Raw genomic sequence first — 144,179 nt, 5'->3', positions numbered from 1 at the left:
TACATAGGTTCATTTTACTAGTAAAAAATCTTTTTCCAGCTTATTTGTCTATCTTTTTATTTATTTTAAGCTTCTATAAACAGTTCCTAACGTTTAACATATTCGTTTTGGGTTTGAAACTAATATTTTTAATTCAACGTACAAAATGTAAACAAACGCTTTGTTTACATTGCTAAGAATTTCAAGCTCTGTAACTCGCTTATAACTCAACAAATGACACTCAAATTTCGGTTGCCTATTAAAAATGTCATTCTTAAGCATTGTAAATATAAAAATCGGAAAATATTTTTTGACCAAAATCGTGACCATGCCCCTTTAATAGTACAAATAAAAGATTTTAAAAATCTGGATAATTTAAAGTTATCGAACATTGCTGATTATCGGAGATTGTTATAAATAAGTCTAAAAAATAAATTTTGAGTTTTTGAGGATAGAATATTTTCAAAGAAGTTAAAAAAAGTTTATGTGTAAAACTAACTTTAAGACTCGTTTAGTAATATTCCAGGTTATCCATTAAGTCATTGTGTAGTATGTAATATGTCTCTTAGTTGCAGTCGTGCTTTCATTTTTTTTTTAATGGTTTGATTTTAACAAGAGAATAGTTAAATCATATTAAATTTAATTTACGCGATTTAAGAAGGGGGCGAAGGGATCGAGACACTTCTTAATAGCGTAAATTTTACTTATTTTGACCCAACTTATACTTACAACATAACCCACTTTTTTTATTGGCTGATCAAAAGTTCTGCACCAAGGGGACATTATCTCTCTTTTGATTACGGCGCTCTTAGCTTTCAATCGAAATGTGACGTCATTGTAAACTTAAAGAAATTCTTAAGTTAACGATTAAAAACACCAGATAATAGAATATTTAGCGACTGCTGATTGGATGAAAAAGTGGGTTATGTTCTGATCTGTATTATTTGATATAAGTCTTCAGAAAACAAGTTTGGGATATTGATTGACATTTGAGTGGTAAAACGTATATTGGTCGGCTTAAAACACTGTCTTTTAATACGTTTCTACAAGCATCAGCATTCGACTAACATACAAATCGACTTCTAATGCTGGAAAGCAACATCGACCTTTTACCTTATTTCTAATTCAATTTTCATTTAAATGAATTAGATATAAAAAAAAAAAATTCTGTCAACAACACCCTGTTATTGTTATAGATAAAAGTTTACTTAAGGAGATATGCTAAGACTTAAGAGTTCTCTTCGTTTCTGATTCCGTTCATCAAATATAAACCAGTCGGGGTTTTTATTCCATTTCCAACGTCATCATATTAGAAACATTTGCTTTTGTACCCGAAGAAAATTCCTTTTGAAACGAATCCACAGTCTTGCAACAAAACACTTTTTTAAACTCGGTCACAAATTTTTTATCCAAAAAAGCATAGACAAGTGGATTGGCCATATGGTTGACAACGTACATCAACTCAAAAAATCTTACAATAGCGTACTCTTCTATAGTCCGGGCTTCCCACATACCAACGATTATACCCTCCAAAATGTTTGTAATCATTCTGGGTAAAAAAGATACAAAAAATATTATTGTTATGATAATAAACATCCTGGATATATTTGTCTTCTTCTTGTTAGCATCTCCCAAATTTTGTTTGTTTTGTCGATAAATAACCTTTGCAACCATCGTATACAGCACAATGAGTATTATTCCACCAATCAGTATTAGAAGCGTACAGGTGGCGCTGTGAATCAGAGACAGAGTTTGCGTAGTGGAGGTCAGTCTTCGACAAGCAGTTCCGGTTACGTTCAGTTCTTTGTTGTACACATTCTCTAGTCCAAAAGTAAAATACGTTGGAACAACAAGACCGGCAGTTAGAATAAAAGTAAGGCACAGTGAAAATCTCCTCCAAAACAACGTCATTTGTCCTCCAAACGGTTTGCAAACTTTCAGATAGCGCTGAACGGCGATTATCAGCAGAATACTAATTGAAAATACAGTGACAAACAATGCAGCCACAAAATTCCATTTACAAAATGTTTCGAATGTGTAAGTGACCGGAGTAGAATTTGAGACCGTATGGAGTTCTGCTGATATAACTAAAGCTAGAAGATCAGCGACGGCTAAATATGGGATGAAATAACGACCAGCATTTTTTGCATGAAGTCGCAGTCCGTAAATATATATGACTACTCCGTTGCCGAAAAGTCCTACTACTGCGCAGAAATTCAAGAAAATAGTAGTTGGCAAAAACGCCTCAAACCTCTTTTGATTCCACAAAGTAAGGCGTTCAGTCTTAGTTAAGTTTAGTTGCGTTTCCATCTCAATTGGGAAGGTAATGATTTAGCAACCTTGGTAGGGGTTTATAAGTGTTTTATGACTTTCATTTCCTCCTAAAAGACTATTTTTGTCAAAAAGGGCGTTCTCTCAAATATCAAAAGGAACAAAATGTAGTTTTATATACGGCGTTCCTTCTTTCATTTCAAAGAATAGAAGAGCATCACAACTGTTTTTCTGGATAATGAACATGTGTTTATATCTAGGAAATAAATTAACATGGTATCCTCGTTCACGAAAGGAATAGGTTTAAAATATTTATGCTCGTATTTTGTAATTATGAACTCAGATAAAAAATGTTCTAATTTAACAATAAATATTGCAATAAAAATTTGCAATTTACAGTGTTTTTTCGCCATGAAAAAAAGAATCAGTAACAAAGATATGTAAGCAATTCAACTTTCTTCAAATTATCTTTATTCAGATGATCTGGCAATTTTTCTATTAGTGGTCATAGCAATTAATATCTGATAAAGGAATAATTATTGCAAACAAAAAACTAAACCCTGAGACGAATGATAGAAGGATCAACAACACTCGCTACTGTTTTACCAAACATACCAACTTAATTAATTAAATAATTATAATTATGATTAGCAATGTGGCGTTTATATTTCAAGTACAGCTCAAATTGTATTCCAATTGTATATAAATGATTACAGAGGTCAATCCTAAAACAAGTAGGTCATTGCCATTGTAAATTTTAACCACATTAATGTTGATGTTAGAATAATGTAAACCTTTTTTGATTTGAACTCAACAATTAAAAATGAAAAGAATTTCGCTGCACTGAACACCCAGACTTCTAAACGAAGAAGCCAAAAAAAAAAAAGAGGAGTAAAACGTACTACTGCAATTTGAAGGTGATACTATTGTAAGAAAGAAGACTACATATTTCAACACTCTATTCTGGTAGTTAAGTTGAAACATTGCTGTATCATAACGATCCTGGAACTAACAGCCTGCCATACGGACGGAAGTGTCATATTAACCTCCCCTAAAAGCTCCAATGAAAAAAACATGTATATTTAGTTTTCATTAATATATCATAAAGTGCTACTTGGGTGTACACGTAGTAGTCAAAAGGAGGTCAAACGATCAAAGCCAAAATAATGCAAAAGAAAGATTTGTCTTATTTCTTTTATTGTATATATATAGAGCCGGTATTGGTTTCTGTCTTTACAAAAAGCATATCGATTTCCGTTCCACCTATTGATTTTAGGCCATGCACAGTAAACTTTTAAGATCTACATGTAGTTCTCATAATGTATACTATAGTAATGTTTGAAAAAAAGTTTCACATTTGTCGTTCGAGCAGTATAAGTTATGGACACTTTTTTTTTAATTTATTATCTCTAAATTTTATTTTTAGTTTACTGTCTATAATACGATACTTATTCTTTATTATGCGTTTATTTATAACCAGGGACGTTTTAGCAACTATCGAATTTGATTTCAAAGGTCACAGACCCTTTGACTCTTTGCAACCAATAACACACGTCGCCTTAGTTTTTCCAACAGAAATAAAAATGTTTGTAGATGCAAAAGGATTTTTACGAGACGTTCGAACACTATCACCGTTTCCTGTACATTCAACTGAACTCTTGTCCGTATTAACAGCTGCATCCTTTGTAGAAGGGGACGTACCTGATGCCAGGAAGGCAAGGAGACGTAAAACCCTAACTGACCCAACCCTATTTGGTCTAATCTTTAAACCTTCCTCCTGCATGTTTCGTATTAAATGTCACCAATGCTCACGTTCTTTGCAAAGAACGAACTGCATCTACTTTGCAGTACTTCCCCCACAATCGTACGATTTCCTATGGATTTTCCGGAATTGCAAACGCAACATTTATTGCTCGGCATGATTTGTTTCTGTAGCACCTGTCTTCAGTAACACAGAGTGAATGACTCTTGTCATAAAAACAAAGGGGGACTTACATGTACATTAAGGTATTGTTCTGGTTGACTGCTTTTACGTGTAATCAAGTTTATACTTTTTTCATCTTTAATTCAAAAGGCAAATGTACATTTAAGGGAGAAGATCAAAGTTAAATATTAAAAATACACAATTTTGCATAACAAATAATAAAACGGTATTTATAAATGCCAAAAACTAAAAAAAGAATATGCCCACAGATGGAACCGGAACCAGAGCACAAAAAACATCATAATTTTTCAAAGAATACAAGAAAAACTTCATTATGCGACCATCTTGGACTTTTGCCTTGATCCGTTTATAATCCCGTGATTGATTGTCAAAATATGCATGCTATTTTGATTGTTATTAGTCCGAAATCAATATCAAAATTAATAATAGGGCAACATAGTTGTAAATTTAGGCACGTCGCATAGTTTTTGAAGGGGGGGGGGGGGGGGCAGACTCATCCAAAAAATCTTGACAATCAAAAAAAAAAAAAGAGGGAACTAAATCTTTAAAACCCTAATCCGTAGGGGGGAGGGGGTGGCATGGTATATCTATAACTTCAATTTCACTCTTTATTTCCTTATTTTCATTCAATTTTTTTACATACTCCCAAAAATGATATGTAAATTTTAGAAAATTAGTTGCTTTAGAGATTAATTAGAGAATTTCACAAAATGAAACATTCGGTAAATGATTACATGTACTTCATATATAATTTCTTTTATAAGGAAATAATATTGTTAAAAACGACCAGTATATGAAATGTCATTAAATTTGTAACAAACATTTCACTGATTTGGATATTTGAGAGAAAAATAATAAGAAAACTAGAGCAATGTGTACATTCATGTTGTCATGATAGGATTAGAGTAAAATGTCCCACCAAAATATATAAACAAAAGTAAGTTATGTGTAACCGAAAGGGTAGCTAAAAGTCCGGACTTTGTCATGTCAAGACTTAAATGTCGCACTGTTATATATAAAATAGCCAGCGGTTTAACCTACTGAGCTATACAGAACTTACACTTTACGATGTAAATATTGACCAGTATGATAGAAATCAGTTCCAAATTTTTCTGTTGGTTTTTTGCACAATTCGACTCCAGGGTTCGGGTGTCCCTAAAAAAATTCTATCTTAATTTGTTAATTTGAACAAAACTTATCAAAATATCTTAGATTTTTTAGGGGCAGGCCGGTCCTGAAAGATATTTAGGCCAATAACCATGCAGAGATATACCGTTTTACTTAGAAAATGCTGTTTAGCAAACTTTTAAGATTAATAATATATTACAACAGCAATATGATGGGTTCAAACTGTAAATTCGAAAAATTTAGAACTATGTACGATAGAAAATAACAAAAAACTTTGATTTTTAAAAGGATTTTTTTTTCGGGAAATCCATCTCCCCTATTGATCAATTTTATTGTTGTTTGCAAAAGATCCTAATCATTTCTTTCTTTTAATCTGAAATTCATTAAGAGATGATCTAAAAATTATAAAATATCAATGTAGTGGAATGAAAGTCGGTTTAAAACTTACTACATGTGATAGATTGCTGAATCGAACACGTGGTCCTGGTTAATTTAAAGCAGTACGGTACAAACAGCATACCAAGCAGATCACATTTTTCCTTATTAACGCCCTTAATCACAAACGCATGCTTAGTGCTTGATTTACATTTGTTGCGTTAATATTGTGTAAATCATACACATTACAGTTTTAATCTAGCAACAATGGATTTGAAGGTCTTTCATACTGTAACAATAGAAATACTCGTGAAAAATTTGACAACATTAATTTTAGGAATCAACCTATGTTGCTCCAGTAATTCGTTAAAAACAAGATGTCAGGTACTATTTGGAGCTTTTTTTCAGACACCAATCAGGTAGTATTAAGATGATCATTTTATGTCATTAAAATCCCTTGCTGTGACCTGAATGCATTTGGTCAACCATACTTATTAATTTTATCGATATTACAAAAGCCTGCTTCGTTGGTATTTAAACCTTTCAAAGGCATACTGTGTTAAACTTTTAAAGGGAAATAACTATGTCGAGCTTGTGTTAGTAAGCGTTACTTCCAAATAAACAAATCCATTTTGATGATGAAGTTGAACTTTTCAACAAGATCCTTAATATGACTTCAAAACATTTTCTAGAAGGTTGGTTTTATAGTTTTGTTAAACAGTAAATGTTCGTATAACGATTGTTTTTTCAAGTAATGTATCTTACAAAGACCGTCATCTTTTAGAATGACATACATTAAGCGTCATTTTCCTGCCGAAAATGGTATAGTTGTTGTCATTAAATGAACCAAGATGAGATGTCATCTTGCTCAACGAAAAACAATTTTTTCTTCGTCTAAATATCACTCGTTCTAAATGGGAGTAAATTTGAATGAAGTTTAAAATTATTGTTTGCAATTCAATTGATTTCTCCCATTCGTTTTGAAAACCCATTAACGTTTTTTCTTCTCTTATTATATTTCAGAATTTCTGACAGCATTTCAACAAAGAACTTATTGTGTTGGTTTTTTTTATTTCTAATATTAGCTCAGAAAAAATACGCTTCGTTCTCCATGTAAGGTTTGGTAGGCCATATACACAAATCAAGTTATTAATTTTAAATTCCCTATACACGAGTCAAGAAGGGTTTTATGTTCATTTCCTTTTTGTAAGGAAAAAGGTTGATAAATTTGTCAAAATAAAAGAACAAAGCATATGTACTAAATAAAGTATACACATTATAGATCTAAAAAAAAATGTAGGCTTTTTAAAATGTACAACAGTGTCTAAGGTAATTTTATTCCAAACATGTAGCGTTTTAACGTGATGAAGCCTTACTTCTACCATAAAATATCCAGCCCATCTAGTGTTTAACCTTCGCTTGGGGATATTTTCTTCCTAAAAATACTACTAATTTCCACAAGAAATCTCCTTTTTCAACTCGGCAACAAATTTGACATCCATAAATGCATACACAAACGGATTCGCTAAATGATTCACGTTGTACAAAACCTCTAACATTCTGACGATAGCATACTCCTCTACGGTCAGGGTCTCCCAAAGACCGGCCCAGATCCCCTCCAACAGAAACGTTATCATCCTAGGTAAGTAGGATACAAGAAATATTATTGTGATTATCATAAACATCAAAGATGTGTTCGTCTTCTTTATGTTGGGTTCTCCTAAGTTTTGTTTGTTTTGTCGATTGATGGCTTTTCCAATTTTTATATACAAGACAATGAGTGCGATTCCAATGATAACAACAAGAAGCGTACAGGTGGCGCCGTGAACCAGGGACAGAGCCTGCGTAGTGGAGGTCAGTCTACGACAAGCAGTTCCGGTTACGTTCAGTTCTTTGTTGTAAACCTTTTCTAATCCAAATGTGATATAGGTAGGAACAAGGAAAGGAATGCTGAGTATAAAAGTAAGACACAAAGCAAATCGCCTCCAGAACAAAGTCATCTGCCCTTTAAACGGTTTGCAAACTTTTAGGTAGCGCTGCACAGCGATTATCAAAAGAATATCTATTGACAAAACAGTTGCAAAAAAGGCAATCACATAATTCCATTTACAAAGTTTTTCTAAGGTGTTGGTGACAGGGAATGAATTTGTGACAGTATGAAGCTCAACTGAAACCAGAAGAGCAAAAAGATCGGCGACAGCCAAGTACGGGATAAAATAACGACCGGCATATTTCCTATGAAGTCGGGTCCCATAGATGTAAATCACTATCCCATTGCCGATAGCCCCCACAACAGCGCACAGAATCATGAAAACAGTACTGGGCAAAAAGGACTTAAATCTCGTGTTATCCCACAGGGCAAGGCGCTCCGACTCGGTCAAGTTAACCGGAGAGTCCATTTTGAATGCAACGAAAGTAATAATCAATTTTACTAGATATTTCAAATTAAAGCAATTTCCGCATTAAAATCGGATTGCATGATAAATGACTGTTAGCGATCTCACTTCGATCAAAGCAGGAAAACACAGTTTTTAATCCTGTATTTTTCTGTGTAAAGAATGATTACGCTATCGTTTTCACGAGCAAAAACATACTGTTTTAGAAGTATATGGAAGTATTATTTTTTTTTCTCTTTACCATAACGTGATTCCTGTTTATATTTATAACCGTCATTAGCTATTTCTGGCTACTGCTATTCCATTCCAAGAACCTTCCTGGACACTATTTTTTACATTTGAACCCCTTACACGAGTACTACCCACATTAATTTTATTTATATACATGTATTCAATAATCAAATGTATTATACAATAGAATATTGATATTTGACTTCCTTTGATATTATTTTTTTACAGTTTAAACAGCATCGCTAAACAAATTTTAAATTCAGATTGTAAATGAAACTTTTTAAAGTGAATTTTAAATTTTTATCAAGATTGATTGAACTGTTCTTAATAATACAATAATTAATTTAAATTGCAGTTTTTATTAATTATAATGTAGGTATTATCGTTTCCCTGTAACACGGCACAGGTTATTGTGAAAAAACAAATAATATTACCGGGAATATAAACCCTGGATATCTTAGAGTTATCGAACTTTGTGAAGAATCGGACATTACTTACCACTTATAAATATTCTGTGTACACTGAATACCATTTTTTTTTAAAGCTGAAGGTTTGCAATATTGATTAAAAAGAACGGTATTATTATTGTTAGGATTCAATGACCAAAATTCGAATACTGGTAAGACCATATCATAACACAAAATTATATCAAATATATAACTTATAACATATTAACGGCACCTGATTCTCAGTGGATCCTCAGAATCAAATTGCATTATAAATATTCATAAAAGTCTGAGGTATTACGAATAAATCACATCGCACACCATTGATATGTCTTATGTTTACCAAATAACTCTCTAACAATGAATTATTCAGGATTACTCATGATTACTAGTGAATGATTTATAATGGCGTAGGTGGTAAGGCTCGGTTGTAAATTAAAAAGTACAATCATGTATACATGTATGTATTGACAATTTGATAAACTGAAATATTTTACGTTTTAGTCCAAATACTAAAATTTGAGAACTTTTATATACATGTACTAATAATCTAAATATCATTTACTTTTTCTATTTACTTTTTTCACACATATATAATTAACGGTACGTTGGGTACTTATTATATGCAGGCAACATAAAAAATTTACGTACAAACGAGGGCTGTTTGGACATTATGGAAACATTTACTCTTATTCCCTCTGAAAAAAAAGTTAATCAGACTGTAGTTTATTAATGTGAAAACTTTCTTGACGATGCTATCAACAGAGATTCTCCTGGTGGGATGAAAAACTTGCCCTCGTCCAACAACCAGCAGCAACTGCAAACTGATTGCCACGTCATTTCAATATACACTTACCGCCGTAGTCAGATTCCCATTGATTGGTAAGTATAGATGTATTTGTGTACTTTCTCCGTATTTCAAGTTGAATGATAGTATAATTTGCACAAATGTTAGTCACAAAAAAATGACAAATGGACATATACAATTTATTTTTCATTTTTTTTTTTTTTTTTTTTTTTTTTAGATTTTATTAGATTTTTTAGTGTTAGAGCTTTCCCGATAAATGTTTCCTTCCAACATTTTCTGATGTTTAACGAAAATGGCGTTTATTTTGATTCTTTTGAGTCAAATGATTATACTACAGCCGAATTAAGAAATATTATGATTTATTTAGCAGACATATCTTTGATAAAAATGTATTATTACTCACAAGAGGGGAAAGAAAAACTGTCACAAATGATTCGATACTAATTTAAAATCTCAAAGAAGAAATTTAATTAGCTATGGAAAGATTAACTAGTATTCAAATTTTTCTCCAAAAAAAACCTTATTAAACCCCCTTTTACAAATTTACGGAGAATATACACTCAAGAAAACATTTATCGTCGGTATAAACAATACATTCTGAAAAAAGTTGGACACGCTACACGAAGAAATTAATTAATCTTACTGGAACTGATAGACAAGCTGCGAGGATTTGGAAAAAGCGGCTCTGAAACAGTTTACCTATTAGCCTGGGCCTCCCACTTCCAAGTATTAAACCAACCAAAACTTTTTTTTTTCTTTTTATTAAAGTAACCATCGTATTATTAAAGACACATGTGCATCATCAATTCATAAAACAATATATTCCATTCACAAATATTTTCCTAAATTATCAAACATATTATCTTGAGATTTAAATTTCTTGATACATTTCAAAGCTAAGATTATGTTTAAGTCTCTGTATAAGGTTTTCCCCGACATAATTTCATTATCAAATCTACATTTTATTCTGTTACCCAGTGTTTATCACAGCTTACAAAATTGGTACAAGAATAGCTTTGAAATGAACTTGATAATTACACATCGGTAGAAGTATTATGGAATGGTTTTTTTCAAAATTAAAAAGTGGAAAAGGTCCCAGTTATTATAACACTGATATGATTAAATAAGATTAAAACTTTTTCATTATAATGTTTTCGTAAGATATTCAATAGCTATCTAACTTTGGGGCATTGCCAGAAACTATGGTATTCAGGACGCGGTTTAAAATAATATGTCAGACCCAAATTATTTAAGAGGCATAACTGTTACAAATGCATCTGGGGAATTCAATCTATTTAGTGAATAAATTGATAACTATTCAGTTATGTATTTTTTTTTTTTTTGGAAAAGTATCACATTATTAAGTTAACTTTGTTTACTGGAGGATCCGGAGCTGAACATTAGATCATATTAAAGTACTAAAGATGGTGTAGTGTCTGCCTGCTTTGATGAATGATACTGTTATTCATACTGGTATTGTAATCAAACTTTAACCAAGTCATCAAAATTATTACTTAGTAATGCATCCAAATCACAGACTTTACTCCAAAAACAATGTGTTTGAAACAGGGCAACCCTTCCAGTCCCAATTTATTTATACAAAGAATCTTAGTCGGGCTTTCCCACTTTAAAATGATGCTTATTTATGTATCAATTAGTGCTCTTCCCTTCCGGAATGGCGGTTCTTATGATACCCCTATATGATTGAATAAACCTTGATTAATCTTAAGTTATATTTATTTTTAGAAGAAACTGGCTAAATAATTTATCTAGTACTCTTTTTATAGAAATAGACGGAGAAGCGTACAAACATGTATGAGTTCAGAACAGTGCTATTTCAAACATGTGTCACAAATAGTTAAAGTCCATCCACTAATGCAATAAATGTCATGTATGGTCCAAGAGGTACTTATTTTGTGATTTTGTTCCATATCGTCAGTGGTTGTAAATTTTGACAGGTAATGTTGTATTTTAGATATTGCATCATTAATAAGTACATGTAGTTCGTTAATGATGAAATGATATTATTTATGGTCGGTATTCAGACCACTATTACAATTTTATATCACTAGTGGTTTCTGTATCATGAGATTGAAACATACCTCGGATTACTTAATGATTTTGGACAGAGGAGAAGTTTAACCATTCGTTATGATTTATTATTGGAAAAAAGGACTATATCGAGGCATTCGTCGACCAAAAAGATGTTGTACAAGATTTACTGTCAAGCTGTTGATGATGAAAAACATTTTCTATTCTCGTGAAATCTTTTTCAAAAATGAATGAAATATTGTGTACAATCTGACATATGACTTCTGTAAAAAAGCAGTTCATTATAGGATTAAGCTTAGCCTGGTTCATGACGAATTTATACTTGTGCAAATAATAAATCTGGAGTTATATATAAGTGCAAAATCTTTATTATTTTTTCACTAATAAAATCAAACTTCCGCCAGAGTTCGTTTGTACCGGAGAAGCAGAGGACTATGGGTAGTATGTGATACTAATATATAGATGAATTGGCTCGACTACTTTGAGTACAAGTATCCCAGTCTGATTGACCGTGCACGAGTAGCGCCCCTTGGTACGCTCTGTGTTCAGGCCCACTTCTTTGTACCATGATATACAAACCTCTTCCTATTCTTATACATCTTGTTTATTGTATTGCAGTCTCTGATAATGTGTATATATTAATTTCAGGAGAAAATTTAAGAACATTGTGAAAATTGAAAATACTTTATTCTGTATTTCTGAAATAAATAATGTATAGTTAAATTATACATGCCCCTAGATGACCCTCAATTGGGTAATAAACATATTTAAATAAATCATAATTATTATTGATTTTTTTCCCGCGCATTTAGAAGTAACGCTATCGATATTCGCCTGTCGATGGGGGTTAGAATCAAGAGAGGCACGCTTCAGTGAAGCCTGGCGGCATAAATGGATGACATGTGATAAAATCCATTATTTGCCAATATTACGGAAACTTAACTTGGTGTGCACGTGCAGAGTCCTTTGCATGTCAAAAATTCCCACAACTGTCTGGAGACGCTCGGATTCCGACACATGCGTCTCTTGTGAATATTTTTGTTTCGGTCGTGAGAAAATGTCGTTTTTGTTTGTGACAATTAAAGCGAGTGCAATTTATGACATCTGAATTCCGTTGCACAGTTTGATTTCATTTTATTCGCAGTGTATGACCAGCCATTTTGGGTGTGCTTTTTCATGCGGCAAGCTGACATGGAGAAACAAATTAGCTGCAGGACTGTAGCTCCCGGTCTGAAAAAATTCGGATGGACGACCTGGGAGCTACAGTGCCTCCCATAGTAAAAAACTGCAATTTACGGCGCACAAAAAAATGCGCTAGTTTTGGACTGATTAATCTCATTTACGAACACATTCTGTTCAAATATTTGATCCCAAAAAATTCCTCGGACATTTTACTACAGATATCGTCACTTCACTTACTTCTGATAGTCTTTTAAACACCATCACCAGCCCTGTGAATTGAAGTGGTGCAAGTTTGTTTACATTTAAAAATGGCGACTCTCGATCTCGACGTAAATTAACATACTTTATTTTCCGAGGTCGGTTATCATGTTAAGAGAAAATCTGAGACAAGTTAAGTGACGATGTCAGTAGTAAATTTGCTGAAGAATTTAATGGTACTAATTTTTTTTACAGAATTTGTGTGAAAATAAGGTTAATAAGTCCAAAACTAGCGCAATTTTTTGTGCGCCGTAAATTGCAGTTTTTTACTATGGGAGGCACTGTAGCTCCCAGGTCGTCCATCCGAATTTTTTCAGACCGGGAGCTACAGTCCTGCAGCTAGAAACAAATGTGATTATGAAATTGAGTCATTATGCGATAATACTTACGATGAAGTCAAGATGTATGTGATTCCAAAAAATAAGATTAAGGGGTTTTGAAAAGTGAATATTTTTTTATAATCATTATTTTTGGGTGTTTGTTTTTATTTCAGAATCTTTAAAAGACATCCTTGTTTTTAATTTTCTATTTTGTATAATTTACCCGATTAAAATTCTGATAATTAAGCCCTGGTTCTATCTATGGTAATCATATGGCATCCAGCACACATCCCTGTTTTGACAAAGATAGAGGATGAATTGCAAAAAAATGGAGGATGATTTTCCGTTTCGCTGTTTTCTCGTTAGTGCTAGCCATGGTGCCATTCAAATAAATTCTGTGGGGTAAAATGAGAACGACGCTGTCAGCTGAGGTGGGCCCACCACGACACGGATCATTACTACTGATGTAATATTTTGTCAACATGATTGATGAAATTATAATGCCCTTAATGTTTTTAATATGTTTTTTTATGTTTTATCCCGTTTGTTTTGTTGGTGGGTTTTTTTTGTTAATGTATTTGGGTTCTTTTTTTAAGGTAAGGGATGGCGATTTTTATTTATTTGAAGCTAATTCATCGATCTGATGTAAGTCAACCCCAAATACCTAAAAATTAACAATTGCAATACAGCAAGCCAGCAGAATACAAATTAAATAGTCTGAAATAATTGGCGAGTAAATATTGCGATACATATGGAAAGGAAACTCGCTGATTTTCTACAGACCTTCTTCGGCGCGGGAGGGGGGAGGGGTGGTAACCGGGTAACGCACGATTTTATCAGAATAATTACAGCGCATTGGCTTAGTAGTGCGCGACCGGGGACAATTTGACACTGATAGCGCCGGTTCATGTTTTCTATGACACATTTTACATAAAGGTCACTGAATATGTTACGATGGTGAAGGCTTTTTTTTTATTTGAAAACAAAAAATACTTGAATTGCATGGTTCATTTAATTTTCTTTATTTAAAAGAGCTATGTTAATGAATGTGAAAGTTAGCGTTGTACATGTACAAGGGTTGTTCGGAAACTATTGAGACATTTATACTATTATTCTCTTGGGAAAAGAGAGAAACCGTTGAAATTTCAACGAAAAAAAAACCAGGATACCGTTTATTAACGTGGACATTTTCTAGTCAATGATAATATTTGATCATTCCTGATAAGCTGACAAACTTATGTCCAGTGACCCCGGAGCAACCCCGGTCTCATAGCAACGTCATTTAAACGAGTTTCCCTTGCTCATGTTTTAAACGCCTTACAAATAAACAAAAACAGAGTTTTTATTCATTTTTTTTAATTCAAGATACGAACATTTAAATATTCTGTCCATTCTTGATAATTTGTGTAAAAAAAATCGAGTTGATTCCACCCTAAAATCACTTTTCTGTGAAACGTTTCTTGCAGTCATTCTGTAAATATTTTATAATTGTAGACATTCGGGTTTTTTTATGTATAAAAAGAAGTAGATATTTAGTTCCTTTATTCTAGGTTTAGTCAAACAATAAGTTAATTGTATAGTTTTTATTTAAGCAATTATTTGGCCAGAAAAGGTCTTTTTCCGAGATCTCCACTAGTTTGATGTACATGTATATTCGCTGCGCTAACATGACGTCAAAATTCAACAAACTGTCTAAGTCAGATTTCTATTGCCCTGTAAATATATTTGCACTATCTCCGTATTTCAGCTTGAACTATTAAAACTGGAATAAAAGTTTTTCACAATAAATAGCAAAATGAACATACATATATAATTTTATTTCCACACTTTTGATAGCTGGTCCACCGACACTTAGTAAGTAGTTGTTTAAGATGTTCATCGCCGAGTACTCCGACCACCGACTTGTTTTAAAGTGACGCCGTAAACAAATATCAAATATTTATCAATATTACTTTGTTCAGTTATTTGCTTGGGATTCTTTAATGTTTATGCCCAATTTTCATCAAAATTCGTCACTTAAATAGGAAAATATTTGTGTTGTCTCAATAATTTCCGAGCAACCCTCTTTTAATTGACTATTGTTGCATTGTATTTTAATTAAATAGTTCACTCCCCATGGTAGAGACGAGTTGCGCGTCACTTTCACAACAAAAAAGAATATTTTTCGTGACATGAAAGTAATTGGTTTTAATTCTATTCAACTTATCCCCCGTTTTGGTAATACATATGCAGTAGAGAAAATAAAGAGTAAAAATATGTGTTCATTGTTTTTCAAATTCATTTTATCAATATTTGAAAACTTTCAAAACGAGCTGGGTACATGTATAATGTTATATATTCATACACAGACAGTTGAAATTATTAATGTAAAGAAATCTAAAGTAAGTTGTTGGAACTTGCGTTCGGATCATATCACTGTAATGTAACGTTTGGCCAGTTTGCTCCTAATCGTTCATCATCGCCCTGTCATCCGGGCACGCGCCGAGGTGGCCCCGGGCCAGTTCGGGTGTTTATGGACTTTTAGGCCTCTAATTAAAACATCAGCACCAGCGGTGAGCGGTCCAGGATTATTGACGGAGACAGACCAGACCGTGGCGACCCCAGGCGGACATAAATCAACCTCCCATTAACGCTACCAACAAAAATACGCGCTCGTTTAAATTTCTGGACTTAACGAGATAATTGAAAATATCAAAATAAAAGCAAAAGTGGAGAATTGATTTGTATGTCAATGCTAAGAGTGCTAGCTAAAACACCTCTGTTGACTTAGTTAACACCCGTAGGTACTAAGTATGACATTCCAGGGAGAGACGTCCGGAACACGAACATCGTATCACCTTACACGGGAGAAATTAAATCTCGCGAGACCAGCGGACAACCGATGACAAGATAACGTGACGTTCGTGTACAGATATCAACACTCGGACGTTTGCGTGATGGGGACTTCCGGTGTTAACGTGTAAACGACAGTCCCTGCATGCTTGCACAAAAGATACCGCCAAATAGCGCGTGTTGTTTGAAAACATTGCTAACACTGAAGAATCTAATCTTTTCTATTTAGATCCGTACCTACGAGAGATAGAGAGAGGGGTTTGCGGTTAGTATTTTGTTGATGTTTAAACCGGTTTCGTCTACTTTACAACAAAACTCCATTTCTACGTTAATTGAGAACTATTCATTTAGGAAACCCACTGCTCAACTTAGCCATCGAACCTAGGAATGTTTATTTTCAAATGATGGCCGAATAATAATTTCATCTTTAAATTTATCCTGAAATCCATTTGTGAAGAATGACAAAAATCCCTGCGTCTCCGTTTGGTTGAGTGGGTCCAATTTAGTGCTTTTGGTGTGATATAAAAGGCATTACACAGGCGTACAAATGACCAATCAGTCACTAGATACGATATCATCTGTCCACGCCGGTGGCGCGTAATTTAGCAGTACTTAGCAGACGATTAAGTACCTCGTTCTGTTATAAACATCAAACGTTACCGCAATGTTAGGAGCCGACTATAATATCAATCTGTCTACATCACTGTTCATGATCGGTAAATCTCCGACTCCGGGCTCACAGGGGTCAGCTCTGATGTACAAACACGCGGACCATTTGCATATACATACATGTACACAGCAAGTGCTCGTTATATTTACATATACGTACCTTTTTGTTTGTTTGTTGATGTTTTGTTTTTGTTTTTGGTTTTTTTTTTTTGGGGGGGGGGGGGTTTAATTCTTTTTTGCTTTTGGCGTATTACTAGAGATGGAAAAATATCAACATGATCATGTAAAATAGGTTTAAAGAATTTTTTTTCTTTTTGCTTTTATGTGTCCTGGTTTCCGTTTTGCTAATGACAATCTTATACTAGTAACTTCACTTCATTAATGCCTTGTATCATATTTATACAATCTTCAAAACAAGTCATATTCTATGTAATATAAAGATGTTTATTATTCGAAATCGAATATGATCTCTGTTTATCTTTGATAAAGGTGATGAGATTCAATAAAATAACGCCAGTATATGGTAAATGAATTAATTAAATAACTTATAAGTACATGTATGATGAGGATCATTTAGTTCTCAGACTTTCACGAAAAGATTCGACAAGCCACAGTTACCGTGGTACTAATGCAAGATCAAGGTCTGTAGCAATTATATTTCTGTTGTCATTGTTACAACATGATGACATGTATTGTAAGGCTTGGAAAGTTCAACAATTCCTTTATATGTGTAACAAAACACCTAACAAATTGAATTTTGAACAAAATCAAAAACGAACTATCATAACACTCTAGGTAAGGTCGTACAAATGACAACGTCTAAAGTTACAACTATGTTACGGTAATTAATTATTCAAAAGTATGTACATAATATGTTACCATATCATGATATTTAGGAATAGGTATATGAATACCAATTCAGAACCATCTTTTAAAATGTTCCAGATCATATAAGGTCTGTGTAAATGTTAGAGATGGTGCAGTTTCTGTGTAAATGTTAAAAATGATGTTACATCTGTGTAAATGTTACAGATAATATTACATTTGTCCCTTTGTAAATGTTACAGATGATACAGTATATGCGTGTGTAAATATTAACGATAATGTTACATATTTGTTAATGTGACAGATGATGTACTGTCTGTGTAAATGTTACAGATGATGTAGTGTCTGTGTAAATGTGACAGATGATGTACTGTCTGTGTAAATGTTACAGATGATGTACTGTCTGTGTAAATGTGACAGATGATGTACTGTCTGTGTAAATGTTACAGATGATGTAGTATCTGTGTAAATGTTACAGATGATGTACTGTCTGTGTAAATGTTACAGATGATGTACTGTCTGTGTAAATGTTACAGATGATGCAGTGTCTGTGTAAATGTTACAGATGATGTAGTGTCAGTGTAAATGTTACAGATGATGTAGTGTCTGTGTAAATGTTACTGCTGATGTAGTATCTGTGTAAATGTTACAGCTGATGTACTGTCTGTGTAAATGTTACAGCTGATGTAGTATCTGTGTAAATGTTACAGATGATGTACTGTCTGTGTAAATGTTACAGATGATGTAGTGTCTGTGTAAATGTTACAGCTGATGTAGTGTCTGTGTAAATGTTACAGCTGATGTAGTGTCTGTGTAAATGTTACAGACGATGTAGTGTCTGTGTAAATGTTACAGATGATGCAGTGTCTGTGTAAATGTTACAGACGATGTAGTATCTGTTTAAATGATACAGATGATGTAGTGTCTGTGTAAATGTTACAGATAATGTAGTGTCTGTGTAAATGTTACAGCTGATGTAGTATCTGTGTAAATGTTACAGACGATGTAGTGTCTGTGTAAATGTTACAGCTGATGTAGTGTCTGTGTAAATGTTACAGCTGATGTAGTATCTGTGTAAATGTTACAGCTGATGTAGTGTCTGTGTAAATGTTACAAATGATGTAGTGTCTGTGTAAATGTTACAGCTGATGTAGTATCTGTGTAAATGTTACAGACGATGTAGTGTCTGTGTAAATGTTACAGATGATGTAGTGTCTGTGTAAATGTTACAGATGATGCAGTGTCTGTGTAAATGTTACAGACGATGTAGTATCTGTTTAAATGATACAGATGATGTAGTGTCTGTGTAAATGTTACAGATAATGTAGTGTCTGTGTAAATGTTACAGCTGATGTAGTATCTGTGTAAATGTTACAGACGATGTAGTGTCTGTGTAAATGTTACAGATGATGTAGTGTCTGTGTAAATGTTACAGCTGATGTAGTATCTGTGTAAATGTTACAGACGATGTAGTGTCTGTGTAAATGTTACAGATGATGTAGTGTCTGTGTAAATGTTACAGCTGATGTAGTATCTGTGTAAATGTTACAGCTGATGTAGTGTCTGTGTAAATGTTACAGCTGATGTAGTATCTGTGTAAATGTTACAGACGATGTAGTGTCTGTGTAAATGTTACAGATGATGTAGTGTCTGTGTAAATGTTACAGCTGATGTAGTATCTGTGTAAATGTTACAGCTGATGTAGTGTCTGTGTAAATGTTACAGCTGATGTAGTATCTGTGTAAATGTTACAGACGATGTAGTGTCTGTGTAAATGTTACAGATGATGTAGTGTCTGTGTAAATGTTACAGCTGATGTAGTATCTGTGTAAATGTTACAGATGATGTAGTGTCTGTGTAAATGTTACAGATGATGCAGTGTCTGTGTAAATGTTACAGACGATGTAGTATCTGTTTAAATGTTACAGATGATGTAGTGTTTGTGTAAATGTTACAGATGATGTAGTGTCTGTGTAAATGTTACAGATGATGCAGTGTCTGTGTAAATGTTACAGATGATGCAGTGTCTGTGTAAATGTTACAGATGATGTAGTATCTGTGTAAATGTTACAGCTGATGTAGTGTCTGTGTAAATGTTACAGATGATGTAGTGTCTGTGTAAATGTTACAAATGATGTAGTGTCTGTGTAAATGTTACAGATGATGTAGTATCTGTGTAAATGTTACAGCTGATGTAGTGTCTGTGTAAATGTTACAGATGATGTAGTGTCTGTGTAAATGTTACAGATGATGCAGTGTCTGTGTAAATGTTACAGATGATGCAGTGTCTGTGTAAATGTTACAGACGATGTAGTGTTTGTGTAAATGTTAGAGATGATGTACTATCTGTGTAAATGTTACAGATGATGCAGTGTCTGTGTAAATGTTACAGATGATGCAGTGTCTGTGTAAATGTTACAGACGATGTAGTATCTGTGTAAATGTTACAGCTGATGTAGTGTCTGTATAAATGTTACAGATGATGTAGTGTCTGTGTAAATGTTACAGATGATGCAGTGTCTGTGTAAATGTTACAGATGATGCAGTGTCTGTGTAAATGTTACAGACGATGTAGTGTTTGTGTAAATGTTAGAGATGATGTACTATCTGTGTAAATGTTACAGATGATGTAGTGTCTGTGTAAATGTTACAGACGATGTAGTGTCTGTGTAAATGTTACAGATGATGTAGTGTCTGTGTAAATGTTACAGATGATGTAGTATCTGTGTAAATGTTACAGATGATGTAGTGTCTGTGTAAATGTTACAGATGATGTTGTATCTGTGTAAATGTTACAGATGATGTAGTGTCTGTGTAAATGTTACAGATGATGTAGTGTCTGTGTAAATGTTACAGATGATGTAGTATCTGTGTAAATGTTACAGCTGATGTAGTGTCTGTGTAAATGTTACAGATGATGTAGTGTCTGTGTAAATGTTACAGATGATGCAGTGTCTGTGTAAATGTTACAGATGATGCAGTGTCTGTGTAAATGTTACAGACGATGTAGTGTTTGTGTAAATGTTACAGCTGATGTAGTGTCTGTGTAAATGTTACAGCTGATGTAGTATCTGTGTAAATGTTACAGACGATGTAGTGTCTGTGTAAATGTTACAGATGATGTAGTGTCTGTGTAAATGTTACAGCTGATGTAGTATCTGTGTAAATGTTACAGCTGATGTAGTGTCTGTGTAAATGTTACAGCTGATGTAGTATCTGTGTAAATGTTACAGACGATGTAGTGTCTGTGTAAATGTTACAGATGATGTAGTGTCTGTGTAAATGTTACAGCTGATGTAGTATCTGTGTAAATGTTACAGATGATGTAGTGTCTGTGTAAATGTTACAGATGATGCAGTGTCTGTGTAAATGTTACAGACGATGTAGTATCTGTTTAAATGTTACAGATGATGTAGTGTTTGTGTAAATGTTACAGATGATGTAGTGTCTGTGTAAATGTTACAGATGATGCAGTGTCTGTGTAAATGTTACAGATGATGCAGTGTCTGTGTAAATGTTACAGATGATGTAGTATCTGTGTAAATGTTACAGCTGATGTAGTGTCTGTGTAAATGTTACAGATGATGTAGTGTCTGTGTAAATGTTACAAATGATGTAGTGTCTGTGTAAATGTTACAGATGATGTAGTATCTGTGTAAATGTTACAGCTGATGTAGTGTCTGTGTAAATGTTACAGATGATGTAGTGTCTGTGTAAATGTTACAGATGATGCAGTGTCTGTGTAAATGTTACAGATGATGCAGTGTCTGTGTAAATGTTACAGACGATGTAGTGTTTGTGTAAATGTTAGAGATGATGTACTATCTGTGTAAATGTTACAGATGATGCAGTGTCTGTGTAAATGTTACAGATGATGCAGTGTCTGTGTAAATGTTACAGACGATGTAGTATCTGTGTAAATGTTACAGCTGATGTAGTGTCTGTATAAATGTTACAGATGATGTAGTGTCTGTGTAAATGTTACAGATGATGCAGTGTCTGTGTAAATGTTACAGATGATGCAGTGTCTGTGTAAATGTTACAGACGATGTAGTGTTTGTGTAAATGTTAGAGATGATGTACTATCTGTGTAAATGTTACAGATGATGTAGTGTCTGTGTAAATGTTACAGACGATGTAGTGTCTGTGTAAATGTTACAGATGATGTAGTGTCTGTGTAAATGTTACAGATGATGTAGTATCTGTGTAAATGTTACAGATGATGTAGTGTCTGTGTAAATGTTACAGATGATGTAGTATCTGTGTAAATGTTACAGATGATGTAGTGTCTGTGTAAATGTTACAGATGATGTAGTGTCTGTGTAAATGTTACAGATGATGTAGTATCTGTGTAAATGTTACAGCTGATGTAGTGTCTGTGTAAATGTTACAGATGATGTAGTGTCTGTGTAAATGTTACAGATGATGCAGTGTCTGTGTAAATGTTACAGATGATGCAGTGTCTGTGTAAATGTTACAGACGATGTAGTGTTTGTGTAAATGTTAGAGATGATGTACTATCTGTGTAAATGTTACAGCTGATGTACTGTCTGTGTAAATGTTACAAATGATGTACTGTCTGTGTAAATGTTACATGTGATGCAGCACTTTTTACAAATGATGTACTGTCTGATTTCCTTTCAATCATGCAACTCTTTCCTTTTTTTATAAGTTAATATTGTTTGATTACCGGTATATAAGTGAGCCATCTTGTTGTCCCTACATAAATTTTGATGGGAATTATATCATATGAATTATTTTCATATGTCCTGATGTACATGTTCATATACATTTAACATTAACATGTTAAAGGGGCATGGCCACAATTTTGATCAAAGTTTTTTTTTCTCTTTTTAATGCATTTCTAATGAACAGTCAAATTAAATGTTAGTTTTAGAGTTACAATCAAGATACAGAGCTCACAATTCTTTGATATGTTTATGCCAAGCACGTGCCATGGTTCTCGCAAATAAATGTCAATATTACACAACTGTCATTGAAAACTATAGAAAACAAATAAACACAGAACATGCACAGTCATAAGTATTCTATAGATAGGTAATGAGGTACAATATCAAAAAACAAATCATCTGGTTTCTTGAATATACGTCAGGATATAATAAACCCTGGTATATTGAACTGATGTAAACAAAAATATGATCTGAGTTTTGTTTACATAACAAAATATTGTGAGCTCTATATCTCGCTTATAGCTGGACGACTGACACTCAAATTTTGGATGACCACTAGAAATGTCTTACTTAAGCATTGTAAACACTAAAAACGGGAAAATAAATTTTGACCAAAATCTTGATCATGACCCTTTAAGTCATTTATAGAATCCTCATTATTAGTTGTATAACATGATGTATGCTATAATGAATGTAATGGCTGCTGTCATCTATTTATCTGTGTCCACATTTGAAAATTAATAATCTCTTCTATTTCAATAGACTGATTTTTGAATGACAACTGTTGGGATAATTATAAGCGATAATGATGATGTTTACAATAATTTACGCAATAACATAAATGATAATATACAGCGCTGATCCGTGTCTTCAATCTTTATTTTTTATTTCCAGTGACAACCCAGAAGTTCAGGTGGCATGGGACACCGTGCAATTGAATAGCTGTACACAAATGTGTAAGGTCTCCCATTGTGTGAAACACAGACCGCAACCAATGCAAATGCAGATCTCGTTTGTATTGACCAATGATATGCCGCCATTCTGTTTGCTAACGCAGTGGAAGGTCTTTTTCAATGCAGGAAAATTATTATTGCACTCCTTTATAAATATGAGATCTCGTCTACACCTTCTAACAAATTTAGAGGAAATTATTGGAAAGTTTTAGCGAAAAAAAAACCACAATTAATAAATACGCATTGTTGGCCAATGAATACGTCTGGCATTACTGGTTCAAGAATGTGTGTGAATGATGTTTTGGCGTGATCAGAATGAGTGAGGCTTAAAACCGACGTGAGTGGGAGCGCACCGAGCCTCTTGATCGCGGATCGAATTGTCCGAACCTTTTCACCATTGATTTTGCTAAATCAGTCAGGAATGTCGAGAGTCTTACTAATGATTTCATGCAATGATTAAAACAGTGAAAACCTGGCGTGAGGCCTCTTGATTTGACTCACTCGTACAATGTATTTGGTGGTTAGGTATATCGTAGTTATAGGTATATCTCCAATGACTGCCCGCAATCGTTGGCCTCAGTTTTCACCGTCTTAGTTACACCTGAGCGCGTGCTTCTCCGGTTGTAGTACACCTGCGATTTTACGGTATCTGACGGGGATCGTGTTGTTACGAGATGTAACTCCCACATTTCCCCGCGATATTAACACCAATAAGAGTATTACTTTCTATGATATATTAGGATCATCTTACATCCAAATATCCTAATGTCCAAATTCCTCTATTTATCTGGGGATCTTTGATGTTCAGAATTTTTTCAAACATACATATGTATGTTCACATTCCAAATAAAAAATAGCTCTCTCTCTCTCTCTCTCTCTCTCTCTCTCAATACCATGTGCTATATATATTACAGGCCAACAGTTTACATGGATGGATAATTAGTGTAACAAATAGAAAATTTCAAGTAATTTTCCAAATTATTACATGCATCCGTATAACATGATAAAACGAAGAATATTTAAAGGATTTTATTTTCCGCAACTGCTTTAGAGTATGGTCCGAATTCCTGAATTGAGTTTTTAATCACACCGATCTCGCTGTGAGCGACCCAGAACACACTGGACATGTACATTTGTATGTCTTGTAGGGGTTACGGCTGGGTCTGATAGGTTCTGCTGAATGAGGTGAAGTTGAGAGCGCCGATATTCGGCCATTGACTGGCGGGACTGAGAGCGCTCTCTGTCACGGGGTAATAGATTTGTAGTCCATTATCAATGGTGTAAGATGGCCTCACGATGGACCATTGTCTCCTGCCAGACATTCACAGAACCCTGTCCAGAAGACGAGGGTGAGAACTTGGTCATTATCTCTCGGATCGCCAGACCGATAGCGGAAGGCGTCAGATATCAAGAAAACCTTATCACCTTCATTTTAAAAAGTAGTATACTGCATCTGATCTGATCATGATCTTAATTATCATCTTTGTACAAAGAAAAATCATTTACGTACATTACAGTTTGGAATTCTCATATGGGTTTAGAAAGGTATAAAATTTGAAAATACGTGAATTCACATGTTCGATGTGTGTTACTAACCTGAAGGAGTTAAATGACACCTCAATATTGTGAACATTTTTAAGATGAAAATATCTAATTTTAATCTTATAGATTAACTTTGTCGCAGTTTGATTGAAATCAGTCTAGCACAATAAGCAGCAGTACTAGATCAGACATTGCATGTATTATAATTATCATTATAATATACATGTATGTGTAGCAGAAAACAACAGACAAATATTTTAATACATAGGTCTTTCAGAAAAATCCGCTTTTGTAAAAAAAAAAAAAGGAAAAAAACCCACACACACACAGAATGAATACTATTGTCTAATATACATGTACTAATTGTCTATTTTACTTTTGTCTATTCTTCAACTTGAAAGTTTATTGTGAAGTATTGAAATGTAGACTGTGGTTGTGATATTCGATGTGCTTGATGAATATTTGAATGTTCATCAATATAAACAGTGTGAGCTACTGGTCGTCCAGTCACCAGGTTGAAACTTTTGAAAAGTTTTTACAATTTGGGCCTTTCTGACAATTTTTAAAAATACATTTTAAGATCAAATATTACAAAGTTACTGAATCTTAATTTAAATTTGTGCTTATATTTTGAATAGGGTATGTATACTTGCATCCCCATTAATATCCAAAGGTTTCCTCATCCCATTATCCTCATCTGCATTAATTGTATACATTTGTTCTCACACGATCTTGAAATAAACCTGTAACAGTATGGCGTAATCGGTTAAAGCGTCAACTTTTGAACTGCAAGTCATGAGTTTTTACATTAAATAGACATTTCAAAGTGCTGTTTATGGTAAATTATGGTTAATCAGTGAAATTTAATTTGAATTTTATTGATGTCACTTTAATCCATATTTATACAATGTATCTCAAGCTTTTTGAAAATCCCTGTCGATAAGACGAACCAGTAAACCGTCCCGTCCTCTTCATGCCATTCAAGAGGATGAGATATTACAAGAGGGAAAGGACAAGGAATTGGGGTGGGGGCAGATTGTTTCCCGACCTTCATGTATAGTAGATGTTGTTTTATCAGTATGTCACCTAAGACATCGTAGGACATCATATCTGGGTATCACGTGACGGGTCGCTAATCCGAGGCCGGTTGTAATGGATTGTGTCGGCCGTGCCTTAAGCTGGTGGTCGGCGTGTGCCGGGTATATTCCTCACCCCACATATCTGACCCCTGACCTCGGCCTATCACCATCAGCCTACACTTGTCAGTCTCCAGAATCCGGTTTCCTCAGACTGATGATGCGCTCCACACGCAAGCTGCGTCCATCACTCGTGCGCCGGATCGTATGGGGTCTGTCAGGGGGCTAAGACAATAGGACAGTGCCTTGTTAGAAACCTAACACGGCGGTCCGCGCATCGACAGAGAGACAGGGAGGGTTTGACGGTAACATATACACACGCTCGCTTTGTTTATAAGACAAGACAAGTGTATACGATACAGCGATTTTACACTGTACCCCGGGTATTCTTGTCTCACGGTAAATAAAACCATCGGTCTCCAGGCGCCAACTATTGCATTATGATATCATCATGCAACGACTGACAGTCGTGCTTGTTGTGTAAATATCGACTTTTTTAAAAACAAGGATTTTTGGAGTTATTTTAAAACTTACATTGTAAAAAGAGAGAATATTCTGGTGTATGAATGACATATCAATAAATATGAATATGTTATTTGTAAGGTGGGTCCTATTCAGCCTAAAATCAACTTTTGGGTTTTTTTTTGTTTTTTAGAATCATAAAAATGATAAACAGCCCCGACAAACACTTGTTAAACTGGTTATATTTCTGACCAGAACCTCTACAATGTGTATACAGGTAACCCCCACCCCCTTTTCACCACACGTATTTAGCCAAATCAATTTTGAATTGCAGGTTATCAATACATTCTTCAACCGAATCAGACCCTCGTTAAAACAATTTTTTGAGATAGGGTAACGTAGAAAAACTTTTTTCCGGAAAGAATGTCGAATTAAAAAAAATCAAAGTTATTAGAAACTTAGACATATCTTGAAATATCTGTACAAATTAATGGTTAACTTGCTTATTTTTTCAATTAAGAATGTAATATCTATATCTCCTTTACTTGACTGGCTTCAGAATTGGCGTTTAACCCGGGTTTTTGTTTCTCTCTATAACATTCAGAACATGCATTTCCTATTTCCATTCTGTTTAATAAACTTCACTCTGGCACGTTAAACATTTCCAGCAAAATTTAGCTATCGGTAAATTATGTTCGTCAGTTGTGTATGCCGCAATTCCAAACCGTATACAAGAAGTTAATGTTAAAATGAAGGGTTATTAGTCTCACTAAATATATGGGTACCAAGATGAACAATATCAAAATCAGGAGAGAAGTTTTTATTGAGTGGTTTCAAAATTTACACAAACCGCCGCCATTTTGACGTCAGCGAGGAATACTTTATCAGATGGCCATCTCTCGGACCCCCGTACCTAATAAATGATGACGTCACTCGAGAAGGGACCCACTTTAATATGCCACATTGATCAGTTTAATGACAAGATAGCTAGAGATCCGTCCTTTACTAATTAAAATAACAATCGTTATCTGGTCGCGTCCATTTTGTAATTAATATTTATACACTACGAGCTTAGAAAGAACATTATAATATGAAACTATTATGAATTATTGAAGCCATTTTCTGCCTGACGTTTCTTGACAAAAAAAAGTTCGTCGAGTTGTGGAGAGTATTAACACAAATAATCTGATCTCTGACCTAAAATTCATTTTGTGGAGTGTCAAACATCTAATGATAAAACATAATGCCTGTCAAAATCAATAAACGTTTAACAAGCGTACAGTAGAGTTTCAGAGCCTCACATTAATAATTTACCTGGACGAAATCCACCAATCCAATGGAAGCTCCCTTTGTGTGGTTTACAAAAATAGTTCCCCACTTTGTGTGTTATTTGCAGTCTCAGAATTTAAAACAGATTCCTTAATTATTCAGGAGACCATTTTGAAAGTTATCCGAGTTGAATCGATCTACTTAACACTGGGAGATAGGCAGATATAAAATATGCATTATTTATTTATTTTACAACACTCGTTCATTTTCCGGGGGTTAAACTACATCGAATTCCATCTCAATTCAAATCCACATCCTCAAAACATGATTAGCTGTAGTTTGAATTTTATATTCGGTCGAAATTCGATTCTGAAATTCATTCTGATGTTACTTTCAAATCGCAAAATTAATGAATATGTAAAATAGGCACTGAATTTTAATTTTAGAGATTTAGGAGAAATGTTGAAAGGTAGATGTATCTGCATTGGAATTCTAACAGCACCCAGCGATCATAACAGAGTCTCTTAATATTGTATTCAATCTCTGGCGCTCCTTTCTTTTACATGCATTAATATTCTCACCTGTTGTTAAAAAGGCTAAACATGCAGGGAAGGTATCCAGGGGGTAGTGATTACTTGTAGGGGATAGTGATTACTTGTAGGGGATAGTGTTTACTTGTAGGGGATAGTGATTACTTGTAGGGGATAGTGATTACTTGTAGGAGATAGTGATTACTTGTAGGGGATAGTGATTACTTGTAGGGGGTAGTGATTACTTGTGTGGGATAGTGATTACTTGTAGGAGATAGTGATTACTTGTGTGGGATAGTGATTACTTGTAGGAGATAGTGATTACTTGTAGGGGATATTGATTACTTGTAGGGGATAGTGATAACTTGTAGAGGATAGTGATTACTTGCAGTAGTAGGAGATTGTCCTCTCTATAGTATGCATTTCAACAACAAAAAATACTAGTAAACAACAAATTCTATCAGAAAGAACGATATCACTTATCAGGAAAGACCAACGGGAACGGAAGCATTGTTTTAAATTTTTTTTTATTTGTATCCAGTCACCATGTTATAGACATACAAACTGAGCGAGGTAATTCTTTGAGTTGTGTAATAAAGAAAATTTACGATGAAATTAGGTTCAATGAAGTTTGGTATAAACAACAAATTGATTCCGTAAGTCCAAAAGTCATAGATCAACGAATCTCGGACCTGAATCATAAAGATATTTTTGATAAATAAAAGATTCGCAGAAATGTCAGCTTTATAGATATTTACATGTTGTTGATAGGTTTTACCTTCAATGATACCTAAGAAAACCAGTTCCTGTAAATTTCCAACACTGTACATCGAAATTTAGATTGACTTCCCGTCGTCTATAGCTAGTCATCGAAACTGGAAGGTACACTAATACATACAGAACACAAAATAACTAGTACTGATTTCATGTAAAAACTATTTTAAAAGTTGAATTCTTTTTTATCTAAGTGTGTCCAGAATATATTGAATTTCGCAAATAAATATATCGAAAATTATTCTTATGAGAAACCTACGATGCTTAAACTGCTGCAATTGCTTAATAATGAGAATTTTAAAGATATGTGTAACCTCTACATATATATTTACTCAAGGTAGTCCTATACTCGGCACTAAATGGGCTCAATCATTAAAAATTTAGCTTTAAATTATAGTTATACGTTCTAGCAGTACACATGCATAAGAAAATACATGTTTGTATGTTTACATGCTAGTTTGTTTGTTATCACTTCTCAGACGGTAGCTGCAATAATGTAGAGGGCTACATTATTGCAGCTACTCAGACGGGTGTACCCCCTTGCGAAAATTATTGACAATGATGAAATTTGTCAGACGTCCGTTTTTCCTAAAAATAATTACCCATTTTGGGGAAATTAGAACTGGACATACAAAATAGAATATAAACATTTATTTAATCCATATCTCATAAATAATTCTGCGCAAATTGTTGTAAGTAAGTGCGCTTTATGGACTTGATACATGTATTAATTAAGAATATACAAAAAATGCGAGGCGCGTATCGGGTAATTCGGTCATTATTTTTTTACTATTATATGGACTCAAACTTAAATTCATGGTGTTTATTCTTATTTAATGACATCTTAGAAAAAAAGATTTGGAAAAAAAAAATCATATGTTGAGGGATTACTTTTCACACTAAAAGCTATAAATCAAGAAAACCCTGACGAAAAATACATTTTGCTAGTTTGTTGCTTAGATCTCCCAAAAGTGTCGGATATCATTTAAACATTAATTAATGGACGATTGATTACGTTCGAAACAGCTAGCTTCTGTAAATACAAAGAAGATTTATTAAGCATACCTGAGATCCTGGTTAATCAGAATTTTGTTTTTCATTTTACTTAAACAAAATCGAGTTTCTCAACATTAATAATTTCTATCTGTCATAGCATATATATATTACCGTTCTAATTGTTTATTATTGCCATTGTTTACAACAGTGATGTAGAGCAAAATCAATATCGGGTATTTAAAACGCTATGTAAAAGTGGAACCAATATTGTAAAATCTGTATAATGACGTAGTGCGATACTCGGACTACTTTAAGTTAAAATTATTAACCAATATCTGTAATTAACTTTTGCTGTTTCCCCTTTACTCTTGTCAAATTTCCTATCTATGTATACATGTGTAAAACACCCACGTCTGTGCTTTACTGTGTTCATTAGTTGTAATCGTATACTCTGATAAGCTGCAAAGCTGATAGAAATAAAGAATGAATGAAAAACTGACTTCTTTTCTAGTCATCCTATTATTAAATTATCATACAAAATAAACAATGAGTTAATAACATTGAAATGTACTGTTCTCTATGTTTTATATGTAATAATTTCTGTTATAAGTCTTGCCCCATAAAGCCCTAATTTGGAAAAGATTTTAATCTATTCTATTCTAAATCGTACCGAACCCGTCTAGTATTTTATGGTTTCTATTAAAATTGTCAATGTGAGTTAAGGTCAGACGACACGTTCCTCGAGAATCTTTTTTGTATCTCCTCGTAATAAAGAGTTCTAATAAAAAATATTAATTTTATAATTACTTTAAAAATGATCAAAATTTACTTGATTTTGGTTATATGTGTACATGGTTGAGTGGTTAGAACCGTGGCCGCTCTCTGCCAAAAGCGTCTAGGTTCTAGAGGTCGTGGGTTCAAAGCCCCGCCCCGGCGGAGATATAGTTCTAATTTAGTGAATTTTGCTGTGCTGTAGATGTATTTATTTTATATCAGCAATTCAAGTGTATTTTCAAGAAGATTATAAAGGAAATTGCATACTCTAGTATTTTGCAGAAATGCCTGGTAAGGTACCCTAATTTTTTGCAAGAAAGCTTGTCAAAGTAGTAGTAAACCATTAACAAATTCCTGGAAAAAGTTATCTATAATTGAGGAACGTGTCGTCTGACCTTAAATGTCTTCCGCATTTAAAACTAAGCTCTTGATTTCAGATTTTAATCTGTTGCGTTTGTTATTATTATTATTGTTTCGCTTCGTTGAATGGTGAAACGTAACCGTTGAATGGCATCAAAACTTTCTCGGAGAATTCAATGGTATACCAAAAAAAGGCTTTAAAACGTGTAATTCTATACAGAGAATTCTACGAAACTTAAACAAACATATTGTTTGAAAGGTTCATTTCATTGTCATAGTAGCAAAACATAATCAAAAACTATCTTTTCACTTTTTTAAAAAATATCCTTTGAAAAAAGTGGCATCATACAATTGGTCTACGGTGTATTTTAATTTGCATAACTGGAAAATATCATGTAGCAGTTTAAAATAAACCCATAACATATGCATTTTTAGTAAAATTCGATTGCTCCTGTTACTCAGAACGGCTACTGCTTTTCGGGGAAATATTTAATTATTCGCATAATTTTTAGATACAAAATAAGCCAAACTGTTACCCTACAATGACTGATAGAGTGAGTGCGTGCGAGGACAACTTGACCACAGGCAGACAGACTAACACACACCGGCTTCTCTCTACCACAACACAACCCTTTTATCACCATTAGGTCTGAAATGAGTTGTAAATACTGTACATGTGTGTGGTTAGAAACAATCTGGAACCTGGAGACTACCTCGGAAAATTCGTTTCCTTTGCACTCGTAACTGGGACAATTCTTTCAGAAATGTGCAATCGCGCATGCTCCGAAACAGTGTTAGAATATTATATAATATTTCCGCGTTGACCTTTGACACAATTTTTCTTTGGAAGATAATTAGCAGACTGCGGATTCTATGAAAGTGTTAGATAGAGTTACCCCGGTGTCTACAGTATCCGGGACCTTTTGTCGGCAGAACGGCAAGGCGTCGTACACGCTCGCCCCCGAGACCTCTATCCCAGTTACATGTATATCAAGGTCCCTTTATCAATGTCTTTCCATCAGTTGATTGACTCAATATTTACTGCACTATTCTAAATGAATATTCTGCAGAATGCTGTGTGTGACTGGGTGTCCTTGCAGGATTAGAGCATGCGTACTGTGACACCAGAGCCAGCGTCTCCTGCTCCCAACACCACCATCTCGACAGAGCCTACTAGAACTGTTTCCAGTAAAGATCATGTAAGCTTACATGTACGTAGTGTATCGACGCGTCTCAGAAATTCAATCCAAAACGTAAATAGCATTAGTGTATATATTTTTTAATTTGTAAAAAATATAAAATTTGATGAAATGTACAAAAATATATTCATAATACATTGCTCAACATACCACAAAAAAGCTGCACGAAAGTGGAATGTATAAAGTAAGGCACTACTAGTAGTTGACTTATAACAATAACATTAGTACACATTGCATAAAGGCATAATGTACGATTTGCATAAAAAGCACGGTAAGAAACAGAGAATCTGGACATGCGTAAAAAATATGTATACAAACAATAAGTACTCGTCAAAAACAGCAGTTCCGGATTGTGTTATTTCCGTTAAATTAGTGACGATTGCATGGCGAGATCGCGTCACATACAATGAGTGTACATGTATACCAGGAGAAATAGATCTCCTCTTCTCTGGACGTGCAGGTATAGTAGATTTGCTAGAATGCTCGGGCTTTAAACCCCCCTGGTTTTAAATATAAAACGTCTTCCTTCCTCTTTAGCGTTCCTCGCTTATCACTTATACGGTGATGTACATTCAAGAACACACGACTGCGGCCTTCAACAGCGTTTTGAGTCTGCCAGAACACATTAATAAGAATTCTATAGAATATAACACGCTTCATTCTTTATCAAGCAGTTCTTGCAAAGCTCCAATATAACTCTGCGCCATTTGCAAAGTCTCGTACTTTGAAAGTTTCTGGTCCTCTCCTGCGGATGGAATCACGGCTCGCAGACGATCGAAGGCCACGTTCAGACTCTCCATCCGGCGCCTTTCCCGCGCGTTGGCCGCGAGTCGTCTGCGCTTTAGAATGTCTTTGCTTGGTGCAGTTGAAGTTCGTTTTTTAGCTTTACTCGAACAGTTATTTCTGAGAGATATTTTTTCGTCACTTATAGGATAAATGTTAGGGTTAAATCCAGAGTCTCCAGGAAACAGGAAGTGGTTGGGGCGCTGCCGTCGGAGATGTGGAGTTAGGGGGGTGTCCGGGGTGGACATTGGTGTGTCGCTGTCACTAGGGACGTAAGAAGAAGGCGTGTTGTAACTGCCAGCATCTATGTCGTCGGCAGATAGGTTATTATAGTCCCGCACAGAAAACATTAGTGTGTACGGCACCGAGGGTGTCTGGGCGGAGTCCGCGGTATCCATTGTCCGGATGCCCGGGGAGGGCACCACATAAGAATCCATTTTCACCAGTTCCTGCATCATTTTCTCACTTTTCCTTTCACTTCGCTATTTCTCCGATTGTCCCGAATAATTTATCGCTGCAACAATTTTGTTGAAATTTCTTGTGAACATCACACAGCCAACTTTCAAACAAATATACCCCTTTTAGGCATTTTGTCGGTGTGGATACTACCGAGAGATCTGAAAAAAAAGGACAGCTGGTACATATAGAATGCAGTTCATTATAGTTATATCTCCCTATTTATACGTCAGTTAAAAGATTGGATTAAAGTATTTAATCGACCAATCAGCTTGAGGAACGGGATATCATCTACATTTGAGCAGGTCACGGACGAGTTCCGGTGATACGGAGCATACCTTGGACACGCCCACTCACGATACCCTCGTGTTCACCTGACAATCAATCGCGGGGTATCTCACGCCGGGGCCTCGGCTGCTCTTTTCCTTGAAATCTGTGTCCCTAGCGTTCCCGGAAACGGTGTTATATATTTATTAAATGCACGGTGTCTGCAGCTGGGTACTTCCGAGCTGGTTGATTAATTAATGCACAAATGTGTTCAGAAGAAATAATTTACAATCATTCAAGTGTCTGCATACCGACAGATTTGTGTCAGTGTGAGTGTGTGCATACAACTACCAGTGAAAGTAACGGCATCATTCAACACCCGTTAAAAAAAGAATGCTTTTTACGACCTCTTTTATCAATTTCACCACAATTGTGCTAATAATAAATTATTTTCGAAGGGAGACGCTTTTCAATTTAGTTCCTTATCCCCAATATTTTTTTTAAATGCTAATTTGAACGCAAGTGTCGTTAAAGACGACTGTTTGCTCGTCTATGGAGGTACCGGCGGGAGTTCTATGTTAAAACGGCCCTCAGAGCGACCAAGAGGGTCGATTTACGGATAGACTCCGATATGAGATCAGGTGAAAAAGGAACCATGGGGATTATGCAATACTGTCGTTTCTTCTGAGAACGCGTCAGGTATGCGTCTCAATGCACGAGTTTTATTGGAGCAAAATTGGCCAGTCAACGTATCATTTCTGCTGAAAGTCAACACTAAGTACGATAATTCACGAAGGCCCTTTCATAAATAAGATTTTTACCCCTCAGACAGAGACCCACGTGACTTATTATTTGAATAGAAAAAAAATAAATATCTGTCCCCCAACACAAACATAATATGGTATTAAAATATCTTGTAAATCTACTGACTGCGGCAGATTTAGCGCAGTCATTGTCTGATGGCAGAAACCACAATATCGCCTGCCGTTTAATCTTTTTTTCTTCTTCATTTTTTGTCAGTTTTGAAAATTAACTTATTAGGGCCTTCATTCCGGTAAATTAACTTGTCAGTTTAGTTTGTCCTTAAAGATGATCGAAAATTTTGGAACACGAAAGCCAAGTTTTCCATTTTCCGACAAAAGCCAATCGGAAAATACATGTACCTGAAAAATATATAATAACGATGCGAGAGCAAACAGCGATTAGACGCCCAGATGGGCCGATCACAGATGGAACTCGGTAGCCTGGGACAGGCGCGCGCTCACTCGTCACCTGTTATACCGAGCAGGCAAAGAACCTCATCAAAGTTTTATATCACATTCTAGATGGATTTTATTCTTGTACATCTCCTATTAATAATATATGATGAAGAAATCTCTCTCTCTCTCTTCTCTCTCTCTCTCTCTCTCCAAAGGGTTTGATATCACCTGCATATCTATAAGCCTCTTTTGTATACCGCGGATAAAAACCCGGGGCCGAGTAATGTAAGATGTCTCCGGAGATAAGAATTCCCGCACCCTCGTCCTATAGAGGCCCGCTGTTTGGGTCTTAACTCTCTTTTCAAAACCGTCCTCCGTACCAAACTCAAACCAGTTAGGTTAATCTTCTATCAATGGAAAATAGAAAATCTAACGCGTCTAAATCTTCTTACTTTTATTTACAACGGAAACTTAGTAGAAGGCCTTAGTGGGAGGGAGAAATTACATTTATTTATCAGCGGCGCGTGCCACGCACGTGCCTCGAGTGCTTGACACTCGCCGGTATGCAAACTATTGCTTACATCCATATACGTTACATTTGGCAAGGTTTCAATTTTCACCTGTGCATAGACACCTGTTTTAAATCAAAGAAGCGCACTCCGATAGGATCACTCCCCTCTGTATTGGATAACTCAAAGTGACAAGTAATATTACACGGTATAAATTACACATGGACACCTGAGAGCAGACATTTCGCTCATTTCTTCTGTTTAACTTAATATATATCGGTCATGGATCGATGTAATATATTTCAATCGCTCACTCTCAATTCTACAGGATTAGTTTCTGAACAATTCCAGCGCCTAGAGCTATCACTTCTGGAAGAAACATTTCCCCCATTTTCTGATGCAAAAATTGACACCTGTTATACAGAAACATCCACGTTTCCTCGGATTTTTCCCCAGGTACAACATCTCCTCTGGTCTTACGAGGTGTTCCAGCTGAAAAGTGGGTTAGGTCTCTCACTAACCAGATAGTCATACAGCTCACAGTATGGGGATCTGACAAGGTTTGATTCCCAAGTTCCATGGCTAATTTGTCAGAAAAGTTAATTGAACATCAAAAGCTGAGAGGTTAGAGTACGGTATCCTTCCTTTACTACCATAACAGCCATTTACAGGCCATCTTTATATTTAATAAAACTATGTCCTATCGGGCAGACATTATATTTCGTTTGTACAGTGCATGCTTTTAAACGGGCATTCACCATACTTATACATTTATAGTGATGGAAAGACTGATTTATTAATATAATTTTATTTCCGTCAATAAATCAGTTATTAATTAAACTTTCACCAGAGATTTATATACATGTATGTCCCTGATTTCCCAAACACACAAAATATTCAACAAAACCGGAAATCCAGGTACTCTTGAAGCGACTTGGGCACCGGTAGTTCCGGTATAAACAGGAGTCTTTTGGCGCCAATTTGACGTCTTAAGACCAGACGACAGTAGTGTTTCAAATCTCGTGGATGGTCTGCACAAAAATAAGTAAACAATTCAATAAGTCAAGACGTATACTTAACGAAATGGTATACAAAACATAGATTGTAGAAGCTTGACATTTAACAGATACACGCGACCTCATACTGATATAAGAGATTCCAATATGTACAATGTTAAAGTGGCAGACAGAAAAAAAGAGACAGACAAAATGAATGTATGCAGTTAATCTTAGAATATTAAATTAACGCGATGTGTGGGATAATCATGTAAATGTCAAGATGACATTCTTCCCATTCATCTCAAGTGCATTTTCCAAGAAATCAGAACTTTCTTCTTGATCTCACCTGACAGGTGAGGTGTTATTCACAATTAAAAAATCTTTAGAGAAAATAATTTCGTGTGGGAAAATAATAAAAATTTTCCAGTAGGATGATAAAAAAAAATTGAAGTAGAATTAATAAATATCCTACGGGAAATGTGAATTTGGATACTCGTATGATAGGCTATCAAAACTGGTAAGTAAATCAAATATCCTATTGGAAAAACATATTTCCGAATTAAATTCCTGAAATCATTTTATTCCCTGTTGGAGAATGTTTCCTCCAGGGTAGGTAATTTTCCCTCTGAATTAGTTCGGGTGAGACACACTGAAAACATGGGCGCATAAATTAATTAGAATATGCATGAATTATTAGAACACTGTGGCTTAGGAAATAAATAGCAATACAGATCACTGAACAAGTTCTCACGAACCATCCATCAAGAGTTCTGCCGTATGCTTGGCGAGATTCGGCCTGACTATTGCATATTGTTTACCATCTCTGGTCAATTCTTGTTCATTCATACAGGTATATAAACTAAAAAATCAGCCATTTCCTAATAAAAATTGAGCTGAGATATCAGAGGGTCTCGCCCGCCTCTAACGGAGCTCGATGTTTTTGATTTTGTTTTCTTCACGTCTTCATTCGTACAGTATAATAGTAAACAACACTGTGCCGGATAATCATGCTAGACATACAGTACACATGAACATAAATGACATGCATTCAAAGAGAGATAACTCCTATGAAAATAGAAGTTGCGGTGAGTTTCTGTATTTTGAATAAACTGTGTTATCTACCAAAAATCTTTTCAGAGTGACATATTTAATGTTTTCTTCAAAGGAGTCATATTTGCATATGAATAAAATATGTATATACAATGCAAGATCGATTTTACCAGAAGGTTAAGAACTCTTTTTTCAAAGCATAGGATACTACAATGAATAGATAAAGTAAACAGTGTTATCAGGCTTTAATATTGTCAAATCACAGATCTATAATGATCAATCCGAAAGCTGTGATCCTTATTTTTGCAATCTCCAATGTCTATTTTTTTTTAAATGAAATAAAATTCAAAACAGGAAAACAATAAAATCTCCCAAAAAAGATATCTTTTTTTTATCAAACATTTACTTTTTTTCTCAAGAAACAAATTAAATTCTAATAAAGTAGAAAATTAAAATACAAGAAGTTTTATTATACTTTCATGTTAAATACTGAAATCTGATTGGTTTAGACGCAGACGCAGTTGATAATCCGTTCTATTACCCTCAGCGTTAGCAACACACTTAGCAACGGGTAACACTATATAATGACATATCTCCTCTTCTCTGAATTTTGAGTATCCTGTGATCTGAACAAAGTTTTCTGAACTTATCAGTTAACACTCACTGTGCCACTGTGAGACACTTGATTGTTTTTTTTTTGTTTTTTTTTTTTGTTTTGGGGGAATATTTATTTATTTATTTTTTTTGGGGGGGGGGAAGGGTGGTAGGGGTCACAGTTACTCTGCCACTGGATCATGACCTCTTTAATGGGGGGAGGGAAGTTCCCTACTATACCACTGTAGCAGGACTCGTTTTGCATTTTGAGGAGAAAGGGAGGCACAATTACTTTTACTCTGCAACTAGTGCAGTACCTCTTCACGATTGGGGGGGGGGGGGGGGGGAGAAACACATACTCTGCCACTGGATCAGGACTCGTTTTGCAGGGTGGGTGGAGCTGAGCACTAGTTCGTCGGGCCTGAGTCCGTTGTTGTTGCGTGCTGTGACGTCAGCTCCACAGGCCAGCAGAAGCAGTATGAGGGACACATCCTGTCTCCGAGCGGCCTCATGGAGCGGGGTGTTCAGGCTCTTGATGGCGTTCACACAGGCACCTAGTGTCACACAACACAAAACTCCTCACAGTTATTTCAATATCAAGAATGAACACTTGCTATGTTTTATTTGCATGTAAAACTAATATCCAATGACACATAATCCTATGTGTCTATCAATAAAGCATACCCAATAACCCATCAATACCTGCTCGTAAAAGACTCTCTGAGCATTTGATGCTCCCCTGGCAGGCAGCTACATGGAGAGGGGTTCCGAAGTGACAATCAGAGGAGTTCAAATTGGCTCCTGCTGCAGCTAATACTTCAACTGTCTCCCATTTGTCTAAAAAAAAAACCCAGAAGTTCTTATAATCATCATGAAATTATATTTTCCTTAATAATACTAATAAACTATATCACTTCACAGAGTCACACTTGACTCATTTTAATGCTGTTCCTGATGGTTTGATACAATAGTTTGGTCCTTCCTACCTCTCAGTGTTGCTTCATGTAAAGGTGAAGTGAGAAGAAGGGGTGGATTCACATATGCCCCCCGTTCTAACAGGAGCCGGACTATATCCACGTGACCACTACTAGCAGCATCACACAGTGGGGTGGCTCCGTCAATGTTCCGGACATTCACCTGTAAGATAAATGCACTGATCAGCAACCTGTGTCTTCCACATGAGTGTGAGGAGGCATGGTCAGTGATTGCTTACCTCGGCCACTGGTCAGTGATTGCTTACCTCAGCCCCATAGTCAGTGATTGCTTACCTCAGCCCCATAGTCAGTGATTGCTTACCTCAGCCCCATAGTCAGTGATTGCTTACCTCTGCCCCATGGTCAGTGATTGCTTACCTCAGCTCCATCATCAGTGATTGCTTACCTCAGCCCCATAGTCAGTGATTGCTTACCTCAGCCCCATAGTCAGTGATTGCTTACCTCTGCCCCATGGTCAGTGATTGCTTACCTCAGCTCCATCATCAGTGATTGCTTACCTCAGCTCCATCATCAGTGATTGCTTACCTCCGCCCCATGGTCAGTGATTGCTTACCTCCGCCCATAGTCAGTGATTGCCTACCTCGGCCCCATGGTCAGTGATTGCTTACCTTGGCCCTATGGTCAGTGATTGCTTACCTCCGCCCCATAGTCAGTGATTGCTTACCTCAGCTCCATCATCAGTGATTGCCTACCTCGGCCCCATGGTCAGTGATTGCCTACCTCGGCCCCATGGTCAGTGATTGCTTATCTCGGCCCCATGGTCAGTGATTGCTTACCTCAGCCCCATGGTCAAGAAGAACTCTAACACACTCGCCATGGCCTCTGAAACAGGCCTCGTGTAGAGGTCGGATCAGGTCGTTCCCCTCGCTGTTCACACTGTGGCCAGCCTGTATCAGCTCCAACAGTAGCTCACTGTTGTTTGACTCCACTGCATGAAAAACCTGATTCTGGTGGAAACTACTGTCCATCACTTCAGTACTCACTAAAGTCTCCACCACAATAATACATTAACAGTCATTTTTCATATTTGTGGCTATGATTGAATCAGGATGAAATCTGTTATAAAGGATAAATATTGAAATTAATAATGTTAACACTTTGAGAAACACAAACTATGTAATATTGACATGGGACAAAAAATATAAATAACATATACATCACATATGAAATTGAATAAAAAATATACGACAAAATAACCCCTTGTTCAAATAATACTGAGCGCAGCGAGAGGCGGGCGAAGCCCGCCTCGCGAAGCGAGGATTAATGGTAACACGTATATATAAGAAAATCAGTGAAAAATGAAAGTTGAATCAGGGGTACTAAGGCCAAAAAAAATTTCTTCCAGCCCTGGGCGCCGCCATATTGGCAGCCATTTTGTTTTTAAAAAGTTAGTTTGATCATTGATTGACTGGTACTTATCGATGTTTATTGCCCTAAACTCGATTAAATAAGTTCCAGTGTTTCAATAGACGGGAATTTGAATTAAAAGAAATTAAAAAAGACATCAGAATTAGTTTCAGAACTAGATGAGTTTCAGTAGTGCTTCAATCAAGAAACACGACTTGTTCTATGTATGTCTTAGCAAATTATCAGATGGAAAATAAAAACATTAACGTCAAGGAACTGATTTTTTAGATACTTATTAAAATATTTAATTTTATTACAGCGGCATTCATATGAATTTAATTAATGAACAATGAAAGAAGAAATTAAAAAAAATCGGAATCATGTAACTCTCCGAAGACAAAACTTGAACGTTTTATTCTACAAAAATCAAAAATTCTGACGATGGCGTGCGACCAGTATATAAATAATCTGTTAAAATCAGATCTTTGATCCGCTCCGACTAATTCTGATGTCGCTTTGTTCAGCGACTATCAGAATTTCGGAGCGTTACAAAGATCTGATTTTAATCAGATTGGTATATATATAAATAAAAATTCTTATGAATTATGACATGCATAATGAAAATTTACTGGAAAAATATGTATATTTATTCTATTTTGCATTCAAATTCATTTACTTTCCGTCACTACTTTTATTTTTATTGATTTATCATAGGTAATTCATTTTTGATCACCTGCTGCGCTCGCCCCAGCGGTCCCACCGTAAAACATATTAGGGAAAAAATTGCAATACAAGCCACAGACAAAGACATAATTATGATAAATTATGACAGCAGTAGAGTGCCTGCTGTATTAACAGCCGAATAATTGATGACATTTAGAGCAGTAAATACACGGGGGCGGTGCAACCTTTTTTCTTCACACTATATGCATGGCCTGTCTACAGCTCTTAAAGAATTCAGTTAATTAGAAATCCTTGTCATTTCGCAATAAAAAAACAACAAGTCACATGGTAACACAGTGCGAAAAGTCATACATAGTTCATTTATCATTGTTGTCATCAGTCTTATGCTATTCATTTGTTAAAAGATGTTACATGCACTTAAAAAAATGCCAAACCTGCTGACTGTAAACTTGTGAGCATTAAAAAACAATTGTCTAAGAAAATACACTAAATCAGGTAAATTACTGCCTAAATTATTTTTGGTCTCGCGATGACAATCTGCTCTGCTCTGCCCTGACAGTGGCACACACAGCAGACAGTCAGACACACAGTCACAGTGACACTGACAACTGTCACTTTACTGTGTCGGAAATATACGCGAATTTCAAACTGGATGTTGTGAAATGAACGATAAAAGTTAAACCGCATTCAGTGGCGCTCTTTTTTCCGAATCCAATGTAGGAAAAATTTAATTCTTGAATATTATGTTAGTTAAAATTTTAAATACATTTTGACAAAAATTAGATAAAAATAAATTATGTCGAGATCTATTAAAATTGATAACTCCACAATGCACCCCCGTTTATAATTTTACACACTCTCCATGTCCCATCCAATACATGTACTGAAATGTTTTTTAATAATTAATTTATTAGTTTCATATATATACGATGAACCCATTTTGACTGGAAGTTTCGCGTTTCTCAGCTGATAAAGGGCTCGAAAGACGACAGATGATTCCAGTATCACTGTATTCCTGATTAATTTTGCATGTGGGCAAAAGTTCATTCGTCCTTAATTTATCTGCTCGTATAACATTATACACTGAAACAATCTGATTATAACTATTAAGCTTTCAAAACGCTTCCCAATTGCTCAAATTTTTGTAAAAACAACCAAGGATTTTGAAGAATGTGTTAAAAGCCTTTACGATATCCATGCATATGTAATGCAATTTTGATCATGAAGCTACTACAATGAATTCAAATTCAATATGTCTGACCAAGTAAAGGCGCTGAATATGGGGAATACGTACGATACATGTATATCCCTGGAGAGATCGTGTTTAACGATTGATGTCTACTGTTTACCCCCTAGAGACGACAGCGAGGGTAGGACGTCCCGTCTTTGGCGGTCGGTCGATGACGTGGGCCACCATTCAACGTGTTCGAATCGAACTATTGAAGCAAGAGGCCCCCGGACCACATCGCTCATCTGAATAACAAATCGCAAATGATTTTTTCCATTTAATTGATCTGCTGATTATCGATAAAAAAAGTTTAAAATATACAGAATTAATGTCCAAACGGACGGACGGACAAAGGGTGATCAGAAAAGCTTACTGAAACCCAGGTTAGCTGAACAAGAATAGTTGAAGATTTACATTTAAATGAGATCATTTCTTTTTAAGATTGTATTGCATACCTACAATGGTCTAATATAATCATGTTTGTTTATTGGGGAGAGCACCCCTAGATAAACAGAGGCATTTTTTATAATTGGTTTAATATCAAGTTTCTTTGTCAGAATTTTTAGGTTAAATGTAACAGGTCGAAACTGTTGTAAGTGCAAGCACCCCCTGTAGTCTGAGTGGGGTGATGTGTTAATCTCAGGACGCTGGGAAACACCTGTCCATACTCGCATGTAGTCAATGCATTTACAAACATGCATTTTCAACAGACTAAGTACACAGACGAAAACGCTTCTTATGTAAGTCCAGGCACGTAGCATCGGGGGGGGGGGGGGCTGCCCCCCCCCCCACTTTTTCTCGCAGCAACAAAATTTACATATAAAAAATAGAAGTATCATGGAGTTGCCCCCCCCCCCCCCACTTTTTTGGGAGTATGTAAAAAGATTGATATGAAAATAAGGAAATGAGGAGAGAAATTGTAGTAATATAACTAATATACTACGCTAGCCCCCCCCCCCCCCCCCCCCCATGGACTAGGATTTTGAAAATTTTGGAAAAGTTGAAATTTCCTTTTTTTTTTTTTTTTTTTTTTGCTTGTCAAGATTTTTTGGATGAGTCTGGCCCCCCCCCCCCCACTTTCAAAAACGATGCTACGTTCCTGAAGTCTGCTAATACTTATGAACTATGATATTTTACGAATTACGACATAATATACCAGACGTGTTCAGACATCTACGGCAAAAACGGTTAACTGAGGTATATCAAATTTGCAAATGTCCAAACTTAAAACTTATTTGGGAGATTCGTCGAAGAAAAATGTTAATTTCTAAAACAAAACGGAGCAACAACAAAAAAACAAAAACAAAAAAACAAAAAACAAAAAAGAAACACACAGTGTTTTTTCTAGGCACGTAGCATCGTTTTTTAAAGTGTGTGTGTTGGGGGGGGGGGGACTCATCCAAAAAATTTTGACAAGCCAAAAAAAAAAAAAACCAAAACAAAACAAAACAAAAAAAAAGGAAAAAAAGAAAAAGCTTTCTAAACCAAAATCCTCAAAATCCTAATCCGGGGGGGGGGGGGGGGGGGGGGGGGCAAAAAGTTGCGGGGGGTGGCAAAAAGTATACCTTTAACTTCAATTTTACTGTTTATATCTTTATTTCCTTATTTTCAATCCAATATGTGCCCATAAAGGTGGGGGGGGGGGGGGGCAACTACATGTTAATTCAATTTTTTGTATGTAAATTAAAAAAAAGAAAAACCTTTGCTGAACAAAAACAGATTGAAAATACTTTAGGGACAGTGCTTTATATTACCCCCCCCCCCCCCTCCCCCACTTAGGAGAGCAATATGTGTCCTATTGTAATATAAACAAAATGCCCTCCTCTTGAAATACATGTAGAACGGTTGCATAAAAAAATAAAAATCACTCTCGCATCAGCGAAACTTGTCTGAAGGAGCAATTTCTTTAAACTTTCGGAGCGTTGGGAGTGTCTTGGTAAACTGATCTCTCTACAAAACTTTGTAATCAACGTTTTCATGAATTTGAAGACAGATGCAGAGTCTGAGAAAAGCGGTACATATACTGTGTGGAGAGGGGAGATAATTATGGAATAGGATCAACCAAGCATCGGTACTAATTATTTCATTTCTGTGACCAGCAGCCACTGATCATATATATAAAAAGGTCCATTTAACGGTGAATATGCCATTATTACACTTGCATACCGCCAATCGATGCCTGATTATTCCACTTTTCCATTACATGCATATCCCCGTGTAATTCGCGCGGACGTCTAGCGGTTCGGTGTGATTGGCAACCACTTCCGTTCCTGTAACTGCTGGCCACACCAAGCGCTCAGAGACTATCAACTTCCTGGATACTGCAGCAGACGATAGAACAGACTCCATTAGTATCATGTTTTCTATTTTCCTATGGACTGTGATGAGACGACTTTCCCCGCCTGGATTTTAAACCTCAGCATATTCGTAAAACTGATTTTGTAATCATCAGTACTGGACCTGTTTCTGACAGACATTTAGGAATAGGAATCAACACGAACCATGGAGATAGGATCTTTACATGGTAAGCACGTCCTTATAGATTCAGATTGATTGGATCATAGCACACATATATCATTATCTCTTTCATTGCTTCATTTATTTAATTTCTTGGCAAAATGAGAGGGAGGGGAGTTGTTCTCATTTTTTTTTTTTGGCTTTGTACCTCATTTTTAGTGTTCGCATAAATTTGCAGACAAGGTATTCCAGCTAAATCCTCTCTTTTAAAAAATACAGAATACATCTAGATGATTAAGTTACAGTATTTAGTATTTTGTTTGAAACCGATGCTGATTTTACAGTCATGATAATAAACCTGAATATACCTGGTTGCAGTTAAGCAATATGAGCTGCAATTTTCATGCTGTAAATTATTTCATGAAAATGTTATTTTCTACTAAAATTACAAAATATATCATGGTTTTTAAATTTCTGTTGGACATATTTTTGTGTGAAAAGCTGTTAAAGAAGCCTTAATTGAAGCAAAATTGAATTATTGTCGCCCTCTACAAAAATGATCTGCTATATATTCCTTAGAAGAGAAATCTTTCTTCTGTCAAACATTAATGATTTTTTAAAATCTTATTTATCATAACATTTTAAGTAACATGCAGCCTTATCATTCTAGCAGGTTTCTACGGCAAAATAAAATTCTAAAAAATACATGCAGCTCATATTGCTTTAAAAAAATTACAATTTGTCGCGATGTTTTGTATTCGCTAACGGAACAGGAAAATTCTAACGTTATTTGTCGATTATTTCATGCAACTACAATGTACAGAACTTGCATCTCTTCCTAAACCAAGTTATTTCGTTGAACCCATATAATATGTATATTAGAACCATAATTCATAATTTTGGGAATGGCTCCGTGCTTCTTATCAGTGACTCAATACAGTGGACCAGAGGAAACGAGCGAGGGGACAGGAAGTCCCAAGCTGTGACAGAAGATTGAATCACCCTCTAAACTGATTGGGGCTCTCTGGACGGTCAAATGAATGATCGGCACATTTAACATCGTAAGGCATCAATGGGGATTCCTTACAGCAACCACAATGACATTAGAAATCTACACAGAGATCATTTGGACTTGGCCAATTAAGTTACATGTGCCTTGTATTATACCAGTGGATCTTCCATAAACATATTATCTTAATATATATACTCTCTCTCTCTTTCTCTCTCTCTCTCTCTCTCTCTCTCTCTCTCTCTCTCTCTCTCTCTCTCTCTCTCTCTCTCTCTCTCTCTGCTACAATTGAAGTTTTTGAATACGTGATCCTTAGTCACACGAGACTTGCGTGTGTGAAGTAAAGATTGCGACTGTTTCTTCATCAAGCACACACCAATGGAAACAAGACTTGATTATCTTTGGGAGAGATCTTTGGGAGAGGACCTCGGACATGATGTCTGGTTTTGTGAGTGGCTGATGCAATGGCCTGGCGTCGAAGCACACGGCCACTATATGTACATGTACCACTTGACCGGGCGTCAAAATGAAAAAGGCTCATTTTTTGATCGACAGGAGTGTGGCAAATTTAAGGGAGGGATTCTCGCTGTGGCGTGAAACATAAATCGCACATTGTATTAAGTTATCTAAATTGTTGCGAGTTCATGTTGACTGAGGATTACAAAATCTGTAAACTAAACGAAGCAAATGCCTATTTCTTAAAAATATGTGATGATAATTACCAAACAAATTACAAGTGTCTTGATTTACTTCTCATTCCATGCGATACATTTAGTTTTTTATAACATACTTGTGTTTTGTGTGTGTGTGGGGGGGGGGGGGGGTGCTAGGTTATTTACTCCGAGCTTCAGTCTTCAATGCTCTTACCATTGTTTCAGTTAAATGTATTGGGATCTTATTAATGCTACATTATGTACACGAATGTATACACTTTTCTGATTATTTCACGAATTCTATGAATTTTGTTTCAGACATCTTTCTTATAATTAATGGGCCATCGTTCGAAGCCTATGTTGATTGAAATTCGATCTCGTTTAATCACTTTATAGAGATAAAATAATCCCAATCAAATCCCTGAAACATTACCTTTCTTCAGATTTTTGTATGCATAGAACCCTTTTCTTCAGACTTTTTTTACTTTCTTATTTGAAATGCAATAAAAAGTAGGATTTGCATAAAATAAGCCCCAATTTCACACGCGTTTTCATTGCCTGCAAGAATCAAACACCATAATATCTTCGTCGTAAATGGCACGGAGAATCTCGATTACGACATGATAAAGGAAAGTTTATATTTGCCTAGAACGATGGAGTTTGACAATTCTTTGTTTTGATGGGACAATGTTACATCATTCTTGTGTTACCCAACACTGTACAAATCATGGGACTTTTCAATACCGCTTACAAGAGAATTACCTTTTCTGGCGAAAAATATTAAAACGTATTCAAGCGATAATTCATATCGACAGGTGCGCTATAGGACAAGGCTTAAAGTGCACGACTGTTTCAAGGACAGAAATCAATGTCAAAGGAAGAAGTGATACACTAACAGCCACAGAACAGAAAAAACCACCAGTCTTACAGATTTACAGGATTTCCTGGAATTGTGTGTAAAATGTTCCTATATCGTCTTCAATCGTCGATCTATGTAATCTGTGTAATGATTAAGTAACAGTATAGTTGAAAAGTTTAATTAGAGAAAGCATTTCCACCGAGGGCCGAAGGCCCGAAACGGGAAGCTTCCTCTAAACTATTCGACACTGTCGAGTTATTTATCTTACTTAAAAAAATCCCCATTGAATCTCAAAGAATCTCTGAATCATTCATATATCCAACAGTAGCATACACAATAACCTAACCAAACACGCCTGTTGTTCATAGACCAGTGAACGATCATCTTATAGAAAACCTTTTCGTTCTACTTAACTAGCAGACATGGATTCAGTTGATGAAATTTTTAACCAAAAGTAAATATATAAAGGTCCACAGGTCTGGGAAAGACACGGATGCCATTTAATGATATTTTAGAATTGCAAGGTGAATGGAAAATCAAAATTTTAGCGTACATTATCAGATAATGATATGTTTAAAGAAATGATGGGATTTTTATGGAGTATTAGCGCGACAATATTCCCTATATTGTTAAAACTAATGAAAAGAAGTAATATGGTTCAAGGTTCAAAGAAGTCTAAAAGTGTTTATGGAAGTGATTTAAGTGATCCCAAATTTATCAAAAGTAGACAATTGAAATTATGACTATTTCAAAGGGCCGGCTTAAATAATACCTATAAGGATGAAAAGATTTTCGGAGAATTTTGGTTTGACCTTGACCTATGACGTAGAAATGTTCAAGCTGGTATAGAACATTTTATTTAATATTATAACCCTTTAGATACAGGCATTTTTGATCAATCTGAGCTAGATTGAGCAAATGGAAAATAATCTACAGTCTAAAACTAATTTTAAAGAGATCTGCGATGACCTTCACATTGACTTGGTTCAAGGTCATTAAACGCCATTAACCAAAAAGTTCTGTTTTAAGTAAGTATTAGCCAAACAGGACTAAGAGGGGAGCATATACATGCTCTAAAAAAGATTTTTGTGTCATCTGTTATTACCTTGACACACAAACATCATTTAAGGTCACTGTCTATTGTGACCTTCACATTTCACATTGAAAATTGGTTTAAGGTCACTGCACACCCTTCACTAAAAACTCTTGTTAATGTGAAGTATAAGCCAAATAGGGCTAAGTGGAAAGTATATACATGTATATGCTTTACAAATGATGTTTGCTTGGACCGATATGACATTGACTCTTGACCGACAAACTTCATTCATGGTTACTGCACATCCTTTGCCCATAAACACTCTATGAGTGAAGTTTGAGCCAGATTGGACCAAGATGAGAGAGAATATATGCCCCGGACAAGAATTTTCAATATGTAGTTTTGCTATGATCTTAACCTTAGACCTAGAAAAATGGTTCAAGGTCATTGTCTGTTGTGACCTTTACATTCCTCCTTGAAAACTGGTTCAAGGACTTTGTACATACTTTACTGAAAAGCTCTGTTTATGTGAAGTATGTGCCAAATAGGGCTAAGTGGAAAGTATATATGCTTTGAGAATTGATGTTTGCTTGGACCGATATGACATTGACCCTTGACCTACAAACTCTTCAATCAAGGTCACTGCACATCCTTTGCCCAAAAACACTCTATAGGTGAAGTATCAGCCAGATTGCAGCAAGGAGAGAGATATGCCCCGTGACAGGGACTTTAGATATAGTACGTTTTGCTATGACCTTAACCTTAGACCAAGAAACATGTTTCAAGATCACTGCACATCCTTTACCCAAAAGGCATTCTCTGAGTAAAGTACGAGCGTGATTGGACCAAGGGGACAAATGATCTCGGCCGGAAAGACGGACGGATGGGCAGACTGACGGACAGACTGATCACTATAGAGCGTCCGCAGAGCGGAGCTCTAATAAAGAAATGGAGGTGTTTCTGTTTACATTTTATTCGTGGCCTATCGGATAATTATATGTATGGATCTGTGTTCATTATTTGGATTTATTTCAGAAATACACGTCTCAGCATTTTGTTATTTCTTTTATTTTGTCCCTGTTGGATATTTGAATATTCAACTCAACTACTGGGCAGTTGGATATTTAATATCCAACCGGAATACAGTTAGATATTTGTATATCAAACAACTACTGATGGAATAGTTAAATAAACGTTGACCAATTCGAAATACAGCGGGTGAGTTCATAGGAGTTTTTTTTAACGGGTGTTACGTTTGTATACAAGGATCAGTCTAACCTTGTCATTCAGGCATCGTCTTCTATCAGGTGTTGCGTTTGTATTTTATTGTAGTCTATGATTTAATGATCAGTCTATGATTTAATGGTCAGTCAGTCTATGATTTAATGGTCAGTCAGTCTATGATTTAATGGTCAGTCTATGATTTAATGATCGGTCTATGATTTAGTGGTCTGTCTATGATTTAATGGTCAGTCTATGATTTAATGGTCAGTCTATGATTTAATGGTCTGTCTATGATTTAATGGTCACTCTATGATTTTTGGTGTGGAGGATGGTTAATTAAGTGAATGACGAAGTAAATGTACTCCTAAACATTACAAGATAGTATTTAGTACATTCCAGAGCGTAATTTTTTGAATCCGATACTATTTCTGCATTAATATTAATATTTTACTAATTTTTTTACTTAAAGAATTTTCTTCTGAGTTTCGTTTTGTAGCAGTAAACTATTCAAATCATAAGCTTTTGTGTTTGTAATGGTTGAATGAATGCTGCAGTTTGTCTTATGGTGTATTAACTACCGGCTTTGTCATTCCATTACATGAATATCAGATGCAAGTTAATTAGATAAGAATTAAACCTTAATAATAAACCGTGAGATGTAGTTTAAAACATCGCAAAACAAAATTAAAAGAAGTTGGATTTTTTCGTTCCACGAATCGGGTCAAAAATCATCATAAAACTAAAAATATGCTTTTATTTTGCACGACATGAACTTGATGGAGGGTTTCACGTTGGTCACGTGGTGATATTGTAGACAATAATGGAGTAGGTTATATTAAAGAATATGTAGATTACTCTGAGGTAGATAGCTTTGTAGATGATTCTGAAGATGATGTGTGGATAATTCTGTATATGATATAGTAAAATATATATGAAATAATTATTGTGCTGTAAAATGTATGTTGGATGAAAGCTGGATTTGTTGTATTTGGTACAGAAGCTTTAATCAAATCTGAATCCTGAAATCAATTGATTGGCTTTTATTAACTTTGTTAAATTGTATCAAGTGTAATGTTCCCGGTTCTCCTGACTTATGTGAGAACTTACTCTAACCCGAGAAATGGATATCGAGGAATTGATCCCCTTGGTAGGGAAGTTGACAGCGGATTAATATTTCCATTGTACATTTGTATAGAAGCATACCAAGGGGGATATCAAACACCATATTTTGGACAGGAATGTATAATTTTTCAATTTTCTGAGATTTGTTATCACTCACATGGGCAGTTACAATTCCAGGGACCGTGATAAATGTGGCGCCGAGCCAAATGTCTATTTAATCAGAGGCAATACTGGCGAAACGGCGGAGTCCCTGTATTGATACTCGCTTCATCACCGCTGACTAATGTTGTGTGTGACCACGGCGAGTGTCTCCCGGCATCTGTCTCTCACCGGTCTCTGATTGTCTCACCAACGGGAAGGGGTGGGGTAGGGGGTAGGTCTTAACCCAGACGCCCTCACCCCACCCTGTCCTTCCAAACATGGCGCACCACATCGAATTCGGTAATTTCTGTGGCCTTTACATCTTGCAAATTACTTGATATTGTTTTTCCTTGGACTGAAAAGTCACATATTCATTGATAAAAGCATTCTACGTGACTGCCTCGTACATCTTTGTTTTTTTCAGTAGGTTTAAGATTGAATAGCAAAAAATCATTTTAAGTAAACATTAGTAAAGTGAAGATTTTCAAAGGTTATTTGGTGAGATTGATAATTTTGAAGAGTTTAAATGAGTTAAATTAGAGGAGATGTTAGGCAACTTGTATACCATGGTTTGGGTAGATTATCGCCCTTTGTGAATTAATATGTCACTTGATATGCAGTCCTCGGAAAAACAGAACACTTATTAGGTTTGTGACTGACTGGCTACAGAAAAATATCGGGTTGATCAATCTCATAGATGGCGAGGCGGAGCTTAAGTTATATTATTTAATATGATCATTTCAATTCAGTAGACGACACAAAAATGACTTTAATCTATAAATTAATTTATTTATTTCATTTTTTTTTATTATTTTGTTGATTGATCTATACGGCATTGATTGGACTATCTCTATATCAGGTCTTAATCCATAGGCAGTTAAATTAATAAAATTGTACAAATTGCTGCAAATCCAAGTTTTAGTCTGTCCCAAGATATTTATGGAGCACATTTGGACGATTTTTATTAAAAATACACATACCTGTGAAAGAAGTGCAATTGAAATAGTTGAAAGGGATATTTTCCAAGATAATTTCACTGACAACTTATCATCTTTCACTCGGAAAAATTCACATGAACAAAAACAGATTCCTTACGGAGATTTATGACGGGGAATGTTTACATCTTTTCTCCAGTCGGAATACATGTACACTCGGAATACATCGCGCAGATTTTCAACGTTATCATCCGGGCTTGCTGCAATACAAAATCTCCGTAGACATCACATTTTTTAGCATTGTATTGAAACCTGATAAGCTCACAGGGGCGTTTCGACTGAGAAATCTTGGAAATTTTTCATACTTTTGAATGAACATCGTTTGAATCCTGAGGTATTTATAAATATCAAGCAATTAATCCAAATGTGAATCCAGAATATCTTGGACAGAGTATGATTCTGTCTGCCTACTATAAGACACACAGCATTCATCATTTTAAGAGATATCTTTCCATGAGCTTTAATGTTTTGCAGTGTCTAGAAAACTAACACATAGTTATTACATGTACATCGTTATTTCCTTTTCTGTAAAAATGAATGTAACATTAAATTCCTAAATTTTGGCTTTGTATTTGATAGCTGCAAGTCTGTAGCACCCGGTCTGAACAAATTCGGATGGACGACCTGAGATGACCATCCATTTAATCCGACCGGAAGCTACAGATCTACAACTACGTATTTGATGAACTGGCGAATGAAAAAATGCTTATCATAGAAGACTGATAATTCTGTTTAGGTGTGAATGAAATAACCCAGGGTAACGGTAACGAGGCAGTGCTGTGTGTAAGGAGTTTTACCAGGTGCTGTCACGCTTACATCACAATTTATGGGTGTACTCGATAATTTGATCACAGAACATGGAGAGAAAAACAAATTACACAAAAAACGACAATTATTCTCCATTTGAAGGATGAACTGAAATAAGGGTACATAATCCACATAATACTGCCTTATTGACGGGAGATTAGAGAGTCATACTTATTTGATCTATAATATAATCGTATAGAATGTCAAACTCTGAAAGGTCGGAATGAGTTGCAATACTAACGCGCATATTCAAAAGTGTAAAAAATAAAGTGATTATTTGTGTACTAATAAGACTTCAAGCCAGTAAACCGTTTGGGATATAGAACCATTATTACAAGGCCTTGGACTTTCCGTAGGACGTAGCTATCACTTCTTGCGTCAAAACATGTTAAAATGATGCTGGATTCAAGTGAAATATACACCGATTGCGTAGTCTTAGCTCAGAAGCCAGACAAATCGTGTTGATTTCAGTGAACTTTCACTGAGTGGGCAGCAATGAAATAGGCAGGCATACGTGACATTGCTGTTTGACACAACTACCCAACGTCCAAGCTCCTGTTATAATGGTTCTATATACCTGACACCGATCATAAAAAGAATTTTGGTCGATAAACACTTGTTCGACAGTAGTTGATATATGTAGTGCAAAGTTTGTGTGAAATCTAACGTCAACAAGTTGATACATGTATCTGCTCTTAGAATTCAACGATAGCATTTTATTATTGGTTCATCAAACAATAGACTGCAGTAATACTACGTTAATGTCGGTATACCTCCATCGAACCCAGTGTCATTTGATATCGGTCCATCATAGCTGGGGATACTATCTGGGGAGGTTTTTTTGGGGGGTCAGATATCATTTTTTTTCAAAGCGAAGTTTATTTGTAATTATATATGTATGTATTGCTGACATTTGTAAGCAAACCACCTTTTACATCACCACATCACTATTTTTTGTATTTATTCAATTTTTTGCCTCGGTGGTATCGTAAAGTTATCTGTCTTGGAAACACAACATCAAAGAAAAATCTATCACCGACATTTTTTTTACTATTTAACAAGAAAATACATTTGGCAATCAGCTGCGTGTGACAACACAACTATTCGTACTACATTTAACAGCGAAAAACTGCTTACATTAGTAATATAGACACAGTTTATTTGTATTTTGTAAACTTTCATTCTCAATCATAACCACTAAATATAGATTTTTTTCCATCTAGTACTCATATCACAAGCCTCGATCTCGCCTTTAATCAGTTACTGTAAGCAAGCTAAACCTTAACATCGACTCAAACTATCAATTAGCCTCGACCTTTTAGTTTATATTGGTCCGATATATGTCAAGGCACTATCGCTTCCTCCGTCCAAATGTCGAAAATCGGATAGAGTGCCAAGCTGAAACACCGAACATGGCGCACAATGTCTGCGGTTTCCGTCAAGAAACGTTATCAACTTCCGGGAATCCTGGCAGTGATGGAGAATTAGTGGGCCAGTAAACCACTGATTATTTTAAAGATGTGTAGCCAGCCACATAATGACCCGACTCGTATTCTAATCTGAGGTTATCCCACGTCATTCTGTACTTTATCCATTGTGTGATTACTTGATCCCCGAAAATTACCCACAATTCCGCGCGGGACTGAAGATGGCGCTTGGTTTCCCGTGGTGAAACTTAAACTATTATGAAACCTGTTAGTCATCCATAAGAGTGATCTAACGATTATTCGCTTAGATGCTTCCATAACATGATTTATTGAAATTGACATTTAGCAAAACAATTTATTGACAATTAATGTTAGAAATGCATTTGTCTTATTTGGAGGAAGACATATTTAAACAATAAGTTGGAAAGCCCGTTTCTTTGGGAAATGGATTTTATTTAGTATTTCATCGTCTATATCACCCCTGTAATGGTATCAAGAACATAGTTGTTGACGTCATTGATTAAATGTTACAAGATAAAATCTCCCGTATTATGGCTGAGTATATAGGTCGGTTATAAAAATGACTTATTTTTTAGGTCGTAAAAAATCGTATTATATAGCGAAGCTATGACATTAGAAGCGTATATTAGCGCTGTAAGCTATAGTCTACCATACGGGAAACTATTAGCATTTAGGGGGTTATATTTGTAGGTATATTGGATAAAAAAAATGCCACTTTCTCCTATTTAACGTTAAAAAGGACTGCGTTTATTTTCATCATTGGTTGGTGAGAATTGAATAATATTTTGCCCTACAAAATCTCTACAACCTAGGAGGGACTTTATCTGATATCACCACAATGTGCCTTTGTATATTGAAAGAAAAAAATGCCCGTATATCGCCTGTTTTGACTTGAATAATGTTTGGGGTTTTTTTAAGAAATAGGAAATAACCCAAACAGAACCATTCAAGCTTAGGTTCAACCCAAACAAAACAGTTCAATCCAGGGTTCAACCCAAACAGAATTGTTCAAACTAGAATTCAACCCAAACAGAGCATTTTAAGCTAATGTTATACCGAAAAAGAACAAGCTAGGGTTCAACCCAAACAAAAAAGGTTAAGATATAGGATTCAACCCAAACAGAACTGTTCGAGCTAGGGTTAAACCTAAACAAAACAGTTCAAAATAGATGCAATCTAAACAGGACATGATAAGCTAGGATTCAACCAAAAAAGTTCATTTTCTTTTTTTAATCATTAAAAACAACATTGCTTTTCCCCATGCGTAATGAAAGAAAAAATGTAACTCAAAGCAGTTTTCATTGGAAAAGTATACAATAAGATTCGAAAAACATGATAAAAAACTTCTACTTATCCTTTTTCTTCAATATAATTTACTTTTGTGCATCAGATATAAACAAATATTTCACATTATAAAAAAACAATATCATTTAAAAATAGTATCAAAAGGGTTTGATTTGACTTTCAAATTTTCTTAAAAAGTTCTGGTTGGGATCAAGTCAATGCTATCCAACCCCACCCCCACCCCCTCCCCCCCCCCCCCCCCCCCCCATCTCCATTCTCCATATTAAAAATAAGAAATAGATGAAGTCTAAAAGGCAATCTTCGAATTTTCTATTTGTATAAAAAGCAAATCTTTGTCACAAATCTAAAGGATTTCGAGATATTTTCAGAGGTTATTATGATGAAAACTGACCTAAAGTACGAAAGCCGAGAAGGATCATTCGAGATTCGAAATTCAAAATACGAGATTCGAAATTCGAGATTCGAAATTCGAGATTCAATATCTAAATTAACCAATCAAATTATGGATCTGAAACCTGTATCCTAGCAACATCAAACTGTTTTAAGTATAGATCATTCGTACATGCTCTTTCCTACAAATAAATGTCTTAATAGCTCTTATATTGTGGTTATAAAATGGTTAAATTAACATTGATAAATTGACCCTACACAGGATAAACAATTAAATTAGTGATAACACTGTGGGCTTTGCAAATCTATGTGATTTTGTTTGTCCTGTATGTATCCTCCCCCCGAACCATTTTAACCCGTTGTGTATTCGCCCCAAATGTGTAAAAATCGGCTTGCGAAGAAAGATCTGTTTAATCTAAATAATAAAAACTGAGTGTGGTTTTAGCTATGAAACGAAAGTCAATGAAATAATCGACATGTCTAATTATAGGTTATCATAAAGTTTTAAACCATAGAAGATATAATGATTTACAACCTCAACGACAACAATCCAGATAGGAATAGTGTATTGTAGGGTATCAGTGCCATTGTCGATGAGAGAGAGAGAGAGAGAGAGAGAGAGAGAGAGAGAGAGAGAGAGAGAGAGAGAGAGAGAGAGAGAGAGAGAGAGAGAGAGAGAGAGAGAGACAGACAGACAGACAGACAGACAGACAGACACAGACAGACGAACAGACAGACGGACAGACAGACAGACAGAGAGTTTTGTAGTGTCAAATTCAGTTTTGATTTAGAATTTGAAATTTATTTGATTTGTTACAAGCATATATAGACAATAATTAAGCCTCTAAAAGGAGAAAAGAGAGGAGGTAGCTAGGGTAGGGCAGACCAACTAGCAAGCTTTAATTTTACATCGACTCTCTCTCTCTCTCTCTCTCTCTCTCTCTCTCTCTCTCTCTCTCTCTCTCTCTCTCTCTCTCTCTCTCTTGACAAAATTAGTTTTAAACGTACGACTCTTTTTCAATTCTAATCGGGTATGTCCTTTAGAAAAATCTTGAACCACACACATTTTAGCAAATAAAACGACAATTGTTTCATTTTTTTATGGGGAGGGAGGTGGTGCCGGTAAAGGACATGTATTGATTGTGGCAGTTGTGCTATACCCTCATTTGTTATAATAGGTAATACTACATATTGATATAAAATGAAAGTTTCCAATTACACTGTACATAGCTTCTATCATGCATTTTGACCCGTGCGATAGTTTAAAACAATTTTCAAAGCATTTAATGTAATTCAACCGATCATTTTTGAAATTTAATTTTCTGGATCCCCGCCTGATACGTCCGCCTTCTTGTATATTAGAATTACATATACGTTGACCATATGTACACATTAACTTAATCGGCTATGTTATGGGACGATAACATTTTTTATCAATGATAATGATAAGGATATGTAACAAATAACAGCCTATTTGTGGGTTTTTGCACTGATTATTTGAGATAATTTACCGCCATCTTTTATGCATTCCACACACCACTCACAATTTCTTTATTTGGTGTTCTGTGTGTATGGCGACAAATTGGTAAATTTGCATCACTCACTCCTTGTAGCTTCATCCTGACTACATTTTTTATCTGGCTAAGTGTAATGTAGTAGTATATTAAATACACACATCTTTGTTTGCAGTGCTAATTTACATTTTTAGATCTTTACTTACAAAAAAAGTAAACATTTGTATGACTTATATGTAATTATTGTCAATTTTGGTGCAGGGGGGGGGGGGGGGTAGGAAACTACAGAGAAACTTAACTTAGCTGTGAAACATATGCTTTTATTCTTTCTTGTTGATATATCAATGAATGAATTATAACAAAAAACATGTACAACAATTAATTTTGAAATATTCATGCACAATCAAATTTTTAAAAAGTTTTACTGTTCTCTGCACAAGAAATCGGCAATGTGAACAAAGTGGCACCCTATCATCCCTACCTTTAATTGTAGAGAGTAGGTATCCTTCTATATTGAAAACAATTCCAAAAGTAAGACTCATAATAAGTTGTTTACTGAGGAAAAGGAAAATAAATTGTATTTATTAATAATTCCGTATGATGTGATAATACCGGTATCTCAATGATTTGTTTATAATCATAGGACTAGTGTATTACTGTATGCATACATAAAAACGATAAGTAATGCTTATATTTATTAGTGAAACATGACATATTATTTATATTTAGATTATTTAGATACATGTCCTAATCTTCTTGCGGGGATCTAGAAAGGAGGGGGTCAGGGGATCTGGACCCCCTCCTCGGGAAAATTGGAGCTTATTAAATTTACATAGTAAAATTTTTTAAAATTGGCCTAGGAACCCCTACAGAAAAAAATTAGCTACGCTTATGAAGTTATCTACCATAGCCGCATTTTTACACAAAAGGGGTGAATAAACCCGGGTTTTAAACTATTACTGGTGGTGAAATACCCCAGGGTTCAAACGCATCAGGTGGAAATGCACCAGGGCAAACAAAATCACTTAGATCCGTAAAAGCACACTGCATTATTACTAGTCTACTTAGATATTCTGTGTATAATCATTTAGTTAGGTAGGGAGAAGTGAACATAGCATTTATTTGTAGGAAAGAGCATGTACGAATGATCTTTATTTAGAAGAGTTTGAAGTTGCTAGGATACAGGTTTCAGATCCATGATTTGATTGGTTAATTTAGATATTGAATCTTGAATTTCGAATCTCGAATCTCGTATTTCGAATCTCGTATTTTGAATCTCGAATCTCGAATGATCCTTCTCGGCTTTCGTACTAAAGTCTGTCCCAAGTTATTGCTTCCATCAATTTTTGATGATTTTTGATAAAAATACACATACCTGTGAAAGAAATACAATTGAAAACGATGAAAGGGAATATATCCAAGATATCTTCATTGAACATTTATCCCTTTTCACTCATAAAATTTCACAGGAACAAAAACAATTTTCTTACGGAGTTTTATAATGGGAAATGTTTACATCTTTTCTCCATTCGGAATACACTCGGAATACATCGCGCAATTTTTTAACGTTATCATCCGGGCTTATTAATGGCTGATGCAATGCAAATTCTCCGTAGACTTTCAATTTTTGGATGTGTATTGAAACCTGAAGCGGTAAAGGGGGCGTTTCAAAACAGATAATCTGGACATTTTTCATATTAATAGTGGATGAACATAGTGTGAGCACAAAGGTATTTACTATTATTGAAATATCAAGCAAAAAGTGGTGGAAGCAAAAACTCGGGACATAGTATAGTTCATTGGAAGTGGGTGTAAATGTTATGTAATGAAAAGTTGTAGTACGGAACAAACTATTTTATATTTTTAATACCAAAATTTTGAAATATATATTTATTAATTATGTTAATAAGAACCCTTTACGATCAACTGAATATGCTACAGTTCCGTCTTATTTATATGTACTATGCAACTAAAGACACGTTAACTTAATTGGTTGACTGAATTACCACACAGGTGTGTATACTGGTATGATATTGATACGTTAAAGGGGCATGGTCACCATTTAAGTCAAATTCTATTTACTGTTTTAATTATTTACAATGCTTTAGGAATGAATTTCTAATGATTGAATACAATTTGAGAGTCAATGGTAGAGTTATAAGCAAAGTAAAGGGCTCACAATTCTCTGTCATGTAAACAAGGCTCGTGCCTTGCTTTTGTTTACGTAGGTTTATTATACCAGTAAAAATCTTTTTCAAGCTGATTTGTCTAACTTCTAATTCATTTTAAGCACAAATAAACAATTTCTAACGTTAAACACATTTATTTCAGGTCTAAAACTGAAATTTTCACTTCATCATTTAAAATGTAAACAAACGCTTTGTTTACATAGCAAAAAATTGCAAGCTTTGTTTCTCGCTTATAACTCAACGAATGACGCTATAATTTTGGTTGCCTCCTAAAATTGCCTTACTGAAGCATTGTACACATTAAAATCGGAATTTTTTTTCGAATAAAATCCTGACCATGCCCCTTTATTCTGCATGTATGTTCAATACGCTGACCATTTTATCGCAGAATGAAATCGGAGATCGGAAAGGCCCGATTGCATTTCACCGCATTCGAAAGGATGGGTTTATAAGAAAAATGAAATCCATCCAAATCTTGAAGATGGCCAGAGTACCGTGTGTTGGATTCCCTGCTCACTCCCTGCTTTTCTTTCTTCGGCTTGGAGACTATCGATTACGGGAGATTAAATGCAGAAAACATAATAAGGCACGATTTGTTTTCCACATCACGCTAATATTTTTTCGAATTTGTCATTTAAATCAATTGTATTTCTTTTATATTCATAATCATTTCATAATTCAAAAAATAGTTAGCCGAAGGTTTCATTCAAACAGAATTGATCAAAGGCTCTATCTTTATGGTTTCGAAACGACACAGTTCTGGTCTGATTTTAATTCAAAGAAGAAATTGGCATTTAACGAGAACTGTAACATGAATAGAAATGGACAAAGGAATCAGATAGAATGAAGCTTTACGAGTTTGCTCCCTGTGTTGTTACTGGCAGCACATTGCCCGTTATTTCTAAGTATCAATTTTTTTCAAATACATTCTATACTAAACTATTATAGTGTTTGAATGAACTAAAAAGGATCTCTTATTAATTTACTTTCAAAAAAGATTCAATATTTTCGTGCAATTTTGATCACAAATCTAATACAAAATGCACTGAGTTTTTGTATCAGGGACGCCACCACATAAGTCGATTTTAGGCACAATGATATACATGTAACAGAGAAAACAGAGACGTATCGTAATGGAATGTTCATTACTAATCACCGTAACGTGTAACCTTGTTCACAACTTTTATAAAAGTACTAAGGCAATGACAAATTTGAATAAACAAACTTGGATTATCTGTCTTTCATGGCAATGATAGCTTTCCGGGTCTCCCATCGTTGCAAACTAAGGTATTTAATTCACAAGTTCCCTCAAACCGCGTGATGATGGAGGGAATCGATGTGAATCACACGGGGGTCATCGACGATGGGGTTCCCCGATCGACGATGGGAATAACTTGATCATCTGATGTAAAGTTCGGTTCTCTCTTTCTTCCCGTTAAACAGTTCAATCCTGTAGTGTTAAGTTTGATTCTCTTTTTGCTCTGTTGAATAGTTTCCTTTTTGGTGGAAAGTTTACTTTTCTGTTTTTTACTAGCTAGCTTTTTTGTTGTGTTGTGTTTAGTAGTTTCTCTTCTTCTGTTGAATAGTTTGCCCAATGTGGTGCTAAGTCCGCTCACTCCTCTTGTTGAATAGCAAAATTTTAGGCTTCGATCTCTTTCTTTGAATCGCTTGATTTATTTTAGTGTAAGATTCCCTTGTCTTCTCCTATTGGTAATCCTTTTGTTATTCCTGTGATGTAACTTGGGTAAATTTAGATAATTTTTTGATGAGTACCTATGGTAGATAATTTAAATAAATCATCAATAATGGTAGGTCATTAAGATTTAGATAAACTATAAATTTTATTAAGTTTTTAATAGTTTTACTTGAATTTTTTTCACCAATACTAGTATTGGCGTGTACGAATGTGTAGTGATCAGGAATTATAAAGGCTTAATCCATAAACCTTACTTATATTTAGTGGCTGTGACATACCGCATCAACACGCCAAACTCCAACATTTCAGAGCATGGGTTTTCTTACCATGCCAAAAGGTTTGTGGGAACATGTTCCATGTCTACCTTAATTTTACGATACATCATCTTATCCGTATTTGCAATGCAGTTTTTCTTTGTTTGATTTGCAATTAAATTTTCATTTGCTTTCTTTCCAAGAAAGTATTATCTATAATAGATTTCTCCTGCTGAGGTAAGGGGAATTTATTTTTCAGTTGAAAACGATTGATTTATTTTTAAAAAAAACAACAACAACAACCCTAGAACCAAAAGATATAAAAGTATCGCTAACACGTGATAGCGAACATACGGGAATTATAAGGCAACCTCTTTAAACTTATTCACGTTGACTCCCAAATAATTATGCATGTAGACATGCAACTCACCCATGTGTAGGCAGACGAGATGACAAGGGTTCTTCTTTCCTTTAGCAATCATTGTGCTTCTCGCAATTTGCATGTCAATAAAATGAACAAAAATAAGGTGCAGGTTGCATGTTTGATGTCATATATCAACCATAATCGATTATGTAAATAAGTTGTTATTATTCGGAATTTTTCCATGTTTTTTGCATGCTGAAATACATGCGTGCATGCAGTTATGTTGACAATAGGTTTTTAAGTGTAAAACTACATCAATAATTTAACTGAAAGCAAGTGGGTTGTTCTGAGCTGGGATGTCTGTCGAGATGAAGTTGGTAAGTTGTCAATGCATGAAGTCTAGAGATAATGGTTTTAGACCAATTCTAACCACCCATACACCTTAAAGCCAGCAGACACGCGACCTTACGCTCGCCTACCTTCTTCGAGCACTCATCGGTCAAGTAGAAAATAAAATGTTTTTAGTTCATAGCAAAATGTAGAAGATTAAATGCCATTAAAATTTTTAATCATCATTTCGTTTGTGTTTTGGCACTAGCTTCATTGGTGATCCTCTCAATGAGATGAGGTAGGCGATGTTTTCGTTGATGGCCATTTGACCATTGTTCATTCCCCGGAATTTTGTTAACAAGGATTGTGAAGTACGGGGGCGGTATATCAGTGAATGACTGTATACTAACATAAACAACGATACACCTGGATTCGCTATGGAAAACTCTGTAAAAGGTGTGCACTCCTTGTTATATTAATACCTGTAATTACCTAAATAAACATCGGATGTTTATCAGTGCGCTGTGTTCGTAGTGGTAAATTTTTATGATATAACGGAAATATCGATGTCTTCATCCTAAAATGTTTAGAGAAAAAACATTATTTCATAATACCATGTAGAGCTTCAATACCTTCCATTGGACCAAAGTTCCGATGAGAAGTGTGAATTTCTCTAAGTTAAATGATATGACATCCAGTATGTCTCAAGATAAATTTGTATACTAGTATCAGTTAAACAACGTGTTTTAAGTGAACACGGCACCATCAGTCGTAATAGTTCTGTTTGCATCTTTGATAATAATGCGGGCTCCTTATTCATATATATATACATTTAGTTCCGTTTTCGCGATTTAAACAAGAACATCTCTCTCTCTCTCTCTCTGTCTCTCTCTCTCTTTCTCAAATTTAAAAAATGTCAAAGTTCTTCGTGCTGTCTTTAAAATTATAATTACACATATATGCAGTAATTAAATCTTAAGACACCGTGGGATTTTCTTTGAAATCAGTAAATCCGTTATGCTGCAAAAATAATTAATTTTTTGTTGAAATTGCGGTATACTTAGATCTTTATCGCATCATTTCCCGAGAGTTCGATGAATTCGGGTTTTTTTGTGTTTTATCCTGATTTCTGCGTACCGCAGTGCCACACAGTGCCTCTATTCATTTGGCGATGCCGCTTGGTCGTAAAGTATCACAAATTAATTGCAGAAAAGAGCGCATCGCCATCCATGATGAATTTCTTGGAGATTACTAGTAGTTAGCGTTTATAAATGAACAATGATAATCTACACTTCTTTATTTCGAAATCTACTCAAGGTGCCAATATCAGTCCGAGGGTTACGATATCCATGGTAATTTTTATTGTACAAAATGCAGCTCATCTGAACCGGAAATTCAAACGAGCTTTGTGGATCACTCGTCATCCGTGGTTTATCCGTCTGTCTGTTGGTCAGCTGCAGTTGGAGAAATTCCAAAAAAAGCGATGTTATCATTTCTAAAAATAAAAAAATATGGAAGCGGAAAGATATTTTAATTTTATTCATAGAATACCCCATTTTGCTCAACAGGAGGCAGACTTCAGCGCGGGTCCGTGAGTAGGAACAAAATCATACGGATTTGTTATCAAAATACTACAAAAGACATTTTCCGCAAATTGTAATATGTGATAAGATACATTATTTTCTAACTTTGAAGTAAGAAACACTAAACTCTTCTCCAAATAAATCATAGCAGCGTGAAAATTTGTCCCATTTTAAATTCTAACTTCTGGTATATGTATTTAAAATGGGCCATCTCTAGATATAAAATGCACCAAATTTTGCTATCTATTTGGAGTATAACAAAGTGGATCAATATAATGAATTCAATAAAATAAAATTTGAAAAAAAATAAGCATGAAGATAGAATATTTATGTTTTTAAAATCTCCTAAGCTTTTTACTTCTGTCAATCCTATAGCGTACTCCTTCAAAGCTTCATTTTATCATAACGTCATATAAGCATCATGGAGACTTTTACCCAACGAATGATATAATAGGAAAATCGGATAAAAAATAAGATTTTAAATTTACTTGAAAAATCCACAACTTACAGTTTTTTTGCTGATTTTGGTTTTTTTTTTAAATTTCATTAACAATTATCAAAGCAATGTATGAAATGTGTAAATATAGGGTATTTTACGGGAATGTGCAATAGCATGCACATTGAAACCTTAAGTCGTCCACCTTTAAATAACTCTGTTTTTATTTACAGTATTTCAATTATCATTTCTACCATCTCTCCGTCTCTATTCCTATCTCCGGTTTTATCAGGTTTCTTAGCTTCTCAGTAGATGTGTAAATATCTGTAATGACGGTGCATAAAATGTAAAATACAAAAATCGAAACGGGTGTTCGAATAAAAAGCTATCATTGATTGCTTCAGTCTTTCTGATAACAATTTCTGGTGCCACACAGATCACATTTTGAAGGCTTGTCTATTTTTATGGTACGTTATGACGGATACAATTTGGAAATTAGGAATCAATTAAAGTGGAAAAGTACACTAGGGGAATCTTAAACTGAACAACGATTTCCAAGAGTCTATCGGCTTAGTTTACTGGTAGTTTATACACCACACGCCCACTCCGGCTTGGGCTGCTAATCAGTGATTCCAACCTAACGCTGTATAGTGTTTAATATACTTAATACAGTTACCTATCCAACCCCAAAAATAGCTTGATAAGGAATCAGTTTATTTACCCTGAGCGTGAACACCTAATTTGGTTTAAAATAGACAAAAACATAGTGTTGAAAATCGGCGGATTTTTTTACTCAAATGGACATATGATTAATGAGAGCGGTCGGTAAATCACGATTTCTGAACAACATGTACGTAATTCGCTTCCTTTGTGTATTCGTTTGGCTTTGATCTGAGAAACAGATACACCTTGAGAAAATATACGGGTGCATGCGCAGCTTTTACTTCCGCTGGTGACCTTTAAGATTTGTTTGAACAAAAATAATTCTTTAACAATCACAGAATAAAATCGCTGGTGATGGTGGCATCATGCGCTGATGTATCTGAAAAAAAGTTAAATCTAAGTCATTTTTTAATTGAAATTTTTTTTTTTAATATATTGATATAATTAGGATTTAATATTAAGACAAAACTCTGTTTGCTCGTTCTGTTGTGTGCACCCCTAGCAGCAGCAGTCTGGTCGGAGTTAGGAGGCTGTATTGAGCATACGTTGAGAGCTTTATAGCCCCGCCGTGTGACCTCGGTGATATAGGAGTTATTGTTAAACACCTGTAGATTCCCAGTCAGGTGTGTCCTCAGAGCGGTGCTAACAGTGGAACTGTAATAATGCACAACACCTGTACTGAAACTTATCGTCTGTCCGTGTAGCCAACTGGAGCCGTTACCTATGTCAGGTAAGAAGATGAATCAGGGTGGCCGGGGGAAGTGGTACTCTAGGTTCTTTCTTTTTTATTTTGTTTAGATGTTAGGTTTCATATTAATGACTAAGAGAATAATAAAAGCCTTAACATAAATAGTTAAATGCTACCAGACTCTTTAAATTTAAAAACAAAACAAAAAATAACACAGCAAAGATAGCATATTGATCTATGTAATAATGAAGTATGTCTTTGACGCTTAATCACCTGAGTATATAGCAGTTTATCTTAAAATTTATCACTTCACCATGCCACTTGTTAAATTACGACACATCGCTCCTGGAAGAGTTCGGGGATTTAGCTCTACTCAATCCTCTGAACAGCGTTGGAATCGTGTCCAGACCAGCGTGTTACTGTATCGATCTAGGTAGACATTGTCCTCGTAATTAACTTCTCATCCGTCGTCTTAAAAAACGGGCTATTCTCTACATTAATCGGCCGCCGATTAACTCAGTTGTTGGAGGATTTGTTGAGTTCGGTGTACTCAAATTATCCACTCATAAATTGTTAACATTACTTAAGGACAGAAATATTTGTACTGTATCAGATGGAAACTCGCGAGGCAAAAAGTCAAGCCGCAACAAACAAAGTGTATACACATGTACATGTCTCAGTTAAGGAATAGAGTTTATGTCGTTGTGTCATTTGCTGTACATTGAAAAATCATAAATGGCCAGTTTTAAAAAAAAATGCATTTTCAGTTTTTGTTTCATTTTCTCCAGAGTATCATTGTTTTGTTTGATGGTTTGGCGATGATGATAATGATGACATTTCGCATCGATTTTTTCAAGGTGTTCCATATAGGTGTTGCTTTATTTTTACAATATACAAGAAAGAATATCCAATATATCCATCCTTTGAACAATCCCTTAAGTTATTTGAAAACCAAATTGCAATAAGTTTCAATAGATCGTACAGACGTCCAAGTTACCTGGTTTCTTTCCACCTCATTTTCTTCAAAAGCTCGTTCTTTTTTTACCCTACTTTCAGACTTGATTTAGTTTTGAATCACTCTGTGGAATGAAGGCGTCGTTTGCCTTTCCAATATCTTTTAAAACTTAATATTCTGTTGAGTACTTGCTGGAAGAAAACTGTCTCCAATAAACTTGTTTCTCGAATGAATATCATTGGGTCCGGGAGTCGGAAACAGATATGATGAGGATGTTTATGATGTCGAATCTCTGTGAAAACAGAGATTTATGGGAATGGACCGGAAGTCCAGGGTCACGTGGAGTGCTTTAATTTGCTTTTCGTCATGCAGTAATCTGTTTTTCCTTTAATTGTTTTCTGCCTTTTGAAGAAAACAAGACATGATGCAAAAAGTCATGTCTTTGACTTAGCTCGAACATTAAGTTCTCTGCTAAGATACTGAGTTTAGCGTGTCCTCCTCGAGAGCTCCCCTTTGTAACATAATAGGTCTTTTTGAAGTTTCAAGCATCTTGCAATATTACATATTATATAAAAATTCGTTTTCATTGTAAGAAATCCAATCTGGTGCATGCAGAGGTTGTCCAGATAGGTGCTTCTCTTTGAGCCATTGATCTGCGCTCTCTGTATCGGATTAATAAGGTATCAATCCCCGCGGCCACTACAGCCACAGTGCTGGCGCTATCCTTTGATGTCTGCATTTCTATATTTCAAATGTCGTAGTGTGTCAAATTGTATTAGATAAACCTTGGTTATTGATGGAAGAAAGGCTCGAAATTTATGGAATAACAAATATGAGAGAGAGAGAGAGAGAGGGAGAGAGACAGACAGACAGACAGACAGAGAGACAGACAGACAGACAGACAGAAAGCGAGAGAGACAAATTGTTGGTTCAAGGAAGCAGAGGCAAAACGTTGCTGCAAGATCTACTTTATAGGAGAAAGCAATACGAGTACGTATCTATCTTTGAGATGAATCCACTCAGTCTGTTCCCGTATGATCCGGTCCACGTGCTTGCCATTCCTGTGTAGACAGACTGTGGGTCCAGATCTCTGTCTTAAGTAGTCATCATTCGCCGCGTTCTTGTCCTCACGCCGCGATCTGTCACCCCCAGAGCTGAAGTGGTCTTTTGTCTGAGCCCCCGATACCCGTCAATACCCCACAGCGGAGATATGGACGCTTCTACATGACTCTGTTTCACAGTAAAAGGTGTACACTTTCGGCCCGGTTTCTAAATATTGTCCATTAAGGAGGATAAACATTCAATTTATAAAGTTGTGGCAAATCGAAAATCTTCGTCACGATATTATTCTTCATAATACAAATAGTGCAGGTAAATTTCTAATAAAAAATGTAGATAATTTTAAAAGTTTACAGAGAGCAAATGGGCCTATATGAAAAACCATGCATGTGTACTCTTGACTTAAAAAAAGTCATGAACATTTAGTAGGCATTTTCTCATTCACTAGTTGTGATTCCTTTTTTTTACATTTTCTCTGCCAATATTCTGTTACATTATTTTTGTTTATACGTCATATTTAATTTATATTACAACGATGATTCTAAACTGCCGATCTTTTTGTTATTTGATACGACAATGACCATAGACTCCTAAATACTATAAAAACCAACTTTTATTCGCGTGCTTGAAATTTTCGCGAGGTTTGCGAAAGCCTCTTTGTCGCGAATTTTTCTCGTTGCGAACTGGTACTTGCCTATGGGTGTAATAAAACATGGTTTCAAAGGCTTGATCGCAACAGTTAGTCGCAGCGACCGAGTTTCTCTCAGGTTGTTCGCGAAATAAAGTCGTCGCGAATTAAATTTGGTCTACAGGACCAGTGCCTCGTCAACTCCTGCAAAAGAACTTCCCTAACGATGAAACGATAATTAAATTGATTGATACGGGTTTTACTGCACTTCATTTTCGTACAAAATATTATCAATAATATATAGTTCTTTGACATGCATGGTTGTATTTGTAGATGATGGATGAATACAAAATACAACAATTGGTTGTCTTTTCTTTGTTAAAAGTGGTCTTTTCCATTTGTCTAAATACCTGTATGATTAATTTTTAACTGGTTTTTTTTTTCAAGTTCGCCAAATTAGAAAATTTTGACATTTGAATATCACTTTTGCTTAATTTGAATAGTAGAAAACATTACTGTAGGCTTCTAAGTGAATATTTTATTGGTTTGGTGTGAACAAGATGTTTTTAATGTAATAGGGAATTTTCTCTTTATTTATTATGTATGGTCGGGAGAGCACCATGAATCTTATTTTTTTTGCATACTTTTGAAGCTCAAGCTCTCTCTCTCTCTCTCTCTCTCTCTCTCTCTCTCTCTCTCTCTCTCTCTCTCTCTCTCTCTCTCTCTCTCTCTCTCTCTCTCTCTGTATGAGATCAAAGTCCGCTCCAGGGTCACAGAATGCCTTTAGTTGGTATTATAGAATAATTCCTTGATTTATTGTTTACAGGTGACACGGCAGCATGCTCGCATCTCGTGCAGGAATACCGTGCACCCGTGATTTATTTCACTACTTTCTTAGTTAATTAAGGGATATGCCGTTTCACACCTGTAACCGATTTAAGGTGATTTAGCATTTCTCCGTGGCTGCTGAGTTTATCCGCGCAGACACCGTGATGGTTGTTAGTATATATTATTGATATTGACGATGCGTTCCCATGGACCCGAGTAGGAGGGACACACCGTAACCCTCAGCTCAATCGCAGGAAACCATCGTTGTGATCAAATTATTATCTGACACAATTATTTATTATGAATGACGATGATAGGGCCTCGGTCCTCTTGTGTATGTAAAATTCGAAATACAGGGAAAACTCTAATAATTTAGTAGCAAATCAAAGCAATAAAACCATATATAAGGGGAATGGGTTTTTTCAGTAAGATCATCAAGATGTTAAGGCATGGTACATGTAGGAGTCAACCGTATGATCTATAAAAAATTGTCAGTACAAAATATGAATAGCATGTCAGTTGTTATAAAAACTTATTCACCCCAGAGACAGGGGTATTGCATACACACGTTTAGTTTCATCAAAGATAAACATACAGATATATGGACAGACAGACAAACAGACGGACGAACAGACGGACGGACGGATAGACGGACGGACAGATAGACGGACGAACAGACGGACGGACGAACAGACAGACAGACGGACGGACGAACTGACGGACGAACAGACGGACGGACAAACTGACAGACGAACAGACGGACGGACGAACTGACGGACGAAAAGACAGACGGACAAACTGACTGACAAACGTCTGAGGGGTGTAGAAGTCAGTGCGTCTCTGTCTACATCCGCACCTTAGAATGCATAAACGTGGTAGCGATTGACCCCTAGCACTTGACCCTGGGAATTTTAGCCCCTACGGTTAGGGAATTCGATAACTCCAAGTCAAGTGTTAAAATTTCCCGTTTATTATGTGTATAGAAAGGTCCTGGTTTCTTAAAAAAGAGATGATATCAGTAAAATATTTTTACAAATTCTGGTAGAAGTTGAACAAGAGTGGCAGGCTATAGGAATTTCAGGCCATGAGTAATAGACTTTGAATTAACGGAACTCTAGGTTTTAATTAATTTTACGAAATTCAAACTAACTTATGGAAGGACCAAAATCGTTTACCACAAGTAGCTAACCCTGAAAATTTCATTCCCTGGGGTAATGGACTTCGATATTTCTCAGCCTTTGGCCTCAATTCAGATATACATGTAGTAAAGTGTATTCACAGAATGACCCAGGTCGCGCAAATAGTCGTCAAATTTTCACAGTATATTGTAGCAGACCAATAGTAGCTGACCCGGATAATTGATGCTCCCGGGGTGACGGACTTTACTGTGTTTTAGCTTTATGTATTACCCTTTTAATTTTTTAATTGGTTTTCCGTAGAAAAAAATCCGAATATTGGAATTGTGATAGAAAGTTGTTCTTTTGCAGATCAGTTGTACATATATCAGAGGTGTGCATATTATATGGATTTTGATTTTTGGTAATTTTTGAAAAAAAACAGCTGTTGAATTTAGTCATTTTCACGCAGATTATTGCCTATAGGGTACCCCTTATCTCTAGATGGGTTGTGTTTATCGATTCAGGGTTGACAAATTGATTGTGAATACTGTTCACACACAAAAAACCCTGTTTACCGCCACATTGACAGCTTTTCTCTTGTTCATCATTACAATTATAAAATCGTTATCACAATGATAGATAGATTTGGCATTGTCTAGTATGAACTATTGGTGGCATCATTGCCATTATTAGTATGAACTATTGGTGGCATCATTGCCATTATTAGTATGAACTATTGGTGGCATCATTGCCATTATCGAAATGGCTGATTGGGGCTCAGTTTACCCCACCCTGAAAATTTAGCCATAAAAGCAGGAGACCCTGGCGGTTTGAAGCTTTATCTTTTAATTTCCTTCGGATGGTTTTTGTTATATAAATTGAGGCAAATTTGAGAGGACAGAATACTATTAATAATGTGCACTGGCGTCGGAAGCAATTTGAAAGTGGGGGGGGGGGGGGCTAGAATAATCCTCAGAAATATTGAGAAAAAAGTAATTCCCAAAATCATGGAAATCCTAATCCGTGGGGGGGGGGGGGGGGGTATACCTATACTTCCAAAATATAAAAAACTTACTTTTTACCCTAATTTTTATTTCAAAATCATGAAATTCCTAATCCGGGGGGGGGGGGGGGGGGGGGGGGGGGGGCTAGTATGCTTCTGAATCCAACTTCTCAATCTTTCAAGGTAAATTTAGGAACAATAATCTTTCCTGCTAGAAAAAGTGGGGGCTGAACCCTCTATAATGCTATGTTTATCATGGTTAGGTATAACTTTGCAAAAAAAGTGGGGGGGCTAAGCCCCCACTAGCCCCCCCCCCCCCCCCGGTTCCGACGCCTATGATGTGTACTTATTGTTGGTGAATAGGGAAGTTTATTCTACATGATATGTCTTTGAGATCGATTCTCTGATCTCTTGGAGTTACCATTCTTTGTCAACTACCACCACTGCACATGTATACAGATATGTACAGTATTATACTCAATGGACCCTTAAACTGCAATAAAACTTGTCTGTTTTTTGTCTAAAAAGAATAAATAAGACATGAAACTACGCAGTATCCCTCATCAAATAAAGAATAGCCAGTTCCTAATTTATTGGACATGCATTTTTATCATCGATTTGCGCAACAAAACCACCACATCAGAAGATATAATATATCCCACTATTTGTTTAACTGTTCTGATTTTTGTATAACTGATGCTAGAAACATGTATTATATCATACCTAAATGTTTTAAAACTTGAAGCATTTTTTAATGTATCAAACAAAAAACAACTTATCAAGATTTGTAAATTTATCAATACAATTATTGAGAGAGTTAGCTCTCTTGGTTAATGTACTAATCCTTGTTCACACTACAGTAATTGTATGTATTTTCTCTACACTGTAAACACAGTTTATTGAGAATAATGTTCATTGCCTTTGTCATTGGCCGGAGCGGCGTCACTAGGGCGTGCTCTGTTTGTAGTCCAGATCACCTCATTCTACGATTATTAGAACCGATAACAAATAAAATCAAAAGCCAAAGTAAATAACGGACGTAATTTAGACACTAAATCTTAATTATCTATAAGTTATTAACTTGCTGGCTTATGAAACTCGTTAACTGAAGGGGGTTAAAGAATTGGATGTACGTGTACAGACACAAGGTAGATTACCCCCCCCCCCTTCTCTCTCTCTCTCTCTCTCTCTCTCTCTCTCTCTCTCTCGATCACCACGCGAGAGTTATCTCTCTTCCACTAACTTCACTGAATTGATCTTTACTCACCCGATTAATATTCACGATCGGACAGCAGAGGTGAGTCCGTGCTCAATTCACACAACTGGTCCACAAGTAGGTATATTTATTAGGCCTTCCATACTGACGTATTTGTTTTGTTTATTGAAGCAGTTTAATGAAGCTGTGATAATTTTTCTCCGACCCCTAATTTTACAAATCACCTCTTATACCAGATAGTCATGTTCTCTTGTTTCGAAAATAATTAAAATCATATAAATCTAGACAGTGTGGGAAGTCTGCTGTTGCATGACAAAAAAGAAAAACTAATATAAGACTGCCTGCTAAATTGTCGGGACACCTTTTATTACCTCGAGTTTTGTGAATATGATCGTATATATTATTACAACAGTAACTTGATCCAATGCCCGGATCATATCGAGTTTCCAGGCGCGAATCATAAGATCAAACGAGACGGGAATCGTCGAGTTTGATCTGATGATCTGCGCCTGGCAACGAGACGTGATCCGGCTCTTTGGACGAAGATACTGTTATAATGATAAATTATTATATACCCTTGTCTATTTCAAAGTTTTATTTACAAAACTTGGTTTTTAAAATCTTCTGTAAGACGTTTACTTTTATTCAATGCGTACATCAGAGAGTGATGGTACAAAATCGGAAAACCAAAGTGTGGTGATCCGGAAAATCCGATCACACTCTGTAAAATTGACAGTACCTAGAAGGGAAAATTGATGGGTATATAATGAATATATTCATCTGTTTTGACCTCCTTTCTTTTATTGGACAGTGTCGTACGATGTGGTCATTGTGGGGGTGGTGTGTGGCGTCGTCACAGCCTCGGTGGTCGTGGTCTTGATATGGATGTACTGTAACCGGAAGCGGAAACGACAGTCAAGCTATGAACAGATACTTCCGGACGGCAAACAGAACATGCACATAGAGAACGGAACTCTAGTGGTCAAGTAGGTAACATCTTAATTTCTGAATCACTGTTACAAGATACTTCATTGCTACAGCTAGTGCGCTGATCTGGTATGGGGGGGGGGGGGGGGGGGGGGCTCCACTCTCCCTCATCCCTTTTCCGGTCAAGAAAATTATCCCTCGGATTTTCCAATTTCTGGATGTATAATGCTAGCTGTTTTCATTTTCCTGCATTTATGGGCCAGTAATATAAAAACAATTAATGCATTCAATAAACTGAAGAGAAATAATTCTTGTTAATCCCACCAGATATGTTCTATTTGACTGTGAACTACTCAGTCAAGAGGGACAACTCTAGCGTAATTATATCGCCTAACTCCTACTGACCGTTTGATACCATAGTACCTAATCGTAACTCGGGGTCTGCTGCTCTGTGTTCTGGAAGCAAGGTGTGTGGTACAAGTTTACAGAAGCTCTACGGGAAAATTCGGGTTCACGGTTTACATAAAGAACCAGGTCTCTTAAACACGATCTATATTGTCATCGATACAGTCTAATGTTTACAAGTCGTGGTAGTATATGACCCGTAGTAACTGCATAGGCGTCGGAACAGGGGAAGGGGGGAGCTGGGGGGGGGGGGGTAGCCCCTTTTTTGCAAAGTTACACATAACCATATTTAAGGCTCTTTTTCTGTTTTGCTTGCCAAGATTTTTTATGAGTCTAGCCCCCCCCCCCCCCCTTCCACTGACAATGTGCTTCCGACGCCACTGAGCTGACTCTGATACCTTCAGTCCCCAGTGACTGAAAGTTGTACAAAAATCTGGCAATCTATTGCACATAAAAATATCTGCCAACTTTGTACCATTTTTTTCATCTTCCCTTACATAATTTGTGGAAGTATTTAATACGAACAACTTCAAGGCGTTTTATTCCTAATCAACCTTTTGTTGAATTCAAGCGCTGATCAACAACAGTGATTTTTAACAATAAAGAAAACCACTCTACGCCATTGTATGACGCTGATGAAAATGTTTAAAGGAATTTCTGAAGACACTTAAGTACATATGTGTGATAACATCAAGAGTAAAACGTCTTAATTTTTTTTTGGTATTGCATATTTGCACTGAATGTGATAGGAAATAAAAGAACATAAACCAGAAACTAGCTACCTTTTGTGCACTTTTAACTCCAGTTGTTTGGTTGTATATTAATAGTTGTACGGTCTGTCAACCCGAATTTTCCCGTAGAGAGACAAACTGTGACACCAATGTCTCAAGTTTTATGATAAACGGGACACCTCTGTTTGGTGACTACTGTCATCTGAAATAAGCAATTAAGATTAACTACAGCTTTATTTTTGTGTCATCCCTCGGTAATGTTGTCCAACAGCGCAATATATATTATAATGCCACCTTCAGTTCTGAAAGTCAATAGATCGAAACAGGCTGGAGGGATTTAAAAATTCTTTTGAAAAAATTTCAATATGCAAATTTTCATAGTTTTTATTGTTTTGTTTTTAAAATTTAAAAAGCGATTATACTATTTTGGGTATGATTCCCTTTGAAACATTTTGAAGTTTTAGGTTTAGAATTTCAATCATTTTTAAGTAGAATGTGGATAATGTGTTACAAACAAGCACACAAAAATGATTTCTTATGGAATATATATTTTTTTTACCATGCCATTGGTATAAACCTTCCATACCTGACACTCTCTGCATATCGCTTTGTTTTTTTTACTTGTCACCTAACATTCAAATTTTAGTTGACCATAAGAATTACCTTATTTAAGCAATCTAAACAATGAATATAAGTTGAAAATCAAATTTTTTGTGGTCTGATATCGTGACCTTGCCCATTTACTTGTACTAAGTCTAAGACTGGTTTAAGACGCCGGCGCCTAGTGTATAGATATAGTGATAACCGTATATGCTTACTTTAAATTGTAGGTGTACATGTATTTTATAAAGCATATAACAATGAAAAAAGTGCCTTTACTGATCTAGGCTTTATCATACAGACAGTTTGATTGATGGTTTATTTTGCAGTTAAATATAGAATTATGAAATATAACTAGATTGAATCGAACACTGAATAAAGTCAAATCACGTGACCGACCCCTCGTGATCTCCAGCATTACGTTCCTTCCTGTTGGACAATGCGGCTTTTGACTTCCGGTAGTCCATCAGCTCTATTATCGTTTGGCACCAGAATCGCTTCATGCATTCAAACTGCTATATCTGTGTCAATCGGCCCAGCTCTGCTTAATGATGGTAAGCCCATCAGTAGACTACATAACCCAATAACCGCCGGCATCAATGCCCCCCTTATGTAATGGACTTTCATATTGTCTCTGGAGTTTTGATAAAGAAAGCGATCTGCATATCATCATTTGAATTCCGTGCTACGATAGATTTATGTAAATGTTGGTGAATGGTAGACTGTGGCCGCACAACATCTCTGTGCGGAGATAAGTTAGGTCTATTTGTTTGGAATACGATCTTATTCCCCCGACCCCCCTTTAAACCTCCCTCCGACACATCAGATGAATCAATCGGTTTTGTTCATTTCTCCTTTTTTGTTGTTAGTATAGAATTCCTGAAAGACAATTCACGATCGGTCTCATTGTTAAACACGAACATTGTAAATGATGATTTCGTTAGATGTTGGATCGCAGTACAATGATAACGGGAGAAACTTTGAGGAGGGCGCCATTGTGCATTGTATCACATGACTTGTCGTTACGGGACGTTAGACAACGTCATTGAATACAGAATACGCTTGTCTTTTTACGGTTCATACATAAGTAATAAAATAAGTCGTGTAGTTCGTAATATAATGAATTTCACCTCAAATATTCAAGAATGATTTCTCTGAATTAGACGCGGTTCTGCGGATTCTATCATTAAAACAACACTAGTACGCCAATGAACTTAATTAACTGCGCGCCGTCTCAACCAAACAAACTTAAGGCAATTTACTATTATACTTGTATATCGAATACTTCCATACTTGTTTGTTTGTTGCTTTATTTGTTTGTGTGTTTGTGTGTGTAATTGTATTAACTGTATATTTTATACCAACGCGCCAGCAATTTTATGAAAACGTTCTATTATTCAATATGATGCAATTTTTTCCCCTTTTATTCTAATGATTTGAACATATTTTATTGTGTAATTACACAAGACGATTGGAAACAAGTTCTTGCAACTTTCATGATTTGTTCTAATACTCAATAAAATTGTGAGAAAATCAAATATCCATTATTAAAATCTGAATCGTTTAAAGCTACGTTTCAAGCAGTTTTAATATAAAGACTTTGCTCAAAACTAAGTAAAATAACTGAATAACTGTAAAACAACTTTTATTACCGTGCAAGAAAAATTTGGCATGGTTGGCCAGAACTTGTATTTTCGAGTAATTATCAGCGCAAACCAGTACGTACGTGTCAAAATTTGTTACGAAATTTGATAAGTCGAGTAATATCCAAAAAAGTTGTCATCGCGAAAATGTAAATTGGTGACATGTCGAAAAAAAGTCACCGCAAACAAAAGTTGCTTTACATTTCATGTACTTATTCAGACATTGCTATCATTAGTAGCTTGGGAAAAGCAAATAGGGTCTAATGCAGATAAAAATCATATATTTTGGAGGCTTAAAGATAAAAAAAAGTAAAATAGACTAAAATATGGTCTCCAAAATGTCAAAGATAATAATCAAATATTTTAGAGGCTTAAAGATAAAAAAAAGTTAAATATTGCAGAATATGGGCTCCAAAATGTCCAATGTAGGTAGATCGGATAAGGCCATTTTAGACGTTAGACAAAAAGTCAGAATTCTGTACTTTCTTGGGAAATGAAAAGAAGAATTGACATTCAAGAGGTTTTTTAAAAATAACGTTTGTCAGTAGATTTGAGAAAATTCTGAAAAATTAGTTGATGTGTGGTATGTACGACTTTTCATTTGGGAGGTTTCACGGTTTTTCATCAGTATGCGCGGTTTTTCTGAAATTTTAATTTAATCACTAAATTCTTGTTTTAATGCTCACATAATCAAATATCCATAAAATTGTATGTGCGACTTTGTTGAAATCATCCAGGGTTTCTCACATTTTAGATTTACCACTCGTTTTCTTAACGGAAAGCACTAAGATTAATGTAAAATAAGGTATATGCGAACGCCGAATGTAAACGTCCTTTACATTAAATACAAAAATTAATTAATAGTCGAGTTACTGCGTGATAAATAAAAAAAAACCCACTATATACCATTAACCAGTGCCATAAGAAATTATAGGAAAACTAGATATCAGACTACCACTCGGTCCGAGTTCAGATCGAGGATAATTAATCAAGGTGCCCTTTGTCAAATGGTGATTAATGACAGTCCTCATTAAATACACTCATAAAATTCAATCATTCCTATTTATTCAGCCTCGATTACAAATAAGACCTGTCTAGAAGAATCGATTTTACTATTGTCATATTGACAAGAAATAAACAGTTAATTATGTTATCATAATTAAACAATTAGGGCTGTCAAATCTCTTACAAAAGACCATCGTTGAATAGCGTCTTTTATTCAGTGAGCCGAGTGTGAGGGGGGGAGTGTAGTAGATTCTTATCATTAAAGGGCAATGGGATTCCTTACCTTATGGCCAGAACCAATGAGCTCAATAGACCAAAACCTTATATTAAAACACTGCTGTGGTGTCATTCCTTTGTTCCAGCAGTATAAAATTTAACCAGTGATAGTCTGAAAAGCTTCTAAATAGCAGACCATCACCAGAGGTTATAGTACTGATATCCATCACAATCGCACTGTCTCAGATAAATCAACAATGAAATTCAATGGCACCGATTTAAGTATCATATATGCCTCAAACACTTCTGTATGAAAAATACGGGCCTAGAAACTCTCTGATATTTATTTTCATACAGAATTTTTTTCGGCATACATCCATTATACATATATCTGCATGATACGTACATGTAATTTGAAAATTTTATTCCAATTATATGATCCTCTATCAAAAGAAAATCCTGATGGCATTTGTTTTTATACTGGCTTTTAGGAGATAAAAAGATGTCTGTTAAATGTTTGATACAGGTTATATAACTTAAAATCGACGGCAAATTGCATGATGAAAGAATATAGTTAAAGCATGACGTCACCGTATTACGGTTGGGTCATTGCGACGTCTACCACTCCAATATTATGCATGGCCCGTATCGAGTTAGGTTTTGCAATGACACACAAACATAGAGCTTTTTTACCAATCCTTTTTTGCAGAGGAACAGAGCCGGCATGTCAATCCGTCCGTAATCATTCGGCTTATTATGGAGGAAATTGCAATTTGCACTGTGCTTTCTCGGGGCCATAGAGACACCGACGGGAAACAAATAGAGAACGGAATAATTTTCTCTTTAATTTTACAGACAGATGGAAGAAAATGAAATAAAACTCCATCTGATGATTTAGAACTGTATTAGGAACAAGTATCGTGTTGGGGGCCATCTAAACAATGAGACCATTTCAGACCGTATAGGTCTAGTTACTGTCTAACGGTAAAAAGTGGTAGGGGGGTCCATATAGGGGGTCCTTATCAGTCCACAATGTAACGGGCAATTTATTATTTTTTTGTGTCAGTAGACTTCACGTTCCTACCTTGTAGTTTCGATGATTCGTCAATAGATTAAAATTTGACCGAAAGGTTTCACACATTAACAGTTGCTCTTTAACAAAGTAGTTCAATTGCTCAAATTCGTAAAGTAAGGAAATGCGCGAACGCGATCAAATATTAATGTTTGAATGTTTTGAGAAGATATTAAATAGACTTGAAAGGTTAAATTAAAATAAAATACTAAAATCACTGAATGAAATAGCGTTTTGGTCACGTTTGAAAGCAAACACCATTAGCAAACACTATCATTTCAAACCATGAGCAATGAATGTTGCTTAATTTCCGCTTTCATTTCGATTTCTATACTAAAAGCTGTTTTTAAAAAGAACACAAACCTCAACAAAATTCGAAATAGAATACATGGCAATTTCACGACGCAAAGCAAAAATTACAATCAATAGAGAGTTCTACTGGCAACTTTTTGGTCAACATTTGTTTTACGAGACACGAGTTTCTGTTTATGGAAATTGTCATTTGCGATAGAAATTATAGCCAACGTTAAGTGAAAAGCACGCTAGCAAGTGCAAGGGTAATGTATTCAAAAATCAGACTCTTTATCTGCTGGAAGCCAGGGGGAATTCTCTTTAATAATTCCAAATGTCTTGTGGAGCGACTATTTACAACTTAATGTCATTTGTTGGCTATGTGAACGACTCGCACAGTCTGTCGTGATTTGCGAAAAACAGGAGAATTATAATTACATAAAACATCATTTTTGTAAGATATATGTCCAATATCTTAATAATTGCCTTTCTAGATCCAATTGAAACTAGAAAAAAAAACCGCGTCTGGCATTGTTTCAAATAGAATTAACTTGTAGGATTTTGTATAAATCGTTGGAAATAAGTTAAAGTGAAGTCATCAATTTCACAATCATAAAGTAAACATATTATTCATATTTTACATACATGTACCACGGAAATAATTTTTATATACTAGAATCAAACTCCTCTGATCTTTTATTTGAGATTTTGATATAACCACTACTTATTACATTCATAACTCCAGAATAAAAGCCCGGGCCATATAGTAAAAATGGTGATTTAAATTCTTCAGTTTCCAATCAATCAGTACTGTTAGTACTCTCGATTCTTTGATTTGGTATTTATGTATAGTTTGGGCGTGGTTTTCAACTAAGATCATTTCGTAGAGTAGTTTGTTGGGAGAAAAATTAATTTACTAGCATACAATAAAATTCTAAATGCGTGTTGGTTCATGCGGATGTGAGGGCTTCGGTCATTACAGATAAAGAAATGCCTGACCCTCGTCAGAGGGTTATGTCATTTGTATCCCGGTAAAGGAACAAAAATGTTTTTGATTATATTTATTTCTCTTTTCTCTCAATCTTTTCTTTCAATCGTATACAGTTAGTAAGATCATTACGTTACATAGAAGGACGAGTCAATTCTGTGCAAATGTGCGCAATTCTGGCGTCAATACGTGATATCTGCGTTTGAATTAATGCTTGCTAAGTGTATCGATTAAGGTTGGTTAATGTTTGACATTGAAGAACAAAGAAGAAAATGTATCCAAAAAATTCTTAGAAAGCCATTTATGGAATGTGTACTTTTAAACAAGGACAACTTGGTTTATAAACCGGATTTTAAAATCCTAACAGTTTATTTTTTGATATATCAATCGGTGTTTTAAAAAATTAAGAAACAAAAAATACCCTGTGTATTTTTAATCTAAGTTATTCTATAGCAATATACAATATACTTGTCTCTCTAGTATGTTTATTTGGGAAATAAAAACACTTTGCAAAGTTAATAAAGAAATTAGGTGTTCTGCTATGGAAAAGTTTAATACTTAATAAGGTCGAGATCCTTTGGATGATACAGGAGTCTTCTGGAAATCATATACAAGTTAGAACCCAATGCAAACCGGGTCTTGAATAATTAATCGGTATAATTTAGACGTATGTCTCCGGAATACGACTGTATATCTCATATTATCCCATTTCCTTCATGTGAGTACTATTAAGAAACTTTATTTCTTTTCTTAAATTGCTGGCAAAACAACAGACCAATCCATTGTTTTTGGGACCACTGTAAGTCAATTTGGGCTTCATTAGCATCCACCCAGAGGATATGACGTCACTTATTGGTCTGTCCCTACACTAAAACATCCGTTCTGGTTTGCACAGAGCCATATCTCCTGTATTGTTGCAACGGGGCCATTACCTGTCTTATTTTGTTTCTTAACCTGGTTATATCCACTTCATGTACAGCGGTTCGTTGCCGGGGCAGAAAAAGTCTGAGGATTGCCGATCGGTTCTGCCCAGTAGAGACCGTAAACGCCATCAAGTTACTCTCGTTTTGTCGCTAATTACTTCTAATGTCATTATTATCTAATCTCGCGAGAACAACTGCCAATATTCGCCCTTTAATGTGTTTAATTCCAGAAGTTCTCAAAGCGTTAAGTTGCAGAGCCGGGTTTTGAGAGAGTTGACTTTGCTTTGTCTGGAAGGTTTTAAAGGGGTTTTTTTTTGTGAGTGAACGCTGTTAAGTGTCACTGACAAGTTTCACCTGTGAGTCTGACGAACATTTCCGCGCTTCAGGGACATAGGGGCTGCTATGAATCGGTAAGTAACCAACCTACCGGAAGTCAGCCTGCCATCTTGTGCTGGTCTTTTGTACCAGAATGCTTTGTCGTGAATGGATTTTCTTGTAATTATGATAGAAAGTTTTAATTTTAAAAAATGACGGATGTTAGGATGATTTTACATGCAACTTATTAATGAAAGTGAAAATTATTAATACGTAATACTTTCGCGCAGCGTTTCATTTGTATTGTGACGTCATCTTTTTGCTTGGTTGACGCCATGGCGTGATAGTTTCAACTGCATACATTCAACAAAATTTGTTGAAAATAGCTCGTTTGATGCGTAAAATTGATATAATATTGTGGAATAAACATAAATGTCTCGAAGTATAAGCTATATTTGGGCTCGGGTCGAAAACGTAAAGAGGGTTCAGCAAGCCTACCCCTCTGTCACGTGTTCTTAATTAACCCGCCTAAATATAGCTTAATTCATATATTTCAAGACAGTAGCCATGTATTTTATACAAATGACCCTTAATAAGTGACGTTATATATTTATTTATTTCTTAAATATGTCTGAATGTTTTAATAATACTATAAAGATCACCATTTCCGGCTTTGTCAAATAAAGAATAGCCATTATCTGAAAATCTGGGAAATCGGGCATACAAAAAACAACTTTAAAAAGATCCCTGGAACAAACCAGGAGGTAAAAGGTTTTTTTTTACCATTTGATGCCTTTTAGCAATAATTTTAATATGTAGAACAGAAAAAAATCCTTAGGGCAGAAGTTTTTAAAAATTTCAAACAAAATCCCATAGGGTCTTATGTTAAAAATTAACAAACTTTGAGATGACCCCTTAAACAAACGGTGTGGTAAATGTCTTATTTTTTTATCTTAAAATAATAATTATATTAGTAGAAATTCATGTAAAAAATTTCATTAAAAAATCTAGGGCAGAACAAATTAGACCCGGCCTCGTTAGATTAAAGAATAGTCTGAACTTTTTACTGAAATCTTTCAAGCAACAAACTGTTACATGAATATGTATAGCGGAGGGGGGGATTCACTTCCGGATAATGTTTTTGGATGGTACAAAAGGAGAGACTTTAGTTAATTTGATACACAAATTATAGTTATAAGATTATGCCAAATAGAAAATCTGATTACACCAACAAATAAGAATTTCAGTAAATAACCGTATCTTAATCACAGACATAAACATGATGAAGTATTTCATTTTGAACAAAACCCGTATGAAATGGAATCAGATATCGGTTTGGAGAAACTGTTTATTCATCGTACTTACCAATTAGTCGTATAATGTCGACGCGGGGTTCTGACGTACCTGGCCCTGAAGTATAGTAGGTGCGCGTTAGTAGGTGCTGTCTCCGTATTAATCTAGTCGCTATTTGATCCTTCCCTTTTTTTTTTTATCAAAAGCCGTTGACATTAAACCTATCAAATTTTGTTTATAGAGAATGGATAAACAGATCTTTATACCAAAAAATAGCTCTATGTGAGGATGTTTCATTCGATTCTCTCTCTCTCTCTCTCTCTCTCTCTCTCTGTGCGTGTATAAGTAGGTATTATTTAGCAGTGTCATTTGTGTCCCAAACAGGCACTATTTATATAATAACATTGGACAAACAGCAATCTAATCGAGCACTTCTTTAGGCAGTTCGATATGTGTGTAGGTAGGGAGCTTGAGTTGTTATAATAAAGTTATACAGCATTACATGTATAATCAACCAGTAAGCACCGCTATAAGTGGTTTGTTGTAGGTATCTCGACGGATCTTGTTATAAAGATGGTTGGTGGCAACGTCCTATCATGGTTTCATAGCAGTATAACGGAACACTGCTTCGGGTGATTTAGAATTGGTATGGGTAAAGAGGTGATTAAAACGAAGTTGAACAAAAGAGCTTTTGTGATTTTTTTAATCGCAATAATACGTCAAACCCAGAGTAATTGCGTGGACCCTGAGGTCCACGCAGAAAATATATAAGCGAGGTTAAACCGGATGCTATGGGGAAAATTCAGCCTGCGCATGAGCTAGCCTGGTTCCTGTGCGTAATGGGTAGCTCAGGGAACCAGGCTAGCACAAGTTTATCTGAATCGGGATCGGGATTCCATGCCATATGCACATAAAAGTTCAAAGGCGCTGTAATTATAATGTTGTCGGTAAACACTACAGAAACAAAGTATTTCTTTTAAAGAAATGATCGGCATGTGATATAAACTCTCAGTATAATTATGAAATAAGGTAAAGTTATGCCGAAACTACAACATGCATCAAATAGCATAATTTGCAATGTTTTGTTGTTTCCGAATACACATGTAGCTTAACTTTACTCTTATAGAAGGCGAGGCTAAAGTACTTCCCGATTAAAGTTATTTTAGCATTTAGGTATGATTAAATGAATATGTGACTGTATATAATAGATGATTGAATAATTACATGTATGTCACTGTATAAAAGTTTAAATCTCAAGACAAATGCATCAAAATATGAAAATGATTAACGCAAAGCTGTCACTGCATAGTTAACAAAGTAGTGCGAAGCGTAATGTGTGCGCAAATAGTAGAATTCGCCGAATGCCTGATACTATACATGCAATCTTCATTAAATTGATCATAATTATTTTAGAAGTATGAACCCTTTGAATTCTGACATTAAAAGTCGAGTATACATTTACATAATACAACGTACAGATTTAGTGGTGAAAAGCAGGGGGCTAGAGTCGGTGGAATCTGCGAAAATTTTAAGGTTTTCATGTTTTCGTTGGAAACACATGCAAATGGTCCACGTATTGCCGTCGTTTTTTTAAAGGACAGCAACTTGTTTATGCTATTTTTGTGGATGGAAAAACGCTTGCCCAGATTCATGGCCGGGAATTCTAGGAAACATGAACTTGTATCCTTAGTAATTCGTACGTTGGTCAAATTGCACTCCATATCACTAAGTGGCCATGTTATTAATTTTTGGAACATTATTTCGAAAAGAACTCTTTTTGTAAGTCATAATACCCAGGATTGTTTTTTTTTAATAGATAAATGTAAAATTAAAAAAAAAAGATTTTTAACACACTTAAAATAAGCAGTAGACTATCCATTTTACGGTTGTTAACTCGTACGACTTAAAAACAAAATAATTTGTATGGAAACTCTATGTAAAATAAAAACTTTGTTAACTAATTTTACTTTTTCTGTTTTTAGCTAACATGAACCGACGGTCTAAGTCAGCCTTTTCTGATCACCTGTTGTCCGTCGTCCATCTGTCTGTCCTCTGTCTCTAAACTTTTCACATTTTTGACTTCTTCTTTTGAACCCCTTAGTCTAATTTAACCAACTTTGATACATAGCATCTTAATGGGAAGGAGATTCTAATTTTTTTAAAATAAAGGGCAAATCCTGTTTTAAAAGACGGATAATTGCAAAACAGTAAAACTAGCTTGGTGTCTTTAAAAATCATTTAGTCAAGAAATACTGCACCAAAAATGCCAATACTTACACACCAAAGCTGGTATATACAGTGAAAATTTTAAATGGTTAAAATTGTGACGCCTGGACTAATAATGGGTCCACCAGAGGAGTTCCAAGTTTGACATAGAAATAAATAGAAATATATAAGGAAAATATTTAAAAATCTTCTTATCAAAAGCTTCAATGCTACAATTTGGCAGATTACTTTGCAAGCATCCTCAAATAATGTAGACTCATAATTGTTGAAATCGTGAGCCATGTACTAATAATGGGGCCTCAAGAGGGGTTTATAGTTTAATCTAGAAATATATATAGGGAAATATTTACAAATTTTCTTAAAGGGACATGGTGACGCACAAACCCATGATTCAGCAAATATCAAATTTTTACACGATTTCCCCAATTTTATCTATCATATGAAAATATGAACTTTTGAAAAATTACGGTGTTCCAAAGTAAATAAATCAAATAAAAAAAAAAAGAAAAATGGAATTAGACGTTGGGCCACCACAAAGTATTGAGCTTTTCTTCCGCTTCATAGACACGCAAGCGCAGGGGGATATACCGGTAAGTACTGCAGCGTGGCATACATCATGAGCAAGGAGCCTTTCATTAAAACATGATGTCTTTAAGTACCTATATATTTATGAAGATGCATTCTCTATTAATGCATATATCTTACCACAGACATCGATTAGCTTCAAATTCAATTTTTTTTTCAGAGTGGCAATCCCATTGTAACTATATTTAGATAGACATTTTAACCACGTGACACTAAACCAATGTCCGAAAGAACTCGTTTACATGTGCTATTTCAGGATGAGTTTTAATGACCTGTAAATTGATAGGTAATATCTTATGATGCGTGAAACCTTCCGTATGAAGACATTTCGAATAGCTCTTTTAGTTTCCGTTGTCATACTGTAAACCAACATTTATTCGCGGCGACTTAATTTCGCTATTTACTTCCAATAATCTGGTTTGCGATGACTAATGTTCGTGACCAAGCCTTATCCAGACCCGTATTTCGTTATAACAACCATACGATAAAGACTTGTTCGTAACGAGAAATATTCGCGACGACGAGGCTCTCGCGATCCTCGCGAAAATTTCTCGCACGCGAATAAAAGTTGGTTTTCAGTATTCAAAAAGTAAAACATCTATTTTGAGTCACCGTGCCACTTTAAAAACTACAAAGCTACAATTTGTAAGATTACTTTGCAGACATCCTCAAATAATTTAGATTTTTATTTGTGACAATCGTGACAGCCAGACTAATACTTAGACCCCAGAAGGGGTTCAAAGTTTAAAGCAATATGAACTGTATTTTTTAGAATTTTATTTTACTGCCAAAAACCTGCTAGTATGATAAGTCTACATGTAACTTAAACTTTTATGATAGACAAGATTTGAAAAAATCATTAAAAGATTAAAGATTAAAGATTTCTCTTCTATGAAATATATAGCAGATCAATTTTTGTACAGCAACACAAAAATTCAATTTTGCTTCTATTAAGGCTTCTTAACGGCCTTTTCCACAACAATATGGCTAAAAGAAATTTAAAAACCATGGTATTTTTGTCATTTGAGTAGAAAATAACATTTTCGTAAAAAAAAATTCAACATGACAATTGCAGCTCATATTGCATTAACTTGGACATATATTGGGGAAAATATTTAAAACCTGCAATAGAATTATACAATAGAACTCTTTTTCAGGTGAACAATGTGGCCCATTGGTCTCTTGTTATTCCTGCGTTGGCTGTTAATTTAGCCTTTGATCAATTACATTAAAGTTTGGGGGGATATCTGACCTTGAACTGGCGGCGCATACGGTCTTATTTTCCTATTATCAATGAACAAAAAGATTGAAAAACAACTGAAGATTTCATTAAGTAGGAATGTAGTAATAAAAAAATACACAAAGGTCAATGCTTTCATCGATAATTTAACAAGAAGCGATTTTTGCTTTAAAAAAAAACAACAACAAAAAAACAACAAAACAAAACATCGAGTTGGAACAGTGACAACACCTTTTGTTCACCGTGTGTCAGACGCAAGAAAAAAGTCCGTATACCTGTGATGGGATCGGCGAGGTGTGCCTTTGATATCTGAGACCGGCGCAGAGATTCGTCAGTCTTCATGTTTCTTTGATATCTTTAGTTCTATGGTGTAATTTCTCCGATTACGAATGGTAACTACAAATGGCCCACGTTTCGACGCCAATACCAGGTGATTAATTATTGCGCCATCATCACGTTGTAACTTTTCTCCGGTATAGCACAAGAGAAAATCACTAGGACTTGCAGGATATAAGTTCTTTTTTTATTAATAAAATTTCAATAAGATTATCGTGCACAAGATAAAAAGTGGGAGTTTGCAACCAAGTCGAAGAGCGGACCTTGGGTGCTTAAAAAGTGGCGACTGTCCTTCAGAGAATTGTTATAACTAAAATTCTGAGAGACTGGCGAAAGATCCCCAAAAATTTATAAATTCACTTAAATAACAATTTTTACATTTTTACATTTGTATAGGACATTTTAAACCATGCCATTCTTGCCAATATCTGTTTCCACAACCTTACACTAAATTTTGTAGTTTGGTTAGGACATGTAGGTTGGCAAATGATTTTTATCAGACTTATGAATAAATCGAACATTCGACTGAAGAAAAGTTTGGTTTTAAAAAAAAGTTTCATAGAAAGTTAAACTAAATATAATTAAATACATAAAAAATGTCTTGAAACGAAATATATATATAGTCTGCGACAATTAATTGGGTCAGCGTCGATGAAGGAATGCATGTTTTCTACATAGGTCTCAGGTGTGACCACTGGTCTCCAATTGCTGAATTGGTGAAATAAGAGGAGTTGTGGTAATCTTACGGAGATGTGACAAAGATGTATACATAACAGGGTGGGCCCGATGTTCATACTAGCGATGTCACATCTCATTTTGTTACAAGGATGACTTTCTTGTTATAAAAAGGGCATTTTATGACAGAGATTAAAATCCTTTTTCTGGGAATTGCATCAGAAAAGAAACACCAGCTTCACTGCACTTTGGATTATTGAATTAATATAAAACACACCAATCATTTTAAATTCGCCACTAGTTACTGGTGTTTACCAAGCAGAGCGTATGTCGGTCCTCCAAGGACGTGGCGTGATCGCTCTTTCAGGTAGAGTCTCCGATTCTTGGAGACCCCGATTCTTGGCCCTGGGATTACCGAAGAGCTCTCCCCCGAGAGAATCTGCTTTGTAGTGAATTGTCAAAGTCTCACTCCGCCACTTGAATAATATTTAATATAGTGATCTACCCGATGGTTAGGTAGATGGTCAATAGCTGTTCAATCTTAGGGGTGCGGATTAACAATGCATCGGGTGGTAGAAAGGTAGGATATCTATAACATACATTATACATTGAATGTTGTTGACTAAGTTTTAGTTGAAAATCTGGATTTAATGGATAAAAGTACATGTTTCTACAAAGAGGACAGTAGCATACTCGGTTAAACGAAATACAAAACATGGCTCTTACAAGTGCAGTGACGGCTCGTGAGAGGGAATCTTCATTAACGTCTAAAGCGTCTAGGAGTCAAGCTTCCTGATTTGGTTTTGTAAACTAGCTATTTAATTAACCTCCGCTTTAATGAATTTCCGATGTTTCTACAAACATCTAGATGCCGGTTATACCCATTTCGTCGCTTGTACTGACCAAACAATGAATATTTTATTGGTTTGGTGTGAACAGGATGTTTTAATGTAATAGGGAATTTTCTCTTTATATATTATGTATAGCCGGAAAAGCACCATGAGTTTTAGATTTTTGCATACTTTTGACTTTCTTCACGGTTGATAGGTAATAGTGTTCTTTACTGATTTCTTAATCCGATAATTGATTTCTTGTTCCGCATTCGATGCACTAAAAAGTGAATAATTTGAAATTTACAAAATCATTATTTTTGTTGTGTTGTTGGTTTTTTTTTTAAATATTAAATCCCTTCAGTTTATTGTGCGTTTGAAGCGAGAAATGTTATAAAAGCACAGGTGATTCAGGTTTATAAAGATCAAGCACTTGTTACAAGGAACCTTTTGTGTGTAGGTTTTTTTCTTTGTAATTTCCCTCTTATTTTACAGATTACCGCGATGCTTTGATGTCAGAGCGATATCCAAGTACATCTCTCTAAAAGCAAATTCTTTTTAGTCAATGCCAGCGAACATTTACCCGACCAAAGGCAGGTAATCAAATAAAGATTTCTGCTGTCGCCCACCGCGATATGACTTAATCGTTTCGGAGCCTTCATTTCTGACCCATGTCTCCAATACTGAAGTCAGTAAGGGGAGATTATTGCGCACCTCCGCCAGTCGGCTCTGTACCGAAAACACAGCTTGTTAATCACATAATGACTCACTATAATGTTGGTTAGACTAATTGTTGGGAGGAAATATTTCACACAATCCTGATTTGATAGGTTTGCATTTGATGACAGGGAAGATTCAGTATTCTCTAATGTCCAAAGGAATTCCTTTGAATGCCTTGTTAATCAACAACTGTTGAAACATTGTTGTAAAACAATTAAAGATGAAAAAATTGAAAATACGAAAAATTATGATTGTAATTAAAATCTTTATTTCCTTGGCGTAACAAATGAGCATAATCGTCCAATAATAGTCGGACGTGTTATCATCATGAGGTTTATCCTGTATACGGGCAGAATCTTTGATATACTTTGGTCCTCTTGTGCAAGAGAGAGAGAGAGAGGAGAGAGAGAGGAGAGAGAGAGAGTAAACACTAATCGGATGGGGGTTTTTACTAGCTAGAAGGCATCTTTATCTTTGACAACCTTGTAATTATTAGAGGTCGTTCGTACAGGATACATATATACTGTATACTTGGCCTTACTTGTTTGAATGTCTCGATCACTGTATCTTGTTTCATGTTCGTAAAAAACAGATGTTTACTGCATTGTTGTTTTTGAAGTTGTACTCATATCTCTTGAGGATATCTGCCTAGTGTTGATTACCAGCGCCATCTTTGTTGTACCCACAGGTGTAGTACTTGAGTCGAGCTGATTGTTTAACGCTGTTTCCAAGGTGACAATGGCTGCTCTGACCCCCTGCCTCCTCCGCATCAGTTATATGGCCTCTGCGACTTATCGTCGCCATTTTGTTCCAGTTTTTGGTAAATGGTAAAACTCGGGTGTAATTTAAGAGTCGTTGTTACAATTGGGGGTTTGTTTCCTGCAGTCATTATGTAATCGTTTATTTCCATTAGGTTTTTGGTGCATATCTTATAACCGCTGCGAGGAAATGTCACGATACGGCTTTATGAATTTTTAACGAAATTGGATTTTAATCCGTTCTCTGGAGAAAATTAAATTTCATCCTAAAAACATTCTATCCAGCTACTATGTACGTATATGTGCATTATTGCATCAAGCTGTAAGGAGGGGTTGACTGATCTCTTTGGCATAGTGAGAAATGAGCAAAAACCGTTACAGTAGCAAAATGCATGTAGTTTGAAAGAATCGGAAAAATAAATTTAACCATGTGATAACTAGTCATATTATTCAAGACAGTATGTGGCACAGTTATTTATATTTCATACCTGATAAGAGATGAAAGACAATATGTTGATTTTATAGTGTATGCACTCTTTTGCAGTGATATGTGCAGGAAATTACAATAAACAAATCTTCCGCCAGAGTTGGTGCGGAGACGCAGCGGACTCTGGGTACTTTGGGAAATTACAGGTCATCTATGACGTCATAGACTGTTACCTGGAAGGCGGTACTTGTCAGTGGCAGGCACGCTGCTCCCGACGATGTGCTGCTCTTGTAGGCTTGGTAGATCAAAAAATCCCCAAGTGTTCACCTGTCATTTACACTCTTACTGGTCACTGATGACGTAATATACTCACTCACTGTCCACTGTTCTGTCACGTCCTCAAAACGGTGCTTAATTTGATATCGAGGACCCTATCATTTTTTCTTGAAAATTATTATCAAACAAAGAATGGACATTTTGAGTTTAATCACGTGACTTACTAACAAATGGTACGTGTTATTTAACCAAGGAAAAATACAATCAATAAAATCCTACTCCGTCGGAAAGTTCATGCACATTAAACTTTCAATTACTTCATCCTTGTCTAATAAAGTAATTGAAACGTTCGGAATAATTGATTTGATTTCAATTTTTTATGAAATACATTGCAAATTGCTTTTTTTTCTATTTTACATTAAGTGACAATTCTCTTTATCCGCCGAAATACTCACTAAATATGAAACGCGACTGAAAAAAAAATAAAGAAAAATTCAAAAGTCTTTAATTCTACGTTAGTTTGGTTCAAAGTGGTTGTAACTGGGGTATTATCACTTGTTACTACAGACCTATTCGGAGTGCAGTTCACTATGCTTAAGATCAAAAATCAGGAATTAAAATAATGACTCGTTTAAAACGTATTTCACCATAACTGATAAGTTCTTAATGGTGTGCATGTTTAAGCTAACTGACTTGTTTTAAGCGAAAACCCCTAATGAGTCTGATAACTGAAACAACGTTTTACTGTAATCTTGCAATTATTTAAATTAAAAAACAGTGCTTTAAGTCCTTCTTTGGGTTTGATTCAATTTTTTTCTACCTTAATCAATTCTTTGGCAATTTTTGTGCGCCATTGTGTTGTATTGTAACAAGCGCTATGGATAAATATCGTTTCAATTTTTTTATCATTTAAGATAAAGAACGGTACTTTAAAATCAAGGTTTAAATAATGTAATGAAAACATTTTTATACTATTTATCTGTTTGATTGAAACCAAAGTGGGAAAATCTTTTACGCGTGTTGATAAATGACACTGATTTCTGCGTTATGTAGCACGCACTGTCAGTAACTCAATACCGGGTAACGAGAGAGTAATCCGAAAGTACGCGACTTGTGACACGACGGCGTGATTGACGACCGAATCGTCCATCCGGGCAACCGAACACGATGTTTGGTTAATAAAATGTATTAATAAAACGTTGGTTCACGGCAGATCCTCCAGTTACGCCAAATCTTGTTCTTCGGAAACAGCAACATGTTTGCTATTTAGTGTGTGCTTATTGCTTTGCAAACAACATTTTCGTCATGGTCTGTAACATTACGGTCGAATTCTATTAATCGAAAAAATAACCAAGAGAGCGATCGAAATCTGTCACCAATTACATTATTTGTCTAAAATGAAGCTTTGCAGTATTGGTATAACACAATCCTTGGATCAAGCTCTCTCAGAACGCAATGGGGTTGGGAGGGTGGAGAATTAAGATACAGAGCCGAGTGCGCCTCCCTGGTGTCCGCGGTGCGTTCGATTGATATCACTGTGACAGAAACCTCGCGAGCAGCTGCGCGCTTCAGCCTCCTCTAGTTGGTGCACGGTTTGGAATTCTAGAATTCTAAAGCATATTAAAACGGGATTACTCTTGTATTGATTCAGAGGAACACATGAATAAGAATTTAAACTAGATAGGAAGAATAAGACTTAAGACGACTTGACATCAATATTTCCTGACTTTGTGTGGTTGGAGGATTCCATAGTGACATGTGCGGACTATTCGAGGACTCAGCGATGAAGCGTTATCATTCTATGATTCTTCTTCCTTGTAGTATGAAACAGATTCCCTTCACAGTCCCCACCCAGGCTACTCTGACCAGGAGGATGGAGAGGGGCTCCTCGGAGGAGTTCCGGTCCCAGAGTGGGGGGTTGTCAGAGCCTACCTCACCCCTCAACGTCAAACGACCGTCAGTGGAGATCCCAGGTAATAAACAATCTCTCTCTCTCTCTCTCTCTCTCTCTCTCTCTCTCTCTCTCTCTCTCTCTCTCTCTTAATATATTTCTTAAATATGATGAATTTGAAATTATTCACATGAAGGAGGTATAACTGCAATCTCGGGACGGGCATGTGTGCATTATACTGTTATAGATTCATCAGGAGTTTTTAGTAGGAGTTGTAACTTATGTTTTACGAGCTTCATCTAATACACTGAAAAATATCATTTTTCCATTTTAGAAAAGTTTTATGATTGTAAATATCAATTAGACTAAATAATACAAACAGTACGTATGTAAAACAAATCGTCCGTCTGCAGAACAATCACTTCAAAGGGCCCATATACATGTTGGTGTTCCCTTGGTGGGATACACGATATGTGTGTAACACAAAGTTAAACAACACAATGAAATGAAATCTAGATGAAACCATTTTAGAATGATTTCAAACAACAAGTGCCGCTATCATGGATTTATGATTGCAGCCATAATAACCAAATAAACCTCTTCATTCATCTAGATGTTCAACAAACAAAGGCAAAACAGAGGGGTTGTTTTACAAATAAATCAGATTTGATTGAGTCTTTCTTAATGGAATAAATGCTTTCATCATAATCAAATCCAATAAAGCCCGAAGGGCTTTATGATAGATATGATCACGCCCCGACCGAAATTATCACCTCATAACATAATATTCAAAGAATGATTCCTTAGTACTTATATTTATATAATTTTAAACCATCGTACGATTAAATGTTTAAATATGAATAAGCAAACCCCGCTGGCGCCTCAATTTGGCTTTATGAGTTATATAGTACAAAATCCATACGTAGTGTTATCACAGGCAGAGACACTGGAAAATGTAAATATACAAAAGAAAAGTAACTGTTGCTGTAGCTAAATTAATTTTGCAAAACCAATAATTACGTTTAATTTTATGAGAGCTAGAGAAAGTCCTAAAAATCCCTTTGAAACATGACATCTGTATTCCTGTTCGTACTACTGTACAACTTATGACAGAAAAGATGGATGGATATTTTCTGGTGTTGTTTTTCCGGCAAAGTCAATGGCGATGCTTATTAGCAGTTTTGTTTTTAAAGTTATTGGTCGTCAGCCACGTGACAATACATCGTTTAGTTTGTTTTCTGGAACAGTACACCGTCTGTCTCTCAGTTCTCATCATGCCGATATCTGTCCTCCTTGAATTATTTATGGTTTAAAAGTTTCAGTCTGGATAACAAATAACTTTAAAAGGAAGTCTAAATTCATATTTAATCAATAAACTTTATTCCATTATGTTTTTTATGTGAAAATACACGACGTGATCAATTGAATCTGGTATCCATGGCGCCATGCAGTGAGCCTCAGTTCAGTGAAAATCGTCGTCTTTGAGAGTTTGGTAGGACCAGGAAATGCCCGGTAAATCCCCATTCCGCCTCACTATTGTCCGATGGGAATACCTTCGTCACCACCGTAACAAATCTGTGTATTTCCGCCACAGCGCGTGCGTAAGAGGTTACTCTCGGAGAAAAATCGGGATTGGTATATCCTCAGGAGCCACTTCCGGTTCTCTGACTCGTTATGTTGTGCGCCTGAATAGACGGGGATTCAAGTCATTATAAAATAATTACCACAAGTTGATCACAAGGAGCTACACGTATACATCTTGTGTGGTTGTATGACTGATTTCTGTAATGCTAAACAAGGTGGACATTTTTGAAGATCTGAGTTCGGTGTACGACAGTACCCTATCATTGAATGGCGTACAAAATCGGGATCTCTCGGTCATTATACACGCGTTTCTGTGAAATAATGAAAGTATTGATATGTTTGATGTAAAAACGGGGCTTGGTACTATCTTTTAAAAGTATAATTATTTGAAATTATTTTAATGCGTATTTATTTAAGAAATTATGCCGAATGTTATCTTGTCTTAGTGTAAATAGGTTACGTGAAATAATTTTTTATATTATAACTTTTCTTTACAACAAATTCATGATTTTAGTTTCTTGTTCCTATTAAAATTCATAACGAATCGCAGCTTTTATTATACATGTAAAGTATTAGTAGCTACAACCGAATAAACTGAACTTGGCGCAGTCTTTCATCGATATTTCGGACTGATTTTATAATTAATTTGAAACAAGACATTTTCAGCATATCTATATGATTTCTGAAAAGTTTTGTCTCTGATATTTTACGCTCATGCTAAAACGTTTTCTAGAAGAAAAAACTCGCATTGAATGAAAATTTGGATTTCAGTTGATTTTCTGTTGGAAGTCTTATCTATGTAATATTTTTATATATCAAGTATCTTTGTCTGTCGCCATCATACATTTTTGCTATATATTTTTTTGGTTGGTCTGATAATAATTGTTTTTTCAATATGTATCACTTATTTATTTGGTTAGTTTAATGACTTTCAAGTAAATCTAAGTTTTAATTCCAGACTTAATGATCAGAAAAACCTCTCTACGAATCTTTGCCTAAATAATAGTGATCTCGCCAAAAAGTCTTTCCCTTTATAACCACTCTTGACTTGAAGTAATAAGGAATTCCCCTGACACAAATAAGACTTCGGCGGTTCCTAGAATTCCTCACTAATCTTCATCTTTTGAGCGTTTATCGGAGCCGACAGAATGATACATTCTCTGCGTCCTCTCATTAACTCAGATCCACTTTTCTCCAATTGTTTCTGGATGATTTTTAAAGAACCTTTCAACACAGTAAGCTCAGATAGCAGGAAAGTCAATTCAGCGTTTCAGTTAGTATAATTATGCTTATGCAAACTATTTCACCCGTTTCAATTATTTTTTTATATGTGAAGAACAATACTCTTAAATTTTTTCTATGTATTTATCTGTAATATTCAAGTAAGACATCATATTTCCGACACATCTTTTCACAAATTATTTCTGAGTCAATGAACAACATACCTGATTTTATCAACAATTAGTATACAAACTTCAAAGATAAAATCCCCTTTTTAGACAAAGACCAGGAACTTGTCATTTGATCCAATAAATTAGTATTTTCATATACAGTGGTTTGATAGAAATCAGTGGATAATAAAAGGTCAGCTGATTTTTAACTTTTTAGTGTGTACATACGTCTGTATGTATTAAATGAATTATGATTAAGACTTCCACCGATGATGAATACCTGTTGTACAGATCAGGTGAATGTCTGTACCTGATACACAATGTACACTCACTGGCCAGGATGATCATCTACAGATCAGGTGAATGTATGTACCTTATGCACAATGTACACTCACTGGCCAGGATGATCATCGGGCCTGTTCATTAATGTTATCAGCGTTTGTACAGGGCGGGACTCTTGATTTTATCATTATCTGTCACAATTATGTACAGGTATTAACAGGTACAGGTACATGTATTAAATACTCGTCAGTTACAGTAAATACTTGTCAGTTACAGATGAAGCCGAACAGTTACCATGCAAAAATACAGTAAAAAGACTGTAAGCCCTTGGCGAAAAGATGTGCCATCTCATGTTCCATAATTATCAAATTATTTCGCAGAGCGGCAAATAATCAATCAGATATGTATGATTTTCCTATTGATTGAGTACCATATCTAACAGTGCATGAGCAGGCCCGCTGTTTTAACAATAAGAACACTTGATGGTTTGGTTGTTTTACATTTCCTGTTTCCGAGTCTGTACCCAGTCATCCCCAAAAGACCAAAAATCTCCCTAAGTTAGTTAAGTTCCCCGGCATGTTCCGAGGTTCCGGTTCCTGTGGAGTTGCACGATCTCTGGGAACAGATAGTTAAATTGTTTCTTAACACGAAGTCTCGGGTCCTGGGGCTAACGACGCGGCGCTGGTGTCTGATGGATGGGACGTGCGCCTTGGCAGCCTCTGTACGAATACTTCATCCTCTGCACAACATGTCACGGCATCGGTATGATTCACGAAAACACAGAGCCTCCCCTCTGTTCTGTTGTTATGAATGGTCTGGTTTTGCAATATAAGTTTGCCGATGACAAGGTTCCAAGGACTGATCCATCAGACAGATATGCGAGTGCAGCTGAATCAAACAGTATAACGACTGACTCCTCCAGCACGCAGTTACTATGTTATTTACGTCATTATTGAGTGCAAACGATAACAAATTGTCCTCAGTTAGACACTCCTACAACTCCCTCTGCCCCGTCATTGCGCGTGATTCACACGGTTATCATTGGTTACGTTACATATCTTGATTTCTTTTTCAATGTTTGTTGTTTACATCCTTTTTGAACCATTCAACTCTCATTTGTCAACACAATATTACTTGGTTAACTATTGTATTTATAAGACCACACCCCAGAATAATGATTTAAAATCAGTCTGTTATTGATTTGCTATAGCAGTTTGCTTGATCCAATAATTGGCGACAGTAAACGCCATTGTTTTATGCCATATGTTTTATACTCGTTTAATATTCGTCTATGTAATGTTTCTTTGAAGACTAAAGTGATGCTCATTATACGGTTTATAATCATTAATTGACAAAGAGAATCATGAATACTTAACTTTTTAAAATTTTGTTACTATAAATATATAATGTGGCTTAAACTTTTTGCCTACATCAAACTTAAGATAATAGAAGAATCTGCACAGAAATGAGCATTTTATTATTTACATCCACGAGTACTTTCATTACTTTGATTAAAGGGATAATTTATACTCAGACTTTGTCTGTGTAATTTTGCGAAACTTGAGTTTGTCAGTCGCCAAATCGAATTAAAACCCTTTCTGTTATATTCAGTGAATCACATTTTAACAATACTTCTAAAATTTATGATCTAGTTATTTCCCTAATGTCTGCTTTTATAAAATTGACCGTACAGCGATACAATGATATGTTGAAGTCATATAAAAATTTTAATTTTACCATCTATTGATTTAAAAGTTCTTAAAATAAGTTAAGCTTTTAGATAGTTTATTTTACGGCCTAAGCTTTTTGTGCCTTGGCTTTAGGTCATTTACATAGTTAAAATGGCAAAGGATCTTCCTATAGTTATAGATGATCGAGCGAGACTTTTTGGACAAAATGATTTTATTTTCGATCATATTATTTATACCACAGAAATTCAAAAGTATCTAAATCAAAGATATATCATGATGGATAAAACATTAGTGGAATGATTTGTCTGCTTGTGTCGTCTCAATCTCTACAACTACTTGACATTCTCGGACTCACTATCTATCTAGTTGTGTCAATCTCTACAACTACTTGACACACTCGGACTCACTATCTATCTAGTTGTGTCAATCTCTACAACTACTTGACATTCTCGGACTCACTATCTATCTAGTTGTGTCAATCTCTACAACTACTTGACATTCTCGGACTCACTATCTATCTAGTTGTGTCAATCTCTACAACTACTTGACATTTTCGGACTCACTATCTATCTAGTTGTGTCAATCTCTACAACTACTTGACATTCTCGGACTCACCATCTATCTAGTTGTGTCAATCTCTACAACTACTTGACATTCCCGGACTCGCCATCTATCTAGTTGTGTCAATCTCTACAACTACTTGACATTCTCGGACTCGCTATCTATCTAGTTGTGTCAATCTCTACAACTACTTGACATTCTCGGACTCACTATCTATCTAGTTGTGTCAATCTCTACAACTACTTGACATTCCCGGACTCGCTATCTATCTAGTTGTGTCAATCTCTACAACTACTTGACATTCTCGGACTCGCTATCTATCTAGTTGTGTCAATCTCTACAACTACTTGACATTCTCGGACTCACCATCTATCTAGTTGTGTCAATCTCTACAACTACTTGACACACTCGGACTCACCATCTATCTAGTTGTGTCAATCTCTACAACTACTTGACATTCCCGGACTCACTATCTATCTAGTTGTGTCAATCTCTACAACTACTTGACATTCCCGGACTCACTATCCATCTAGTTGTGTCAATCTCTACAACTACTTGACATTCCCGGACTCACTATCTATCTAGTTGTGTCAATCTCTACAACTACTTGACATTCTCGGACTCGCTATCTATCTAGTTGTGTCAATCTCTACAACTACTTGACATTCTCGGACTCGCTATCTATCTAGTCGTCTCAATCTCTACAACTACTTGACATTCTCGGACTCACTATCTATCTAGTCGTCTCAATCTCTACAACTACTTGACATTCTCGGACTCACTATCTATCTAGTCGTGTCAATCTCTACAACTACTTGACATTCTCGGACTCACTATCTATCTAGTTGTGTCAATCTCTACAACTACTTGACATTCTCGGACTCACTATCCAACTAGTTGTGTCAATCTCTACAACTACTTGACATTCTCGGGACTCACTATCTATCTAGTCTCAATCTCTACAACTACTTGACATTCTCGGACTCACTATCTATCTAGTCGTGTCAATCTCTACAACTACTTGACATTCTCGGACTCACTATCTATCTAGTCGTCTCAATCTCTACAACTACTTGACATTCTCGGACTCGCTATCTATCTAGTTGTGTCAATCTCTACAACTACTTGACATTCTCGGACTCGCTATCTATCTAGTTGTGTCAATCTCTACAACTACTTGACATTCTCGGACTCACTATCTATCTAGTCGTCTCAATCTCTACAACTACTTGACATTCTCGGACTCACTATCTATCTAGTCGTCTCAATCTCTACAACTACTTGACATTCTCGGACTCACTATCTATCTAGTTGTGTCAATCTCTACAACTACTTGACATTCTCGGACTCGCTATCTATCTAGTTGTGTCAATCTCTACAACTACTTGACATTCTCGGACTCACTATCCAACTAGTTGTGTCAATCTCTACAACTACTTGACATTCTCGGGACTCACTATCTATCTAGTCTCAATCTCTACAACTACTTGACATTCTCGGACTCACTATCTATCTAGTCGTGTCAATCTCTACAACTACTTGACATTCTCGGACTCACTATCTATCTAGTCGTCTCAATCTCTACAACTACTTGACATTCTCGGACTCGCTATCTATCTAGTCGTGTCAATCTCTACAACTACTTGACATTCTCGGACTCACTATCTATCTAGTCGTCTCAATCTCTACAACTACTTGACATTCTCGGACTCGCTATCTATCTAGTCGTGTCAATCTCTACAACTACTTGACATTCTCGGACTCACTATCTATCTAGTCGTCTCAATCTCTACAACTACTTGACATTCTCGGACTCGCTATCTATCTAGTCGTGTCAATCTCTACAACTACTTGACATTCTCGGACTCACTATCTATCTAGTCGTCTCAATTTCTACAACTACTTGACATTCTCGGACTCACTATCTATCTAGTCGTCTCAATTTCTACAACTACTTGACATTCTCGGACTCACTATCTATCTAGTCGTGTCAATCTCTACAACTACTTGACATTCTCGGACTCACTATCTATCTAGTCGTCTCAATCTCTACAACAACTTGACATTCTCGGACTCACTATCTATCTAGTCGTGTCAATCTCTACAACTACTTGACATTCTCGGACTCACTATCTATCTAGTCGTGTCAATCTCTACAACTACTTGACATTCTCGGACTCACTATCTATCTAGTTGTGTCAATCTCTACAACTACTTGACATTCTCGGACTCACTATCTATCTAGTTGTGTCAATCTCTACAACTACTTGACATTCTCGGACTCACTATCTATCTAGTTGTGTCAATCTCTACAACTACTTGACATTCTCGGACTCACTATCTATCTAGTTGTGTCAATCTCTACAACTACTTGACATTCTCGGACTCACTATCTATCTAGTTGTGTCAATCTCTACAACTACTTGACATTCTCGGACTCACTATCTATCTAGTCGTCTCAATCTCTACAACTACTTGACATTCTCGGACTCACTATCTATCTAGTTGTGTCATCTGATACCTAATTTTGTTATACATGAACATATACCAACTGAACCGAAAATTCAGATCATGTAAGAAGCCTATGTATTCGTTTTAGGTCTGGTACTGCTCTGTATGGCAGTACTATGCAAGTCATTGGTCGAAACTCACCAGGGCTTCAATAAATAATGTACAAAATCAAAATCTAACCGCTGATTTTTAGAAAATTTTAATTACATGTATGACGTACTTTTATGTGTATTAATAAAAGTTTGTCCTTTTACATCCTACAGTACCTACAGTACTTGGATTGTTGGTTCTTTGTGAGTACATTGTCAGTAGTTTATTTTGTCATTACTTTTATTGCTAGTACTTTGTAAATTATTTTATTATCGGTACTTTGTCAGTACTAAATTGCTGGTTCCTTGTCAGTACTTTAAATGCCAGTACTTGGTCAGTATTTTGATTGTTGGTACTTTATAAGTACTTTATTTGCCAGCGGTACTTTTTCAGCTCTTTGAATTGGCGTGTTTTCATTAAGGCTTTGATTGCTGGTACTTTGTCAGTTCTTTGATTGCTAGTTGTACTTGTTCCATTTCATTCGAATTGGTGGTAATTCATGAGTACTTTGATTGATTGTAGGGGCCTACGCCCTGGGCTCCATCGACCCCAGCCTCTACAAGATAGTGGACGAGGATGACGACTACGAGATCCCCCTGGATCACATCGGCAGGGTGTGGTTCGCCGTGGAGTACGAGCGGGAGACAGAGAAACTGCTGGTGACACTAATGAAGGCAAAGAACCTCCCCACACGACAGTACGGCAACAACAGCAGCTGTGACCCCTTCATCAGGTGAGAGCAATCAAGGTGGCTAATTCTTAAGAACGTTAGGTGGTGAGCAGTGGTCAAATGCAGTCACCTTTAAACTTACTGAATTTGCTTAAATATCACAATTCACAGCCCTCTACTACTACTACTACTACTACTACTACTACTACTACTACTACTACTACTGCTAAATCATTATATAAATTATCTAGTTCGAATTACTAAGTTTTATTTTTTCAGGTTATATATATATATATATATATATATATAGACGATGGTAAATAAGGAGGCTAGGTGGTCCCTATTATTTCCCCATGTTAATTAGTCCTGTAATTAGAACTGTATATTGTTCTGTTTACTGACCATTGCTATGGCCTTGTGATGATTTAGACGTCCTCTGTTTTTAATATATTTGTACATATGTCATACAGTATGTACATGTACATGTACTTGTGGTTGATGCTAGTGCTTAATTACGTTAAATATTATGATATACAAAGGTTATAACCTTGTAATTAAGACATACAACTATGACGTCATTACATAACAAATTTGAAGATGGGGTAATAAGATGGCGCAAATGCCCATTCGGTTTAGTAGTGAAATACAATTTTGAATTTATTTTTCCCCAATTAAATCTTTTCAAATATATTATAATACAACTTTGCAAAAGCAAAATTTCTAACTATAGTCAGTTTTTAATATATTAAAAAAAAAATAAGAAGAAAAATATTGTCGGAAATTTTGGTGGTATCGAACCCGTAACATAAAAACCCTAGATATATACGGTTATCTTATGCCAGGTACTTTAACCACTGAGCCATTTCAGACACAACAAAGTGGCCTTTTTAAATATTATGTGTGACTAAGGCCACGAACTACCGGACTTGTATTATTTTTTCAAAACGTTCAATTGTTGGGATACAAAATGATATTTTTAATGTATAGTGGGTCATCTCTCCACGTTTTTGTTGATTGAAATCGGTTTGTTTTCCAATAGACCTTAATTAGACTATGAGAAAAATATGGAGCACAGACCCACTCTATAAAAGAAAATGCCTTGAAGTTTTAAAAAATGACAGTATTTGCAGGTTTTGATACGTATACGCCTGTTTGATTCAACATATTCCAAGTATTGAACATACCTTTAGGTTAAAAATCAATGATTCGTTAAAGATATATTGTTTTAAATGATTAAAAAAAACCCATCAGATTTATTGATGTAGCCTGTCCGACCGCGTATGGGCATTTTACACGCCTTATCCACCCATCTTCAAATTTCTTGAACATAGTTAAGGTTCAGGCTTAACAGATCTAATGGTATAGTCGGTGATGCAGTAAAAGAATTATGAAGCTATTGATTCCACTGGGGTTCCTGTTATCTCTGAGGTACCTATGCCTGGTTCTTTTGTCAGTCTAAAGCGCATACCCGCTCAGATCAAAGTACCAGTTTGTTTGGATAAGGCACCATGGTGTATTGATAGAAGCAATGAGATAGCCCTTACTTCTGCCATTGAGGCGTCTGTACCAACATCAGCTCTTCCAAGTGTTGACACGATCAATAAAAGGTCAAGGTCATATATACCACAAACTTGAACGTGTTCCCTTACTTGACCCCCGTGGCAAATCAAGCCTCTCTGAGGGTAGCATATGGCCGGTTTATTGTTCATCAGGGATCAGTTCACAAACCAGAAGAAAAGACTGTTTGATCTGTACCAATTAAATGTCGTAGGGAAACACAGCCAGGTACCTCTGTACTGATCTGTGCTTCGTGGTGCTGCCCTGGCCCTATGTCTGTACGTGAAAGTGTGACAGAATTATTCTTTGATTGAAAATCTTTCGACCAATTGTCGTCATATTTTTAAACGATTTATGGAATTCTGTCATGACCATAGTTTGTTTTATTGATTTATTGAGAAAGTATAGGATTAATCAGCATTACGTTAAAGTATTCCGAAAGACCGGTGGAAGTTAAAATTCTTGAGGTGGCAGGGGATAGTTTTTTTGGTCGAGGAAATGTGAGGCAGATAGTGCTCATATATGTGATCTAATTTTTCAGTGGATTTTTAAATTTGCTAAAATTGGTTTGCATGCAGGGGACACATGGTCCCGACTCTTGAGAATTGTTAAACATTTCAGAATAAAACAAGTACAACTTACATATAGCACTATAAAGAAAAGCCAGGGACGGTCTCAAAATTTTCTGAAAAATGGCCCTTTTTTCACATTTTCACGGGTCCAGAACCACGCTCCAGTCCCGAGCAACTGCCATAAACTACCATAGGATTGGTAGCTTAATGTATACCCATGCAAATAATCACCAATTGATGGGGGGTCAATCACCTTCTTTTCGAGTGACATTTCGTGTTCTGAACCCACCCTACTTTTCAAGCACAAAACCGAAAGTGAAAATTTTGGCCACAGTTTCGCATTTTCATTCCATATCGGATGAAAAGTGCTACCAATAATAAAGTGTCATATATCAATGAAATTGACAGGAGCTCCTCTATCCACAAAATGATTGCAATAAATATTCTACCAATTTATACCCCTCAAATAACCAGCCAAACCAAAGGTTCTCCCTTTATTTCAAAATTTTGACCGGGTCTTACCTACGAAACTATCCCCTGCCACCTGAAGCGGTCGAGGGAGGAGTTAAGCCGTACTTCATATGAGTAAGATTGTTACGTATACTACACCACGAAACAATAAAAGCTATTCGAATTTGAGATTAAAAAGAAAGCATGCCAATATTGATTTTAATAAGCCTGCGTTATGTCACTGTTAACATATTCCTCATAAAAATCTTCTGCAACAGCAGAAAATTAACGCATTTTCATCGTCGGAGAAATATTGCAAGAGTAACATAATGATTATTAATGTTTTTATTGGAGTATTTCTGAACTAAAGCCACGAATCTGACAAATTTACAGCTTCTTTGGGAAATAAAACTAGTCTGACATTTTGAAATTGCACAATATTTGCGGTGATTTTATCCGCGGCTATATGCTGAGCCCTTCAGATTGTTCGAGGCCGACATTAAGGGGAATGTTTATGACTCGTACAGATCTTATAAATGAAATCGCAAACAAAACTTACGATGAATAATGACACCATTCACATTTCCTAGAAATGCAACACCATCTGCTTAATGGGCTGCTGTGTGTCTAAAACATAGCAGTTATATTAGGTACTGCTTCCAGAAAGCCAAACTATATAAAATAGGTTCAGTATCTAAAACAGAAGACTATATCGAATGCAGATCACAGAAAGCCCAAATTATATAAAATGCAGCGCCATTTCTTGTGTATTCAGGAAAACAAAAAGATTTTACGTAAAAAAAGGTCCGTTTTCAGCGTGAATTTCTGCTAGAAACCTACATAACTGTAAAATGAAAAATAAATGCAATGTAGTCATTAAAAAGTAACAAGTTTCCATAGAGCTGGCTTAAAAACCGTTAGCCACACGCAGCTTGAAGCTTGAACGCTGAAAATGGCAGGGAAATCGAAATCAAGCCATTATCACAAGTATTTTAATGGACAAAGCAATTATTTAATAATTCAACAGATGTGCTCGGTACACATTTTTGTAGATACATATGCTATGTTTTCTCTTATCAATTATTTATCAAATGGATAACAAAACCTGAAGTTCTGAACTCTTTTGTTAATTTTGAACATGTGCGGGCTACAATATGTCTGGCAGAACCATAATTTTGTCAATATAGAACTCGCCAAGCTATGGTACAAGTGTATTATACATATGTTCCTCTTATACCAAATTATTTGGTTTGAGCGAATAAACTGAACTTGAACTTGTTATTCAACCTTTTTCCAAAAATTTACCAACGTCGATGTCCCCGACCCAATGTAATTATAACGCCAATTACCTGTCAGCTAACATGTACTTATGACGTCAATTAACTGTCAGCTAACGTGTACTTATGACGTCAATTAACTGTCAGCTAACATGTACTTATGACGTCAATCAACGTACATGTTCCTCTGAACGTTTTTTTCAGATTGTACCTAATGCCGGATGAGCGCCGGTATTTACAATCCAAATTCAAAAAGAAGACCTGTAATCCCAAGTTTGAAGAAAGTTTTGTATTTCAGGTAAGGGGGAAAACACGACATTAATTCTGGCAATTACAATTATTATATATATAAAGAAGTAAATATATATATTACTTGTGGAAAGATCTTCAAAGGAGAGGTTTTATTTGAAATCAAAAATAATAATAGATCATCTGACTTTATTATCAGAACCTCCATGCAATAATTTAAAGGAATTTATTATTTTGTTATAGTAAGGCCCTTTAATCTTTACTCTCAAATTATTTAATCATGCTAAGTTATCTTTCAAAAAAGATTGGATAAAGCGAACAGTGGAACTTAATTGATAGAAAAGTAAATACATGTAACTGATTTTATTGTTTTTTGCTTCTGTTGTTATTAACCTGTTTAGAATCGAAAAATCACACAGCAAAAAAACCCACGATAGAACAATTATATAAGGTTTTGTTTTTTTTGTTTTTACAAAATCAGTATTTTAGATGGTAACTTTTGTTTGTCTTGACCTTACTGCAATGTTTTAAGTTATAGTATCTTTACATACATGTATCTATTTGCGTGACGGTGTCTATGGCGCTGTAACTTCATGTATTTATGCAATTTTAAACAGAAGCAATTGTTATCGAGATGTAATCAAATATCTAGGTAAATGCAACTGCATTTCTGTTACTTTAGACTAATTCTTGTGAATTCAAACCACCCTGCTGATGCAGTTCGAATTGATCAAGCTATGAACAATCATTCCCAGAATTCCCTCTCATGATACTGGGCATGCCGGCTGTAATTTACCCAAATATTTGATTTTTTATGCTTTTATACGATGGTGTAAACAACATCACCAAACACATGATTCAGAGTAATATAGTGATTTGCCTATATTTTCTTTCAACCTGGCTTTTGTGACATGTAGTATTATTGCTAGAGATGTATTTCGGAGAATTTTCATTAAGATATATCCTTTTGTTGCTGCTTGCAGGTGTCTTACAGGTCGTTACAGGACCGAGTCCTGAAGATCACAGTTTATGACGTGGACCGTCACCGACGTCATAATGTGATAGGTCACGCCCTCTACCCGCTCAAGGACCACGGCGCCGAGAGTAACGAGCGACTCGTCATCTGGAGGGACCTCGAAAGGGAAGTAACTGAGGTCAGTATAAGCTAGGGGGCGCTTTGTTACCGAGATGTGTAAGTGGTATGTTAAGTCGTCTGTTGGTCATTCAAGTTACATATTATTAGAAGGAATCAACGTGTTTAATGTACATATATAATAACTCGAAATCAGATTTTACTCACAACGACTTTATTTACCAAGTAGACAAGTTTGGCGACTAATTTTTGCGGCATAAAGTAGATTGTCTGGAAAATACCATGGCATAAGCAACTGAAGACTGGTTTGTGGCGAAAATTATGACGAATAGGCTCGCGCGATAATTTCTCGCACGCGAATAATAGTTGGTTTATAGGTTAAAAAGATATAATTGTGATAGTTTTCTGCCATTTGATATTAGAAACGTAAGAGTCTCTGCACTATGACTGTTATAACCGAGGTACATGAATGTACACTGTACGTTTTCAACCATGTTAATTGTTGCTCAAATATTCTCGAGTGAAAAAAGTGACATCCCCGCCTCTTTGGAGGAATTAATACAAAAGAGTTCCCTTCCTGTATGATGTTGTTCTGTGATGATTTCAATGGTTTATTGTACAGTCTACGGCCGACAAAGGCGAGCTTCTGGTGGCTCTGTGTTACAACAATCATCTGGAGCGCCTGACGGTGGGGGTACTGGAGGCCAGGGACCTCAAATACGAAAACCAACCCAGTGGTAAGTCGGCCACTTCCTGTTGACTTTTCACCCGTGCATCCCTAAAAACAAGATATTTACTCAGGATATGATCCAAATCTTTATCGTTGCTCGCAGACTCTCCTGGTTTCACTGTAATTCATTCTCTAAATAGTTTTATAATTTGCAATACTAATAATTTCATTACAATGAAAATTTTGAACAAAGGGAAAAATGAGAGATATTTTCAAAAGACAACAGGCCATTAAACTATTGATTTAAAGTTGAAGCTTTACACTGTGATGGGTCTACAATATACCATTAACGGTTATTCATTCCTATTACAAAATGTTTTACTATCTGAGTGAACGTAATCCTCATAGAGGACTAGGTCAGCCTCAATTTCAAACAAAATTTAAAATCAAAATTAAATCGTATTATTTTCTTTTTCCGAATTTTCTTTATTTTGCAGTTTTATACCGTTGGGTTATGACTGGTTAAAACTTGAAATTTTTGCCTCATACATTTAACTGTCAAATATTGTAAATTTATATTAAAACGGTGACTATTTGAAAAAGGTGTAATAAATGTTTGAATTAGCAGCACAACTACAAGGTTTAAGTGGGGACACAACACAAAATCAATTAGTCTGCAAATTGAAACAGAGTTTTAAAAAAAAGCGAAATTCAGATCTCATACATGCACCAACATCAAAGACTCCTAAACTAGAAATGCTAGCAACTCATCAGGTCGCTCGGAATCAGGGGAGCTAACTCCGTAATGGTTGTATAATGTATCACGATCACGCCATAAAAACGAAATTGAGAAATATGCTTTCTGTAAAATTGTTACCGACAAACCTCACGATATCGATCAAGTTAAGTATCGTTATTTAAATCTTCCTCCAGATGATGCCTTAATAACATGAAGATATGGGTTGCATGTAGGTGTTTCTTTCCCGGAGGACACGCGCGTACTGTCAGCGAAAGCAGATCAGTGACTAACTTGGGATTTAACACAATTAGCTGGTTAATATATTTATTGAGGCACGTTAGTTGTGTGGTCCCACTGATCATAGAGAGTTCTGATAATATTACTCCAAACAGCATTCCTCAATTTCAGACGAGTAACTCGCGTCTACAAAAGGTTTTACAAAGCAGCGAAAAAGATTTGAAATAATATTTGTTTTAATTGTTGAGGGCCCACACTTTATAGCCATATGTAACAAACATTTTAAGAGTGTACTCTTGTACTTTTCAATTCAATGTGAACTCGTTCAACATAGCCCTGTTTGAGTTTGTTGCCCTGTGTCCTATGAATGGACAGTTACCGAGGGACGGACCTGTAAGTACAAGGGGTTAGCACAAAATTGAAATTGGACAAGGAGATACTTAGCAAGATTCAAAATCTTATGATAGACATGTCCATGCGATACATGTGTGACAACGGTCTTTTGATGTTAACTTGTTCGACCCACAATCTTGACATTATGCTTCTTATGATCAGAATAAGAATGTTAGGGAGGATAAACCTTGTCGTGTCTCACACAAACTGATTAACGGTTGGAAGACAGCAGACGCACGGGTATCCTTAAGAATACAAGTTGTCCAATCTCACTTGTGAACGGACATTTTCTATAACAAAGATTTAGGACAATCAATGCATGTCTGTTAAACAAATTGACGTCTTTCTATTTACAGATACCTATGTAAAAGTGTGTGTTCTTGTTCAAAACAAAGTGTTAAAAACCAAGAAGACGGAAGTTCTGAAGAAAACAGACAGTCCAAACTATAATGAATCGTTTACGTTGAAACTTCCGGTAACCAGCTTGGACGCCGCCAGTCTAAGTCTAACCATCATGCAACATTCCAGCGGTCATAAAGGTCAGTCTATTTGTGGTGAAAAAAACACAACGGAGTTTAAAAGTGAACTGAAATATCTACAAAAGTTCTTTTTTTTTTGTTTCTATCAAATTGTATTTGAAATTTGTTGGTTTTCCTTTTCAGATAAAATAATAGGCAGAGTGATTTTGGGGTCTTTCATGTTTGCCAGAGGTAAAGAGTTGGATCATTGGAACGAGATGGTGGCCAATCAAAGGGATCAAGTGACCCAGTGGCACGGACTGGTCTGAGTGTCCGTGTGTCTGGTTGTCCGTGTGTCTGAGTGTCCGTGTGTCTGGTTGTCCGTGTGTCTGTGACACCCAGACTGACCGGGGGCGGGCTGAATCAATCTGTCTGTACTATACAAAGAGTGACACGAACTGGTAGCCTTTTGGTCGTGTGTTTGTGTAACAGAATGTGATTGTCCGTTTGTCTGTGTCAACTGCTTTAACAATCCATCTATTGCCTTTGCTGTTTATGAGGAATTATGGTTACAGTTCATGAGGACATTATCAGACTGTCGAGTTTGATTCATCCTCCATACCTTGATTTATTGAGTGAGAGTGAATCAGACAGTTTGTGTCCATGTAATCGTCCATGTTTGGGATTTCGTCATCAGCAAATTTAACTGTTGTAATATGAGACACTTCATAATCATGTTAACCATACGTGTATATCAGTTATTATTCTCACGACAATAAAAAAAATGTTTGCATAAATACATTTGCCTAATTTATGCATAAAACACGGTATCTTATATTGAATTTTGATGGAAAGATTTAGTTTTGATTTAATTATATTTAAGGGGATAAATTTGTTATTAAATGAAGGACTTCAAGAATGCGATGTTGAAGTATATTTGCCCGCATGGTCTGTTACAAGCGTGTAGAATAAAGAAAAGTCACCGAGGGAGGTGATCGGAACATTGCACTCATCCAGGCATCACCGACACAGGCCCAACCTAAACCTAGCTTCACCGATGGATCATTGTATACTCACACCCAGGGTATGTCACAGACCCAACCAAAACCAAGCTTCACCGAGGGATCATTGTACTCACACCCAGGGTATGTCACAGGCCCAACCTAAACCTAGCTTCACCGAGGGATCATTGTATACTCACACCCAGGGTATGTCACAGATCCACGCCTCACGAAGCTCCACAGAGTAACTGCTATTATATGTATATTGTAATTCTTATATTTACTGGCAAGTGGGTGGGTATAATTACAAAATATGACAATTGCCAGATTGTGCATTTTATACATATAAAATACATGTATGTGTCTACCCAGTATATTCGCGGTAATTCTACTGTGTAAATTTAAGAAATTTTAATTCTCCAACCTCGACACCAGATCCACGCATGTACATCTATTTAACTCCTTTGTAACGGGATGAGCAAAACTTTCTCACCCCCTCCCCCCCCCCCCCCCCAAAAAAAAATAGGGAAAATCAAAAAAGAGTTGTAGAAATTGTTCTTTGAAGCTTAATTCCTGTGGAATGTCTGATATGAAGATAGCGACCATTGCATAATTCTACAATATTGTCACCTTCACGATCCAGGAATGGAAGCTTTTAATTGTTTAATGGCATAATTAAGTAAGTAAATCATTTATCAAAGTGATCAATTCTTTATTCACTCAAGACCAGTTCACTGATATTTGAGGTTCGAAATAAGAATATACAAATGTACACAAAAACAGTCAAGGGTCGACGTCACATGTACAAAAAAAGTAATAATTATTAAAAAAGAAAAGATAAGTTTACAATACAGTAGGGTTTTTAAAGTATATTTCTGGAAGAACAGACTTTGAAATTTTTTTTAATAAATATTGACAAGTTTTTTAGTTTTTCTACATTACAAGTATTCATTCGCTCGTTAGATTTTATAATATTTGGATTTTTATAATATCTCTTGGACAAAATCATTTTTCTATCGTTTACAAAATATTCTAAAATATAATGAAATTCATCCACAATGCTATTAGAGTCACACATTGTACATTTTCTTAAATTTTTATCAATACATGTAGTGTACCATCTACCTGTTTCTATTGGGAATCGATGATTACATGTTCGTTATTTTGTAAACGCGATCCGTTGATCTGCAGGTAAAATCAACAAGTACTTTTCTAAATTTAAATTTATTTTTAAAATTCTATAATTGATACGTACATTTTGTTGATTTATCTACTATAATTCTCCAATCTTGTATAAATTGATTTTGTAATATTTCTTTAACTATTAACTATTTAACTATAACCAGGTATTTTCAATTCAATTTATTATCCTTTAGCTTTACAACTCATCGGAATACAAATTATAATACATATAAAATTATATACAAATGTGCAATGTGCAGTAAGTGAGTGGACATATTAAGACAATATAACTACATAGTGTTTGATTTTCCCATATATAAGACAACCTGCATGAGTTTGAGAAGATGTGTGACGTGTTTCTATTGAAAATTTACTGATTGTAATATACAATGTAATTATCACACCCGGCCCATCGGACCTATATGTCACTAGTACTGTTAAATCTGTAATACATATATAAAGGTCAGCGTGAAAGTTTGGTTTGTCTTGTCCTTAAAGCTTTAAGTTAGAATCAAAGTAATGTTTTAAATAAATCGTTGTCATTAAAATTTGCGGAGTCTACAGTGGTAATTAAATCAACACATGATATTTCATTCAGTATTAATATATGAATGGGGGTTTATACAATTTATAAGATAGTTAAGTTCCGATGGCAGTATAGGAATTTTTTTTTATTTTAACATAGTGCGCTTGTAGTATGGAGCAAAACACGGATGGAATATAGATACTCTTCAAAGGTTTGAATAATCCAGACAAGTAAACGATTGTGAATAGTCGCACAGCTTTATTTGTTGAAGCTTAATGCATGTTGACTGCATCACATTTTAACTTTTGATATAGCCCCTAATCATTGCACGTATGTACACGTGATTTTCACTGATGCGGAATCCCAAGAAGATAGGTGTGGAGATCTGTCTGTGTAAAGGAACCGTCCCTCGGCATCAATGGCCGCTCCCTAGCTGCTAAATAACTGAACCACCCCGAGTTCCCGTCGGTGACACGGAAGGCAACAACCATTATGGTAAGCGGACGGTAATGATTGAGAAATGAAAACATCATATCTTACTCACATAAATGTCTGGGAATCTGTGGCGGGGCCCTTTGTTTACATACACAGTTTTGTTCTGTCATCACACGTGCATGTGTCACTATAAATATAACCAACAAATGAAGGTTTTACTATAAATATTAAAAGACTGAACATGTATTTAACTGTGTTTTTTAACTTAGTGTTTAGGGTTTGGTTTTTGTCTTTGGATTAGTCCATCTCATTATCAGAGAGGTTACAGACGCCCCCCACCCCCACCAGGTTCCGATCGCCTACCCCCCAGTGTGACCAAAAACGTATTTACTGTTTATTTATCTCTCTTAATCCAGTAAAACAATCCGCCATTTGAGACTATACGAGCTGTACTTGTAATGTTTTTTCTTCCAAATTACAATGAGATCATCAATTTAAAAACCAATTTTTCCCCGACCTCCTCTGCCTGGGTGATTTAGAAGTACAGTACATGGATTAGGATTCGTTCGGTTGTTTACACTGTACATGTTGCCGTCACTATAACCTGCTGGACTGTACAATGTGCATTTCATGTAGTGGGTGGGGACAGGCTGTCTGTTAATTGTTTTATATTAACAATAATCCCCCTCTCCCGACCACCCCTTCTTTTGAACTGCACACACACGAACCTGTCTTAATGATATGAAATAAACTATGCTTCCCTAAAGTTTAAAAAATGGATATTTTTTTTATAAACTGGTGTTGTGTAGATGGGGAGCACCTTGCCTATATGTTCTTCCTTTTTTACTCTTACTATGGTTATTTAGATTTTGATGTATTAAAATCGATTTACTATCGAGATCCAATGTTCTTTTCGGGGGGGGGGGTGTACATTTAAATAATTTTGTAATCAAAAACAGCCATAAATGTAGTTATTTTTATTACACTTGTTAGTTAAGTCTCAAGAAAAGGGTTGGAAATTTCGGGGGGGGGGGTCTTAGCATGAAATAAATATCTTGCTGTTAACCAGCTTTTGTTAGTGTGTAATATAAAAACTATGTGGACAGTGTGCACCACAAAGCCAGACAAGATAGAGACGAACTGATTGTAGTTTCCCCACCAGTCGTGTACATTGATAGCGGTGTGTTCGATTTACGGGATTATCACGTATAATGTGGTGCGGTAAGAAGACAATTGCTAATTAGGTGTCGTACTCGCCAGATGACGTCTATCCATTCACGCACCGGGTAAGTGGTCCAACGAGTCTGTTTGTAAACACTGCCCTCGCTATTGTACGTTTGAAAGCTCCGAGTGAAATTGGCCTAATTTACAAACGCATGCAAAAGCTTGGATTCAGTGTTGAAAATATTTGCAACCTCTGGTAAGATTTTGTGTGATTTTTAAGTGACAATTCTTGCATCGTTTTCAGGATGGGTCCTCTATGAAGACGATACGAAACTGTCGATTTAATTACAGAACTCTGGCCGTGTTGGTTTGTGTGATTTTAATCGTTGGTATAATCTATACGAAATATTTCCACTTTCGGAATTCTGGGAAAACATGGCGTCCTATAGATTTGGTACCATTGGAGACATGCGTCGGCAGCACGTGCATCTTATCAAACGATACATCTGCTGGAATGAAATATGCTTTGTATTTCCAACCTAGAAAAACTAAAGTGAATGAATTTGTGTATCGGTTCATAAATCAGCCAACAGACACGTGCGACCCGATGTCTCCCCCGGTTTTAATCATTATAGTACCTTCCTCTCCTTCCCACGTAGAAGAGCGGAAAGCTATTCGATCCACGTGGGGAAGCGTATCTCACGGAGAGAAATGGCCGTTACAAAATATCAAAGGTAAAGCTAAGCTCGTGTTTTTGTTAGGAATAACCGAAAACATCACCACCCTTCAGAAGATACAGGACGAAGTCAATGAACACAACGATATCGTCCAGTGTAATTTTCTAGACACATACCGAAATCTGTCCCTCAAAATATTGTCCGGAATTCGATGGACATACTTGAAATGTCCCGATGTTAAGTATATTTTGAAAGCGGACGACGACACGTTTGTCAATCTGCCGCTACTCGTAGCCACGCTGGAGGGGTACTACCACAAGGTGGACAGAAACGGAGCTATATTTGGAAACATTAATGGCGACGCCAAGGTCAGACGCCGAGGGATGTGGAAGGTCAATGAAATCGATTACCCTTTTCCCCATTTTCCACCGTATGCATACGGAAACACCTACGTCATATCCGCTAATATTGCGGGCCGGATATTTAGTGCGTCGGAGTATATGCCGTATATTCCGATAGAGGACGCTTACATCACGGGGATACTGGCCAAGGTAATAGACGCCCGCCTCGTGTTCGTGTCGGGTTTTACCTTTTGGTTGGACTATAAGCCGAATTACTGTGATTTTGTGAATGACAACAGAATTTCTGCTACTAAAGTCAGCTTTAAGTACATGTTTTACCTTTGGGAAAAAATACATTCTAGTGAAGTAGATTGTTAAAGACACTGTGTGTGTATATGTGTGAATAATGAGCTATATTTATGAACTCATGAAAGACTCTATAACTAACTCTCTAGATCTAGCTAATTATTGAATCGGCTTCAATGAACATATTTTCCAAAAGGTTATATGTGTACATTCGAAATGGTTTGCGGTGTATTGCCGAACATACCATATAAAGGATACGATTGCTCAATTGAAAAAAAAAATCCATACATACTCCTATTTTGAGTGACATCTGTTTTTGTATTTTTTTTGTATTTTTTTTTTTTTTTTTGTATATTTTTTAAGAAAAATACTCAACGAATTTCTTATGCATATTAAAACAAGTGTAGATGTGGGATAAAATAAAGATACTCATTTATAGGCAGAGTGGTTTGTCGACCAACCAAGACTTTCAAATTTTTCAACTTATATATTTATATTTATTTGCAGATAACTAAGATCACTGTTGCCTCATCAAATGAAAGGGACATTGTTTCTTTTTTTCAACTTGATTACAATGCTCAACTTGAGCATTTCCAATGGCAAGCAAAAATGTAAAACTATAAGCGAAATACAGAGCTTAGAATTGTTGTGTTTTGAAGTACATGTATGATATTTTATATTTAATTCACCACACCTCTAAAAAGATTTCGTATTGCCCATACATAATTCTTAACAGGAATACCGTGATAACCCCGTACATACCTGCCATTTGCATTTTTAGCAAGTCCTACGGCAAGACTTGAGCAGTTTGCCATAACAATGGACAGTGTTCACGTCACGTAGCAGGCACGTAGCATCGTTTTGGAAAGTGGGAGGCCAGCCTCTCATCCAACAAATCTTGACAAAAAGGCACCCGGCCCACTGATGCTACATACTTGCATGTAAAACACTTTTTAAACAAGCATTCTGAGAGTATTGCATAAGCAATACACGTCCCCTACCGGTTTGTAGAAATTTGTGAAAACAATGCACTGTTATGCAGAATATCATTTCTTACCGTCTCAACAGACCAACCCGATAACGAACCCGATTGTAATAATACAAAAAAACCTGTCGATTAAATTTACAACACAAAGCTTGATACTATTTTACAGAACTTATTTGTTTGTTAGAAACAATAAAAGGAATGGTCCAAGTAATGCACGATATTATTGCTGACAACGTCATACTTTCCTCGTTTATTTGATACACACCGAGCCCGATAACGAACCCGAACATTAAAAAATTGGAATATAAAAAATTATTTTGAAAATATGTCAACCAGACGCTACAAAAGTGTAAACTTGATCTGTAGTTTGATATTTTGAAGCTGCTCAGCAAGTTTCATATCATTCGTCCAACGCATAAAGAAAAAAAACAGTGGAAAACTTAAGTGGGACAGACAGACGGACGGACGGACAGACGGACGGACGCAGAGGAAAGCTATAGTCCCCTCCGGTGAAACTGGTAGGGGACTAATAACTACTGACACTGTTAAAACCGATATAAAACCGAGAAGGTGTATTATTTTACACTTTTCTGTGGAATATTTCGTAATCGAAACTCTCGCTGTATTAGGAACACAGACGCCATAGAGTAAGTAATACGTTCTAATAGCTTGTGTAATAACCTTGTATTGGAAACATTCTCTGTTCTTCCTTAGCTTCGCACTGGTCGGTAAAAATGATGATTGGAGGATAATTGATGAGCGAATTCGAAGGGGGATGGGTAAAATAAACAGTGACATGTTTTCTTCAATTCTCATGCAGGTTATGAAGGTAGCGATCATATAACGTGAACTTATTTTTTTCAACACTTGCTATATTCATATCCCCCACTAAACCACCAAAGAAAGCATTTGAAGTAGTCTTAATATTCAAAATTACATTAAAACACACTTACAGGAAAAAACTAGATCCTGTCATTAGACAATAATACCCGCACCAAGTGTTTGCCCCTAAATAACTGTTTTGTATCAGTTTAATTAAAAATGAAGGTCACATGCAAACTCCGGTAATACATATGATTTAAAAATTATAATTTTCATAACTGAAGGATGAGATCCCTTCCCATATGATAATACACATGAGCAGCACTTTATGTGCAATTTGGGGTTGAACTGTTTGCTGTGAATTTTCAGTTAATCAATAATCTTAACATTTCATGTCATAGAAAGTATAACGGTCTATATAATTATTACAAACAAAATTAAAAATTAAATGATGCCCCCTCCCCGTGGCGGTTGCCGGTTTTAGATTTGCTTTTGTGTGCCTACATGTACATCATCGTGTGCACAGATTTAGAAAAGGGGTGGGAGTGAGGGGTCCAGACCCCACCCACCCCCCTCCCCCATGAAAATTCATTTATATCAATTGTAAAATTACCAAAAATACACCTTGGACCCCAATGCTCTTACAGACATGTAAACGCTCTAACCCATTGCGCTTAAATGTTAGGTAACATTATTTGGGGGGGGGGGGGTAAATATTTAATTAATATTTAATATACTTTATTGTTTATCTCAATAGGAAGCATACATCACAATATGCAGGTGTCCTGCACTACCTTAAAACTGTTATTTACCTAATAAAATAGTGCAAGTGGATTTGAAGAATAGGTCATAAAAATACATGCATGTTACAAATAACTGAAGTTACGTACACAACACAGGTCTGCAGGTCTCATTAGCGGGTACTAGTTTTACCTAGCTCTTCGATTAGATGGGTTCACGTCATGTCTGTGTTTTCCATATGCAGAAAAGGATTAGTTAAGATCAGCTAAAGGAATTCATTATTGTGTTTTAAATGGATTATCATTATGATGTTGACATACATAAGTTCTACTTTCACTTTCTAAATGTGATCGATCTCCCTTTGACAGCATACTGTATCATCATCTTTTAATATTTAAATAATCTTATCATCGTTACCTATCCTATCGCATTTGTAAAGTTTCTGGCATTTTAGTTGCAAAGTTTTTTTTTTCATTTGTCAGACTTGCACTATTGAGTTGACCCCATCTTGACCCTGTTTAAACAATTTCTTATTAAATTTGTGTATTACATGTAAGTAAGTGTACTAGACACTTAATCCGATTAAGTCATTTTTGTATGAGTTATAATAGGAAGGAAGGAGTATTTCATTCTTAATGTATTATAATGGGACTGTTCTGACCCCACGAAACAAGAAAATACTAAATATCTTCTAATGTCATTATGATGCATCAAATGGTGTAAAGTACATTAATGACCCTCAGGTGTTGTCTTTTAAATGATGATACACTGTTTATTTTGTTAACTTCTGAGATCTGAGATCCTCATCCCTAAACCATATAATTTATTCTTGCTCTTTGTGTCATTGCGCGTAAAATTGTATATAGATTATGCACCCTTGGAGACACCCTGACATTCTAGAACTAGAAATAATAAAGTAATTTATCTTATTCATATGTAGTGTTTGATCCATGTGGGTAATTCCTAGCCTAATGATGTCACTGCTTTGTTTAGGATACTTTACAATTGCCCCAAATAGGCGAATACACATGCATATAACATTTTGTTTTTAAATCTTAAAAATTGAATTAAGCAATTTTCAAAATGTTAATGTGCATCAGGAGAGAAAAAGCAATCAAGAAATGATTTAAAATTTGCTACTGCACACATGTAAGAACGGAGCGGGGACATATTCAATTCAATTCAATTTATTATTCTTGAGCTTTACAACTCATCGGAATACAAATTATAATACATATAAAAATATATACAAATGTGCAATGTGCAGCAAGTGAGTGGACATATTAAGGCAATATAATCATGTACATATCTAAGATATGAATGAACATAAATGTAAAAGAAGCTTAAACTGTAGTATTATTACAATGCTGCGCTCTCATTTTGGAAGCGCTAGATAAATATTTTCCTAAATTAGAAATGCCGGGCGTCCGTCCGTCCGTCCGTGTGTCCGTACAAACGTGCGTCTGTTTGTCCATCTGTATACTGTTATATCGCGCTCCGCCCCATCATCGAATATATTGCTAGTTTATTAACATCTGAAGACATCAGAGATATATGTAAGTATAATAATTGACCGGCGGGGGACCCAGGAATTCTATTCTTGTTGTTTTAATTTTAACTTGTCAATGGATACTAGTTATTGATCCCAAGGTAGAAATATGACCTCTGATCATATCTCAATAGATCATTTGTCAATTATGCAAGGTGTAATCTAATTTTTTTTTTAAGAATAACATTTTTTACCAGTTTATAAACGTTTTTATAGACACCCACATTATATTTTGATTTTAATAGATCATTCGACAATTAAAGGGGGGGGGGGCAGTTTATATTTGAGGTGGTTTTTTTTTTTTTGGGGGGGGGGGGGGTTCCAAGTCATATATTTGACAATTTTTTAATGTAATTTAAAATAGGACTAAGCCATACTACAGTCATGAACATGAATAGTATAGAACAAAACACAAACTAATACATGTATATATACATAGGTAGTATTACAAAACATAGATGATTGATCTATATCTGGGTTCTTAAATTGAATCATATATCATGTACATATTATATTATTGTTTCTTTGTTCAAGGCATTTCAGATGGTATGTAGGTCATGATCCCAAGTGCTCTTCCTGAAATTATCAAATATCATAAAAACCATTGAGATCCCCACCTTAATCCAAAGATATTATTCCTTCTTAGGTCATGGCGCATCAGATCATTTAATATGGCATGTAAGTCATGACCCTAAGGGGTCATCCTGACCCCCTTAGAATCAGAAATTGTCAATTATATCTAAATTATTGATGTTTGATGATCCTATCTCTATTTAATCTTTATTATTAAGTCTCCCAAATGAAATTTGGAGACTTATTGTGTTTGTATGGTTCTTAATACATGTATTATTATTCTTCGTCTTCTTCTTTTTCTTCTTTCCCGCTCTGAACTTGTTTCTCAGAGATGGCTGAACAGAATTGTACAAAACTCTAGGATATGATAGGCCTGCATATCTAGTTGTGCACCCTGGTTTGATTTTTTTCATTTTGGGTTAGACAACCACTTTCCGGGGGTGTCAAAAGGGTGTGGGGTCTAACATTGAACCTCGTAGGAAGAATCGTAGACTCTATTGTAAATGGTAACTTGAAAACGGACAAAGATAATAATATAGGGTTTTCATAATCATATATTGACTGTTACTGGTATATATAGGGTTTATTAGATCTGACTCCTGGGGTCATCCCCACCCCCAGGAATTTGAAATTACCATATATCTCAGAAACTGTTATAATCATGACCCCTAAACCATATATATTCATGTTTCTGATGTCAAGGGGCATCAAATGTTATGTAGGTCATGGGCCCTGTGGGTGGTCCTGACCCCCTCAAACAGCAAGTCCCTTAATATCTTCAAAACAGTTGAGATCCCCACCCTTAAACCATATATATTCTTGTTCCTTGTGTCAAGGGGCATCAAACGGTGCGTAGGTCATGGGCCCCGGGGGTGGTCATGACCCCCTTCGAACAGGAAGTACATGAATATCTCGAAAACGGTTGAGATCCCCACCCCTTACCCATATATATTCTTGATCCTTAAAGGGCATCAAAAGGTATGTAGGTGATGGGCCTCAGGGTTAAATTTTATTTTTAAAAACCATAATGCACATCTATGGAACAGTTCCTATCATATCCCAAGATATGATTTGTCTATCCATTAAATCATAAAAGGAGTTCTAGGATCTATGTTTTTTTTTGAAGTGATAAACGTCAATTTTCAGCTACTTTTTGACTCCCTGGATGAAATTTAATTTTTTAAAACCTCACTGCACATCTATAGAACAGTTCCTATCATATCCCAAGATATGATGTGTCTATGCATTAAATCGTAAGAGGAGCTCTTGGATCTATGGGTTTTTTTAAACGTCAATTTTCTGCTACTATTTGACTCCCTGGATGAAATTTAAATTTTTAAAACCTTATTGCACATCTATAGGACAGCCCCAAATATATCCCAAGAGATGACGTAGTTACTCCAAAAGTTGCAAGAGGAGTTCTGGGAACCATACTTTTTTTGCAAAAAAACGTCATTTTTTGTTGCCCACTGATCCCCTTAATAAAAAAAAATTCTGGAACCTGATCACACCTCAATATGACACCACCAATCATATTCTAGAAGATCATTTGGCTACTGCCAAAAAAAAATGACGTTTTTGACACCATTTTTTTGTAAAAAAAAAAAAAACAAAAACAAAACAAAAAAACCGTCATTTTTCAGCCATTAAATGACCCCCAGGACAAAATTGAAAATTCCGAAACCTTATTGCGAATCTATAGGATACCCTAAAACATATTCCAAAAGATGATTTGTCTACTATTGAAAATGTAGAAGGAGTTCGAGAAAGAAGGTTTTTTGTGAAAATACGTCATTTTTTACCAATTATTTGACACCCAGGACTAACAGAGAATTTTTAAAACCTTTTTACAAAACAACATGATACCCCAAATCAAACTCCAAGAGTTCAGTTTGCTGGTTTATAAGACGTAAGAGCAGTTTGAGAAAATAAAACGTGACAGACGGACGGACGGACAGACGGACGGACGGACGGAACAGGGTAACAACAATATACCCGAACTTTCTTTAGACAGTGCGGGTATAAATATCCGATTTCCTTAAATCTGAATTCTTCTTTAAATATAACAACGTCTGAAAAAATTATGCTAAATAATGCTAAATTGACATAGGATTCAAAACTGATTTATGGTAAATAGTTCAGTAGATATTCAAAATGTTAGAATGTACCTTAAACATTAAAATAGGTTCCGGAAGAAGCTTTCGAGTCCCTTGTTAGAGCGGGATGTCAAGCATCAATATATTAAGTTCTTTGATGTGTCTTTTTGAGGAACTTCGCTTTTACCAAAATTTATAATTGATTCACAAGAATTCACACATTTACTCATTTCCAAATGTTGCGTTAGTTTTATTTAGTGGAGCGAACGGTTGTCAAAAAGAGAATGCTTTACGCCTTAAGAACAAAAATATATCCTTCCCTGAATAAAAAAGTCAACGGAAAACTGCTTTGTGTTTCAATCTACACCAATGATTTGCACCTTATAAGGATGATATGTTTAACTTTTTTCTTCTGCATTTGGTAAATAAATATTATAACAACTACTTTGAATTCATATGCATCAACATAGTTCAGCTTAAAAACTGACCTTTACAAAAATGCATACATAGGTCAAAGTAAGATAACACTTCTTTCCAAATTCACTATGCTTCAAAGTGCAAGCATCTTAACACACAGAGATAAGTTACAAAGATGTTATCGAATTATCACAATAACTTAATAAATGACATTGTAATGGCTGAGAGTTTACTTATTTTGTTTATATACAGATATTAGCCGTTATCAAAAGAGGAGAGACGGAGTCTGTTATCGTCGTCAGATAATATTTCGTGAGTAGACAAAGTCAAACAATTTCTGTCTTGTTCAGTGACCACTTGGTTTACATGTGGGTCATTTCTGTAATTTAATATCAAAGAATCTAATTTTGTAGCATCTTTAATTTCAAGCGCCGAGTATAAATCTTGTGGAATGTTCTGTACTGGTTCGATAGAGTTCCTAGGGCAATCCAAACACAGTCTGGGACGGTGAGTCTCTTGTACCGGTTCCTTGGAAATAATACTATATTCCACTGAATCATCGGACTGTTCCGAAGACGAAGCGGACGGAAACTGTCCCCCCAGCACTGACCACGAGTTATACGGACTTGGTTCTAATACAACACCGTCGACATTGTGGGGTTGGTTACCAACTTTGTCAACCATATATGGTTCCACCTTCACTGAAGTCTCTTCGGAGTCTCGAGTCTCTGTTAATCCTAGAGATTCAAGAGATGGGATCAACAAAGATGGTGCATCAGCTAAATCTTCGTGTTGTTCATCGAGGACTGTTTTGACCTCCGTTTCTGAGCCCAACTTTTTAAGGAAAGATCTATATTCCATTATCGAGTCAATCTCCTTGAAGTTTCCAGACTGTGCTATAGCTTCTGCCCTATCAATTTCCGAGTTAGCATCATCAAACATTCTTCTGAGCTGTTTTATCCTGGCCTTAGCAATGTAGTACATCATTTCTCGTCTTGCTTCGATGTCTTTAAGATTGATCTCGTTCATATACTTTTCTGCCCTGTCCACGTCCTCTTCGCAAATAACGCAACCCGGAATACAACGACCCTTGTTACTTAATCCCACCAGACAAAATATCATCCTTAGGAGAAACATCCTCTTCCACAGATTCCTGATTTCTTCCTCCTCCTCGCTAAGTGCCCACAGTCCTTTGCTGCCTTCGTAAAGAAGCGATTCCTTCAATTCCGTCGTAGGCGTCTGTTCGAACTGCCACAGCTTGAAGTACACGTCAATGTAGATCATGTTTGCTATCTCTAGACACGGCCCGGTGAAGTTCGCGCAACAATGGGCCTGTTTAACCATGTCTTCCCCTTCTGAAAACTTCTTAGCAATAGCCAAAGCATTAGCTTTTCTCCCGAAGAAAACGACTTCAGATATTGAGGCGTCTGTCGAGTTTACAGCAAGCGATTTTAGTTCTGTGAAAATGTCTTGATCAGGTAATGTTACATCATAAGTAATAGCAATTGCGTCAATTTCTGCTCCCAGTAAAGCAATATATTTGTCTGAGAGAAACTGCCGTTTAGATTCTGCTCTCTCGTGTTGAATCTGGTTTTGCAAAAGACGAGCCTGTTTCCGGAAAAAACTCCGTGGATCTTTAAACTGAGCATTATGAACTAAACGTTTGAGATTCTTAAAATACAAATGTATCGACTTTTTATTGATGGGAACCGACCGTTTTACAGTGACCAGCGACTGAGAATGTGATTCTGCGTATAAAAAATGCATATAAAGACTCCTGGCCAGTTCCTGATAGCCGTGGTCAAAGAAACGTCTACAAAGATCGTCTGATGACACGAAACTGTAGTCCCTGAAGACCAGGGTCCGAAATAGTTCTCCCCACGTGATATCACCCACATCCAATCGTCTATCCAGGCACCCCGTAATCTGCAACGCTAAAGCAACTGTCCTGGTGTCAGTGTGTTTCAAGAATTCCCTCAAAGCTTCAAGATCCTGTTTCCTGGGCATGCGCGGTCGGCATCGTTGTGAGATAGATATGATAGGAGTCGGAGGAATAGGATCCATCGTGGAAAGTATTTAAATAATTGTCTGTATTTTAGACCAACCAAGAGTCTAATCAGACGTTGTTTTAAGTTACATCTGGAATAAAACGTATAGACCAAAAAGTCATTTTGATACTCTGATTCTCAGGTGCACAAAAACATTTAAATTTTACCGTATTTTAATGAATGGATAAATAACAGGTTTAATTTTAATTTAATGACAAAGAATTAACACAAAGATAACCTATCAATTGATTTATGATTGTTTTATTTACTTGGACGTTTTGTTTCCCCCTTATCATCGGGGGTTGTTTATTCAACATTTTCAACTTAAAATTTAATACCCAAATAATTCGTATGTTCATTGATAGATAATATTACGTTTAAGATGGAAATACCCACAGGGGTACCTTACCTTTCTCCCCTCCCTTCTTGTTATTCTCACAAGTCTTAATTGATGAAATGGACGATGAAAATCTTATGGAAAAAATCCCGGAAATTTACAGTAGCTATACATGTATTCTATTTATAGGTGCAAATCATGTGTTAGTTTCGGTTTATGAGAAGGAGTTACAATGTAATACTAGATCGGTATTTAAAATACCAAATCTCTCCTTTGTTGGGGGAAATTCAATGACTGAATAAAGGTTTTAAAAAGATATATGGATATATAGATTTAAAATTCAAATTCCAAATATTTCCAAATAACCTACATATTTATCGATCCGTACGGCACGTGTAAAAATCTATCATCTATGAAAAGCCATTACCTGCTATTCAAAGGTATCAATAACGGACACGTTTCATATCCTACAGCGGACAAAAGTGAAAACATTAAATAGGTAACATAAACTTAACAATACCACAAAATAATGAACATAACTGTAGCGTGATATATCGACACAAAATATTCCGTTGATCGAAATTCAATCTGTATGGAAGCAGGCAGTTCAATCGCAAAGCAAACCTACAGACGACATATTCTTGATGTAATCCCGATACCCATAGTCAATTTGACATCATTCTAGAGAGGAGGTCAAAAGCTTGTTTATTTCCTTTTGGGGGAGACTGTAGGCATTCTCAATATATTTTATTATTCAAAAATGGACAAAACTCCGAAATTTCTTCATATTTTATTGAAAATGACAGTTTACAACATGATTTTTCATTGTGTGTACCAAACATTTAAGCCCCGCTACACCATATCAAACAAAGCTATTGTTATGAGGCATCATTGAAAGAAATTATATCTTAATTTCATGAACCTGTAGGCACCTTTTATTTACTAGATCTTACATATGGTAGTGGCCGTCCCCTCCCCTACCTGTAATGGCCGTCCCCTCCCCTACCTGAAATCTTGCAACAAGGACAATAAAATTATTATGTTGAAAAACTTTAGAATAATAAAAATGCCTCACTGGATATTCAAAAGGTGCAATAATCATATGATAGGTAATGATTTCCCATTAATTTCTTTTTGTCTATATGTTTTTATATCCAAACAACCCTCCCCAATGCCTAAGCACCAAACAGAAACCCTCCCCGGGGCATCTAAATAGGAAAACAAACAGTAGACTACCTTATTGTCTCACTTCAACTGCATTCATTCTTATGTCCGCATATCTTAAAAGAACAGATAACACATCCCCCCATCCCACCCCGCCCTCCCCAACACAGACACAAGACTAAACTATCGCCTATCTTAAATAATAACACATTTCCCCACCCCGCCCTCCCCAACACAGACACAAGACTAAACTATCGCCTATCTTAATAACACATTTCCCCACCCCGCCCTCCCCAACACAGACACTTGACAAGACTTAACTATCGCCTATCTTAATAACACATCCCCCCATCCCAACACAGACACAAGGCTAAACTATCGCCTATCTTAATAACACATTTCCCCACCCCACCCCACCCTTCCTATTGCAGACACTAGACTGAACTATTGCCTATCTTAATAACACATTAGATCCATAAGAATATCAAAAAATGTGTTTTATTAGTGTTTATATTAACATCTTTCTGTTAAACAATTATATTGAGTTAATCGTAAAGAGGATACAAAAGTTACTAAATTATTTGTATATGTACATCACGTAAGACAAATAGAAAGGACTGGCTTGGAAATGGTTTTCCATGCCATACTAGGTAATCTGTCATTAGGAATTTACATTGTAAAGTACGGAAAGTTTTGGAGATAATGCCAGAATGTGTGTTATATTTAGGGAGATAATGCCAGAATGTATGTTATATTTAGGTTGGGATTTATATCCTTATACACCTGGGGCCCGTTTCTCAAAAAGGCGTAAATCTGGGCTTAAGTTAGTCCGACTAACAAAGTTACGCCAATATTTAGTCGGGTCTAAGTTGCGTTTCTGAAAGAGGCGTAAGTTAGGGTTTAACTATGATTATATGTGGTGGATCAATTTTCCAATTCATAGTACATGCAGTACCCGAAAGTACGCATGTTATACATGTACTTTACCACTGAATGTGCATAGTTCAAGCTTTTCATGACATTTTATATTAATAAAAGTAGAACAAATGCCTATACACTTGTTAACATAATGAAATTTTAGAGAAAAACAGATGATATGAAAGCGGCATATATAATAGGTTTTAGAAACCAAATATGTGACAATTAAATGCATTGTAGATGATATTGAGGCACAATCTTACATATAGATTGAACGAAACAATACATAGAAATTAACTCCAATGTTCGTGTAAACTTCAAATATTTTTAGAATACATGCAGAATGAGAAGTATGCTTCATAGACACTGTAGGTCTTTAGACATTTTCAGATGCTGGGATAAGTGTCATGTTGTAAATTTTGAATTTACTGGGTATTTACACCCACCCAGTAAATTCAAAATTTACAACATGACATAAGGCTTGATTCTTTTTTATCAATTCACTGTATTATTTATAGAAAATAATATGACCATGAGTATAACAGCAACTAACTGAAATCGAAAATATCTACTGTATAAATAATATCACATGAACCTTGTCCATCCTCTGTTCCAATATTGAAAGAATGTAGACAATGACATGGAAACGATTCTTGATTTTCTGCGATTCAAATGATAATAGTTTTGAAAGATATTAATAGTCAACAACTAACAAGACAGGAATTATCAACATTTGAGGCCGGGGTCTCCCCAACTCCCTTTCCTGTTTTTGGTTTACTCGATGGATTGTTTTGTTTTGTCTTTTTAGGCCGGGGGGGGGGGGGGGGGGGGAGGTTGAAAGTAATATACACCATAAACAGGGAATAATTCGCCCTGTCTAATTTTTAATAATTTCACCCTCGTTGTCAGCGGGCAAATTTATGTTGATTTTCAATATCTAATATTAAGTAACAGCTGTGACTTGGCGAAGTCACGACCGAGTGAAACTGTTTGCAAGTGTAGAAGGACGGAAACTACACGGGACCAAAATAACCCTGTATACAGTATCTTGATTAAAATAAAGTTATAAAAGCAGTTATCTAGGAACACCCTTCCTATTAAAGGAAAGTTTTATAAATAAAAAGTTTTTACAAGTTTAATGGAAAAGGCATCTAAAAAATCACCTATCCCCTTCCGGATAAGACATTTTGCATCTCTGTGGTTTTAACAAGTGCATGTGAGTTTTACTTTCTTCCTATTTAAAGAAAGTTTTATAAATAAAAGGTTTTTACAAGTTTAATGGAAAAGGCATCTAAAAAAATCCCCTATCCCCTTCCGGATAAGACATTTTGCATCTTTACGGTTTTAACAAGTGCATGTGAGTTTTACTTTTTTCCCTATCTGCTTTGGGTTATTGGGGTGGGGGTGTATACAATTGTTTATATAATAAGTATGACAAATGCAAGCTAGTTAAATTTGTAAATAATGCACACTGTTGTAAAACTGCTAAAACAACGCTTTTGTATTGCAAGTCGACAACTTCGAAATAAAGAAAAATCCCTTGATATACGTACATCTTAAATATGATGAAACAAAACTATCATGAATTCAAGTAATTAAAGATCAATTCAATTAAATGAGTACAAATAAACAATGCATATGAATATGCACGGGGATCATTGATAGTACATGTGCCCCATACTTTTTTTTAAAAAGAATTACGATCGATGTTAAATATGAACGCAATTGACCACTTCATCCTAGAATTAATAAGATTAATGATTTTGATTACTAAAAATTCAAGGTTTGCATGTGAAATTTTATAATATTCGATAACCTTGACAAACGCTTGTCAACAGATCTAAAATTGATGCACACTCTGCACGCTTCTAAAACATATTTTTAAGTAATATTTTAACAAACAAAAATTTATTGTATCTAAATGCGAGTTCATAAACATTCCAAAATACATGTAGCTTTCATACGGTTTTGTAAAGATACTAGGAGCAAAAAAAAAATGAAAATGACAATGCATACCTGTTGTAAAGTTTTCAGTAATACATGTATATGTAAGGAACAAACAACCACACACAAGGACAAATTACAAATGTAAACGTTTTGAGTTGCTCCTATTCATAATTTTGAAATCAGTTTCGTTTCACAGGTTCAAATTTGATTAGAAACATTAAATTCTAGTTCATGCTTACTGAGAATTGATAAAAAAAAATCAATAATCTATTCGTACTTATATACATCTATCTTGTTGGGGATTAAATGTTTAATTTAGAAATAAAGCATTTTTTAATAATTGTGTTTATATCATTTATTGGGGTATACCCATTCTTCACACTTTAGGTAAATTTCATTACGAGTAGTAATATATATTACATACGTTTAATAAGGTGAGCCCATTATTTATCAAATTGATTTAATCTTAATTATTTTAGAAATAGAAACAGTTATCGAACAATAAGTATCTCTTAAAGTTATACGTACATGTACAAATAACACATAAAACAAACCAAAAAATAAAATTATCTGTATATTTTGCCTTAGAAACAAAACACTCGCCATTTTTGTGCACAGATTAAGGACTTACGCCTACCCATTAGCAGGCGTATATTTAAACCCAAATTTAGTCCCGACTAAGTTTCCGCCTTTTTGTGAAACGCAGCTTAGTCTGGTTTTGAGGTTTAGTCCCTGATTTAGTCCGGACTAAGCTTACGCCTGGACGTAGGCCTTTTTGAGAAACGGGCCCCAGGTGTGGATACAGGGGCCAAGGGTTCAAATACCTATGACTGATTCTTAATTAATGGGAAATATACATTTCTTCCGCTTCATTTTAAGCAGTGTTCTTTAATAGCTTGAAAAAAACAAAACAAAACAATCGATCGATTTAAACCAAAAACAGGAAAGGGAATTGGGGAGACCCCGGCCTGAAATGTTGATAATTTCTGTCTTGTTAATTGTTGACAATATCTTTCAAAACTATTATCTTTGAATCGCAGAAAATCAAGAATCCTTTCCATGTCACTGTCTACATTCTTTCATTATTGGAACAGAGGATGGAACTTTTTTTCCTTTTGTAGACATGGACAAGGTTCATGTAATGTTAGTTATACAGTAGATATTTTCTATTTCAGTTGGTTGCTGTTTATAACCTATGGACATATTATTTTCTATAAATAATATAGTGATAGGGTAAAAAAGAATCAAGCCTTATCCCAGCATCTGAAAGTGTCTAAATATCTACATGAAGCATACTTATCATTCTGCAGATGTATGCGGGTATATCTACTGTACCCTGTCCCTGTATTCTATAAATATTTGAAGTTTACACGAACACTGGAGTTAATTTCTATGTATTGTTTCGTTCAATTAATATGTACGATTGTGCCTCAACATCATCTACAATGCATATATTTGGTTTCTGAATCCTCTTACATATGCCTTTTTCATATCAACTGTTTTCTCTAAAATTTCATTATGTTAAGAAGTGTATAGGCATTTGTTCTACTTTCATAAATACACACTGTTATGAGCGACTTGAACTATGCACAGTGGTATAGAATAGCATGCGTACTTTCGGGACATGTATTATATATATATGAATTGGAAAATTGATCCACCACATATAATCATAGCCTCAAAGCAAAACAAAATAGGATATGCGCATGCTTAGTACTCAGCGGAGATGTCTAAGTTCTTCTACATTTAAACCCTAACTTACGCCTCTTTCAGAAACGCAACTTAGACCCGACTAAATATTGGCGTAACTTTGTTAGTCGGACTAACTTAGGCCCAGATTTACGCCTTTTTGAGAAATGGGCCCCTGGTCGGTTTCACAAAATGAAGCAGAACGCGGAAGTATAACGTTTGGCACTAAATTCATTTTCAAGGGTATTATTTTATATTTGCTGATCAACGTAACAAAGTAGCACTACCTTGTTGTGTATCAATATGTGAAAAAAATACGCTTATCGTCTGCACAATATATCAATATTGTAGAAATATTGTTCAATCCCTTGCTCTCAATATAGTTAAAGGTTCTACTATATTTCCAATGTTTTAACAACAAGCAAGAGATGAAATAAAAATTACAGTTTTTTTGTTTATTGTAATAAACATACAAAATAACTATAACGTTAAAAACCACAACTGACATTAATGCTCATCTCGAAAAGTGGCGGGGTTCAAAACATATGATTGGCAAAATGACTTATTATCAGACTACAGCGACCAAAATGAACTACTGGAATGATGGTCTTGATGCTGACGTCATGAATATCAAATAACGTCATTCTACGAGAGCTCTGTTCGTAGCGTCACGTATACTCTTCAAAAATGGAACGAGACCTAAAATGAAAGGTGAGACATTGATTGTAATGATCATGGGAAGAGAATATGGAGAAGTCCATTTTACAAGAGAATATGGAGATGTCCTTTGTACAAGAGAATATGGAGAAGTCCATTTTACAAGAGAATGTGGACAAGTTCATTTTACAAGAGAATTTGGAGAAGTCCATTTTACAAGAGAATATGGAGATGTCCCTTGTACAAGAGAATATGGAGAAGTCCATTTTACAAGAGAATATGGACAAGTTCATTTTACAAGAGAATATGGAGATATCCATATACAAGAGAATATGGAGATGTCCATTTTACAAGAGAATATGAAGAAGTCCATTTTACAAGAAAATGTGGACGTGTCCATTTTACTAGAGAATGTAAACAAACTGTCCATTTTACAAGAGAATATGGAGATGTCCATTTTACAAGAGAATATAGAGAAGTCAATTTTTCAAGAGAATATGGAGATGTCCATTTTACAAGAGAATATGAAGAAGTCCATTTTACGAGAGAATATGAAGAAGTCCATTTTACAAGAAAATGTGGACGTGTCCATTTTACTAGAGAATGTAAACAAACTGTCCATTTTACAAGAGAATATGGAGATCTCCATTTTACAAGAGAATATAGAGAAGTCAATTTTTCAAGAGAATATGGAGATGTCCATTTTACAAGAGAATATGAAGAAGTCCATTTTACAAGAGAATATGAAGAAGTCCATTCTACAAGAAAATGTGGACGTGTCCATTTTACTAGAGATTGTAAACAAAATGTCCATTTTACAAGAGAATATGGAGATGTCCATTTTACAAGAGAATATGGAGATGTCCATTTCACAAGAGAATATGGAGAAGTCCATTTTACAAGAGAATATGGAGGTGTCCATTTTACAAGAGAATATGAAGATGTCCATTTTAAAAGAAAATTTGGACGTGTCCCTAAACCAGTACTTACTGGATCCACCAGTTCCCTTGTTAGACACGGACTCAAAGTCTCTGTTCCTCGCCTCGTTGTTGGACGTAATAATTATATACCTGTAAATATTCATAAAAAATCGTATCATGTACCTGTAATGTTTTGGTACCGTAATCATTAAGTGTATGCCATAAATGCATTGTTAAAATTAACTGAAATTTCAAAGCAAATGATCTGCTCTGCTTACTTTGTGACGATCTGTATGTGATAGGAACGGAAGTCTATCAGTGACTGTACTGCCTCGTTATAGGAAGTCTTCACATCTTCACAGGCCTGGGCTAATCAATTGGACAACACAGTAATTAAATTTAATTTAATCCTTATTATTCAATATTTTGCTATTAATTGTAGAAAAAAAATTGACATTTTCATTGTTTTGCCTCAGATTGATTGTTTTAAACATGGCACGCGATTGCCGAATATATTTTTATGTCCGACTGGTGGGATTAATATCATGCAATATGGCCGAGGCTTTGCCTATCTATCTCGACATTTAATATTATTCAATACAGAAAACGTGTTTCGTATACGTCTTTGAATTAGGAGTGGTTGCCTTTTAAAATTACTTTAAAAATTGAGTTGTTGCCCTTAAAATGATGTTAAATTGTTGTTTTTGAAGCAGAATAAAATGGCAGCGTCGATATTTGCTCAAACTTCTGCGGAGGAAAGAGAAAAAACGCTTAAAATTAAATAGCAACAAAACTTTGAAAATGAACAATAGTGCACCGAAGATTTTCAAAGAGTATATTTACATGTATTTGCGAAGATCTTTTTGTGAATAAGTATCTCACGTGATAGTCCTCGGGTGAAAATTCACTTATTTGGTTTGTTACAGACTGACTACAGATGTATATCGGGTTGATCAATCTCATAGACGGCTCGCTTCGTCTTGTCGTCTATGAGATTGGTCAATCCGATATATTTTCGTAGTCAGTCTTCGACCCGCCGTCTATGAGATTGATTAACCCGACAAATTTCCCGTAGTCAGTCAAACCTAATAAGTAATATTATATATTGTACAAAATTCAAAGAAACGTCATGCGGATTTATATGTTTTCTGTGACGTTGGCAACTGTTGTTATATATTTTTCCGCCAATCAGATTGCGCGTTAGAAACGGAATTAAGACCCAGAGTGCCTAAAAATATATATTACAAAGAGGGAATTTTGAACGAGTTTAGCAATCATAATCCGTGTCAGACTGAAATTCTGAAGTGATCATTAATTGAAAATACAACTTTTAAGTTAATTACTTGAGGTTATGAGGTGACCTTACCATACTGCCTTAGACTGGTCTCCCGGGAAATCAGCTCGATAAACGCGGCGTGTTTGGGAGGCATGTACGACCGCATTTTGTTTAAAAAGTCTTCTATGTCTAAAATACAAAACAGAACCAATACACCACAAGAATTAATGTTTCGAACAAGTCCACCATTGAGTTACTTAGAGTGAGTCTTGGGGAGTACCTTGATCGTGTTTGACCCCTAGTGCAGCATCCATCAACTGCATCGTGCTGCTCTGTGCCGCGCTTCCTCCGATCATCTGTAACCATGGCAACATGAATCTTTATTTCACACAAAATAATACTATTGTGTTGTCTTTTAATATGTTTGGACACTGATGTATACACACCTTTTGAGGTTTCTCCGATACTCCTTCGTAAATTAGTCCTTCCGGTAATGAAGATCCATTCCCGCCCCATCTTCAAATATTGGATCCGGAAATTATTTAAAAAAAAGGAATATATTAACAAGAGGCCCATGGGCCATATAGCTCACCTGAGGAACGATAATATCGGCTAAATGGAACATAATACAAACTATCTGGACAATGTTGTGTAATGCATGTAGATCCTGGATAAATAAAAATCCCATTGCTTCTCAAACAGATCCTAAACAATTTTTATGTATATATGGGATACAAACCTACATCAAACTCTGACGCTCAAGAATTGTCCACGCGGGCCTTAGTCTACACAATTTAAAAGAATCACCCGGCTGATAAGTTTCTGAGAAGAATATTTTCAAAGATTTAATCATGTGTAAAACTTCGACACCCCCCCCCCCCAATTGTGGCCCAATCCTACATCCGGGGTCATGATTTTAACAAATTTACATTACCTGAGGATGCTTTCACACAAGTTTCAGCTTTCCTGGCTAATTAGTTCCTGAGAAGAAGATTTTTAGATATTGACAATATAAATTTTTATGTAAAACTTCGACCACCCCTCCATTGTGGCCCATCTTTCTCCCAGGGATCGTAATTTTCACAACTTTAAATCCACACAAGATTCAGCTTTTCTGGCCAAATTGTTCTTGAGAAGAAGATTTTCGAAATTTTCTTAAAATTTTTCAATAATTCCTAAGTAACTCCCCTTGAAATAGGGCGTGGTCTTTAATTTTCACTATCAATCCTCTTTGCCTAAAGATGTTGTGTGCCATGTTTGGTTGAAATTGGCTCAGTAGTTCTTGAGACGATGTCGAAAATTTGAATAGTTTAAGGACAGACAGGTAGACGGACAGACAGACGACAGACAAAATGTGATCAGAAAGCTTACTTGAGCTTTCAGCTCAGGTGAGCTTAATGCTCTTTTTTCCAAAATAACCTATAAACATCGTGCATTTATCTTCAGTTAACATTGTATTTTGAAAAGGAGATTTCCTTACCCATTAAGATAGGGACGCAAAACATTGTAAAAGACATCTGCATCAAGCTCATCTAAAACAAATCAAAGTAAATAATCTTTGATCACCTAATGGACGTGTACAAAATCATGTGGCTTAATAGAACACCTAGCATCTTAACTTTAGGTACACTGTTTTTCTTTATGAGACAAAACAAAGACATGGCACATCAAACAAGAATAATTACCGTGCATTCTAGAAAATGTCTCCTTTAGTATTGTCATCACATTTTTGATTTCCGCCATGGAATTCTGGTATCCTTTGACGTCATCATTGTACGCAGTGGAAATAGCTTTGATGATGTGCTTTAAAGAACCAATATGAACACTGATGCATAATAAATTAAATCAAATTCCTGTTAATTATTATGAAAATATTAACTGCACTCTCTCCCTAAAGCAACAAAAGAAATACAAACAAACAAACCGTAATGGCAGGAGCGAATTTGTATTCTATCATGGCGGTGACTATGATGAACCATTCGGCCTGCCTACCCCCCGGAACGACGTGATACAGACAGCTGAGGTTCCTGTTACACGGACAGACAGACGTACACCGATCACAAACAACATAACAAACGAACTGTGGTTTGTGTTAAAAAGATATCATCTCAGAGACTTTAAAATGAAGCAAGGTACTTACGATAAATCCACAGGCCTGTAAAATGAGAGTTTAATAAGCTTTCAGGCATTTTGTTTGTGTGACATTTCGCATAAAATGTAAAGGAACATATGACAGACTGTGGTGTGAGTTTACCTGTTTGGATCTTTGATTTTGACGTTAGCGAGACAAAGTGCGGGATGGCAAATAACTGGTTGGAGACCAAGACGTTTAGACACCGCACACCAAGGCACTGCCAGGGCCCGGGGTAATACCTGATACAATAAAACAATATATCAGGAATGTGAAATGGAAAAGGCAATGAGAAGGCTTGGTAAAACATCTGACACAATGTATAATATATATAAGGAATATACTTTTGAAAACTTTAGGCACTGTATTTAAGGGCCCAGGGTAAAAACTGATGCAATATAATAGCGTTTACAGAAACCTTAGACCGCAACTAATACATCATACAATGATACATCAATACACCATGCAACTCTCCAAGAATATTAAGTCGGTAGATGGAGAACCTTTGGAACCCCTTGGTCGCCTTCCTGCCAGATGTACCCAGTGGCAATGGCACCCAGCACTACATGAGCGAGTCGAAGTTCACGGTACGACGTCAGGCGCTCGTGATCAAGTAATGGCAGCTAAACAGAAAAACCGAGTGGTCAGTGTGTAAATAGTCATCAGGTTTACGAGAGATTTCGGAAACTAATTAACATTCTATCGTCCGAGCATAATTAACTGAGTGACTTTACAGCTTTAGGTATCTGCAGTATTTATTATCTTCACATTAATTTACATTTAATTGATTTTGTGAAACTTGCTGATTGGTCTATGAAAATTAGAAAAAAAGAATATATGAAAATTAAAAAAGAATATCATCGATTACCTTTTGAACTTTTTCCCGCAAAGTTTTATCCTGGCTTGATAACTTTGGTGCCTCTTTTGCAAGAGAGTTCCATTCCCCAAAGTACTCTGGCAGTCGTTCCTAGAATATTTCAATCGGTATAAGTTTTTGTCCCCTGTTGTCCGCCTTAGTTTTAATAGTTGTATACATACCAGTGGTTTGTCGAGAAGAAACCCCATAGTACTAGATATCCCATAATCCTTGAGGTTTACTCCAGTGAGCTTAGCCATTCACTAACTTTTGCTGTGTAAATGATCAAGAGCAAATCTATCTGAAAATTATTTAGTGTGTAGGTGAACAACGCACTATGACGGACATCGTGACATTAGAACCAAGAAATACGGAAGCTCTTCTCCCCGTGGACAAGGACTCCATTCACTATTTACTAGTGTTTAATCGAGTCGCCAAATTGCTTCCTGTTTCCTTTGATATAACGAGAAATAGTCCGTAGAGTTAACTTTTGTATTATGAAATTTTCTTTAAGGGGGATGTGCGGCCATTTTTTGTACATTTTAGGATAAGAATGTAAATATTTCTTAATCTGGCTTGTTTCACAGGGGCTCGGTTGTTCGACACTGAAATGTGTAACAATTTATTCCCGAATAAAAAAAATATACATAATGGTCATTCAATATATGTTCTATGGTATCGAAATAAAATCCGCCGTTAAACATTTTTTAAAACGACGATAAAGGGCGATTTTAACGGCGGATTTTTTTCGATACCATAGAACATATATTGAATGACAATTTATGTATATTTTTTATTCGGGAATAAATTGTTATACATTTCGGTTTCTGACAACCGAGCTCCAGTGCACCAGACCGGTCTATTGTGTGTACATCGAATCGCACCTGTAAATACAGTATACTTGAAAATACCACTCATTTTGACTTCCGTACAGATGGCCTTGTAGCTGTAGACGAAATTCGTCACACTAATTCAGCTTAAGAGTGCAAGCTATTCGGCAACTTCGTTACTATTTATAACACCCCACAGTGAAAGGGGGAGGCTGATGATGTCATAGACAGGGGCGGATCCAGTTTTAAGCAGGGGTCCTGGGGGGCAAAGCCTCCGGAAGCTCTTGGATTCTAGAGATTTTGTTGAGGTTAAAATGAAGCTTTCAAAATTAGACTTTTGCGATATTTACAATTTACATTTAAAGGTTTGCAAGGACAGATCCAGGATTTGAAGTCAGTGGAGGTGCTCGTTTTAGGCAGGGGGTCTGCCGGGAGGAGGGGGGCGCCATGGGGCCGCCAGTGGATCCAGGGCAAAGCTTTGGTGGCACTGGTGGTCCTGGGGCGAAGCCTCTGGAGGCTCCTAGATTCTATGGATTTTGTAGGGTAAATGAAGTCTTCAAATTTATCTTTTTGTGCATGATGTTTCTTCTTATGAGTATTATTACATTAAAGTAAAACAATTGTTTACAATTGTTAGAGGTTTGTAGATTTAAGACCTGTAGTCATCCCATCAAAATACTATGCCTTGCAGAAATATAAGAAACATTTCCTACTACAGTATTTTTTTTCTCACGAATAGCTGTAAATTAATCGGTTTATAAAGATTCTAGTTCAATGGGACGATGTGAGTGAAGTTTATAAAAAGATAACGATGCCAGCTTGTATAATAATAAACGTGGAAGAGTCGTTAAAAACACTAGCTAGTCCAACCGATTACTTTAAAGTGGGCGATTGGTCACATTTGAACCCAATAACAAGGAATATTGGAAGCTAAAAACGTCGGTCCATTTTGATACACAATATTGTAAAATTATTAACGAATTTTTTATTGATTTGTTTATATGGTATTAAGCTAGAAATAAATCCAAACATTAAGTGGGAATTTGCCAAACTTTAAGTGACTTAAAGTGAACAATTAAAGTGTCAGTTATTGCATAGAAAAAAGCAAAAATACGAAACGAAAAACACAACTTATTGAGAGTGAATAAGAGCACGTAGAAAATCAACATCATTCAAATATCAATATGGTACGGAAAAAGATTTAGATAATCAATTAGACACTTTATATGAAATTAAATTAAAAGGAGCACAAAAAGGACAAGAACCAAATGGATAGAAGAAGGAGAAAAAAACATTAATTGTACTTTTTAAGACTCGAAAATAAACATCAGTGGAAAAATGTTATCAATCGAGTCAGTAGTGCGGGACCAACCAATGTAAAAAATTTGTGAAATTTTAAATCGGCTGTGCAATTTCTCTGTAAATTCTTATTCATCAAAAGATATACCGATAAATGAAATTCAATCATATCTTGTCCAAATTAATACAACCTCTGTGTTGTCAGAAAATTTTATAATATACATAATGTGAAAACTTCCCAACATTACAGGAATGCGCAAAAGCTGAAGATGGAATGAAAAATAATAAGTCACCTGCAGAAGTAGACGGATTACCTGTTTAATTTTGTTTTGGAAAATATCAGAGATTTGTTTAGATGAAATTATATTCCAAATTTATACTGAAGACGAAATATTTACATTTTCACCTGTCTTTGTCTGTGTTAACATTACGAATCAATTGTGAAGCCTATAACCCAATAATTTCATCAAAGATGAGTGACACAAAATGGGCATGTCTTATAGCATAACCGAAACACGTTATTGGCTGTGCCGCTTAGTAATACATAGCATGTGCTACATGAAAAAAATTGTGATTTTAAAATGTTGTTAAAAACTGTAGATATTGGATATGATATAAATATAAGTAATAAGAAATCATTCTTTGAATATCATGAGATGATAATTTCGGGGCGTGGTCAAATCTATCATAAAGCCCTTCTGGAGTATTAGATTTCACCACGCCCCGATCGAAATTATCACATCATAATACTGTAAGAATGATTTCTTATTTCTTAATTAACCCCAACACAAGAATGCTAAGTCCTCTCTCTTATACATAAAAGGGGATAGATAAGTTAGAAAATTACAGACCAGAAAGTCTTACTAACTGTGACTAAAAAAAATAATTGCATTTATATTTGCCAGGAGATTACAAAAAGTAATTAATAAATTGGTAAATAGAATTAAATCAATCAGTTTATTTAAAAGGAAGATATATTGCCAAAATAAAAATATAACTAAGAATTTCGTGAAAAGCCAGATAATTAATTCCGTACAAGTAATTGTCTCAAAGCTTCTTTATTTCGCAACAATACTTGAAAACCCTAATCAGGCTATAATTGAACAAGTAAACAAAATTATATTCTTATATCGGGGGGGGGGGGGGGGGAGAGAAAGAATAAAACACTAATAAGACATATATCAGATGGAGAGATTGGTATCAGACATTGAAAATAAAGTCAAAGCTTTAAACGCTTCATGGGTTTCGCATTGGGATCACTGACTTTGAAATCATAATGCACTTTAATTTTTTAAAATAAATATGCCACTATTTTTATAAATATATAACTACATGTACAATTAAATGGAGAACAATAGAGAGACATGCACTGATTATGTATTAAGTACGTAAAAAAAAAGTAGCCATTTTTAGATGTCTGTTTTTATGCAATTGTGAATTTTATATTATTTTTTATTAAAAAATCCGTTTTTAAATATGACACAAACAAACATTCTTAGGATTCATGCAGAAAAAAATATGATAAAATTTCTTTAACAAAAATCCCTACCTACCTAATTTTTTCATCAGTGTTACCCCAAACACACACTTTTTTTATAGGCCTTATTCTACGGAAATTCAAGAAAATGTAATCAACTCTACCTATGAAATCGACTTCGAACGTCGCAAATACAACCTCTTAAATAATGTACTGACTATGAGTTGCAGTTTAAACATTCGCCATTCCTACTACAAAAAAAACCCCTTCTTTTTTAAAATCATTTTGTCGCAATTTTTAATTTTTTTTACTACTGCGGTGTTTCCCATGAAGTTTTAATCAAATTACTTTAAGAGTTATCTCTCTTCGTACGTCAAGCATCTAACTTTTTTCATATTTCAACAATTTTGTGATATCGCCTAAAATTCAATATTTTAGAAGTCTGTTTTTTTTTCTTTTTAACCTCATCTCAGTATGTTTTAATGTTGGTTAATTTCTTTTCTTAGTCTCCTTAAAATTTTCAATATACACCAAGTGTTGTGTGTACATAAAGACAGGTGGGAGTGAGATGGTTATGGTTTATTTCTTCAACACCCTCTGCTTAGACTTTCTTGAACAAGGTGACAAGTTAACACATCAATATATTTTTATCTGCGTTCTCAGAGATGACGCCACGTTGGCCGTGTGTTAATCAGTAGGCTGCCCGTCGTGGACTGACTTCATGTTTACAGAACATCATCGTAATGTCTATCATAATATTGGTTGTTTTGTTATTTCTAAATGTAGTTTTTCTTCTTAGTAAGCCTTTCTGAGTTTGTTTTTAAGGATGTCGGCTTGGTTTTCATGACGCATACTTTTGCACATTCTTGTAAAATACAATGCATATATACTTTTTAAGAAATTGCTATTTATGAAATCAAACAAAGTAAAGAAAGTACAATAAGCATATTTTGGAATTTTAAAGAAAAGATTATTTTTAAAAACTACTTCTTTTGAATTTGTTTGCTATGTGAACGTCGTAACTATGCACTTATGACCTTGTGATAAACTTAAGCTTTGTAGAGGTAGATCAAAAGAATTGACATTTAATAATAATTAAAAAGTGTACGCCTTGGAAATTCAGTAAACAATCGTGAAAACGCGAGGTTAAAGGTGTCATTTGGATATCCTTTAAGAATTGCTCCGCAAAGAGGCAGATATGTACACATCTCATTTGAATGTCCGAAAGTTAATTCTATACATTTAACGCCACCTTCAACTACGAGGAAAGGAGATACATTTTACATAAACATAATTTTAAAACACAATTTTAAAAGCAAATAATTTTTTATTTAATTAATATGGTCACCAATGTTGATACAAATTGAAAACTCTTCACATTTAATCAATCCGTGACTCATTTCACAGGTATAATATATTTACACAGTCACCTGTAATACATGTATTTCGTTAACACGCAAAATGTCATGGGAACACGTTATTTTAATAAAGATTCCTCTGAAAAAAAATTGTTCCGATGATGATGGTTTCCTTTCATTTCATGATGGAATAGATCAGATTTTTAAATTTCTTTTTAAATTCACTTTGTTTTGGTGTACAGATATGTCTGTTGATAAGGTCAGCTAAGAACAACCCCCTTCATCCTGGTCCTGAGTATGAAGACTCTAGAAGATAGAAACACGGATGTCAATATATCACACTGTACGCCTGGTACTCCAACGAGAGACAACTAATGATCTACAAAAAAACAAACAGAGTTATTGAACTTGACATTGCCCAAATAACTGTCCATAATTTAAAAATATAATATGAATTTAATAAACTATTCGACAGAAACAAAGAATTCGGTTATTACAAAATTAGATAATTTATCATGATTCATTCAATCAATCACGTGATAAAAAAGGTCACCAGACCAGGAAGAGTATAAATAAACGACTACTCGGAGTCGCCATGATAGAAGTTTAAGGTTTGTACAGTTGGAGATCGTAAATGTTGCTTCTGTTTGTATTTTCCAACATTACTAGTATTCAACAACACATTTTATTATCCTTATTTATAAAATTTATTAAATGTAAAGGTTTGTAGATCTAAATATGGATCATCAGATTTTTTTAGATCCGTGTTATATGTTAAGTGCATGGAAATGATTTTATTGTATTTTCAAAACTACAAAAACGAACTGAATATTATCAGCTGATTAAGGGAGTAATTTATGTGTGAATATAAATTAATGTCAGTGATTTGAAATATGTACATGCAGTAACATATGTAAATTAAGATATAATCATTAAAATATATTTTTTCAGAATCCACGCAAGTTCATTGTCTGACCATGGACAAGCGTTGGGCCCAGGATGTGTTACGGTGTCGTCTCTGTGAGACCCCGTGCCCCCCTATGTACTGTGACATTTGTCACATACATCTGTGTAAAGCCTGTGTGGGGGAACATCTCTCAGATCAATCCACAGAACACAAAGTGCTGCCATTTGAACAGCGGGGATCTACTACAAATTACCCTAAGTGTCCTAAACATTCCACAAAACATTGTGAACTTCACTGTGAACAATGTGACATTCCTATTTGTGCACTCTGTATTTCTGGAGAACATTTAGGACATAAACCAGTCGACATTGTTAAACATATTGAACGCAAAAAAGAACTTTTACAGAGAGAAATACAAGAGTTAGAGAAATCCATTTATCCTAAATATCAACAGATTGCCTCTAATATCCCAGTTCAGAAAGCTGCTCTGAATGAAAACAGCCAGAAATTGACATCAGCAATAGACAAACATGGAGAGGCCTTGCACAGAGAAATAGACACCAGGATCAACAAACTGAAATCTGATCTCAATGAAATGGACACCAAACAGCTGGCCGTCCTCAACAAACAGGAAGATGAAATCACACGCACCATTTCTGAAATAACACAGAACATTGCTGATCTGAACAAGTTAGTGGACTCCAATGATGTCAGTCGTGTCTCTGCCTACAAATCCAGGATTGCTGAATTCAGAAGATTGCCTCCTAAACTCACAGTGTCCTTACCAAGTATTACCCCTCAGAAGATCAACAAAGAACAGCTTTATCAACAGTTTAGTTCTCTGTCAGCGTCATCTATTAAAACAGAAGAACAAGTCTACACCATGGATTCCCCCGGTGCTGAGTCCTCTCCCCCGGACAGACCGCTCATTGATGTACCACGGATCATCACACAGATAAACACCAAGTATGGAGACTCTAATAGATTAGTCAATGTGTCCTGTCTGAGGGATGAAGAACTATGGTCGCGTGGTCAGGACAACAAGATGAGACTGTACAACCTGCAAGGAGAACTTGTGAAGTCAGTCCAAACCAAGTCAGGGAACGATCCATGGGACATAGCAGTGACAAGGAGTGGGGATCTAGTTTATACCGATTATGATGATAGAACTGTGAACATAGTGAAGAATAAAAAGATAAAGACAGTGATAAGACTACAGGGGTGGAGACCTCTCGGTGTCTGTAGTACCTCCTCTGATGACCTCCTGGTTGTCATGGACAGTGATTATAATAAACAAACAAAAGTTGTGTGTTACTCTGGCTCCACAGAGAAACAAAGTATTCAGTACGACGACAAAGGACAATCTCTCTATTCATTTGGTGAGTACAATAAATACATCAGTGAGAACAGGAACCTAGATATCTGTGTGTCAGACATTGACGCCAGTGCAGTAGTGGTGGTCAATCAGGCCGGGAAACTCCGGTTTACCTACACTGGTCCTCCCTCTACTACCAAGGGATCATTTGATCCATGCGGCATCACAACAGACAGCCAGGGTCGGATCCTGACAGCAGACGGCAACAACCACCGTATCCACATCCTGGATCGGGACGGACAGTTCCTCCGCTACATTGACAACTGTCATTTACAGGCTCCATCGGATCTTTGTGTGGACAGCAGGGACAACCTCTTTGTGGCTGAGTGCAACACAGGTAAAGTGAAGAAAATCCAGTATTACCTGTAAACAAACTGTGTGTATACCTACATATATAAAGAAACTGTGTGTATGCCTACATATATAAAGAAACTGTGTGTATATCTACATATATAAACAAACTGTGTGTATATCTACATATATAAACAAACTGTGTGTATACCTTCATATATAAACAAACTGTGTGTATATCTACATATATAAACAAACTGTGTGTATCTCTACATATATAAACAAAATGTGTGCATATCTACATATAAAAACAAACAGTGTGTATATCTACATATATAAACAAACTTAGGGTGTTACATTGATATGAATTGTTTACATATTAATAGATGAAATACAAACAAACTACATGTATTTGTGAATACAACACTTAAACAGGCTCTGTATAAATACTATAGAGGAACATTCTGTGGATTGTGCACATTACATGTATATTTTATATGTACATGTATTGTGTGTGTATATAAAACTACTGTTATGTATATTGTGTATA

General features: G+C 35.6%; 9 protein-coding genes across 16 annotated transcripts in view; 3 read left to right on the top strand and 6 right to left on the bottom strand.

Moving 5' to 3' along the window:
- Positions 1 to 1,206: 1,206 nt before the first annotated feature.
- Positions 1,207 to 2,289, bottom strand: LOC128164425 (tachykinin-like peptides receptor 86C). The gene has a single exon (XM_052828225.1). It carries the CDS (start codon positions 2,287 to 2,289, stop codon positions 1,264 to 1,266), a length of 1,026 nt encoding a protein of 341 aa, XP_052684185.1. The 3' UTR covers positions 1,207 to 1,263.
- A 4,653-nt stretch (positions 2,290 to 6,942) lies between these two features.
- Positions 6,943 to 8,350, bottom strand: LOC128167898 (neuromedin-U receptor 2-like). Its single transcript, XM_052833880.1, has one exon. The coding sequence runs from the start codon at positions 8,095 to 8,097 to the stop codon at positions 7,147 to 7,149; it is 951 nt and encodes a 316-aa protein (XP_052689840.1). The 5' UTR covers positions 8,098 to 8,350; the 3' UTR covers positions 6,943 to 7,146.
- A 24,112-nt stretch (positions 8,351 to 32,462) lies between these two features.
- Positions 32,463 to 33,644, bottom strand: LOC128167372 (protein lin-32-like). The gene has a single exon (XM_052833063.1). The coding sequence runs from the start codon at positions 33,642 to 33,644 to the stop codon at positions 33,060 to 33,062; it is 585 nt and encodes a 194-aa protein (XP_052689023.1). The 3' UTR covers positions 32,463 to 33,059.
- Positions 33,645 to 33,660: 16 nt separating this feature from the next.
- LOC128167371 (ankyrin repeat and SOCS box protein 13-like) lies at positions 33,661 to 41,921 on the bottom strand. 3 transcript variants are annotated; one of them, XM_052833061.1, is made up of 6 exons: positions 41,790 to 41,921; positions 40,031 to 40,310; positions 39,246 to 39,396; positions 38,962 to 39,096; positions 38,619 to 38,813; positions 33,661 to 33,803 (listed from the first exon to the last, which is right to left on the bottom strand). In XM_052833061.1, exons 2-6 carry the CDS (start codon positions 40,220 to 40,222, stop codon positions 33,661 to 33,663), a joined length of 816 nt encoding a protein of 271 aa, XP_052689021.1. In that variant the 5' UTR covers positions 40,223 to 40,310; positions 41,790 to 41,921. The 3 variants fall into 3 exon arrangements, with proteins under 3 accessions (XP_052689021.1, XP_052689020.1, XP_052689022.1); XM_052833060.1 differs by having other exon boundaries at positions 41,720 to 41,913; XM_052833062.1 differs by lacking the exon at positions 33,661 to 33,803 and adding an exon at positions 33,813 to 36,648 and having other exon boundaries at positions 41,720 to 41,909.
- A 2,889-nt stretch (positions 41,922 to 44,810) lies between these two features.
- LOC128165639 (synaptotagmin-15-like) lies at positions 44,811 to 110,132 on the top strand. 6 transcript variants are annotated; one of them, XM_052830362.1, is made up of 9 exons: positions 44,811 to 45,037; positions 73,295 to 73,469; positions 92,787 to 92,938; positions 101,489 to 101,699; positions 105,697 to 105,790; positions 106,725 to 106,895; positions 107,457 to 107,571; positions 109,230 to 109,412; positions 109,536 to 110,132. In XM_052830362.1, the coding sequence occupies exons 1-9, from the start codon at positions 45,016 to 45,018 to the stop codon at positions 109,658 to 109,660; spliced, it is 1,248 nt and encodes a 415-aa protein (XP_052686322.1). In that variant the 5' UTR covers positions 44,811 to 45,015; the 3' UTR covers positions 109,661 to 110,132. The 6 variants fall into 6 exon arrangements, with proteins under 6 accessions (XP_052686322.1, XP_052686323.1, XP_052686325.1 ...); XM_052830363.1 differs by lacking the exon at positions 44,811 to 45,037 and adding an exon at positions 65,558 to 65,718; XM_052830365.1 differs by lacking the exon at positions 44,811 to 45,037 and adding an exon at positions 72,393 to 72,415.
- A 2,263-nt stretch (positions 110,133 to 112,395) lies between these two features.
- On the top strand, positions 112,396 to 115,333 carry LOC128167630 (beta-1,3-galactosyltransferase 5-like). The gene is made up of 2 exons (XM_052833449.1): positions 112,396 to 112,535; positions 113,944 to 115,333. Exons 1-2 carry the CDS (start codon positions 112,533 to 112,535, stop codon positions 115,033 to 115,035), a joined length of 1,095 nt encoding a protein of 364 aa, XP_052689409.1. The 5' UTR covers positions 112,396 to 112,532; the 3' UTR covers positions 115,036 to 115,333.
- A 6,606-nt stretch (positions 115,334 to 121,939) lies between these two features.
- Positions 121,940 to 124,818, bottom strand: LOC128167629 (uncharacterized). The gene is made up of 2 exons (XM_052833447.1): positions 124,607 to 124,818; positions 121,940 to 124,288 (listed from the first exon to the last, which is right to left on the bottom strand). The coding sequence occupies exon 2, from the start codon at positions 124,211 to 124,213 to the stop codon at positions 122,405 to 122,407; it is 1,809 nt and encodes a 602-aa protein (XP_052689407.1). The 5' UTR covers positions 124,214 to 124,288; positions 124,607 to 124,818; the 3' UTR covers positions 121,940 to 122,404.
- A 5,874-nt stretch (positions 124,819 to 130,692) lies between these two features.
- On the bottom strand, positions 130,693 to 136,555 carry LOC128168233 (indoleamine 2,3-dioxygenase 1-like). The gene is made up of 14 exons (XM_052834421.1): positions 136,275 to 136,555; positions 136,105 to 136,203; positions 135,740 to 135,859; positions 135,360 to 135,478; positions 135,246 to 135,260; positions 135,030 to 135,132; positions 134,791 to 134,908; positions 134,586 to 134,637; positions 133,552 to 133,621; positions 133,386 to 133,461; positions 133,196 to 133,294; positions 132,108 to 132,198; positions 131,900 to 131,979; positions 130,693 to 130,951 (listed from the first exon to the last, which is right to left on the bottom strand). Exons 1-14 carry the CDS (start codon positions 136,350 to 136,352, stop codon positions 130,893 to 130,895), a joined length of 1,179 nt encoding a protein of 392 aa, XP_052690381.1. The 5' UTR covers positions 136,353 to 136,555; the 3' UTR covers positions 130,693 to 130,892.
- Positions 136,556 to 141,603: 5,048 nt separating this feature from the next.
- Positions 141,604 to 144,179, top strand: part of LOC128165059 (tripartite motif-containing protein 3-like) — an 11,963-nt gene continuing 9,387 nt past the window's right edge. The window contains exons 1-2 of the mRNA XM_052829263.1: positions 141,604 to 141,667; positions 142,008 to 143,664. Of these exons, the coding sequence (XP_052685223.1) occupies positions 142,034 to 143,664 (1,631 nt within the window). The 5' untranslated portion in view covers positions 141,604 to 141,667; positions 142,008 to 142,033. The remainder of the gene's footprint in view (positions 141,668 to 142,007; positions 143,665 to 144,179) is intronic.

This window comes from Crassostrea angulata, chromosome 10 (assembly GCF_025612915.1).
Source record: "Crassostrea angulata isolate pt1a10 chromosome 10, ASM2561291v2, whole genome shotgun sequence".
Classification (NCBI taxonomy): domain Eukaryota; kingdom Metazoa; phylum Mollusca; class Bivalvia; order Ostreida; family Ostreidae; genus Magallana; species Magallana angulata.
Note: the sequence above shows the minus strand (reverse complement) of the source record. Positions and strands in the feature narration are given on the sequence as shown.

Coding starts and splice junctions, on each gene's coding strand:
- LOC128164425 (XM_052828225.1), bottom strand. CDS start 2,289: ATGGAAACGCAACTAAACTTAACTAAGACTGAACGCCTTACTTTGTGG.
- LOC128167898 (XM_052833880.1), bottom strand. CDS start 8,097: ATGGACTCTCCGGTTAACTTGACCGAGTCGGAGCGCCTTGCCCTGTGG.
- LOC128165639 (XM_052830362.1), top strand. CDS start 45,016: ATGGAGATAGGATCTTTACATG. Junction 92,939..101,488: donor ACCGTCAGTGGAGATCCCAG/GTAATAAACAAT, acceptor GATTGATTGTAG/GGGCCTACGCCCTGGGCTCC. Junction 109,413..109,535: donor ACATTCCAGCGGTCATAAAG/GTCAGTCTATTT, acceptor TTTCCTTTTCAG/ATAAAATAATAGGCAGAGTG.
- LOC128167371 (XM_052833061.1), bottom strand. CDS start 40,222: ATGGACAGTAGTTTCCACCAGAATCAGGTTTTTCATGCAGTGGAGTCA. Junction 39,397..40,030: donor TTCTTGACCATGGGGCTGAG/GTAAGCAATCAC, acceptor TTTATCTTACAG/GTGAATGTCCGGAACATTGA. Junction 39,097..39,245: donor ACATGAAGCAACACTGAGAG/GTAGGAAGGACC, acceptor TTTTTTTTTTAG/ACAAATGGGAGACAGTTGAA.
- LOC128168233 (XM_052834421.1), bottom strand. CDS start 136,352: ATGGCTAAGCTCACTGGAGTAAACCTCAAGGATTATGGGATATCTAGT. Junction 133,622..134,585: donor TTGCGTCCCTATCTTAATGG/GTAAGGAAATCT, acceptor CAATATTTGAAG/ATGGGGCGGGAATGGATCTT. Junction 133,295..133,385: donor AGGGGTCAAACACGATCAAG/GTACTCCCCAAG, acceptor TTTGTATTTTAG/ACATAGAAGACTTTTTAAAC.
- LOC128167629 (XM_052833447.1), bottom strand. CDS start 124,213: ATGGATCCTATTCCTCCGACTCCTATCATATCTATCTCACAACGATGC.
- LOC128167372 (XM_052833063.1), bottom strand. CDS start 33,644: ATGATGCAGGAACTGGTGAAAATGGATTCTTATGTGGTGCCCTCCCCG.